The following is a 125,909-nucleotide window of genomic DNA, read 5'->3' on the forward strand; positions in this document are numbered from 1 at the left end:
AATGGTTCAAAGTAATATGTGTAATAAAGGATGTTAAAGTGATTCATCAACAATTTTACCATTTAGTAGACTGGTAGTATTAGTATCATTTATAACAGTATAAACCTTATGTTTTGTTGGGTCTAGTTTGCATGTGTAATTGTAGTTTTCATTGTTGACAGACAGAAAATGAATGTTTTATACCACAGTATAGTCTGAAGTTCTAGATTTGTTTTAAATGTTCTCTTTAAGTACAATGGGGTATGTGTCAGCGGCCAGCAAAGTGTATTTATAAAAAAATATATACAGGGTTTTGTCTATAAGTGGCAAAACCTTAATTATGTTAGAAATGGCTATAGAATCAGTGTTATAAAATTGTATTATTCTCACTGGGTGGTATGTTTGGTATTACTTTAATCATAAAGAATAGCAATATATTGTTTATGAAATAAACCAATTAGAAATATCAATAGTTTTAGCTAGCTTACATTACCTTACAAGGATACCGTCTCTTTTTTATTGAAGCCAATGAGTATTGCTTCAAAAGCACTATAAAGCAATTTATTTACAAAATTGCTACAAAGAAAGAGAAGGAATGTATAATGATTAAAATTCCTTTTTTTTTTTTTTTTTTGTCACTCGACTCTTGATCGATCAAAGTTGCATGGCGGGATGCATATGTAGAGTATAAGAGATTACTATGAATGATGAAAGGTGATTGCCTGTATATCATGGGAGAAGGAATGTCTTGTACAAATTAATGAGATATGATGATGACTATATCTGCTAGCCTTTGTGACATATGGGGACCATCATCAGATATTGCACCTTTCAATGATTAGACATCACTTTTAAATTTGCCATCATGACAAATGGATTTTAAAGATTTTAATTCAAAGCATGAACTGTATTTGTAGCTCAAAAAGCCCCAAAACAGTTTTCCTGACATGTTTCTCAAGAATTAGCAATTGATGTTTGGAATAAAGATGTAATATTGACAAGGAAAGCATTGATATGATTTCTATGTGTGAAGCACCTGCTGGGTATATTAATATCTAGTCAATCTGGTAAGTGTTGAGGGGTATGGATCGTGGTAATAACTATCAATGTGTACCTAATACTTTCAGGTCTGGAATATCCACTCCTTGATGAGGTTACTGACACAAATAATTTAAATCCTCTTGGGGCCAAAAACATTTCACTGCTTAGATGAATGGTTCCTATATATATTTATGGCTCAAAGAAAATTGGATCATTCCTGCGAGGAAAAAAAAACAACCCAAAAAACTGCTTTCAATGTAACATTAGTATATCAAAAGCATAACTTCAGTTATACATATTCATTCCTGCAACCCTGTAGGATCATAGCAATACCTGGCTAGTAAAACACTGATACAAACTGAAACCAAAAGGTCATTAGACCAGGATGGACCGGTCACCAAAAGGTCATTAGACCAGGATGGACCGGTCACCAAAAGGTAATTAGACCAGGATGGACTGGTCACCAAAAGGTCATTAGACCAGGATGGACTGGTCACCAAAAGGTCATTAGACCAGGATGTACTGGTCACCAAAGGTCATTAGACCAGGATGGACTGGTCACCAAAAGGTCATTAGACCAGGATGGACTGGTCACCAAATGTAATTAGACCAGGATGGACTGGTCACCAAAAGGTCATTAGACCAGGATGGACTGGTCACCAAAAGGTATTTAGACCAGGATGGACCGGTCACCAAATGTAATTAGACCAGGATGGACTGGTCACCAAAAGGTCATTAGACCAGGATGGACCGGTCACCAAATGTAATTAGACCAGGATGGACAGGTCACCAAAAGGTCATTAGACCAGGATGGACCGGTCACCAAATGTAATTAGACCAGGATGGACTGGTCACCAAAAGGTCATTAGACCAGGATGGACTGGTCACCAAATGTAATTAGACCAGGATGTACTGGTCACCAAATGTAATTAGACCAGGATGTACTGGTCACCAAAAGGTCAGACCAGGATGTACTGGTCACCAAAAGGTAATTAGACCAGGATGGACTGGTCACCAAAAGGTAATTAGACCAGGATGTACTGGTCACCAGAAGGTAATTAGACCAGGATGGACTGGTCACCAAAAGGTCATTAGACCAGGATGTACTGGTCACCAAAAGGTAATTAGACCAGGATGGATTGGTCACCAAAAGGTCATTAGACCAGGATGTACTGGTCACCAAAAGGTATTTAGACCAGGATGGACTGGTCACCAAAAGGTCATTAGACCAGGATGGATTGGTCACCAAAAGGTCATTAGACCAGGATGGATTGGTCACCAAAAGGTAATTAGACCAGGATGGACTGGTCACCAAAAGGTCATTAGACCAGGATGGACTGGTCACCAAAAGGTATTTAGACCAGGATGTACTGGTCACCAAAAGGTCATTAGACCAGGATGGACTGGTCACCAAAAGGTAATTAGACCAGGATGGACTGGTCACCAAAAGGTCATTAGACCAGGATGTACTGGTCACCAAAAGGTCATTAGACCAGGATGTACTGGTCACCAAAAGGTAATTAGACCAGGATGGATTGGTCACCAAAAGGTCATTAGACCAGGATGTACTGGTCACCAAAAGGTATTTAGACCAGGATGGACTGGTCACCAAAAGGTCATTAGACCAGGATGGATTGGTCACCAAAAGGTCATTAGACCAGGATGGATTGGTCACCAAAAGGTAATTAGACCAGGATGGACTGGTCACCAAAAGGTCATTAGACCAGGATGGACTGGTCACCAAAAGGTATTTAGACCAGGATGTACTGGTCACCAAAAGGTCATTAGACCAGGATGGACTGGTCACCAAAAGGTAATTAGACCAGGATGGACTGGTCACCAAAAGGTCATTAGACCAGGATGTACTGGTCACCAAAAGGTCATTAGACCAGGATGTACTGGTCACCAAAAGGTCATTAGACCAGGATGGACTGGTCACCAAAAGGTAATTAGACCAGGATGGACTGGTCATCAAAAGGTCATTAGACCAGGATGGACTGGTCACCAAAAGGTATTTAGACCAGGATGGATTGGTCACCAAAAGGTCATTAGACCAGGATGGACTGGTCACCAAAAGGTAATTAGACCAGGATGGTCTGGTCATCAAAAGGTAATTAGACCAGGATGTACTGGTCACCAAAAGGTAATTAGACCAGGATGGACTGGTCACCAAAAGGTAATTAGACCAGGATGGACTGGTCACCAAAAGGTCATTAGACCAGGATGGTCTGGTCACCAAAAGGTCATTAGACCAGGATGGACTGGTCACCAAAAGGTAATTAGACCAGGATGTACTGGTCACCAAAAGGTCATTAGACCAGGATGGTCTGGTCACCAAAAGGTCATTAGACCAGGATGGACTGGTCACCAAAAGGTCATTAGACCAGGATGGTCTGGTCACCAAAAGGTCATTAGACCAGGATGGTCTGGTCACCAAAAGGTAATTAGACCAGGATGGACTGGTCACCAAAATGTCATTAGACCAGGATGGACTGGTCACCAAAAGGTCATTAGACCAGGATGTACTGGTCACCAAAAGGTAATTAGACCAGGATGGACTGGTCACCAAAAGGTAATTAGACCAGGATGTACTGGTCACCAAAAGGTAATTAGACCAGGATGATCTGGTCACCAAAAGGTCATTAGACCAGGATGTACTGGTCACCAAAAGGTAATTAGACCAGGATGGACTGGTCACCAAAAGGTAATTAGACCAGGATGGACTGGTCACCAAAAGGTCATTAGACCAGGATGTACTGGTCACCAAAAGGTAATTAGACCAGGATGGACTGGTCACCAAAAGGTCATTAGACCAGGATGTACTGGTCACCAAAAGGTCATTAGACCAGGATGGTCTGGTCACCAAAAGGTAATTAGACCAGAATGGTCTGGTCACCAAAAGGTAATTAGACCAGGATGGACTTGTCACCAAAAGGTAATTAGACCAGGATGTACTGGTCACCAAAAGGTCATTAGACCAGGATGTACTGGTCACCAAAAGGTATTTAGACCAGGATGTACTGGTCACCAAAAGGTATTTAGACCAGGATGGTCTGGTCACCAAAAGGCAATTAGACCAGAATGGTCTGGTCACCAAAAGGTCATTAGACCAGGATGGACTTGTCACCAAAAGGTACTAATTAAGCCAGGTTGAACTAGTTGCAAAAAGGTAATTAGATCAGAATGGACTGATGTAGAATCCATTAAATTGTCAATGAAAAACAAATCATCTGAGTTTTCATGTCCAAAGAAATCTCCTACATATATTTTTTCTGAGTTTTGTTTGATTAGTTTTATTATATAACAAGATCAAATCTTACATAAGACTTATATTATTCATTTGGGTGCATTTGGACCACACCTATTTCATTGCTATGGTGACGCCACACACACAGACAGGTGTTTGTACCACCAGAAAGGTGTGTGTGTGTATGCAGTACAAGGTTTCTGTCTGTCCCAAGATACAACCTGTCAGTACTTATTTTGTGTATTTAAAAACCAAAGGAAATATTCCTAAACCAGTGGAAATAAAAACATTTCTGTAATAGATAAAAAGGGGTGGCAGTTTTATGATATGTTTATTTACTTGAAGGATAATTTCTATTGACTTGTAAGAGGTTGTAAATTTTGATGTGTTATCTGTAGATGTGAAATTATCCTGTAATGAGACGAGAGCTATGGACATCATTACTCACCTCTATCTTACCAAGTTCAAGTATATACCTGTACATGAGTGGTTGCCTCTCACTATCACTTAGTCTTGAATGTAAATATCAGCTATATTTGTCATGAGACAAACAGTTAAAGACTGAATGGCTCCTCCTTGTATATTTGACTTGTGACTTAAAGCCAGGAGTTGACGCTATGAAGAACTTGGGTCAACTTACGGCAGTTACATCATTACATAACAGAATTCTGTAGTAGTAAAATTTCAACACAGTATATATTTAACAACAAATTCTTTACGTTTGTAGCAGGTTTCACTCGGGTTTAGTAAACACTAATGGTGTTTTTTCAGGGATTCCATGTATATTTCAGTGTGAAAGGTAAAGATACTAGCTTAGAAATGTAGGCAAAAGTCCCAATGAAAACAAGCCAATCACAATAGTACATACAACTCAGTCAAAGACTAGTATGTCACAGGACTAGGTAATATAGGTCATAAGACATAGTATGAAGATTAAATGCTTGACCATTAGGTAAATACTCTGTACACTTACTTACGTCCATAAAACTCAATATTTAAACTAGCCATGGTCAATTAAGTTGTACTCTGAGGCTAGCTGTGTTGCAGGATCATCGTTTGTCATGTATTTGTAAACTTTCTGTACTCATTGGTGATCATTGTTTCTTTGTGAGAAAATCAGTTCCATGATGTATATTCTTTTCAAATTGGAAATAGAAAAAAATTGTATGTTTAAGTTCAAGTTAACCTGAACATTTTGTAGCTGTAAAGTACCAAAAGACTTTGGGAACACTGCTATTTTGAAGAAATTGAAAGTTTCAGACATTAGGGTATGCTTTTGTGAAACCATATTACACACCGTGCCAAGTAAATGTCAACTGTAGGGTACAGGAGAATGTGAAATGAGATTTTGAGTACAGAAGTGACGTAGTTTGGCACCCGTCACACCATGTCCATATTTTCACAATCAACACATTCCAGGCTAGACCTACTGTAGACTTGCTTAATACCGTCCAAAATTAAATTCTGATAGCATATATTATAAGGGTTTGTACACTCGAGAGGTTACTAGGCATTTGATAAATACTATCAGTTAATTTCCAGACTCTTCTGTTTAACTGAAAGGCTCTCTTAGATCCAGAAATTGCACTTTGATAGGTGTATTCTCAACCCTGGTGATCAGTTTGTGATAAACAAGGACATTTGTCACTTAAATCTGGTAGTAGGCTATTCTAGGCTATTCCTGAACAAATAGTTCAGGTAAAATGACTTTCTATGACATCGAGAACAAGATTGGTGATTCACACCTTTCTTGACACTTGACACACTGTCAGGATTTTTTCTTTAAATCTTATATTTTATTATAAATTATTTCCTCTGTAAACTGGTAATTCAGAAATTGAGAATATCCACATATCTTGCCTGCTGTTTTGTTTACAGCTACACTGTAAGGATTAATACAACTCTATAACTAGGGGCTAGCTAGTGATTTGAAACTAAAATCCATTGAATAATGTACAGGAATATAAAAAATGCTATGTTCAGATGATAACTGCTGATGATTATACCTATAACAGGTAGATTATGTTTACCTGTTGTTTAATTTTCAAAGAACACCTAACTGGAGATCAGGGATTAACAGGCAGTTTTCATCGTAATTATAAACGAGATGTTTATAGAGTTAGCTTCGATCTTGACTACTAGAAACAGTCATGAAGTTTACAATGTTTCTTGAATTTAAATGTTTGCCTTGTTTTAATCACTATTACACCACTGCTGTCCTGTTGATTTGTATGTGTGTGATATAAATCGGTCCTCATTAACAGTCCTGATCAGAATATTCAGAAGACGGGAATTCCAATAAAGATGGCTTCGATGACATTTTAAAGTTTAGTCTGTGACAGTTGAGTACTAACTTGAAGGACAAGTCTATCCTATATCAGGTCATCACAGGCTATATTCACAGTTACGTAAATTAACTCTCGTAGCACATTAGTGTAACTATTGAAACAGTCTATATTTCAGTTTGGAGGGATTTCCAAAGACTGAGCAAATATCTGAACGATAATTAACGGATCCCTTTAAAAGCAGTTACAGTAAATATTACATTAAGATGAGATTATTTAGAGCTTGACTGTGATGGTAGATTTGGATTGAATAGAGGACCTATCTAAAATCAACCTTTGGAGATCTGAAATGTGAGTGAATTAAGAAAGCCAGCTCACCTACATATGTGATGGTAAACTGGTTTCTATATATATATATGCTTACCAATTCAACTCTTCAGATTGAATACAAAATGGGTTCCTCGGTCCTTAGAGACCCAGCCTGTGAGTGTAAAATGGGTTCCTATGACTCAAAACTTCTAACGCCTAGCTAGTTTGTGACAACGGTACGTAATCCTTCAGAAATCCAATTGATAAATAGATAAAATGCATTGATATGGGTAGATTAGTTGAAATTTATGGTGAACCATAACAAAAGCATCAATTCATTTCAATTTTGTAACTTCAAACCGTCTTTTAAACATTTTCTCAGAAAAACTTACATATTCATAATGATTGTTTATCTATGATGTGCAGACTATTATATGGTTGTCTGGTTAATGCTGGGTCATCTCAAAGCCTGTATGGAATGCCATGTCTATTTCATTGGTCATTACAAGTTTTAAGTGTTAAATACATACATTTATCATATATTTTGTGTTAGAAATCAAAAGCTGTCTCACAGCATTTAAGTTAGTGCATTCCAGTGGGTGTGAGGAATGTCTTTGTGTGGTAAAGTCAAGTGCTCTGTCAGGGGATGTGATGGGCCAGAGTTGGAATCTCTGTACTACACTTTAGCAGAGTAAGTAAGGCCTATACATTATAATCATTGTTTTTTCTTTTCAAAAAATCAATTGTAGCTTCAAACAGCCATGCTACAGCTAATATATTCCACCATCACCAGGTTTTTTTCTGGTGTAAAAATCAATTAGAATGTCTGGTGGCAGCTTATTGTTTCCCCATTTCAACACGCGTTTGATATTTGAGTAAAGTTTTTGAGTACATGAAGTCATCAACTTTTAGATGAACTGTGGAAATAAATAAACTTAAATGTTGGCTGGGGGTGATATTTTGCCTGATCAGGCACAGATTTCCTGAAGGAATATTATAACATTATTAATAAATTATATACCTAGACTATGTGACTGTATGTATTGTTATTTAGATAAACTAAACAGGATGTTTGGTTGCTTAAATTTATCTTTAAAGATGAAAAAAGAAAGAAAATAGAAACAGTCTGTACAGCACAAAAGTGCATGAATCAGTAGCATAAAAATATGTTTTCAAATGTGTATTTGATTAGATAAACCACAATATATAACACAAAACAATAACTTATATTCTTCCTTCAATTCACTTCATTTGTACTTTAGTATGTGAACTGAAAAGTTGGCAGATTTTCAATGATAATTCACTCAAGAAAGCATCATGCTGAAGATTGGTCAGTATCTATTTCATTCGTAGTTTGATGTGATATTAATTAATTATATAATACAGTACATCTTATCTAATTCATAATACCTGGTATATATCGATCACTGGTATAAATGTGATAAATTTCACGTATTGAAAAGACAAATGAGTTGATGTATTTTCTGTCACTGCCTTGATTGTCGAGATTTCAACTTTTAACTGTCGACGTTTCTATAAATAAAATATTTCTGATCCCTAACTTGGAATGGGTTGAGAGTCTGTGTTTAATCATTACCATATTGGTATATACATAGCTAGGTGAGTCTTTCAATGCTGTTTATGGTCATTGACCGGACTGACATCTTCACTTTTGAAATCAAAAGCACTTTCTTCCATTAGTTCCTGAAAAACATTTTATCAATAAGCTAATTTAATTCTCCTGTAAAACGAGTTGTATGTAGGCTTCCTAACTTGACCTTGATCAAGGATTAGAAGACAATGTTTGAAGTGCATTCTTTGTTTAGTGTTAAAAATATTTGTTTTGTCTCCTGCCAATTATTTGTTTTGAAATAAAGTCAGCCTGCTTTGTATGTGAGATTTCTTTATTATTTGACTTACTAATGGGAGGCGCTACATGCACTGGTTTGTTTGTGTTAGTGTTTACAAGTACTATCAGAATTCTAACTTGATAAAATGCTAATACAATTTTCCATTGGACAACATAATAACCACCATGGATTAGCCTGCCAGGTATATGACTTTAGCCATACTATGTAATCATTAAGAGTGTTTTACCTTTGGCTAATAATAAACTTTGAATTTTGGATGCAAAACAGAATGTCCAGATTAAAAAAGTCATAAACAAAATAACAAACATCTCATATTTACACTGTATATCAAATGTCAGGTGTATACAACCCAGGTATGGATTGGATCTATAAAGATGATAAGTACTGACAGAAATACTTTACCATATTAGTACAGCTGATTTAGCTAAAATGTCCCCAATGTTACCTTCTCTAGTCCTAGCAGTGAAGGCCATTTCCTGTAATGTGTGGCTGCCATCTGTGACTGTCTGACCTAAATGTGTGGTTGCCATCACTATCTGACCTGTAATATGTGGTTGCCATCACTCTGACCTGTAATATGTGGTTGCCATCACTCTGACCTGTAATGTGTGGTTGTCATCACTGTCTGACCTGTAATGTGTGGTTGCCATCACTGTCTGACCTGTAATGTGTGGTTGCCATCACTGTCTGACCTGTAATGTGTGGTTGCCATCACTGTCTGACCTGTAATATGTGGTTGTCATCACTCTGACCTGTAATGTGTGGTTGTCATCACTGTCTGACCTGTAATGTGTGGTTGCCATCACTCTGACCTGTAATGTGTGGTTGCCATCACTCTGACCTGTAATGTGTGGTTGCCATCACTGTCTGACCTGTAATGTGTGGTTGCCATCACTCTGACCTGTAATGTGTGGTTGCCATCACTCTGATCTGTAATGTGTGGTTGCCATCACTGTCTGACCTGTAATGTGTGGTTGCCATCACTCTGATCTGTAATGTGTGGTTGCCATCACTGTCTGACCTGTAATGTGTGGTTGCCATCACTGTCTGACCTGTAATGTGTGGTTGCCATCACTCTCTGATCTGTAATGTGTGGTTGTCATCACTCTGATCTGTAATGTGTGGTTTCCATCACTCTCTGATCTGTAATGTGTGGTTGCCATCACTCTCTGATCTGTGTAATTTTTCCTTGAGCTAGTCTTTACTGTATGTTAATTACAGCCTATGTAAAAGAGACTTATTAGATGTATATTGCTAAGGGCTGAATGTCTTGTTAATTTCCAATAAAATCTCTCTGTGATTCACCTTTGGACTTTATGATAGCTTAAAACAAACTGTTAATGCTTTATAAAAACATTACCAATATTCCAGAAAAGGTGTGATGATGGATTTTGTCTTTGGGCTGAACAAAGACAATTATCCCTTGTTTTACAGACTGTAGAGAAATTTCAACATGCTGAGTATAATTTCTGCAAAATGATTTTGGAGATGATTGTATTGATACTTCCTTTAGATTCACTAGATATCTCCCTTAACTTCCTTGATTTATTAGGTTGTGAATCTTTTCTCTAATATTATTTTTTTTGTTATCAAGTGTTGCTAAAGATACTTTTTGTCCTAAAAACCTTGTACAACATTTCTGACTATTAGAATTAAGCTTACTTAAGCTGCATGCTATAAGTACTGTCTGTGTGAGTGGGTACTGAACATGACAAGATACAACCTGATAGGGAAAACAATTAGCATGCCAGGTATCGATTAACATCATCTGTCAACAGCCCATTACACTAATAATGAAAATGATCAGGCTATAAATAGGCTGTATGTGCTTGGGAAACCTTAGCTGGTTATATACGAGACTATTTTTTATAGGTACAGATTATATAGGCATTGGTTATCTTTATTTTTACAGGTTTTAATTTTATAGCTGGACCATTTAATTTTAAGTATATATTTATATAACAATTATGGTAATTTGTAAGCCATCAAGTAAAAAAAAAACTATGGCTTATTTAACAACTGGAATTTATAGAACAATAGACCAGCTAAGATATTCTTTGCTTGTCACATTGACCTTGTGACTCCTTGTAATTATTAATATTTAATAATAAGCTAAATAGTATGAACCCACATACAGGTGATTTATCTCAAATAGCTGCTCAAGGTCTATTCACCAGTATGCATATGTATATGTTAGTATTGTATCGTCATTGAAGTTCCTTAGACTTTGGTAGTTCTCAACAATGAACCTGAACCTTGTCTTTTGTCTGATAATCATAATCAGATCTTTTTGAGATTTTTACAAAATGATTTTTGTAGACATGATAGTTTTTTATTCATTCTATATGAGCAATAGCTTAGGACAGCTTTAACGCATTATAGCATAAAGTGTAAGGCTCATCAAACAACACAACCAGTTAAAACTTCAGAAGGTAAATTAAGTGTTCAATTAATGATTGTATTGTTAAGGAATAAACCAAATTACATCCTGATTCTCTCTAGGTATATTCACCATATAACCTAAGTATATACTGTGTAAATTAAAAGAAACTGTTAAATTGTACTGATTAGCCAAATGAAAATGATGATGTAGTGTTTTTTCCGAAATTGCTGAATCATATAGCTAAGTCTGAAAGCATTATACCTCAATAATAGGATTCTTACATGAATTCTCATATGCTACGATATCGTCTGCACAAACTGATTGTAGTGTTAGATTCTGGTTTTGGCCTGGATTACATGTACTCCTGTGTACACCTATTTGTGTATAGGTATAGATTTTGATTCCCGGCCAATATTTCAATATGTATTCTGCACTTGGGAAAGCTAAGCTGGTCTGTTGATTAATTCCTTAATTTAATTGAAGGCCCTAGACTTGAAATGATTGAGTTATTTGCCTGTTTTATATACCACCACAAGTCTCTTCATTCGGATGTACACACCTCAATTAAGTGTCTGAATATTTGCTTTGCATTGTCAAATATACAATATGGTAATTACAGCCTTTTACTGGTGATGTCAGGTTCTTGTTGTAGATATTAGTGTGTTAAGATTAAATTTGTTGATGTCTGCTGGCCTGACTTATTATAGATCCGATTACCTGCTTTTGTTGGAATTCTATGCTGTAAGCTGCAGTCCAAAAAGAATCATATTAAGGCAGGTCAGCATAGTGCCAGTTTGGTCAGGGCCAACAAGTGCTGATTTGACAGTTATCTTCAGAGTTCCCCGGAATGCATGCAAAAAAATGTATGATTTGAAGCATAATGTTGGTGATGACTTTCAGTTTGGAAAACTGATTTTATCAATTTCAAAAAATATTATTTAAAAATGAATAACTCTTTTAAATCAGAACATTGAATTTACTACTGAATGTCCAGTTGAAAGAATCGGATACACCATGAAGTCCAATTGAACATAAATGCTCAATTTGAACAGAAATATTACCGTTTGTGTTCTCCTGTTTTGTTAGCCATTTAAGGAATGACCATTGGCTGGTCATGTAGTGTATATAATTTATAACTTATTGAAAACCAGTTGCGAAGATGGATGTCTCTATATAACTTAGCCATTGGAAGGAATACCTGAGATATGGGTTATGGAGGGTCCACATGTCTATAGCATTTGATAAAAGGCTTATTCCAGTATGTAATTAGCTGATTATTATTGAGAATTAGATAAAAGGGTGCTGGTCCTAGCCATTTATAGATTATATTAGTCAATAACTGCTCTTTTCTGAATTGTTTTCCTTGCCTTCATCAATATACAACGTAATCCTTTTATTGGGGTGGCTCAGGCTGATTGTAAGATTGAATATTTTTATATTATTCGGCTGGTATTTGTGTGATTATTTGTCTGAAATAATAAATAAATACAGTGTTTCTATACAGGACTGACGTTATCAATAATGCCTGGCGCCTATATACACATACTAAAGTACACCTGAGAAGAAATTCTCCTTTATATAGTTGTTGAATTTCAACATCAATTCAGCAAAGTAAACTTAAGGCTTACTATATTGCCAGTGTTAGAAATATTAACAAGTATACAGGTACAATTAAATCAATCTATTCCTGAAACTTAACAAAAAAAGAAAAGTTAAACACTTTTAAAATTAAGACGTATATAGAGTAAAGGTCTGAATGATATGAATGAATAAAAAATACTGAAATGAAATGAATGGGCAAGTGAGTTATGGCATTGGTGTGTATGTTTGCTAAATATTGATTGAAGTTTATATAGGGGCATGCTTCTTAAACATATACTTAAAATTTGAAAACAAATTTGGAAGACTGTCAGAAAATGATTTTGCCAACAGCTACTCCGCTTCACATTAATTAACAGGTAAAGAATGTCACTGGAATTAAATGATTTGATCCACAAAATAAAAAAAATAATAACACGACTGGTATACAATTGGTGTCAGAAGTGTGCTAGTATATGTGATAGTTGATGAAAACAGAGCTAGTATATGTGGTAGTTGATGAAAACAGAGCTAGTATATGTGGTAGTTGATGAAAACAGAGCTAGCTAGTATATGTGGTAGTTGATGAAAACAGAGCTAGTATATGTGGTAGTTGATGAAAACAGAGCTGCTTTAATTTTACTGGGTGTAAACTAAAGCTGAGATGCTGTAGAAATCTGATGTATTCTCTGTTGATGTATCATATTGTCCCAAACTTTTCCTACAGTGGTGTTAAACGTTGTAAACATAATTTATAAAAATCTACTGTTTGTGATGGTACAGTATTTTGATTAGAATATTATACTACATGAACAGAGATCATAGTTTTGGAATTTCTGCCAGAGAGATTGTGCTTTACAATTGAACGCTTGTTAGGTTGTATTTATTGTCAATATGAAAGCAATCTGGGTGACTGATAAATAGAATGACGCCTGTAGATTGCATTTATAGTGACAATAAATACAATCTAACAAGTGTTTATTTTTTATATTTACATATCTTAAACTCTGTATTTCTTAAATAAATATGTCCTTTATTTTCACCCATTTTCCTGTATGTTCCTTTGAAAGAATAGCAACTTTAAATCAAATTCCCTTCTGTGATTGTTTGCAACCAATCTGACCTACAGTAGAAAAAAAGCCTTGCCATGATGATCAACATATTGCCAAATTGACGTTAAAGTATTACACATTTGTTGTCAAAATTTTTGTTGTATTTGGGGTAATAAACTAGTGTGATCTGAGATGACTGCATCTACCACTCATAGATGTCGCCCAGATTAACATTGTGGCCATGGGAGACTGTGGTGCCAAGCTAAATATTCAAAATTCTAACCTCTTAAAGAACATTTAAAGATCCGCTTTTGCCTAACTAATATCATAAGAACAACCGTCTGGTCGTGGTGGATTTATTGCATATTTGAAGTTGTGAATAATGTAAAGAAATTTCTTGATAATTTTTATCTGTATGACCAGGGAAAAAAGTAAGGGGGTTGGAAATATATCCAGTGTCATGTATGTATACTCAAGGTCACCAGTATTTGTCGGAAGGACACATTATATACAAGACCTGTACATGTTAAAACTACATCTACATTTTGAAGGTCACTATCAGGTAGAAACTGCTTTTATAGATATACCTGTCAGGTAAGTCACCTATTATTGATAAGGAATTTAATTTACCAACTATCTGATACAGCAATGGGGATATTTCCCTGCTGGGCAGTGTGTTATACCCACTGGGCAGTGTGATACTGACCACTGTGTGGTGCGATACTAACCACTGGACTCTAGGCTTATCAATCTGTTTGAACATGGACATCTAGGTTCCTTAACATAGGTAGGATTTTGTTAGACACCAGGATGCCTGAGTTTGTCATAGATAAAGGTATTTGTTAATATGTATAGACGGTTTGATAGATAAAGGTATTTGTTAATATGCATAGACTGTTTGATAGATAAAGGTATGTGTTAATATGCATAGACGGTTTGATAGATAAAGGTATGTGTTAATATGCATAGACGGTTTGATAGATAAAGGTATGTGTTAATATGCATAGACAGTTTTATAGATATAGGTATTTGTTAATATGCATAGAGTTTTATAGATATAGGTATTTGTTAATATGTATAGACGGTTTTAAAAATCATGAAACAACTTTAGTCAACATATTCACTTTTGTTGGAACTTGTAAGTGCTTGTGGGATCTTATTAGGAAGAAACTGAAAACTGCGCAAAATAACCCAAATTGTCTGAATAAGTGAACCTTGACCTTTAAATGGCTAAAGGCAACACCAAAAAATTCTCGTTTGATTTTTTTCATATAAGACATTTCCATGAGAGGTTACAAATAGGAGCTGACTTATAGAGACTGTCCAAATCATTTAATACAGATAACTTAATTAGGTAATTTTACCTGTGCAGAGTTTAACTTGTCATCAGAAAATACGGTTATTTTGCCACATTTTACAGGTACAATTTATACACATTGTTATGGCAGTGTGTGCCTGTCATAGGTGAGTGTTGAAAAGAGTATTTTTCTGTTGAGAGATATGTAATTGTCTAAGACGTCAATATTGATGTTGTAAAATGAGTTGTGTGTTAATTGATGGATTATATTACAATTGTATTACATATGTCTACACTTATGTACCTACAGATGGACTTGCAAAACTGAAGGAAAAGATCAGGAAGCAACAGGAGAAGTCTTCATCACCCTGTCCCTCCAGGTAAGTTGGAACATGTGACTTCAGTGGGGATTTGACTGGACAGTGTAGGTTTCATACAAATCTCTTACATGTTAATTCTGTTGTTTGAATCAAGGTGAGGGTGTCCATCAGGTTGTATGTGTGTAAGATCAAACCAGATCAAGGTGACCACAGGACCAGGTCAGTCTGTACATTTGGACTCTTGGCATGTCCCAGAAATAAGAATTATTGACCATTGATTTCTTGGTTGACTATGAACTCTGTCTAATGGCTTACACATTGTCTGGTAGTGAAGTCTTGTCGTATGGCAATGCTGACACCTGTTAATGGAGTCGGGTATATACAGAAGTGAAGTCTTGTCGTATGGCAATGCTGACACCTGTTAATGGAGTCGTGTATACAGGAGTGAAGTCTTGTCTATGACAATGCTGACACCTGTTAATGGAGTCGTGTATACAGGAGTGAAGTATTGTCGTATGGCAATGCTGACACCTGTTCATGGAGTCGGGTATATACAGGAGTGAAGTCTTGTCATATGACAATGCTGACACCTGTTAATGGAGTCGTGTATACAGGAGTGAAGTCTTGTCGTATGACAATGCTGACACCTGTTAATGGAGTCGTGTATACAGGAGTGAAGTATTGTCGTATGGCAATGCTGACACCTGTTAATGGAGTCGGGTATATACAGGAGTGAAGTCTTGTCGTATGACAATGCTGACACATGTTAATGGAGTCGTGTATACAGGAGTGAAGTCTTGTCGTATGACAATGCTGACACCTGTTAATGGAGTCAGGTATATACAGGAGTGAAGTCTTGTCGTATGACAATGCTGACACATTTTAATGGAGTCAGGTATATACAGGAGTGAAGTCTTGTCGTATGACAATGCTGTCACATGTTAATGGAGTCAGGTATATACAGGAGTGAAGTCTTGTCGTATGGCAATGCCGACACCTGTTAATGGAGTCGTGTATACAGGAGTGAAGTCTTGTCGTATGGCAATGCTGACACCTGTTAATGGAGTCGTGTATACAGGAGTGAAGTCTTGTCGTATGACAATGCTGACACCTGTTAATGGAGTCAGGTATATACAGGAGTGAAGTCTTGTCGTATGGCAATGCTGACACCTGTTAATGGAGTCGTGTATACAGGAGTGAAGTCTTGTCGTATGACAATGCTGACACCTGTTAATGGAGTCGGGTATATACAGGAGTGAATTAAGTCTTGTCGTATGACAATGCTGACACATGTTAATGGAGTCGGGAATACAGGGACTTTCCATATATTGGGGCTCCTACTGCAGTACAGCAGGCACTGCCCAATGATGGAGTGTCATCAAGAAAGTAGTGGTCACTGCCCAGTGATGGAGTGTCATCAAGGAAGCAGTGGTCACCGCCATGATTACATCATGCCCTTATGAAACACGGTAGAATCACACTCTAACTCCCAACACTTCACAGACACATTGATATTAACTCCTTTCAAAACAAATTTCAAGGTTAGATGCAGTAGAGCTAAGATGAAATAAACTGTACTATAGATATGTTTCATTCTTCTAAGATCTCTCTAGTGATGCTTATAAGTAAGGGCCTTAAATGATAATACCTTGGAGGTGACAAAAATGTTAAAAGAGAATTCAAAATCTTGCTGGGTAGGTGCAAAAGATACATAATTCAATAAATTTCATAACTTTCAATATTGGATTAAAAAAAAGTATATGTGTATATTCTGTACAGTGTAGATTATCTATTGTTAAAGCATGCTATATATATGACCAGAAAACAAAAATAAAAAAAGCAATTTGTAGGTACTGTCTAAAGAAGTCTACCAAAATTGGCTTTGGAAAACTAACTGAAGAGTATTTAATGGGCTCCTTCATTTAAGTGTATGTGATTGGAATGTGCTTCATCAGCTGAAATGAATGGTCCTACACTGTGTATATCTGGGACTGACACGGGATATTGATATTGTCACAGACGTGGTATACATGTAAATAGTGTGTTTGACCACCAAATGATCCAGTTTTATTGTTTGGGATAAAGGCACACATTACTATATATGTACAGGATTGTTCTTTTAAATTCACATCGGCCAAACAGTTACCTTTCTGTATGAAATTTGTCTGTTTATGTCAGGGTACTCTTTGGTTTCCATTTACATCATCAATACAATACACATATCATAAATACTACCGTATTTGACCTAATAAGGGCACAGGGCGCGGGTAATTGCCCTTATTAAGATTAGTTATTCTGAAGTTTTATGAAACAGACTATACCTTATAGCAGAATACCCAAGGTTGTAGAAACGGTAAAATATTCAGTCATAAAAATATTCCAGATGAAGATATCTATTCATTATCATATATTAAGCTTAAACATCACTTGAATACTCCTGTAAACTTGTAAACCATGCCAGCTGATTTTTAGACCAGAGAACGTGTGTTCCACCATTTATGTTCAAATGGAACTCTTTTGTGTTCTATTTATAGAAACAGGTGATTTCCCAGATCATATTAGACATCGTTTTCTTTGACCTAATAATTGATTTACAATGTCTTTTACTAGCTTTCTGTTCTGAACAAAAGTTATTTATCAACAAGAATGAAGTCTTTACTTTATCATCAAATAAAGATGGTAAGTTATTATTTGTATGTGTGTTTAGTTTTGGGTGCTCTTTGCACTGACATGTCATCTGTAGCCTGTAGGAATACACAAAATGTGGCGAAAACATGTATTCCAGTTACTTAATTTGCTGAAGAAAATTGAACACATAAAGTAGCAAAATATTTCACATGAATTATTACTTTTGAACACCATTTTGACACTCAGTCAAAGATTTATTTCCTTGAAAAAAGGTAGGGGCGCCCTTATTAGGGCAGGCGCCCTTATTAGGTCAAATACGGTATATATATATCATCAATACAATACACATATCATAAATACTATATATATATCATCAATACTATATATATATCATCAATACAATACCATATCATCAATACTATACATATATCATCAATACAATAAACATATCATATATACTATACATCATCAGTATGATACATATATCATCAATACAATACACATATCATAAATACTATACAGTGCAATTTCCGAAAACCGAACCTTCTAAAAACCGAACACCTCTGAATACCGACCGAATTGTATGGAATTGGTCCTTCTTTATTATAGTATTAAAAAACTTCCAAATACCGATCCCTCTGAATTCCGAACACCGGACCGATTTTGTGTCCGGTTCCTGTTAAAATATACCAAAATTTCTAAAAACCGGCCTTACCTGAGCGATTATGACATGAGGTCAGGCCAGTCAACCGTGAAACAACACCTGTGACGGGTATTATGTGAAGCTTAATTGTCTCGGGATCTACGTATACATGTAGGTGATTTGTAGAGTATCCAATATATACCCCAAGGGAGCATTATGACGGTAGGCCTAGTGTATAATCAACACGACAATTATGAAACAATGCCACACTTCATTGAAGCGCGGCGTTTTGTTTATCTTCGCAATGCAAGTAGAGCTAGAAGCCTGATCGCGAGTTTCGCATCTAATTTAAATGAGGCCAAAAGGGGGTCTTTTTTGCATGGTCGTAAATGAAGCCCGTGATGTTTTTAAGACAATACCGATGTCGGAAATACGACCAGTATCAACTGATCAATTATAATTAATATTGAAACAAAACATCTTCACACACTTTCATATTATTCGATGTGTAAAATATTCCGTATTGGCCCCATCCACATGACAAAAACTTCACCGGATGTAACAAAATGTAGGTCGATCGTAAAGTGCTGTTGTACATGTAAAACTGCTGTTTAAAACTACAGTTATAGCTATTTGTCTTTATTATATAATCTGCAATATATACATTGATTAACTTTCATAATATTCATATTATTCAGACAAACCAAATTGTCTACGTACATACGTGCCGGTTTGTAATCGGGTACATTCTAACAAAACATCGTCCCGACCAATTACATTGTATATCCGGAATTCGACCGGTTATTTTTTGATCAACTTCTCCAAACCGAACCCTCTGTAAACCGAACAAATATCCATGTCCCATGCATGTTCGGTTTATAAAGGTTCCACTGTACATATATCATAAATACTATACACATATCATAAATACAATAAATATATCATCAATACAATACACATCATAAATACTGTACATATAGATAGCACTGATTCTATTTTGATGACACTGACAAATAAGGTAGTTGTAACAATTTGGAACAAATGAAAAGCTAGCATTAAATTGTGAACTGTATAACATGATTGAGTGTGTCAGTGGAGCCTTGCTGATCGACCTAGAACAGGCATGTTTGATTCTATTATTGGGTAAAAAATACCAAGTGTAATAACCACAAGAGAATCAATAAAAACAAGACAGGCATGAATATTTCAATATTTTACATATCTATATTCTATCAGCAAGCTGAAGTGTGTCAACAATACCTAGTTTACCTGAATGTAAACATCCCCATATATGGTTTGTTTACCTGGCTGTAAAACTGGCCCTGTCACTTATTTTACATAAACCTTTAAGCTTTTGGTCTGCTAGGTTATAAAACCTTATAATCTCATCCCATATTTAATGTGTTTTGATCTCTTCATTTTACCTAGTTAACCTGTTTGTAATTGTATGTAATTCATCATCTGGTTTACCTGTATGTATGTACCTCATCATCTGGTTTACCTGTGTGTATGTACCTCATCATCTGGTTTACCTGTGTGTATGTACCTCATCATCTGGTTTACCTGTGTGTATGTACCTCATCATCTGGTTTACCTGTGTGTATGTATATCGACTGGTTTACCTGTGTGTATGTACCTCATCTGGTTTACCTGTGTGTATGTACATCATCTGGTTTACCTGTATGTATGTACTTCATCTGGTTTACCTGTGTGTATGTACATCATCTGGTTTACCTGTGTGTATGTACCTCATCTGGTTTACCTGTGTGTATGTACCTCATCATCTGGGTTACCTGTGTGTATGTACCTCATCATCTGGTTTACCTGTGTGTATGTACCTCATCTGGTTTACCTGTGTGTATGTACATCATCTGGTTTACCTGTGTGTATGTACCTCATCATCTGGTTTACCTGTGTGTATGTACTTCATCTGGTTTACCTGTGTGTGTGTACTTCATCTGGTTTACCTGTGTGTATGTATATTGACTGGTTTACCTGTGTGTATGTACATCATCTGGTTTACCTGTGTGTATGTACATCATCTGGTTTACCTGTGTGTATGTACATCATCTGGTTTACCTGTGTATGTACCTCATCTGGTTTACCTGTGTGTATGCACTTCATCATCTGGTTTACCTGTGTGTATGTACTTATCATCTGGTTTACCTGTATTTATATATGCTTCATCACCTAGTTTACCTGTATGTAATTGTGTATACTTTGTTTTCTGGGTTACATTTCGTTATGTACTTAATCATATGTATGTATGTATGTATGAAATCCCAAAATCCATTTACCTTATTAAGATAAATCATTGAAACATAGTAGAGCTTTTGAAACTTGCTAATTTGTCAATATTGTTTATATAAACATTTCAGTGAAAAGTTTTGTAGGATTAAGTTAGGAACATAGTTTTAATTCTAGTACAGGTAATAGCACAACATTGTCAGCTTCATGTCAAGTTGTTAGTGTAGGTAGCCATAAAATAGCATGCCTGGTGATGCTAGTGTAGGTAACCAGAAATTAGTATGGATAGTGATGCTTGTGCAGGTAACCAGAAATTAGCATGCCTGGTGATGCTAATGTAGGTAACCAGAAATTAGTATGGATAGTGGTGCTAGTGTAGGTAACCAGAAATTAGTATGGATAGTGGTGCTTGTGCAGGTAACCAGAAATTAGTATGGATAGTGGTGCTTGTGCAGGTAACCAGAAATTAGCATGCCTGGTGATGCTAATGTAGGTAACTAGAAATTAGTATGGATAGTGGTGCTTGTGCAGGTAACCAGACATTAGTATGGATAGTGGTGCTTGTGCAGGTAACCAGAAATTAGCATGCCTGGTCATGCTAGTGTAGGTAACCAGACATTAGTATGGATAGTGGTGCTTGTGCAGGTAACCAGAAATTAGCATGCCTGGTGATGCTAGTGCAGGTAACCATGTATATATTAGCTTGAGTACTGGTGCTAGTGCAGGTAACCATGTATATATTAGCTTGAGTACTGGTGCTAGTGCAGGTAACCAGAAATTAACATGGAAGGTGGTGCTGTATAGTGCTCTTTCTTTAGAAGCTGTTTAGGTAGATGGAAATCTTATATGCACTTACAATTCAAAGACATGCTAAACTTGGCTTACAAATAGCCCCCTTCTCTTTCTCCTTGATTTAGGATCCAGCCAAATCACAAATGTCAGGAATGTAATTAAAATGTAAGTCCAATCATAATGATGGAGATATGTGTGTTGACTTAGAGAACTGCTTAAACTTTGTTTAATGGGTGATAGGGCAACTTTTTATCATTTACCTGTTATAAGTTATACTGGTTGTACATAAAGATGGTGGTTATCTGGCTGTAGTGGAATCAACACCAAGTTTATTGTGTATACACTTCAGGGTGAGGAAGATGTAGTTTGTCAAATATATATCTCTCATTATATATTATTTACACCTGCATCTCCCCATTACAACGCATAGATAATCCTACAGTGTTGTGGGACTTATAAGACTATCTGACTGTCACTAATAGGTGATAACATTAAAAGTTCCAGGAACTTATACACAAGAGGATATTAGAATAACTCATATTTCTCCCAGTGTTATAACAAATAATAGACGGGTGGCTGGCAGTATGTCACCAGCATTTCATCTGGATTACGTCTATTTCTTTTGCTCACTTTGATAATCCTTTATTGCATTCAGAGGAACTTTTTTAATTTATTGATTTAGTAAGTGAACATATATATGGAATATATCCTTTAGTCAAAGTTATCTGTAGCACATTATATACTTGAATTGACAAATGAATGACTCTGTCTACAATCTTGTCTTATTAAGATTGAAAGGTTTCTTAAGATTCAGTTTGAAAATGCTTTTCTTTGAAAAGCTAATAGTGTGGCTTTGTATCGGTTAGATTTCACTTTCAAATTGTTGACTTATCTGGACCTAGTACCAGAGGACTAAATGGCCAATGACTTGGACCCCAGATATGTATAGCAAATATATGCAGTGTGTATTTCTAAAGTGTTTTCCACAAACTTGTATTTATAGTGTGATAAAAGATCAATAAATTTGGCTGGAGTTGGCAAATTGACAAGTCCCAGCGATTGTGGGGCTTCCAACCAATACATATGTACTGTAGATCTATTGAGTGTCGGTAAACAGCATTTACCAAATGTTGGAAATAAGAATTCTAAAGATTTCCTATATGGCCGAATGATATATATACAGGTGTACTGAGGTATGCGAGTACCTTACATGTATGTATAGAGATTTAGATCGTTACAGGTATGCCATAGACAGGTATAGATATAGAAGTATACCTAGGCAGATTACACATGTGTATGTAGGGCTAAACAGGTGAGCTATGTAAAATGTCAGGACAGAGTTTATTCGTGGATGTACCAGGATTTGAGCTGCGACAGGTAGGTACATAGGTTCACATTATACATGGTATACCTAAAACTGAACATTATTTTAGTATTTCTTTGCATTGTAAAGTTAATGTGCATATAGCATCCTTCTGAAGGTGTGGACAACCTAGACTAAAACTGCTCATTTGTAATGTTAATAGTAAGTTTTTGTAGCTGGTCAGTATCTTGGACTAAGTTGGACGAACGAAACTGATCAGAAATGAAAAATGAGACTTTGTGTGTGGTTTTTATCCTGGACCAAGTCGGACATGAATATAACTGATCGGAAATCCAAGTGTGAGGCTTTGTGTGGTTCTTATCCTGGACCAATTTGGACACAATTAGAACTGATCAGAAAACCAAGTGTGAGACTTTGTGCAATTCTTTTCCCGGACCAAGTTGGATACAGTTATAACTGATCAGAAAACCAAGTGACTGTGCAATTCTTATCCTGGACCAAGTCAGACACAGTGTGAGACTTTTATGTATTAATTTTCTGGACCAAGTCAGCCTCAGTGTATTTCTGTTATACGAAGATCTTTGAAGATATCCACGAGTGTTGTGGGTTATCCGATTGAAGATGATGTAAAGAGATAATCAGTGCCGTATTGATTAACATACCTGTGAGTTTCACACCTTAGGAATGTACTACACTTAGACGGTAACTAACGATCACCATTTTATGGATGTTCCTCAAACAATTTATAATCATGTGCTTAAAACACAAAAAAGATGAAAGGAGAGACCAGATATGAGATAAATGATAATTGAGATCTATATTGTCAGCAGGAAATATACAATGAGTTCTCTAATCAGAGGTGAGGACAAAGAGAAAGATCTCATTATGTGCTGTAAAACCCTAAATGAGCCCTGCGATATTGTTATCTGGTACAAAGTTTAGTACATTAATGAATGTATTATATACATACTCAGAAAGGTAGATTATCTTTTATTTTTCTCCATCCTCAATAAAACTGGCAGTCATCTAGATATAGTTTCGGAAGTCAGACACATAAATCACTCGGCCTTTAGGCAGTATCAGACTGTTAGCTCAATCACAAACAACATTTTATTTCAAAGTAGATTGATGACCATCTCTGAGTACAAAATAAATGTTTTTAGCTTGATTAGTAATTTCCTTCTGTGTTACAGATATTCTTACACACAAAAGTAAAGAGAATGTTTACCTTGTTCATAATTCACTTTGTATAAAATATGATTATGTATCCACTCTCACCTGGCACTCTCACCTGTGACAAAGTCTCCGATGTGAGTCTTGTATGGTGGTACTTTTCTGACTATCTTACCTGTGACAATGTCTCCAATGTGAGTCTTGTGTGGTGGTACTTTTCTGACTATCTTACCTGTGACAATGTCTCCAATGTGAGTCCTGTGTGGTGGTACTTTTCTGACTATCTTACCTGTGACAATGTCTCCAATGTGAGTCCTGTATGGTGGTACTTGTCTGACTATCTTACCTGTGACAATGTCTCCAATGTGAGTCCTGTGTGGTGGTACTTTTCTGACTATCTTACCTGTGACAATGTCTCCAATGTGAGTCCTGTGTGGTGGTACTTTTCTGACTATCTTACCTGTGACAATGTCTCCAATGTGAGTCTTGTGTGGTGGTACTTTTCTGACTATCTCACCTGTGACAATGTCTCCAATGTGAGTCTTGTATGGTGGTACTTTTCTGACTATCTTACCTGTGACAATGTCTCCAATGTGAGTCCTGTATGGTGGTACTTTTCTGACTATCTTACCTGTGACAATGTCTCCAATGTGAGTCTTGTGTGGTGGTACTTTTCTGACTATCTTACCTGTGACAATGTCTCCAATGTGAGTCTTGTGTGGTTTTACTTTTCCGACTATCTTACCTGTGACAATGTCTCCAATGTGAGTCCTGTATGGTGGTACTTTTCTGACTATCTTACCTGTGACAATGTCTCCAATGTGAGTCCTGTATGGTGGTACTTTTCTGACTATCTTACCTGTGACAATGTCTCCAATGTGAGTCTTGTGTGGTTTTACTTTTCTGACTATCTCACCTGTGACAATGTCTCCAATGTGAGTCCTGTGTGGTGGTACTTTTCTGACTATCTTACCTGTGACAATGTCTCCAATGTGAGTCTTGTATGGTGGTACTTTTCTGACTATCTCACCTGTGACAATGTCTCCAATGTGAGTCTTGTATGGTGGTACTTTTCTGACTATCTTACCTGTGACAATGTCTCCAATGTGAGTCTTGTGTGGTTTTACTTTTCCGACTATCTTACCTGTGACAATGTCTCCAATGTGAGTCCTGTATGGTGGTACTTTTCTGACTATCTTACCTGTGACAATGTCTCCAATGTGAGTCTTGTGTGGTTTTACTTTTCTGACTATCTCACCTGTGACAATGTCTCCAATGTGAGTCTTGTATGGTGGTACTTTTCTGGCAGCATCAACATTTAACTTTAAAATTTTGTATTTAGATACATTGCTAAAAAGCATTAGTCCAACTTTAATCAAGCTTGATAATCAATTAATACATATAATGGACATTTCAACACTGCCTTCATTTGTAGAATATCATCCAGAATTTGGTCCAGTGACACTCAGAGAATAAGCTACATTATATTAGGACTTTTCAATTAAGTCTTATGTTTATTTCAGGTTCTCCAAAAGTATTATTCCAACTAAACCTGGAATATACTCAGTCACTTAGTTACATTCATGATTATGGTATGTACATCTCAACCCACCCTAAAAATTACTAAAATTTCAATTTTCATTGTATTTTGGGTATCTCAGATTTTGAGAAATTAAGATCTTAATTGCTGAAATTTGTCTCTTTCTTTCTTAATAATATATGAAAGGCTTTGTTTGCTGAATGAAATCCCTGGTTATGAGGACCATATTATTGTTATTAACTAAATATCTAAACAATTGTTGTAAACGGTATTTATGTATAGGTACTCAAGACATGTTCCCTTGTATCTAGAATTAACTGGTTTACAATGACACGGTTGTGTTTTTACAAGGTCAAAAATAGATACACCTGTCTCCCACATCCAAGGAGTGCTTTGTACATAGTAAAATTTACATGTTTTCTAAAGTTTCACAATGCTCCTAACAATCACCCTCAAAGGTAAGAAATACTGGTAAAACATTATTCACATTTGCAGATTTTATTACACAATAGAGACCGACTGAATCACTTAAATACTGGATGACAGAAATCACCTGTATTCTCACACATCAGAAAACTCATTTGGAGTGGGACTGCACGCTCAGAGTCTAGATAGGATCCTGGTGATTACAGATGATTGATAAGTGAATGGCAGCAGAAAACAAAAGTTTAATTCACAACAGTTCCATGTATGAATTTATTTGATAAGCCCAATAACTTTTCATTTATACCACGAACATTATCGACTGCTGATAGCTTCATGGTACATTGTAATGCTGTATACTGACAGGTGGAAAACCATTTATTAAATCATGATTACCAGAGTACAAATTACTTGTTTTAACGTTACCATGGACAGTAATTTTGAATCAACACATCCTGTTTGTAAACATAGTTGGTAATATTCATTGTGGATTTAATTTCGCTATGTTATATTAGCGATCATGAAAATGTGAGTTGTAATATGGCAGAATTTTGACAAGGCAGATGTTGTGCAAAATTTAATAAGTTACTTCAACAAACCACGAAATTGTATCCCCATGAGATTGGTGTCAGAGAACAAAGTGTGTTGGATGTGGTTTTGTTATTCCCAGCTGGAAACTATGTGGATCAGTTCAGGGGCAGACAACTTTGCCCTGGTTGTATTGCAGCTGTGGGTTAGATTAGGTTCATTAACACTTTTAAGATTGTGTGTGAATTAAGGGGCCAGTAATTATAACTTAGTTTCCGGGATGAAGTCCATAGGAGCTGTTGCTTTACCCTCAGCGTCGGCGTCGTTCTGCGGCATTCTGCGTCGTTCGTACACAGCTAGGTTTTGTAGGTGTTGTGTCAGTACTAATGAGGAGACAGTTTAGGTATTTGACATGTTTTCCTTAAATTGTCACAAGACCTTTCCATTTATACTACATTTGCGGACCTGCTAGCCCTGACCATGTCTTTTGCCCTACTTTATTCCTTTCAACCCACTCATCGAGCTAATGTTGTCGAGCTAATGTTGTCGGAGGACAACTCTTGTTGTTCTTTATTACAGACAAGACATTATTAAGTTGATTCAGAAACAGGCACTGTTCATGGCCTTTATGACACCCAGTAGGACCTGGGAGTATGAGGTACAGTACATAAAGGTTGGTTTATGATCGAGGAATACATAACAACTTAGGTCTAAGAACAGTTTTATGATCAGGGCGTAGGTGGGATTTACTGGACTAGTTTTACTGAGTTATACAAAATTAGAATTAAGTTGCCCATTATTATAAGTTGTCTACTGTTGAGTTATTTGTCCCCGAGAGGAGGTGAGGTTAGCAGTAAGACAGGGTCTAGGCAGAAGTCATTTGTTGTTTCCAAAAGAGATCTATGTCAAATCATACAGGTATTATAAATTATATTTATTTGTTAATCAAACATTGAAAAACATTTTAAAGTTAAATTAATTTCTTTGATTTATTTTATTGAACTTAATGTTTGCTTTACTTCTGTTAGTTTAAACAAGTATTTTTGTGCTGTTTAATCAATACTTAATTTATTTAGGACATACAATTGTGCTGACGATGTATAGAAATTGATTTATATGGTGACTTAATGGGTTAAACTTCGTAATCAGTTCAAGCCAGACATTTCTTATCAACATTTTAACAGAACAAGTACAGAGTCACCAACCTTTCACCATAAATGTCACATGTTAGGATGATGTAATCTACACGAGACATTTTCCTAGGTAGGAGGTACAATGTGTACCCCGATTGATTTACTGTACATGTGATCGGAATAATTAGCTATGTCGTCAAGAGATCAACTCTCTAATCAGTTTTTCTACAGTTGTAAAATTTCCTGGTAACCCAGATATGGTAAGAGTAACAGAATTAAAGAGTTTGTTACTGTCAATCATATCCTCGTAAATGGGCCATGTTTTTATAAGTTATCCCCCCTGGAAGCTTAAGGGATATAATGCCAGGATACATATAGGCGATTTGGTATTTTGTAAAATAGTGGTTTTCTAACCGATTTAGTTCCGTTTGCCTTGTATAATGTACAGCTGCCATTGATTGGTCATCGTAAAATGGCCATTTATTGGTATCACTGCTCGATACATCAGTCAAGTATAGGTCATCTTACACAATTAAGTTTCTTTTTCAAGTGAAAATTATGTCTCAAATATTTCATTTTAGAAGCCTCTTTGAAGCTAAGATGAAAGATATGAAGTGCATTAATATCACATTGAAGGAAATAAATGTGAGATTCTGATTTTTATGTGATGAACAACAAACAAAAGTGTACAAAACGTTGGGAATTTCGTCATACTGACACGAAATCTAAAACAGCAACTTTTAATGAGCAAGAAATTGATGGATGTGTAACAGATGTGGCACTGATAACAAATTTGGTATACAATACAAGTATCAGAGCTTTGATAGTCCTGTTATACAATACAAGTATCAGAGCTTTGATAGTCCTGTTATACAATACAAGTATCCGAGCTTTGATAGTCCTCTTATACAATACAAGTATCAGAGCTTTGATAGTCCTGTTATACAATACAAGTATCAGAGCTTTGATAGTCCTCTTATACAATACAAGTATCAGAGCTTTGATAGTCCTGTTATACAATACAAGTATCAGAGCTTTGATAGTCCTGTTATACAATACAAGTATCAGAGCTTTGATAGTCCTGTTATACAATACAAGTATCCGAGCTTTGATAGTCCTGTTATACAATACAAGAATCAGAGCTTTGATAGTCCTGTTATACAATACAAGTATCAGAGCTTTGATAGTCCTGTTATACAATACAAGTATCAGAGCTTTGATAGTCCTGTTATACAATACAAGTATCAGAGCTTTGATAGTCCTGTTATACAATACAAGTATCAGAGCTTTGATAGTCCTGTTATACAATACAAGTATCAGAGCTTTGATAGTCCTGTTACAGATGTGGCACTGATAACAAATTTGGTATACAATACAAGTATCAGAGCTTTGATAGTCCTATTACACATGTGGCACTGATAACAAATTTGGTATACAATACAAGTATCAGAGCTTTGATAGTCCTGTAACAGATGTGGCACTGATAACAAATTTGGTATACAATACAAGTATCAGAGCTTTGATAGTCCTGTTATACAATACAAGTATCAGAGCTTTGATAGTCCTATTACAATTTGGGAATCATTATCGTTCTGATTTTAAAAGTTTCACAAATGTTTTCTGTCAAGGATTATATTTTTAAAAGTTATGCAAATATTTAACATGTTTCATGGTGGTCTGTAGGTTATGAAAAAAACACTTAATGGGTTCAGATATGTTATCATTTTAAACTCCAGTAAATAGTTAGCCATTCTTACTTAACACAATGACAATCCACATGCAACACAGCAATTTAAAGGGTCACAGCGGTATCACTGAAAGTGTGACTTTTATAATTATGTGAAAGTGTTTTTAGTACAAGATTAAATAACGTAACATTGTAAAGTCGAGTGAAAGGTGAGAAGCCATAACATGGTAACCTGTGGTGCTGAATACAGATAATGTTTACATTCTGACACAACAACAAAGCATCGTTTGATTCTGTTATTGTTGTGCAGGCGGTATCCAGCGTTCAGTAACAGGGCCTGGTTTTAAATCACATCAGTTATACCCGAGAACTCATTAGCTGGTACAGATATAGGTAGTCTTCAATCATTGGTACACCACCATTAGCTGGTACAGATATAGGTAGTCTTCAATCATTGGTACATTAGCTGGTACAGATATAGGTAGTCTTCAATCATTGGTACATTAGCTGGTACAGATATAGGTAGTCTTCAATCATTGGTACACCACCAGGCTTCCTACCGTAGTACCCCTTACATACACTTAATCCTGTTACTTTGGGTTAAAAGCATGTTTGGATTTCATTTCTATGACACTTGATGTTGGACCTTTTAAGGTCACATCTCATTACATTGTACAGTTCTCTGTGCCATACTAAGTTAATTCCAGGTACATAATTTGTACTAAAGACTTATGGTGCTTGACTGAATATGGTTCTGTGTATTACAGTGGCCAAAGATCAAGGTCATGTCTCAACACAATATATACTCTATCAAAAGAATTTTTTCTACCATGACTGATGCCAAAGTTCTGGTCATATCCCTGAATGTTTATGCTGTTTTGATCAGTAGAAATCAAGCTACCATTCACTGGAAAGACCTTATAGCGAAATCTTTTAGCCAAAAAGGACGACATGATGGCCTTCATAAAACTCAGAAAGTTTTCTTTTTTTCCCAATTTTGGCCTTTAAATATTTTACCTAATTTCTCGTTCCCATGCACCCTATACATCCGCAATGAAAAGGTTGTTTTGTGTCCCTATGATCTACATTGCCCTTTAAGAGGAATTTTTTGTTAATATTTTATGCCTTTGTTTATGTACTTCCATATCATTATCAATATACCACATATACTACATGTGATTGGGGCCAGAGTCCTGTAGGGATAGGTTTTGTGTGTTCGGGCCAGTGTGATGTGTAATGTGTGTACGCCTCATGATCATTCTGTCCTCTGGAATTGTCTTTGGAAACGTGTATACTTGTGTATACTTATAAATGTGGTCTAGATTTTAATTACTGGTGGTATTGATAAAGTATGAATTTTTTCCCTTCGTACAGTAGCTGTAGTTTGACATGTGTAAGGTGTATAACTGACCTGTCAAATACCACAGTATCCCTTAAGTATTTATTTTTGTTGTTATTAACAGTTAATAGATACAATGAGTAAATGTTAATTAAAAGTTTAATTTAAAGGACCTTTAGATTTCCTTTTTGATTTGAATACCTTTGAAATAGGGTGTTTTTCAGATGACTATAGATAAACTATAGATATAGTATAGATCAAGCCTACATGTAATTACTCTAATGAATACATTAAATCAGGCTTGTATCTTTTACATTACTTCAATGTCATTTTATGTTTGAATCTTTAAGCCTTACTTCACTTTTATCAATGCCTACATTAGGCAATATTAAATTGATTTAGCTTTTTAAGGAGTATTTATGGTAAACCTCCGGCTAGTTCGAACACACATTTTTTTCTAGAAAAACAATATTTTTTAGCGAGTAATAGTTTGAACTATGGTTGTTTATAACTGACACTATTTCAGATCAGTTCAAACTTGTCAAATGAAGAACGTTAAGTAAGATCTTTTTTCAACAGACTCGATCCATTGAAAACGCGCGACAACCGGTCCAGATAAAATTCCAAGACTTAAATTTGATCAACATGCATGTTTAGGTTATTAGATTGTATGTGTGATCATTGGAGTGCGTCTGTGACAGAAACAAAAACACATTAATATATGTCACATATTTTAGCGTTTAATTTGAATTCGGTTTTTTACATTGAAAATTACACCACACATTAGACAGCTGAATTTAGGCCCAAACAATGCATAAATAACATGCAAAATTTGTATTCGCGCTGTATGGCAAACTAAGAAATCATCGGTGTATTTTCAAATATAGTGTAAACTTAGCATTTTCATTATTTAATTGTGACTGGGCATATCCTATTGCCAATGAAGGTATTACATAAAAACTTGCGCCCTCACGCTAGGTAGGCTGGCCACGCGAGGTGTCGTTTGCGGTAAAGTTGAAAGGATCGGCCGCCCAGTCATGCTGAGTGACGTGATAATCATTCATATCCAGTCAAAACAATCCACAGGTATCCCAATTAGTGATGGATAATTTTGCAGGTATCAAATAAGTTTGGCAGATAATACGACTGGGCATATTTAAAAGCAGACATGTTGATGTTATGACCTAATTTTATCAACATATATCGCCTATTTTTACAGTAGTGCTTTTGTAAACGCAACAAGTTATGTAGACTATGTAACAGCTTCCATATTCATTACAATAGTATAGCGGTATTTTCTCATTCAAATAAAAAATATAACCATGTTGAGACTATACTGCACAAATGCCGAGATTTATCGACTCTGATAGTTCGAACTCCCACTTATTTTCTGAAGCATAATTTCGAATAATTTGAACAGATTCGTCAATATTTATTAATTTTGTTCGAACTAACTGAAGGTTTACCGTACTGCAGTCAATCACATATCACGTACTGGTCAAATAGGTTTATGGTTAAACTGGGAATGCTGATACAGGCAGTGGATTATGGGTAAAATGGGCAGTGGATTATGGGTTAACTGACATGGGAATGCTGATACAGGCAGTGGATTATGGGTAAAATGGGCAGTGGATTATGGGTTAACTGACATGGGAATGCTGATACAGGCAGTGGATTATGGGTAAAATGGGCAGTGGATTATCGGTTAACTGACATGGGAATGCTGATACAGGCAGTGGATTATGGGTAAACTGACATGAGAATGCTGATACAGGCAGTGGATTATGGGTAAACTGACATGGGAATGCTGATACAGGCAGTGGATTATGGGTAAACTGACATGGGAATGCTGATACAGGCAGTGGATTATGGGTTAACTGACATGGGAATGCTGATACAGGCAGTGGATTTATTTCTTCTCTCTTGACTTTTTCACCCCAGTGTCAGATTAGGTACGATGATTGTGATATATGAGAATCTATGTCGTCTGACTTGTGTCAAGTGACTAATCAATAGATCAATAGATTACTGGTAGTGGAGGGACTGTGACTCCATCTCATGGGGAATTTGAAGAGCTGGTAATACGTCAATGTTAATTAGATAAAGGCTAGGTAAAAAGATTCAACAGGTTTCATTTTGTTGTAACTTTGTACCATTATTTCATGCCAAACTGAGTCATGTTATATTTTGCACCCCTGGGTTCCAAGATCTCCAGTGGTTTTGTCTTGACAAGCTAACCAAGCTTGAGCTGTTGTTCATGATGACCGACTTGCTTGTAACTTTATTATGAAATCTGCTTATTTTTCCTTCTATCTGGGACAAGTTGACCATGCAACAGCTACATGTTGTTTACGACAGTCGTGTTGTGACTGGTACCGTAAACTCTTCCCTTTCTACATACTTCCCTTTCCAATGGGGACAAGTTGACCAACAACTACATGTTGTTTACGACAGTCGTGTTGTGACTGGTACCGTAAACTCTTCCCTTTCCACATACTTCCCTTTCCAATGGGGACAAGTTGACCAACAACTACATGTTGTTTACGACAGTCGTGTTGTGACTGGTACCGTAAACTCTTCCCTTTCCACATACTTCCCTTTCCAATGGGGACAAGTTGACCAACAACTACATGTTGTTTACGACAGTCGTGTTGTGACTGGTACCATAAACTCTTCCCTTTCCACATACTTCCCTTTCCAATGGGGACAAGTTGACCAACAACTACATGTTGTTTACGACAGTCGTGTTGTGACTGGTACCATAAACTCTTCCCTTTCCACATACTTCCCTTTCCAATGGGGACAAGTTGACCATGCAACAGCTACATGTTGTTTACGACAGTCGTGTTGTGACTGGTACCGTAAACCAACAGCTACATGTTGTTTACGACAGTCGTGTTGTGACTGGTACCGTAAACCAACAGCTACATGTTGTTTACGACAGTCGTGTTGTGACTGGTACCGTAAACCAACAGCTACATGTTGTTTACGACAGTCGTGTTGTGACTGGTACCGTAAACCAACAGCTACATGTTGTTTACGACAGTCGTGTTGTGACTGGTACCGTAAACTCTTCCCTTTCCACATACTTCCCTTTCCACATACTTCCCTTTCCAACGGGGACAAGTTGACCAACAGCTACATGTTGTTTACGACTGTCCTGTTGTGACTGGTATGTAATGTAGGTATATATATATCATGTCATTTCTATATGTTGTGCTACATTCGGAAATATACTAAGTTGAATTGGTACTGAGAATGACTGGTTTTGGGAACTCATCCCTAGCTTTCTTGGACAGTTGTACAATAAAGGTAGACCTGTTACTTACCCGACAATTAACCTTCCTCACTATTGTTACAAAGCCAGATATATAACACTTTGTTGTCCTCATACACGTTTAGAACACAAACAAAATATAGCCACTGTTTAGTTCTCAGTAGAAATTCTTTGATCACATAGCTATGACCAATATGTATACCCTGCCCATTAACGTAATATAAGATTGGTTTGGAGATCTTTATATAGATTCAGTTTTGATACATCACACAACCAATATGATTATTTAAATATCATATTGGTTGTGTCATATAACTTTTATCATATTTACTTTACAAACCAGAAGGAAAGATTCCAAAATAGATTCAGTTTTGCAGTAGGAAATAGTTTCTGTATGAGTGATTTTCCTAATTGTCTTTAACATAATTTTCACAAAATGAACATCTGTGTTTTAGCTCCATTAATATGATGTAACCATTTAGCAAACTATATGATACCCCAGTAGACTCACATGTACATATTAGTAAGGAAGTCTTTGGCAGATTAATATGAGTCATTATAAGATATTAGTCTGTGTCATATTTCACTAGTTGTAACAAGATATTCCAATTCTTTAACAACTTAAGTTCAGTTTTCATTAGACAAGAGCAATGAGCCAAAGGGTTCTTACTACAGATTAACATAGCACAGATGTCTATCTCTATATGAATTGAATTTAGAAATTTGTAATTGGAATCAGAAATGGTTTTATGTCTGTGTAAGGGGATATTGACCAGTATATATAGTTAATAGTGCCCGTCTCTGTGAAGTAGAAACTCAATATGTTATAGCCAGGTATGTAAATTTATCGAACATAACAAAGTTACATTATCTTTCATGTTGGTAGAATGTGCTGGCTTTTAGGACAGACCGCATATGCCATTCCTTAAGTGCATTACAATGACTTTAATCTTTTATATGTTTTAGTCCTGTTTAAGATTGTATTTATTGTAATTTCAGAAGCGAGAAACTTGATGGAGGGCACAGCTGTAGATACAGGCCCACGTCACTTGCTTCATCTTGATCATGAACCCATCGAACAGCGAACATATGAACTCCTCCTCCCACCAGATGGCACCAACAGCAAACAGCCAAAAGTTCGCAAGGTGGCAGCAGGTCCTCCCCTACCATCATACAAAGGTAAGTTACTAAGTTGTGACATCAGCACCGGCAGGTCCTCCCCAACCCTCCTACAGAGGTAAGTTAGTGGTGACATCAGCACTAGCAGGTCCTCCCCTACCCTCCTACAGAGGTAAGTTAGTGGTGACATTCAGCTCCTACAGAGGTAAGTTAGTGGTGACATCAGCACCAGCAGGTCCTCTCCAACCCTCCTACAGAGGTAAGTTAGTGGTGACATCAGCACCACCAGGTCCTCCCCTACCCTCCTACAGAGGTAAGTTAGTGGTGACATCAGCACCACCAGGTCCTCCCCAACCCTCCTACAGAGGTAAGTTAGTGGTGACATCAGCACCTCCAGGTCCTCCCCTACCCTCCTACAGAGGTAAGTTAGTGGTGACATCAGCACCGGCAGGTCCTCCCCAACCCTCCTACAGAGGTAAGTTAGTGGTGACATCAGCACCAGCAGGTCCTCTCCTACCCTCCTACAGAGGTAAGTTAGTGGTGACATCAGCACCGGCAGGTCCTCCCCAACCCTCCTACAGAGGTAAGTTAGTGGTGACATCAGCACCAGCAGGTCCTCTCCTACCCTCCTACAGAGGTAAGTTAGTGGTGACATCAGCACCTCCAGGTCCTCCCCTACCCTCCTACAGAGGTAAGTTAATGGTGACATCAGCACCGGCAGGTCCTCCCCAACCCTCCTACAGAGGTAAGTTAGTGGTGACATCAGCACCAGCAGGTCCTCTCCTACCCTCCTACAGAGGTAAGTTAGTGGTGACATCAGCACCTCCAGGTCCTCCCCTACCCTCCTACAGAGGTAAGTTAGTGGTGACATCAGCACCGGCAGGTCCTCCCCAACCCTCCTACAGAGGTAAGTTAGTGGTGACATCAGCACCACCAGGTCCTCCCCAACCCTCCTACAGAGGTAAGTTAGTGGTGACATCAGCACCTCCAGGTCCTCCCCTACCCTCCTACAGAGGTAAGTTAGTGGTGACATCAGCACCGGCAGGTCCTCCCCAACCCTCCTACAGAGGTAAGTTAGTGGTGACATCAGCACCGGCAGGTCCTCCCCAACCCTCCTACAGAGGTAAGTTAGTGGTGACATCAGCACCGGCAGGTCCTCCCCAACCCTCCTACAGAGGTAAGTTAGTGGTGACATCAGCACCAGCAGGTCCTCCCCAACCCTCCTACAGAGGTAAGTTAGTGGTGACATCAGAATCAGCAGGTCCTCCCCAACCCTCCTACAGAGGTAAGTTAGTGGTGACATCAGCACCAGCAGGTCCTCTCCTACCCTCCTATATGTACATTATTTTAGGGCATCAGATTACACATTTTTGGCAACCAAATTGGTCAAAATCTTGGTGCTAACAATTGTAAGTAATGTAAAAAGTTGAAAAGGAACAGCAATTTTGCTTCAGATGTAAGTGTACAAGAACAGTAACTATGGTACCTGATAATTAATATTGCTTTCTACCAATCACCCTAGGCAGGAGAATAATTGTTGTAGGGTAGCCCAGTGGAACAGCTTCTGTGTGAGTTTAAATGTCATCCAATAGGTCATTTTAAGGCTCATTACATCCGGACTATAACAGAGATGTAAATAGTTTGATAAGTCTGTAACGGTACCTGGCTTTAAATTAATCATTACAGTATTGTACATAATACATACAGGTAAATCTAAATGTATATTCTCATACAGGTAAATTTAAACTGTAGACTCATACAGGTAAATCTAAACTCTCTTCTCATACAGGTAAGTCTAAACTGTAGTCTCATAAAGGTAAATCTACACTCTAGTCTCATACAGGTAAATCTAAACTGTAGTCTCACAGGTAAATCTAAACTGTAGTCTCATACAGGTAAATCTAAACTGTAGTCTCATACAGGTAAATCTAAACTAGTCTCATACAGGTAAATCTAAACTGTAGTCTCATACAGGTAAATCTAAACTGTAGTCTCATACAGGTAAATCTAAACTCTAGTCTCATACAGGTAAATTTAAACTGTAGACTCATACATGTAAATCTAAACTGTAGTCTCATACAGGTAAATCTAAACTGTAGTCTCATACAGGTAAATCTAAACTAGTCTCATACAGGTAAATCTAAACTCTAGTCTCATACAGGTTAATCTAAACTCTATCACACAGGTAAATCTAAACTCTAGTCTCATACAGGTAAGTCTAAACTGTAGTCTCATACAGGTTAATCTAAACTGTAGTCTCATACAGGTAAATCTAAACTGTAGTCTCATACAGGTTAATCCAAACTCTAGTCTCATACAGGTAAATCTAAACTCTAATTTCACACAGGTAAATCTAAACTGTAGTCTCACACAGGTAAAACTAAACTGTAGTCTCATACAGGTTAATCTAAACTCTAGTCTCATACAGGTAAATCTAAACTTTATTATTTGTAAAATATTCTCAGTTGTCGGTAAATATACAACAAAACTGAACTGACTAAGCTATCTAGCTAGTGGTCTTGTATACACATAGTTATTGACTGGTATGGAATTTATTGAGAGTAATACTAAAATGTGTCACAGTGCCATAGCAATGTTAAATTATTATAACGTTATATATAGTTTTGCTGCTGTAAATGAACTTTTGTGTAATGGTGCTCCACCCTGATCAAGTTTCCCAGATCAAACGTGTGCTTGTCTCAAAGTGGCATTGTTCTGTTTGGTTAGATACCGGTCAGGGGCGTATCATACTCAGGCTCTAGGCTTTGTTTATTCAGTAAGCTGATCAGGTGTCCTGCCTCCCCCTCCTTTCACCAACATGACTTTCTCTTTCCATTACAAAGTGGAATTTGTTACCTGAATTATATCAACTGGCAGAAACACAGAAGTCTGAAGAAACAATGGCAATTGTCAAAGGTTTTTGTATCTATCAATTGATATTTAATTTGTTAAGGTAACACAAATGCTTCACTTGTTAGAGACTATGTAAATTGTCACATTACCTAATTGATCATGACCCAGTGTTGTTCACCTATTATATGTGACAAATTTTTCATCAAAAAGTATAGCCACCTTATTGATTTGTCACGTTACTATATTTATATTACTCGTGTGATTTCATTTGAATTGAATGTAATGTCACTTACTTGATGAGAGTGTGACATTGATGAGAGTGTGACATTACATTGTTGTTTTGTTTGTGTTTAACATCACATTATGTGACCTTCGTTGTTTGACTTTTGTTCCAGGCTTTAGCGAGACTGAAGTGAAGTACAAACATGCAGAGCCCAAGCCAGTCAAAACACATGATATTCGTAAAAAGGAGAAGCGGAAGAAGACCAGCTTCAAATTACAGGAAAAGAAACCAGATTTTTTTGGTAAATTCACAAGCACTTTAAATTTCAACACATTATTATTATTTTGATGATTTGCCTATGAGTTATGTCCCTTATGATGTCAATGTTTAAATATTTATACAGGTATTTAGTTAGCTAGTTTTAACATGTACAGTATCTTTCCGGCTGACTTAACATATTAGCCTGTTATCACCATTGTAATCTTTGTTACTCAGATGATGGGAAGAGAAGACAAAATAGCTGACAAACCAAAGAAGATGACACGAGTAATTGCTTCCAGCTCAAGGAAACCTAGCAAACAGGAGGCACAGAAGAAAGGTAGATAACACTGTCCTGTTTACTAGTACTCTGTATCTATCTTGCAGTAAGACCATGCCTGGTAATATATAGCAGTACATTAGAAATATCAGCAAATGTACAATTGCATGATTTTTGTGTGTTTGTTTGAATTGATATTAATGAAAATCTTGGACAATTTATAATTACTGGGAGAGAACAATCCGTGTACAACCTGCCATGCAGGTAGGGTGTAAGAATTGTAGCTAATACCTCCAGTCCATGATCATAAGAGGCACTTCACTAAATTTAGGATGCTATTATTCTAGTTCCTTCTAAAAATATTCTTATTCCTAATGGCTCCTTGACAATGCCTAGCTTTTGGGCATTAGTAGAGTATTTGCCCTACGTGTGAGGAAGTGCTTTGGGATATGTCTCTGGGCTGCTCAGCATTTTTGGGAGTGGGACGACTGGTTCACCCCATTGTCACTATAATGTGACTGGTTGGGTGCCTGCTGGGTGTCTTTTGAAGTATGGTTCATTGAGGTAGCACTAAAATTCACTATCAGTTCCACATTATCAGAAGGAGACAACACAGCCTTCCAAACCACACACACTCACTACATGCATAATAAAAAATACAGGGAAGGCCGTCTTTTATGGCCATAGCTGGATACCCCCATAACAGTGGTTCTGTGTGATATTTTATGATCTCCCTGTACAAGGTCCCATCAACACTGCCTGTATTCTGAACTTTAAGGAATGCTCAATATTATATTATGTATAATAACACCAGACTTTGATCTTGTATCAGTCCTCCTCTGCAAATATTGTTATTAGCTTCACACAAGGTTTAATCTTCCTACCAAGGTATCTGTTCCTTGTTTGATGTGTCTACTGTAGGAAGGTATCTGTTCCTTGTTTGATGTGTCTACTGTAGGAAGGTTTCTGTTCCTTGTTTGATGTGCCTACTGTAGGGAGGTGTCTGTTCCTTGTTTGATGTGTCCGCTGTAGGAAGGTATCTGTTTGATGTGTCTACTGTAGGAAGGTATCTGTTCCTTGTTTGATGTGTCTACTGTAGGAAGGTATCTGTTCCTTGTTTGATGTGTCTACTGTAGGAAGGTATCTGTTCCTTGTTTGATGTGTCTACTGTAGGAAGGTATCTGTTCCTTGTTTGATGTGTCTACTGTAGGAAGGTATTGGTCCCTTGTTTGATGTGTCTACTGTAGGAAGGTTTCTGTTCCTTGTTTGATGTGTCTACTGTAGGAAGGTATCTGTTCCTTGTTTGATGTGTCTGCTGTAGGATGGTATCTATTCCTTGTTTGATGTGTCTACTGTAGGAAGGTATTGGTTCCTTGTTTGATGTGTCTACTGTAGGAAGGTATTGGTCCCTTGTTTGATGTGTCTACTGTAGGAAGGTATTGGTTCCTTGTTTGATGTGTCTGCTGTAGGAAGGTATCTGTTCCTTGTTTGATGTGTCTACTGTAGGAAGGTATTGGCTCCTTGTTTGATGTGTCTGCTGTAGGAAGGTATTTGTTCCTTGTTTGATGTGTCTACTGTAGGAAGGTATTTGTTCCTTGTTTGATGTGTCTACTGTAGGAAGGTATCTGTTCCTTGTTTGATGTGTCTACTGTAGGAAGGTATCTGTTCCTTGTTTGATGTGTCTACTGTAGGAAGGTATCTGTTCCTTGTTTGATGTGTCTACTGTAGGAAGGTATTGGTTCCTTGTTTGATGTGTCTACTGTAGGAAGGTATCTGTTCCTTGTTTGATGTGTCTACTGTAGGAAGGTTTCTGTTCCTTGTTTGATGTGTCTACTGTAGGAAGGTATCTGTTCCTTGTTTGATGTGTCTACTGTAGGAAGGTATCTGTTCCCTGTTTGATGTGTCTACTGTAGGAAGGTATCTGTACTTTGTTTGATGTGTCTACTGTAGGAAGGTATTTGTTCCTTGTTTGATGTGTCTACTGTAGGAAGGTATTTGTTCCTTGTTTGATGTGTCTACTGTAGGAAGGTATATGTTCCTTGTTTGATGTGTCTACTGTAGGAAGGTATTTGTTCCTTGTTTGATGTGTCTACTGTAGGAAGGTATATGTTCCTTGTTTGATGTGTCTGGTGTAGGAAGGTATATGTTCCTTGTTTGATGTGTCTACTGTAGGAAGGTATTTGTTCCTTGTTTGATGTGTCTACTGTAGGAAGGTATATGTTCCTTGTTTGATGTGTCTGGTGTAGGAAGGTATATGTTCCTTGTTTGATGTGTCTACTGTAGGAAGGTATTTGTTCCTTGTTTGATGTGTCTACTGTAGGAAGGTATCTGTTCCTTGTTTGATGTGTCTACTGTAGGAAGGTATTTGTTCCTTGTTTGATGTGTCTACTGTAGGAAGGTATTGGTTCCTTGTTTGATGTGTCTACTGTAGGAAGGTATCTGTTCCCTGTTTGATGTGTCTACTGTAGGAAGGTATCTGTTCCCTGTTTGATGTGTCTACTGTAGGAAGGTATTGGTTCCTTGTTTGATGTGTCTACTGTAGGAAGGTATCTGTTCCCTGTTTGATGTGTCTACTGTAGGAAGGTATATGTTCCTTGTTTGATGTGTCTACTGTAGGAAGGTATTTGTTCCTTGTTTGATGTGTCTACTGTAGGAAGGTATCTGTTCCTTGTTTGATGTGTCTACTGTAGGAAGGTATTTATTCCTTGTTTGATGTGTCTACTGTAGGAAGGTATTGGTTCCTTGTTTGATGTGTCTACTGTAGGAAGGTATCTGTTCCCTGTTTGATGTGTCTACTGTAGGAAGGTATCTGTTCCCTGTTTGATGTGTCTACTGTAGGAAGGTATTGGTTCCTTGTTTGATGTGTCTACTGTAGGAAGGTATCTGTTCCCTGTTTGATGTGTCTACTGTAGGAAGGTATCTGTTCCTTGTTTGATGTGTCTACTGTAGGAAGGTATCTGTTCCTTGATTGAAGATACATCAGCACTCACAAATTTGATGTGTGTATGTTACATATGGTTAAACGTTCCTCTTTCTTCTTACCGAAACTATTTCTCAGATACGACAGGTGGATTATAAGTTAATTTAACGATTTAGTAAAACACCTCTTTCAAATAATATAATGACAAATTTCTTATAAATAGTAAGTGAAAAAAGAAATCATGAATAAAGTGTGAAGTATTGAATGACATCGGTGTTTATATCCTACATGTGACTGAACTATTGGATGTTTGTGCATGTCAGAAATACCTGTTTGCATGTGCTTGTCAATTACTTAGCTCTTCATAAGGTAAACACCTATGCAGATGTTAAACTTCTCGCAATTTACACACTTCAATAAACTCTTCACAAGTTGAATTTAATCTGGTAATCTTATATAACAACAAGTGTTTATGAAATGATGATATGTAAAGAGGTATTTTTGATTTGTAAAGAGAACTATTAGAGATGAGACGGGCCACCCCCTGGACGTAAGTGGTAAATGTTTGTGTGGCTCTGGTGAAAAATAGGAACAGGATCCATCAAATTTTTTGTTTAATGTACTGGGTTGTACCCACAAGGGTCAAGTTTAGGTGTTTATTTCTTAAGAATATGGTTTCTGTAATTTCCTGCTAATTGTCCTTGTGTAAATGTGTGGGGGTTTTTTTTTGGGGGGGGGGGGGGGGGGGGATATACCAATGAGAATATAGCTTAGGTATTTGAAGCAATTGGTGTTGAGATAAGACCTTTTCGTCCGTGCTACATTTGCGGGCCTGCTGACCTTGACCATGACCTTTGACCTACTTTTAAAAAACTTTAACCTTTGCCACTGTACATTAACTATTCAAGATAGGGCTTTCATATTTGGCATTTGTGTTCCTCAATTATGACAAAACCCTTCCATTGGCACAACATTTGCAGACCTGCTGACCTTGGTTCACTATGCAAAATGGTGTCCCTGTCACATTTCACATAATCACCACAGGCTGTCAAATTTTCCAATGCTTTAATCAGGTCTGGTAGTCTGAATGTTTGTCTGGGAGAAACAATCACCTACAATTGCCAAATTGATGGCATATTGTGCAATACAAGTATTGTACCTTTCTCTCTCAAAGCTAAAACATTCCCAAAAAATATAAAAAGTCCACTTCATTATTAAAAAGAGTAAAAGTTTATGTATAGAAATATATGATTTGTTGCCAGATTACTTCAACAGTCAGACTGATTTTATTTATTGTTTCTTCAGAAATCATCACCACATCGTCATGGAGAGCAGGCCAAGAATTGGTGTTACGTGAACTGGGACCAATTAAAGTCCGCCGAACATCACAGACCTCTCAGACAAGTAAGTTACCCAGTCCGCCGAACATCACAGACCTCTCACACAAGTAAGTTACCCAGTCCGCCGAACATCACAGACCTCTCAGACAAGTAAGTTACCCAGTCCGCCGAACATCACAGACCTCTCAGACAAGTAAGTTACCCAGTCCGCCGAACATCACAGACCTCTCAGACAAGTAAGTTACCCAGTCCGCCGAACATCACAGACCTCTCAGACAAGTAAGTTACCACCAGAGAAATACTTATCTTATGCTGGCACTTGTTTAATTATCCATTGTGATGGGATTCCTTTTACATTGGCAAACTGTGCATCTGAAGAACAATTTGATGGTCTGATATAAAGTGTCTAGTGTATTGGTATATATAACCTCTCAACTCCCTATAATTAAACCTTATTGAAAACTTCACTAAAAAAGGTTTTTGTAATCTTCTTCATATATAAATCATTTCAAAGATGGCAAAATTTTGAGCATTTAAGACCTAATTGAAATAACAACAGCATGATATATTAGAATTTAGAGATGTAAAAGATCCTTATTGATTCCTTTGTAAATGGTGCCCTGTTACACACGGTGTATTTTGTAAAGTTAGGGAGTGTGATGTCACTAATAATTAATCTCTATCAGCTATTACACGTTTGAAATCCATGAGATTGAAAGGCTGAGTCCATATCTTCCACATGTATAAATCTGATAGTATACAACATATAATTACACAACCATGTTCTGTACAGCTAGTTTTTTTTCCAAGTTTATTCATTCACTTGCATAGCAAGTTCACTTCTGTTACACACTTTTTTCTTTCTTTGTTCAAATCTTTTGAACTTGAAGAAATTGTTTCTGAAAAAATGCTAATGGATAGCTATTGATTTTCTCAAAAAATGTAACTTAGAATAAGGATTTTTTTTTCTTGAATTTCTTTGTGACAAAATGTCAGAAAAAAAAAATGGATTTTTTATATTCAATCTTGTTTCTATTCATAGTCTGAACTTGCAAAAAGCTCAGTTTTAACAATTGTGAACTTTAGATTCATATATACAATCTTATTAGGAATCCAAAAAAAAATATGTTCAGAGTATTCAAGCTGCACTGATCAGTTGAAATACCAAACCTTGGGTCGGTATATTAGTACCTAGCCTTTGGTTTTGTCATAATTGAGTACTTAGTCTATGTCAGATTTTGATGTGCTCTGGTCAGGATATGATTATAGAATGTGATTAGGTTTTAATGGGGTTGTCTTATTTTAATGGACTATATTCAGGATTTAATGGACTAGTCAGATTTTAATGGACTATAGTCAGGATTTAATGGACTATTGTCAGGGTTTAATAGACTATAATCATCAGGATTTAATGGACTATATTAAGGATTTAATGGACTAGTCAGGTTTTAATGGACTATAGTCAGGATTTAATGGACTAGTCAGGTTTTAATGGACTATAGTCAGGATTTAATGGACTATTGTCAGGGGTTAATAGACTATAATCATCAGGATTTAATGGACTATATTAAGGATTTAATGGACTAGTCAGGTTTTAATGGACTATAGTCAGGATTTAATGGACTAGTCAGGTTTTAATGGACTATAGTCAGGATTTAATGGACTATTGTCAGGGGTTAATAGACTATAATCATCAGGATTTAATGGACTATATTAAGGATTTAATGGACTATGGTCAGGATTTAATAGAATATAGTCAGGTTTTAACGGACTATAGTCGGTTTAATGGACTAGTCAGGTTTTAACGGACTATAGTCGGTTTAATGGACTATAGTCTGGATTTAACAAACTATAGTCGGGTTTAATGGAATATAGTCTGGATTTGATGGACTATATTCTGGATTTAATGGACTATAGCCAGGATTTTATAGACTATAGTCATGAAATAATGGACTAAAGCAAATAGAAAAGATAATTATTTCAGCTAAGAATTGAACTGTTTTGTTTGAATATTAAAAATGATTTTATCACTAAGCAATAGTAAGAGGTCATATTTCTATATAACGCTACATGTACCTTTTTCAGCCATCCATAATTCTGTACCAGTTGTGTGTACTGTGGTACATGTTTTTCAGCCTTCCGTTGTTCTGTTCCAGTTGTGTGTGGTACATGTTTTTCAGCCTTCCGTTGTTCTGTACCAGTTGTGTGTGGTACATGTTTTTTAGCCTTCCGTTGTTCTGTACCAGTTGTGTGTGGTACATGTTTTTCAGCCTTCCATAATTCTATACCAGTTGTGTGTGGTACATGTTTTTTAGCCTTCCGTTGTTCTGTACCAGTTGTGTGTACTGTGGTACATGTTTTTCAGCCTTCCGTAATTCTGTACCAGTTGTATGTGGTACATGTTTTTCAGCCTTCCATAATTCTATACCAGTTGTATGTGGTACATGTTTTTCAGCCTTCCATAGTTCTGTACCAGTTGTGTGTGGTACATGTTTTTCAGCCTTCCGTTGTTCTGTACCAGTTGTGTGTGGTACATGTTTTTCAGCCTTCCGTTGTTCTGTACCAGTTGTGTGTGGTACATGTTTTTCAGCCTTCCGTTGTTCTGTACCAGTTGTGTGTGGTACATGTTTTTCAGCCTTCCATAATTCTGTACCAGTTGTGTGTGGTACATGTTTTTCAGCCTTCCATAGTTCTGTACCAGTTGTGTGTGGTACATGTTTTTCAGCCTTCCATAGTTCTGTACCAGTTGTGTGTGGTACATGTTTTTCAGCCTTCCATAGTTCTGTACCAGTTGTGTGTGGTACATGTTTTTCAGCCTTCCATAATTCTGTACCAGTTGTGTGTGGTACATGTTTTTCAGCCTTCCGTTGTTCTGTACCAGTTGTGTGTGGTACATGTTTTTCAGCCTTCCATAATTCTATACCAGTTGTGTGTGGTACATGTTTTTTAGCCTTCCGTTGTTCTGTACCAGTTGTCAATACTGTACAATTTGTATGTACATGTATAGATATATACTTTTTCAATCGCAGGGTTACCTGGAGAATGTCTGTTTTATAGTGTTAAGTCCGTCTATCGTAGATCATATTTCCGTACCTGTTTTATTATGGTTGTGTAAATAAAAGCTGATATCGCTCCTTTATTTGTAATTGAATACTGTATCCTTTCACTTAGATATTAACCACATATAGAAAACGTGTATGATGGGTGAAGGATTAATCAGACATTATGGTATTATGGAGTTTTCCTCAATCAATAACGAAACGCTAGATTAGAGATATTAGAACACTGCTAGTCAATTCAAGCAGTTTCTTATTACAATGTATTATTGGCAAGTATTGTCTAGATCCAGTCACAGCCACAAGGAAACACAGAACTATTTTGAATGAGAAATGCAATAAGAATGAAATTGTATTCTACAAAACCCTGCCGGCAAAGAGAAATCAATTTTGGATGATAACAGAGTAATTGTTATTCTTAATGTTTTATGAGATTTAATTTTGAAAAAAAAATTGATAACTGGTGTGGCCATGGAAAATGTACTAAAGTCACCCTAAGGTTTAAATGGCAGTTATTATTACTAGATTGGATATTTACATCTTGAAATAGAAAAATACATTATCTGAAAAATTCTTTACAATTATAATGAATTATTGATATATTGTTATTTATTTATGTACATATCATTTGGACCTCTAATTTTAGCAGAGTTCTTTTGCTGAAATTATGATTTAACTAAGTGCAGTTTCTGTACATAGTTTTCAACATCAAGTACTGTGGGTGCATGCGCCAATTCATCATAATGCTAATCTTTTAAAATTCAGTTATGCTAAAAATATTGAGTGCAAAAAATATATAGGTTTTACAGCATTAAACAGTAACTTTAAAAGGTGTACTGAGGTAGTGTAAACATTTGTATAATTCTAAGTCAGGAAAAGTTTTTCTGTAGTGTAAACATTTCATTGTAAGTTCTAAATAAGTCGGGAAAAGTGTTTCCCCTCGCATTATTTTGTGGCAATGTATACTGGTACATGTATTTTGGACATAAAATAAATTCATAAAAATCGTTGGACAAAATTCTAAGAAGTATTTTTTATTGAAATTGTATCAATTACATATATACTTTCTCCCTTTAATGCAGGTGACCCACCAGATCAAGCCATGCATGCAGCAGAATTAGCTGATGAACGAGATGCTGATTTCAAGATGCAAGACTTTGAAGCCAACAAGGAACATGCATCCTCCACTGCAGCTGAACTTGAGCGAGCACGTGTACTGTCAGAGGAGGCTCGAAGGGTCCTCAGTGACCTCAACTATGGTATTGTCTTCTTCGTAGTGTTCTATCCATTTGTCTACTCTACCATGGGATTGTCTTCTTTGTAGTGTTGTATCCAACTTTTGTCTACTCTACCATGGGATTGTCTTCTTCATAGTGTTGTATCCAACTTTTGTCTACTCTACCATGGGATTGTCTTCTTCGTAGTGTTGTATCCAACTTTTGTCTACTCTACCATGGGATTGTCTTCTTTGTAGTGTTGTATCCAACTTTTGTCTACTCTACCATGGGATTGTCTTCTTCATAGTGTTGTATCCAACTTTTGACTACTCTACCATGGGATTGTCTTCTTCGTAGTGTTGTATCCAACTTTTGTCTACTCTACCATGGGATTGTCTTCTTCGTAGTGTTGTATCCAACTTTTGTCTACTCTACCATGGGATTGTCTTCTTCGTAGTGTTGTATCCAACTTTTGTCTACTCTACCATGGGATTGTCTTCTTCGTAGTGTTGTATCCAACTTTTGTCTACTCTACCATGGCCCCTGTTTTATCCTTAACTTAAGGAAGTCCTTAACTTAAATTCTCTTTAAGAAAATATTACTGGATTTAAGGAAAATATCATTGGATTGAAGGACAAAATCTTAGTGTAGAGGTGTTTTGTAAATTTTGTAATTGAGGAAACTAGGGCCTGTTCTAGGTACATCAAGTTACAGTCATACATTTTGCAATTCTGTGTAGTTTTGTTGCTCCATTATCATTTTTTTGCAATTCCTCAAATTTTGTCTGTCAATGATCTACCATTTTTGATGTTTTTCTATATGTGTTACACTCCAGGTTCAGATGAGGATGACATGACAGGAAAACATGGTGATGATGCTAGACACAGAAGTCGCAAGTCAGCAATTAAAAGAAAAGCCCCTAAATCTACCGGTACGTAATTAAGTTAGAAGCTGGCCCATTTACCAATACCTTACTCTGCAATATGACCTTTATTTAAGAAAGAAAAAAAAATAATAAATTGACCTATCAATTATTCAAAAGTTGGATGCTTCAAGGATTCGGTTGACAGCTTTCCATTAGTTTGATTGTTGAATGATTGGTCTCCGAGGGATGCTGTTTATCATGTACAGACTAATTGTAACAATCATTCTCAAAAAGTCAGCACTGTAGATGCCACATCCAAATGTGTTCCTTGCAATGTGTATGTAACTTGATATTATATCACATAGAGTTATAATGACAGGCTGTCACAGAGCTCCCTGGCATTGACATGGTCAGATTACTAGTGGATAGCAAAATTATAGTGTTTGCTTAGTGGATTGGATTCTGAAATGATCAATGTGTGTTCATGTTCTTCAGGACATGGATGTGCCCAAATAGAAAATTTGAATAGTAATTTTCATTACTACATAGAAACAAAATTGTTAGATTTTTTGTTGTTAATATTAATTCCATCTAGATGTCACGTTTTCTGCTATACGATTTATCACTTGTCATGCCCTGATGTGTGCCGTGTGATCATCACACAGAATGGATAGCAGTATTTTCAGTACATTTTGTAAATTGGTAAGCCTGGTAATAATCTTAATATTTTCCTGAATTTAAAGCAAATTGTGCAAAATCGAATTTTCATATTAAATTTTGTACTATTAGAATTCTATCAGGTTAGTAATGGGAAAGCCCCCATTAAGCTCATTCCTATAGTTTTATTATTTGTAGTTAATCTCCACAGGAAGCTGTTACACAGCGCTTTAAAGGGTTTACAGTGTTATTGTACCCTGTCTATAATAATCATTTGTATTCTGGCAATAAACTGTGTTAAACTTAATGGGACTGTTCTCATGATCAGTCTAACAATAGAATTAATACTAGTCAAATTTGAATAGTGAATATTAATCCATTTCTGCTGTGAGGAAACCCAGTGAGTAGCCATCACCAAATGAAATACAGCTTCAAAAATGACCATGTGCAGTCATTGCAGCATCAAGATCAAGAACAATCTGGTGACAATAATCTATTCACATCGTTAGACCAATATACTTAGTGTCAGGTTCATAAGAACACCTGTTGTCCTTAGTGCCAGTCAATAAGTGTATATGGTTCAGGTTAGACATTTGTCAGACAACTTTACATCTCCACAATCAAAATTACACTTACATTATAGCTTTGATGTATTTGGAAGGGCATATCACTCTTGCTACACACGACTTGCAGTGGACCTCTATCTCATATCCATTGTGTGGACATTTCAGTACCTTACTCTATACAGATGTATACTGTGTGAGAAATCTGTTAAAGTCAATAGTGTATCCAGTCCCAGCTATTGACTGGTGGCCCAGACATCGGATTAGTTGATATGATACAGTAACACATTGGTTGTCCTCTAGACTTACAGTGATGGTTATTAAACATCAACTTCTGTTGAGAGATATTTTCACCAAGGTGACAGAATCATGAAGAACATTGTCTTGTTGCTAAATACCGTCTTCATTATTGATCTTCTGTATTTCCACTAAAACATTTGACATGGTTTAACAATGGAGGTGATCATTGTTTGGGAGGGGGACAGCAGGGCTGTATATGCAGTAGGGATAGATGGCACTGTATGACCTATATTGTCTGAGAGCCATTCACAGGTGTGATAATCAGAACCATTCACAGGCGTGATGGACATATGATTAGATAGGTATATTAAGACCATTTATGATTAGTGATAACAATTATTCCTCCACACCCCAGCATTTGTTCTACTGATGGAAGAATTATCATGTTTCCCAATATGTACACAGAGCCTGGGGATATATGCTTAATCCACTCCCACCATTTGTTCTAATGACAAATCTTTGTGAAAATATCATCTTTTTGGAAGAAGGGAAAAAAGAATTGGCATGATAGCAAGGGAGTGGGCAGTGTGTTGTATGGTGATGACAGATATGTCATTGAATTTGAACCAATGCCAAGTTACCAGTTACATGTCTAAAATCAAGATAGTCTCAATGTGTTAGTCATAGTTTACCTGTAGACTCATTTGTAGAACAAGGCTTGTCAAAGGTACAGTGCTACTCTTACAAACTCTTAATGGGATGATTTAATTATATGTAAGGACTAATTAGTTCTGTGGGGATTTCAATTCCTAATCAGCAGGTAAAGATATCATTTTAGTCTGTTACATGTGAAACAATTACTGAACAAAGTACAAGGTTATAGAATTAAAATTAACCAACTTAATTAGGTTCGTTAAAATGAAAACTCATAAACAGCAGATTTCAAAAAAAAAAAAATTATATGAACAAAAACTGATATAGAGGAAGAATAAAATGGAGTAAGAAATTGTGAGTAAGGCATAAAGAATAATGAAGTTAATTTAGATAGAGAAAACAAATGTAAAGATAATAGGTGATGAGATTTAAAAAGTATCAGTATGGTATATAAAATGACTGTGATCTGTTTTGTTACTATGACAGAGACGGAGAAACAGCAGCCTATAGCCAAGCAACGTCACTATGACGCCAAGGAAGTGAGACGTTATATACAGCAGCAGAAGCGTGCAAGGCTTCGCCAACAACGTGAGGACGAACAAAAACAGAAAGAGGCAGATAAAGTTAAACGCAAGCAGTTAGAGGAACTGTACAACAAACAGAAACAGTCAGCTGTGACCTCGGCCTCGCACACCAAAAAGGGAAAGGATGTTCCTGAACGTCGTGATGGGCGACAGAGTCGCCACCGCGGTGATGAAACTTTTATTCATCCGGCTAGTCTGGCTGATCTTCCAAGACATCATCCTTTCCATGAAAATAGACAGAGAATGGTGGTAGGTATAAAAAGATTAATCACTGAATAAGTATTGCATATTTATTGCACTAAAATGATATTTAATTCTTCCTATTAATTATTTAATGAAGTTTTCTTTTCGATCGTTATTGATATCTTATATGGAGCAGTTCATTTAATTATCCATTTGATGTGTTTGTGAATTAACCCCTAGATATTTGAAAACCCTTAATACTGTTCAAAATACCATCTCATGCATGTATTTATGACAATAGGAAATTATTTTCTTATTAAAATGACCTATTAAGAGATGACTGAAAGAACTTTCTGGAGGAGTTCACTGAATACAGTTTATTAAAGTTCTTTATAATTGATTTGATCAGGTGAGCAGCGAGTCAGAGAAAGAAAACAGAGGAATTTGTCACTCAGACGAGGAGATGAGTGATGATAGCTCAACGATAACTGGGGATTCAATGGAGGAGGAAACTACAGAAACGGCCACCCCAAGGTATTAAATTTGTCCTTATATATATCTACCATAAATATATTGTTCAATACCGATGGTCCAGTTATTTGCAGTTTTACCAGAAGTTTAAAGCAAAAGGGATTAGATACATTTTTATTCCTCAAAAAAACTAATTTAATAAAAATCAATTTTTCACTGATGAAAAATTCTTCTTAACTTCAGATATTCTTATTTACAAAAATGTGTAGAAATTGACCAAATAGAAGTGATTGTTGACTGATATGAACCAGTTGAGGTTGTGACTTGGCCCTGATCCAGGGTATTGTGAGATATCTGGTGACTAAGTAATGTTCTGGTATATAGGTTTACACTCCAGTGTCTAACTTGTAAACAACTCCACAGGAACAGTTCTATCAGAAATCAGTTATGGAAATCTTTTTGCCATAGTGTTTTTAATTAGTGTTTAAAGTAGAAAATTATTCATGATAGGTATGGAATAGAATGTATAGGTCTGTTGAAAATATGCCAGACTTTTAATTCAAGAACATTATCCAGAATATATCTAATGGGTGCATTACATTAATTTTTTTATATGATGTTTCAGGGTGGAAGCTGAGAAAACAAAAGTGAAATTCACAGGAAAAACTAATGACAAGGACAGTGAAACGGTGCCAAATAATTTTCCAGTTGATGGGGAAAATAATATTCGAAATGTTGGTGGATTTACGTTTAATGTGGAGGGAGTGATGAATAAATTCTCTCAAGCACTTCATAGCAAAGGGGAGCAACTCTCCTCAAACTCTGGGGTGGGGGGATCTGTGCCATCTGTTAATGGAGGCCTACATGCAGCACCTGATGGTGCGGTGGAACTGCCACGAACTCGTGCCGACAGAATACAGGCAATAAAAGCCACTGCTGCCACACTGCAGAGCCGTATTCAAGCAGAGGCTCGTAAAATTACCGGCCACGATGTCGAAGGTAAGGAAATATATTAAGAAGAGCACATTGTACTTGTATTACAGTAAGGAGAAGTGTTATATCCTGTTTTGTTATCCTGACTAGACCTGTCATATAATCACTATACCAATACAGGTACCAACCTATAGAAAAGTCATCACAGCTCTATAGCAGGCATTATCAAATGTGATCAATTCTTCAAAAACACTTCAAGTGCCCAATAAATACCATGATAAATTCTTCAAAAACACTTCAAGTGCCCAATAAATACGATTATAGTATCACCAATCTGTTGGCCTGGATAGCACTGTGTTAGATTTTATAATTGGATGACATATGTTCCATGGAACAGAGTTATCTGTTGTTTACCATTATTCCATCATTCCTGTGATGGAATATATTCATTTTTGCCATGTGAGTTTATCACTTGGTGAGGCCATGTTTTCCACACTGAAATGATGTCTTTGGCCCAGAAATATAGGTTTTGGTCCTTTGTCCACTTTAGATCACATTTTCCCAAATTTATGGTATATCTCATGTGCTCTGTCAATTAAATTACCTGAGAGGATGTGTGGGTGTATGTCAGGATGTGTGGGTGTCTCTCAGGATGTGTGCATGCCTCTCGGGATGTGTGGGTGTATGTCAGGATGTGTGGGTGTATGTCAGGATGTGTGGGTGTCTCTCCATCTTCGCTAGCCAAGGCTTCTGATTACATTACACTCCACGAACCCTTGGTGGATATAGTCGTGTTCAAACCGTCGCACCCTGGAATCCTAGGGCACCCAATCAAATCGCGTTTTACGTTCTGGCTTGGTTTCGCAGTAAACAAAAAATGCGGCACCCGGTACAGAGCTACCTTGCCGACTATGTCATGGCATTTTACCTAAATACAAAAATCACAATCTTTGGGGGAACATTCGCAGTGTTTGATCAATTCATATAAGTCATTGATCACATATCTCATCGAAATGACACCAAACCTCGATGTGTGATTGTAAACATCACCGATGAAGTAAATCGGTAACGCTTGTTTTGATTGGTCGAAAATTTCATGCGTGAAGGGTGGTAATTTTGAATCACCGCTAGAGGGCCAGAACTGACGCCTATATCTGCCAAAGGTTCGTGGAGTGTAACGTAATCAGAAGCCTTGGCTAGCGAAGAATGTCATTTGTGTCTCTCAGGATGTGTGGGTGTCTTCTAGGAAGAGTGGGTGTCTCTCAGAATGTGTGGGTGTATGTCAGGATGTGTGGGTGTCTCTCAGGTGTGGGTGTATCTCAGGATGTGTGGGTGTCTCTCAGGATGTGTGTGTGTGTCTCAGGACGTGTGGGTGTCTCTTAGGAAGTGTGGGTGTATCTCAGGATCTGTGTGTGCCTCTCAGGATGTGTGAGTATCTCTCAGGATGTGGGCGCACCTCTCAGGATGTGTGCGTGCCTCTCAGGATGTGTGCGTGCCTCAAGATGTGTGCGTGCCTCTCAGGATGTGTGTGTCTCTCTCAAGATGTTGCACTCAGAAAGTCGGTCTTGTGCCTGGAGCTCTCTGTTTACAGAGTCATGACCCTTTGTTTTTTATATCAAAATTTGTTAACAGTAATTTGAGATTGCATAGCTTGGCAAATTTTTTTTGGCACTCATCATAGTTTAAACCATGTCGATTGCTTCTATCCAAGGTTTTAGTATCCTTCCAGTGTAGCATTGCCAATCAGACTTTGTTTACAAGTTCATCACAAAGTAATAAAAAAGCGGGATGCTTCCCTTGGGAAATACTAAAGGTGTAATGGTTTAATAAGCTTCACGAAAGTGGCATCTAGGGATGCAGCATTTCCAAGCCATGCATGACAGATTACCTTTAAAAATGTAGAAGATTCAAATGACCCATGGAGAAAAGGTGTGGAGGTTGGAATGTCAATTTGTAGGTCTTATTTAGCTGGTATTAACGAACTGCTGCACACTAGTACTATAAAGGTAATGATGATAAATATGATTGGTAGCCTTAAGATATCACAAAAAAATGAAATATATCAGGACAATTCCTCAAATAAGGACATTTATTCTCAAATGTCGTTTGCTGAGTGTATGTAAACACTTAATTAGCTGTCTGTGGGGTGGACAGTGAGATTATAAATTGTGTGTGACAAGTTCATTATAGCCATGCATTATACCAAATGATTAATGCTATATATAAGTCTCATCATTCATAAATCCTCGAGTATACAGATTTTTCTATACTCTAATTTGCCCCACTGCTTATTTCTTCTCGTGTGCTTTATTGCTTTATACAACTAGATTCTAAAGAGAACTCTTATGATATTCACAGCATTTTCATTTTTTCTATTTTCATTTCAAATTCAATAATACATGTTGAATAGAGAAATTTATCCCTTTTCTAATATTTAATAAAGCTCTATTGAATTGACCTTTGTGATAGTTATACAGCATTTATCTTTACCTGTAAAGCCGTGACACAACAGAGACTCCCAAACATAATTGAATCAATATTTATAGCCAGATTTAACCTTGGTTTGTTAATATGTTGATGATTGCAGATAATTTTCCTTAAGAAATTTTCATATAGTTTGTAAACCTTGTCAGCCATTATTTGTTGACAAGATTTTATCAGTTTTTTTGGTTTTTTTTACAATTAATAAGGATTTGAGTAAAATCCAGAAGACAAATAGGTACATGTGTACTATTCTGTTCGCATTCTCTGAAAACTTTATAAAATTAATATGATTTTATTAGCACATTGCCACAAATTATTACCCAAGTTTATCACATTAAAAATTAAACATAATTTAATAAGAATTTCCACCTGCTTAAACTTTTATTAAAAACCTTCATGGAATTACACACATTAAAAACCTTCATGGAATTACACACATTGAATTAAAAACGTTCATGTTGAGAGTGTGGAGGGAAAAGACTATCCTGCCAAGGTCTTGTAGTCTTAATATACTGAATTTGGAATTGATGATACATTGTGTAATGGTGACCGATTTTAACCTACAGTGACTGACAGTGAACATAATGAATATTCAGATTTTGTGCATCCTTCTTATGTATATTTTCCTATAAGTAAATTTAAATCCACAATTGCACAACAGTATATCAAAGTGGATGTTTTATTCACATACAATGTGTAGCTGGCATTCAATGTCATTGCTGTGAAGTAAGTCAGTTGGATACACAAGAAACCAGGGGAAATCTTTTATTTCTTAAATGTATGAACTCTTTTTAAAATAGCTGTCATGTGATTATGATAATTATGACATTTTGGTTTTGGAAAACATAATTGAAATACACACTTTTTAGCTCACCGGTTACGATTAACCTTGAGCTAATGCTGTACCCGCAGCATCAGCGTCCCACCCCACTTCAAAGTTTTTGGGGTAATTTTTTTGAAAGCTTGTAAGCCCAAAAGTATACACCTCACAACCTTCTAATTTGGTTTATACATTCATTAGAGGTCTAGGAGTGATGTTATGGCAAAATCATGCAGAAAAAAATGTGATTTTTTTGCATTTTACCATTTTGTGGACATAACTTTTTTGGCACCAAAACCCACTTTAAAGTTTTTGGAAAGCTTGTAAGTCCAAAAGTGTACACCTCACAACCTTCTAATTTGGTTTATAGATTCATTAGAGGTCTAGGAGTGATGTTATGGCAAAATCATGTAGAAAAAATTGTGATTTATTTCGCATTTTACCATTTTGTGGACTTCATTTTTTTGGCACCAAAACTCACTTTAAAGTTTTGGGGGTAAGTTTTTGAATAGCTTGTAAGTCCACACACTTCTATTTTGGTTTATACATCTATTAGAGGTCTAGGAGTGATGTTATGTGACGTACAATTTCAGAGTGACATTCTTATACTTACATAAAAAATGAGTGCATAGTGTGATTGCTGCTGGTGAGCTTCCCAATCATTGATTGCACTTGTTATTGAGCAGATATCAAGTTTGCATGGAAAATATATTTAGACTATTAGAGATGAACCATTGGTTTGAAGGAACTGTCTGTATGGAAATGTTTATTTGATTTAATTTCTTGAATGTCAATCAACCAGATCTGTATCAATAATACATAGCAGTGTGTCAGTGGTATATTACTGCTATCAGACAAGGTCTCCTGACCAGGGACTCTGAGGAATAGTTCATACCTATTGACAGAGATATACCGTATTTGACCTAATAAGGGCGCAGGGCGCGGGTAATTGACAGTGGGGGCGCCCTTATTAAGATTAGTTATTCTGAAGTTTTATGAAACAGACTATACCTTATAGCAGAATACCCAAGGTTGTGGAAACGGTAAAATATTCAGTCATAAAAATATTCCAGATGAAGATATCTATTCATTATCATATATTAAGCTTAAACATCACTTGAATACTCATGTAAACTTGTAAACCATGCCAGCTGATCTTTAGACCAGAGAACGTGCGTTCCACCATTTTATGTTCAAATGGAACTCTTTTGTGTTCTATTTATTTCTATTTCCCAGATCATATCAGACATCGTTTTCTTTGACCTAATAATTGATTTACAATGTCTTTTACTAGCTTTCTGTTCTGAACAAAAGTTATTTATCAACAAGAATGAAGTCTTTACTTTATCTTCAGATAAAGATGGTAAGTTATTATTTGTATGTGTGTTTAGTTTTGGGTGCTCTTTGCACTGACATGTCATCTGTAGCCTGTAGGAATACACAAAATGTGGCGAAAACATGTGTTCCAGTTACTTAATTTGCTGAAGAAAATTGAACACATAAAGTAGCAAAATATTTCACATGAATTATTACTTTTGAACACCATTTTGAAACTCAGTCAAAGATTTATTTCCTTGAAAAAAGGTAGGGGCGCCCTTATTAGGGCAGGCGCCCTTATTAGGTCAAATACGGTATATGCTATCACTGGAGAAATTATCATACTGTGTTTATACTGTAAAGAACATATCGGTGAACACTATACGATCCTAAATCACAAGTGATTTCTCAATGTATTAATGATGATGTTTATAGCTTATATATATTCCTGATTAGCTCTGTCACAACTCAAGATTTTACCAGTGAGACTGTGTACCCCTGAATTGTTACAACCTCTTCACCAGTGAGTCTGTGTACCCCTGAATTGTTACAAGCTCTTCTCCAGTGAGTCTGTGTACCCCTGAATTGTTACAAGCTCTTCTCCAGTGAGTCTGTGTACCCCTGAATTGTTACAACCTCTTCACCAGTGAGTCTGTGTACCCCTGAATTAATTGTTACAACCTCTTCTCCAGTGAGTCTGTGTACCCCTGAATTGTTACAACCTCTTCACCAGTGAGTCTGTGTACCCCTGAATTGTTACCTCTTCACCAGTGAGTCTGTGTACCCCTGAATTGTTACAACCTCTTCACCAGTGAGTCTGTGTACCATTGAATTGTTACAACCTCTTCTCCAGTGAGTCTGTGTACCCCTGAATTGTTACAACCTCTTCTCCAGTGAGTCTGTGTACCCCTGAATTGTTACAACCTCTTCACCAGTGAGTCTGTGTACCCCTGAATTGTTACCTCTTCACCAGTGAGTCTGTGTACCATTGAATTGTTACAACCTCTTCTCCAGTGAGTCTGTGTACCCCTGAATTGTTACCTCTTCACCAGTGAGTCTGTGTACCATTGAATTGTTACAACTTCTTCTCCAGTGAGTCTGTGTACCCCTGAATTGTTACCTCTTCACCAGTGAGTCTGTGTACCATTGAATTGTTACAACCTCTTCTCCAGTGAGTCTGTGTACCCCTGAATTGTTACAACCTCTTCACCAGTGAGTCTGTGTACCCCTGAATTGTTACAACCTCTTCTCCAGTGAGTCTGTGTACCCCTGAATTGTTACAAGCTCTTCTCCAGTGAGTCTGTGTACCCCTGAATTGTTACAACCTCTTCACCAGTGAGTCTGTGTACCCCTGAATTGTTACCTCTTCACCAGTGAGTCTGTGTACCCCTGAATTGTTACCTCTTCTCCAGTGAGTCTGTGTACCCCTGAATTGTTACAACCTCTTCTCCAGTGAGTCTGTGTACCCCTGAATTGTTACAACCTCTTCACCAGTGAGTCTGTGTACCCCTGAATTGTTACCTCTTCACCAGTGAGTCTGTGTACCATTGAATTGTTACCTCTTCACCAGTGAGTCTGTGTACCATTGAATTGTTACAACTTCTTCTCCAGTGAGTCTGTGTACCCCTGAATTGTTACAACCTCTTCACCAGTGAGTCTGTGTACCATTGAATTGTTACAACCTCTTCTCCAGTGAGTCTGTGTACCCCTGAATTGTTACCTCTTCACCAGTGAGTCTGTGTACCATTGAATTGTTACAACCTCTTCTCCAGTGAGTCTGTGTACCCCTGAATTGTTACAACCTCTTCTCCAGTGAGTCTGTGTACCCCTGAATTGTTACAAGCTCTTCTCCAGTGAGTCTGTGTACCCCTGTTGAAACTGAGACATAAAAGCAAAAGTGGATACATGATTTTGCCAGTGGGTGTGAACTTTGACCCTTACACCAGATACCCCAAAAATATCTAGTTACAAAACCCTTCTGTGTTCCCCACTGAACAAGTGATTTTGTGATCCAAGGTGAATTGTTAAAACCATCATTTATCACGAGACTTTGTGTCCTAAATTCAGGGTTTCAGTCTGATGTTAACTATATATAGTTTGGTGTCCTAAATTCAGGGTTTCAATCTGATGTTAACTATAGTTCGGTGTCCTAAATTCAGTGTTTCAGTCTGATGTTAACTATAGTTAGGTGTCCTAAATTCAGGGTTTCAGTCTGATGTTAACTATAGTTAGGTGTCCTAAATTCAGTGTTTCAGTCTGATGTTAACTATAGTTCGGTGTCCTAAATTCAGGGTTTCAGTCTGATGTTAACTATAGTTAGGTGTCCTAAATTCAGGGTTTTAATCTGATGTTAACTATAGTTCGGTGTCCTAAATTCAGGGTTTCAATCTGATGTTAGCTATAGTTAGGGTGTCCTAAATTCAGTGTTTCAGTCTGATGTTAACTATAGTTAGGTGTCCTAAATTCAGTGTTTCAGTCTGATGTTAACTAATTAGGTGTCCTAAATTCAGTGTTTCAGTCTGATGTTAACTATAGTTCGGTGTCCTAAATTCAGGGTTTCAGTCTGATGTTGACTATAGTTAGGTGTCCTAAATTCAGGGTTTCAGTCTGATGTTAACTATAGTTAGGTGTCCTAAATTCAGTGTTTCAGTCTGATGTTAACTATAGTTCGGTGTCCTAAATTCAGTGTTTCAGTCTGATGTTAACTATAGTTAGGTGTCCTTAATTCAGGGTTTCAATCTGATGTTAACTATAGTTCGGTGTCCTAAATTCAGGGTTTCAATCTGATGTTAACTATAGTTAGGTGTCCTAAATTCAGTGTTTCAGTCTGATGTTAACTATAGTTAGGTGTCCTAAATTCAGTGTTTCAGTCTGATGTTAACTAATTAGGTGTCCTAAATTCAGTGTTTCAGTCTGATGTTAACTATAGTTCGGTGTCCTAAATTCAGGGTTTCAGTCTGATGTTGACTATAGTTAGGTGTCCTAAATTCAGGGCTTCAGTCTGGTGTTAATTACAAGTTTTGTGTATTCCCAACAGGTGGTGCAAGTGCTGCCAATCCAAATCCTAACTCTCGATGGGCATTACCGCGGGCCGGAGGATCTGAAGACAATGATGCGTTTGTGTCGCGCTATGAAAAGATGATTGGTGCTGATACCAATTACTCTGTGTTCGCCTCAAACCTGCCAGGTACACTCCATCTTAATTATTGATCTTTGGTTGTAATGACTTTTGATCAATGTAAATACAAGTTTCTGATATTTCATATCCTTTAAAGTGGATAGTTTATTGATTATTTAAAAACGTAATGATTCTCCTATAAATTTAAAGTGGAGATTGAGTGTTGATAGTTATAAAAAGCTTTTGATAGAATGTTTCTAATTATAGCACAGGCAATTTGAAATATTTTGTTATTTTTTTGCCGTGGAAAATGGCACCCTTATTAATTAGATACTGTTTGGTACAGGTGCTAAACAGGCATCTCCAGGAGAGCCAGATGGCCTTGATGATAGCAGCATAGAGCCTGAGGCCGCTGCCATCAGGATTCAAGCGGCCTATCGAGGCCATACAGTGCGGCAAAGCCTCACCTGGAAACTGCCATCAGGCCGTACTATGTTAGCTAGTCACAGGGATGGACAGGATGATGAAGAGGAATCCTCCATATCAGAAACATCGACATTTAGTGACATCACAATAACAGAAGATTCAGAAAATTCATTGTCATCACCCCCACGCAAGGTGCTTACAAGTCTTGCTTCATAATTAGGAAACATTGAGTTGGAATTCTCAACAAATGTATTTTTTGAAAATATTCAAATTGAATACAGTGGAAGACACCTGTTTGGTGTGGACATTTGGTCAATCATGAATACCAGAAACAGAATTTTAGTCCATATACTTTGTTGTTAAATCTCTTCCAATATTACAATATAGCATGTTTAAACATAAAACACACTTTCTTAGTGTTTTTGGAGAATTTTTTGTTCGTTTCCAGAAATGATATATTATTAGGGTAGATTGATAAACCTTTATGTTTGAAGACTTACAATAGCAGGAGTAAAAGTAAGAGGTACCCCGAGCTTATCTGACTAGACTTGGTATAATGTTGACTTGGTTTAATGAAGTCTGGTTCACTGTTATATGTGATGTGGCTCCGTTAAATCTGGTTGTGTCAATTCACTGATGGGAAGTTATATTAAAAACGTATCAGTAAATTGAAAATCAAATGTCACTTTGGAGGCATGACTTGAATTCTGATATGATTGACAGGGTTGATGTTGGCCTATCTAACAGTTAATGATGAAAACAAACACAACATCAAATGAAGTTGTTATGATCAGGATGATTTGTCTACAGTATGGTATTTTTAACGGAAAGGAGGTGGAACAAAATGTGTCGTGTTCATTTGAATCAAACACGTAGTAAATATTTTTAAAAAGAAGAAAAAACATTAAATTGTTATTTCATAACTCAACAAGTATAAATTATTTAAAAACAAGAAAATTAATTTTGTACTTTCATAATGTTAGATTGGTGCAGGACTACGTGACAAAGACTTCCATGCAGCTGCCAAGAGGTCACGGCCTTCTCAGGAGATGAACATTCCACGACCCCAGGGTCACACAACCAAATACTCCTGGGAAGATCCAACATCTGATCCATACTCTGTCCTCAATGTGTTCGCCAGGCAAAAACGTAACCAAGGTAACTGTTTACAGTGTGCACAGCAAATTCTCTTCCCCTCATATACTGACATCAAATTCTCTTCCCCTCATATACTGACATCAAATTCTCTTCCCCTCATATACTGACATCAAATTCTCTTCCCCCATATACTGACATCAAATTCATTCTCTTCCCATCATATACTGACATCAAATTCTCTTCCCATCATATACTGACATCAAATTCATTCTCTTCCCATTATGTACTGACATCAAATTCTCTTCCCCATATACTGACATCAAATTCTCTTCCCCATATACTGACATCAAATTCATTCTCTTCCCATCATATACTGACATCAAATTCTCTTCCCCCCCATATACTGACATCAAATTCATTCTCTTCCCATCATATACTGACATCAAATTCTCTTCCCCCCCATATACTGACATCAAATTCATTCTCTTCCCCTCATTTACTGACGGCAAATTCTCTTCCCCTAATATACTGACATCAAGCACTGCCGATAGCACATGCCATAGGCATATAAGTCAATCTCCGAACCCTTCTCACAGACATTTGTTCTGACCAAACCTCTAGACAGAATTTGTTCACTTCCATTTTGCAACATAAATAAAATTGATAACCAATATTTGTTGACTCCATAAACAATTAATTTCCCTCACTTAAGTTCCCTAATCCAGATCTCATTATTTCAATTCTTATTGCTTATCTGCATCATACAGCAGAAAAATATATGATATAAGTTGACATTATCTTCTAAGTGGGACATATTGCTTTTAATTGAACAGGGTAATAAGAACAATTGCTTTCATAGGCACCAAAAAGTAGTTATTGGGGCTTTAGGGGAAATGATTACTTTCAGAGAGAATCATATGACCCGAGTATATTCTGATATGAATGTTGAAATCTAATTTAGTAATCCAGACATTGGATCACACAGATATTTCAGACATTTCATTACCTGTGATTTTCAAAATTGTTCCTATTTTCATCATTTTTAGCTCACCTGGCCCGAAGGGCCGGTGAGCTTATGCCATGGTGCAGCGTCCGTCGTCTGTCGTCCGTCAACTTTTTCTTTAAATCGCTACTAGTCATAAAGTTATGAATGGATTTTCACCAAATTTGGTCAGGAACATCCTTGGGGGAAGGGGAACAGAGTTTGTATACAGTTTTACTCTGAACCCCCAGGGGCCTGAGGGGCGGGGCCAAATAGGGGAAATAGGGTTAATCCTTTAAATCGCTACTTGTCATAAAGTTATGAATGAATTTGAACCAAATTTGGTCAGGAACATCCTTGGCAGAAGGTGAACAGAGTTTGTATAAATTTTTACTCTGAACCCCCAGGGGCCTGAGGGGCGGGGCCAAATAGGGGAAATAGGGTTACTCCTTTAAATCGCTACTAGTCATAAAGTTATGAATGAATTTGAACCAAATTTGGTCAGTAACATCCTTGGCAGAAAGGGAACAGAGTTTGTATAAATTTTTACTCTGAACCCCCAGGGGCCTGAGGGGCGGGGCCAAATAGGGGAAATAGGGTTACTCCTTTAAATCGCTACTAGTCATAAAGTTATGAATGAATTTGAACCAAATTTGGTCAGGAACATCCTTGGCAGAAGGGGAACAGAGTTTGTATAAATTTTTACTCTGAACCCCTAGGGACCTGAGAGGCGGGGCCAAATAGGGGAAATAGGGTTACTCCTTTAAATCGCTACTAGTCATAAAGTTATTAATGAATTTGAACCAAATTTGGTCAGGAACATCCTTGGCAGAAGGGGAACAGAGTTTGTATAAATTTTTACTCTGAACCCCAAGGGGCCTGAGGGGCGGGGCCAAATAGGGGAAATAGGGTTACTCCTTTAAATCGCTACTAGTCATAAAGTTATGAATGAATTTGAACCAAATTTGGTCAGGAACATCCTTGGTAGAAGGGGAACATAGTTTGTATAAATTTTTACTCTTAACCCCTAGGGACCTGAGGGGCGGGGCCAAATAGGGAAATAGGGGTTTATCCTTTAAATCGCTATTATTCATAAAGTTATGAATGAATTTGAACCAAATTTGGTCTGGAATATTCTTAGGGGAAGGGGGAAAGAGAGTTTATATAAATATTGACTCCGACCACCAAGGGGCCTGAAGGGAGGGGCCAAATAGGGGAAACAGAGATTTGAGTTTTAAATGGATTTGAACCCAATTTGGTCAGAAACATCCGTGGTGATGGGGGAACAGATTTTGCATAAATGGTTACTGTGACCCTCAATCCCATAACTATGTATAGTAACGCTGGGCATTAAGGGATAAACACAATTCTTATGTAAACATAGGCCAAAGGGTTTTCCCCACCCTAAGGGACTTAGTTTCTTTAAACACCATTATGTTGTAAAAAATGATCCATATGGTCTTTCAGAGAGTTCATTTTTGTATAATGTATTAACAAATTGAACATGAACATTATTTTGACATTTGGTCAAATCCAACCAGGTGAGCGATACAGGCCCCATGGGCCTCTTGTTTACAAATTCTAACAGTATATAACCAGTGCTGTAAAAATGTTTGGTTATTTTCTTTGACATCTGTACCATCAACTGTTGTTGTTTTTATAGTCAAACAGCGTCAGGGACCAGTAGGGGAGGAAAGTCGAGTGACAAAGTCCCGAGCCACAATCCCTGTCAAGGAGGATGAAGTGAAGCGTGAAAAAACGACATCACAGCAGACTGCTCCAAAACCTACTCCTCGGCAAGGTGTGACAGACTCCAGAAGTCGCAGTCCAGGAGTGGGATATCGCCCCGAGGGTTCTCACCCTGTCGGTACAGGGCTACGCACATCAAACTTCGCTTCTATCACAGAAACTTTGAAAAACAAGTATGTGCTTGAAATAGGATGCACATTTTATTTGTATTTGAGTAGAATGAAAACAATTGCATAAAAAGCTACATGTATGTAACTATATCATTAATACAGGTAACAAGAACTGCTTTAATTCCTTTTTCAGATCCGAAACTACACAGCCAAAAACAGCATCCGTGAGTTTCAAGATTGGCACAGAGAAAAGTGATGACGATACATTAGAGGAAGATTCCTACATGAAGACTGCAGACAGGTGGGTATTAACAGCCTCTCACAGGCGTATCCTGAATCGGTATAAAACATAGCTCCATGAGAAAAATCAAAGTTAAAACATATTTTATCATGGACAAATCAACTCTGATTTTAGGGCTTTCCTCATTTTTATCTCAAGCAAAATTAAAATTAATACTGTTTTGTTTGTTTTACAGCGGAGATGATAAGAAAAGCAAGCCTTATAAATATGAGAAAAGGCCTACCAAGCCCCAACCCAGATCCTCCTCCATCAAACCTGTTCGCAAGGAGGGCTCTGGCTCAGATATGGGGCGAAAAGAAGACTCTGAGAGTGATGTCTCCTTAGAAACTGTACGTTGGAAATTATTATCATCAAGTCAAAATCAATCATAGCAATAGTACTGTAACTGATATACTGATATATCTATACAAAATATATGTTGATACATTTAATTTGGTCTCAGTATAAGGACACATTAAGAATTGTTTTGTTTTTCAGGACCGACCTAGTTACTCCCTGCATCGTCCATCATATGCCACGGATGAGACTAATCTGAAGTTCCCCGCACGATACTCACCAAATACTCTGGAGCGACAATTCAACACCGAACTCAACCAGCTGGAGAGTATGGAAGAGAGTATGAGACAGTTGACAAACATGGAACGAACACGTGCTGTGTCTATGGCCCAACAAGAGACAGTCTCACTAGCCCAGATGCTTAAGGTACGTACAGGGACATGTTGTTTCTTTGGCCCAACAAGAGAAAGTCTCACTAGCCCAGATGCTTAAGGTACGTACAGGGACATGTTGTATCTATGGCCCAACAAGAGACCGTCTCACTAGCCCAGATGCTTAAGGTACGTACAGGAACATGTTGTATCTATGGCCCAACAAGAGAAAGTCTCACTAGCCCAGATGCTTAAGGTACGTACAGGGACATGTTGTATCTATGGCCCAACAAGAGAAAGTCTCACTAGCCCAGATGCTTAAGGTACGTACAGGGACATGTTGTATCTATGGCCCAACAAGATGCAGTCTCATTAGCCCAGATGCTTAAAAAAGTTGTAAAAACATCAATCAATCCATATTTGAGAGCGACAATACCTACATGTGAAAGTAGGAAAAAAACCAGACAAGGAAGAAATGATTAAATGTAAAAGGTACAGAAGAATATTTCCATTTTAATTCAGGCACGGCAACATGAGCACAGTAAAGAAATGAGCATGTTAGAACTGAAGGCACAGAGAGAGATGCTTGATGCTACCAAGGAGTTAAACACTGTCAGACAGAGGTCAATGGAGGTCACCCAGACGGCTGCTGAGGCCATAACACGACTACGTGCTGTACCTACCGATACCAAGCAGAAGACAGGGCGCAAGGTCACAGCTGATCCAAGGTCAAGATCAGAGGTCACAAGCATACTGGAAACTGACAATATCAGGCCACGCAAGAATAGAATGGTAATTGTTTTGTAAACTAATACTTCTGTAGTTCTTTAATTTTTCAAATCTACAGTACATAAGTAGATCAAATTTTTAATGACCAAATAATTGGATATTTTATTTTCTGCTATTTACTTTTTGAAGATACAAAAAATTGATACTTTGCCTATTTAACAAAATTGGTAAAACTATAGATTCTGCAGTACATTTGACTTAATTTATTACAGACATCATCAGCTAAAGAGTCTGACAGAGTTGTACCAGATTCTGCACGGACAGCAACCTCTTATACTGTGGATAGTCGTACAGGGCGATCAAGGTACACACAAAAGTTATACTCCACATAAAATATATCACCTTGCTTATTCTTACATGTGTGCTTCCTTCTGTCTTTGCAAAGCTCGTGTGAAAGATATCTCATGTCATGAACCCCTGGTCAGATTTAGCTCATATACCATAACATCACACATCAAGTTCTTCATTTCGGTGGTCATTGGTCAACGTTTAAGGTCATAAGAAGATCACAGTTGAACACAGCCTGTGTACAAGATATTCATGTACACCTTGATTCGTATTATTTTTATTGATGTAGTTTTTATACTAATGTGTTCCTGTATTGACCTTCTTTGACCAGAGAATTGCAATGAAACTGACTTGACATAGTAATAAGATCGATGATATGACTGATTTGTAATGTTATTAGTAATAAAGAGGTACCATGTTACCTTCTGGGAACTACTCTATTACATCATGTATAACACAAACCATTGGTAGTTGTTATAGTGCTACTTAGATTACCCCTTCCTGTTAGATTACCCCTTCCTGTTAGATTACCCCTTCCTGTTAGATTACCCCCTTCCTCTTAGATTACCCCTTCCTCTTAGATTACCCCTTCCTCTTAGATTACCCCTTCCTCTTAGATTACCCCTTCCTGTTAGATTACCCCCTTCCTCTTAGATTACCCCTTCCTCTTAGATTACCCCTTCCTCTTAGATTACCCCTTCCTCTTAGATTACCCCTTCCTCTTCGATTACCCCTTCCTGTTAGATTACCCCTTCCTGTTAGATTACCCCTTCCTGTTAGATTACCCCTTCCTCTTAGACTACCCCTTCCTCTTAGATTACCCCTTCCTCTTCGATTACCCCTTCCTGTTAGATTACCCCTTCCTCTTCGATTACCCCTTCCTCTTAGATTACCCCTTCCTCTTAGATTACCCCCTTCCTCTTAGATTACCCCCTTCCTCTTAGATTACCCCTTCCTCTTAGATTACCCCTTCCTCTTAGATTACCCCCTTCCTCTTAGATTACCCCCTTCCTCTTAGATTACCCCCTTCCTCTTAGATTACCCCTTCCTCTTAGATTACCCCTAACTCTTAGATTACCCCTTCCTCTTAGATTACCCCCTTCCTCTTAGATTACCTCTAACTCTTAGATTACCCCTAACTCTTAGATTACCCCCTTCCTCTTAGATTACCCCTAACTCTTAGATTACCCTTTCCTGTTAGATTACCCCTAACTCTTAGATTACCCCTTCCTCTTAGATTACCCCTTCCTCTTAGATTACCCCTTCCTGTTAGATTACCCCTTCTTCTTAGATTACCCCCTTCCTCTTAGATTACCCCTTCCTCTTAGATTACCCCTTCCTCTTAGATTACCCCCTTCCTCTTAGATTACCCCTTGCTCTTAGATTACCCCTTCCTCTTAGATTACCCCTTCCTCTTAGATTACCCCTAACTCTTAGATTACCCCTAACTCTTAGATTACCCCTTGCTCTTAGATTACCCCTTCCTGTTAGATTACCCCTTCCTCTTAGATTACCCCTTCCTCTTAGATTACCCCTTCCTCTTAGATTACCCCTAACTCTTAGATTACCCCTTCCTCTTAGATTACCCCTTCCTGTTAGATTACCCTTTCCTCTTAGACTACCCCTTCCTCTTAGATTACCCCTTCCTCTTCGATTACCCCTTCCTGTTAGATTACCCCTTCCTCTTAGATTACCCCCTTCCTCTTAGATTACCCCTTCCTCTTAGATTACCCCCTTCCTCTTAGATTACCCCTAACTCTTAGATTACCCCCTTCCTCTTAGATTACCCCTAACTCTTAGATTACCCCTTCCTCTTAGATTACCCCTAACTCTTAGATTACCCCTTCCTCTTAGATTACCCCCTTCCTGTTAGATTACCCCTTCCTCTTAGATTACCCCTTCCTGTTAGATTACCCCTTCCTCTTAGATTACCCCTTCCTCTTAGATTACCCCTAACTCTTAGATTACCCCTAACTCTTAGATTACCCCTAACTCTTAGATTACCCCTTCCTCTTAGATTACCCCTTTCCTCTTAGATTACCCCTTCCTCTTAGATTACCCCTTCCTCTTAGATTACCCCTTCCTGTTAGATTACCCCTTCCTCTTAGATTACCCCCTTCCTCTTAGATTACCCCTTCCTCTTAGATTACCCCTTCCTCTTAGATTACCCCCTTCCTCTTAGATTACCCCTTGCTCTTAGATTACCCCTTCCTCTTAGATTACCCCTTCCTCTTAGATTACCCCTTCCTCTTAGATTACCCCTAACTCTTAGATTACCCCTAACTCTTAGATTACCCCTTGCTCTTAGATTACCCCTTCCTGTTAGATTACCCCTTCCTCTTAGATTACCCCTTCCTCTTAGATTACCCCTTCCTGTTAGATTACCCCTAACTCTTAGATTACCCCTTCCTCTTAGATTACCCCTTCCTGTTAGATTACCCCTTCCTCTTAGATTACCCCTAACTCTTAGATTACCCCTTCCTGTTAGATTACCCCTAACTCTTAGATTACCCCTTCCTCTTAGATTACCCCTTCCTCTTAGATTACCCCTTCCTGTTAGATTACCCCTTCCTCTTAGATTACCCCTTCCTCTTAGATTACCCCTAACTCTTAGATTACCCCTAACTCTTAGATTACCCCTAACTCTTAGATTACCCCTTCCTCTTAGATTACCCCTTCCTCTTAGATTACCCCTTCCTCTTAGATTACCCCTTCCTGTTAGATTACCCCTAACTCTTAGATTACCCCTTCCTCTTAGATTACCCCTTCCTCTTAGATTACCCCTTCCTCTTAGATTACCCCTTCCTCTTAGATTACCCCTAACTCTTAGATTACCCCTTCCTCTTAGATTACCCCTTCCTCTTAGATTACCCCTTCCTCTCACTCCCATCTTGAATGAAACCTTTATAGCGCTTTCATTGTTGATATTGTCTAATTCACAGGGAAGTTTTAACCTCTGACAGTGTGCGTACAGCCAGTGATACCCACAAGAACAGGGACAGCGACTCATCCATTCGCTCCATCTCGGGGGCTGAAGCACACGATGAGTCACGCTCTGAGAGTATCGTTGAAGATATCTCACAAGGTTTGTGTTCTATTGTGATTGTATGTATTGTGGACAGGTGGAGATAACTCTTACCACCATATGACAATGGACAGGTGGAGATAACTCTTACCACCATATGACAATGGACAGGTGGAGATAACTCTTACCACCATATGACAATGGACAGGTGGAGATAACTCTTACCACCATATGACAATGGACAGGTGGAGATAACTCTTACCACCGTATGACAATGGACAGGTGGAGATAACTCTTACCACCATATGACAATGGACAGGTGGAGATAACTCTTACCACCGTATGACAATGGACAGGTGGAGATAACTCTTACCATCATATGACAATGGACAGGTGGAGATAACTCTTACCACCGTATGACAATGGACAGGTGGAGATAACTCTTACCATCATATGACAATGGACAGGTGGAGATAACTCTTACCACCGTATGACAATGGACAGGTGGAGATAACTCTTACCACCGTATGATAATGGAGAGGTGGAGGTAACTCTTACCATCATATGACAATGGATAGGTGGAGATAACTCTTACCACCATATGACAATGGACAGGTGGAGATAACTCTTACCACCATATGACAATGGACAGGTGGAGATAACTCTTACCACCGTATGATAATGGAGAGGTGGAGGTAACTCTTACCACCATATGACAATGGACAGGTGGAGATAACTCTTACCACCGTATGACAATGGACAGGTGGAGATAACTCTTACCACCATATGACAATGGACAGGTGGAGGTAAGGTGGAGATAACTCTTACCACCATATGACAATGGACAGGTGGAGGTAAGGTGGAGATAACTCTTACCACCATATGACAATGGAGAGGGGAGATAACTCTTACCACCATATGACAATGGACAGGTGGAGATAACTCTTACCACCATATGACAATGGACAGGTGGAGATAACTCTTACCACCATATGACAATGGAGAGGTGGAGATAACTCTTACCACCATATGACAATGGACAGGTGGAGATAACTCTTACCACCGTATGACAATGGAGAGGTGGAGATAACTCTTACCATCATATGACAATGGAGAGGGGAGATAACTCTTACCACCGTATGACAATGGAGAGGTGGAGATAACTCTTACCATCATATGACAATGGACAGGTGGAGATAACTCTTACCACCGTATGACAATGGACAGGTGGAGATAACTCTTACCATCATATGACAATGGACAGGTGGAGATAACTCTTACCACCGTATGACAATGGACAGGTGGAGATAACTCTTACCACCGTATGATAATGGAGAGGTGGAGGTAACTCTTACCATCATATGACAATGGACAGGTGGAGATAACTCTTACCACCATATGACAATGGACAGGTGGAGATAACTCTTACCACCGTATGATAATGGAGAGGTGGAGATAACTCTTACCACCGTATGACAATGGACAGGTGGAGATAACTCTTACCACCGTATGACAATGGACAGGTGGAGATAACTCTTACCACCATATGACAATGGACAGGTGGAGATAACTCTTACCACCATATGACAATGGAGAGGGGAGATAACTCTTACCACCATATGACAATGGACAGGTGGAGATAACTCTTACCACCATATGACAATGGACAGGTGGAGATAACTCTTACCACCATATGACAATGGACAGGTGGAGATAACTCTTACCACCATATGACAATGGACAGGTGGAGATAACTCTTACCACCATATGACAATGGACAGGTGGAGATAACTCTTACCACCATATGACAATGGACAGGTGGAGATAACTCTTACCACCATATGACAATGGACAGGTGGAGATAACTCTTACCACCATATGACAATGGAGAGGTGGAGATAACTCTTACCAACGTATGACAATGGACAGGTGGAGGTAACTCTTACCACCATATGACAATGGAGAGGTGGAGATAACTCTTACCACCATATGACAATGGACAGGTGGAGATAACTCTTACCACCATATGACAATGGAGAGGTGGAGATAACTCTTACCAACGTATGACAATGGACAGGTGGAGATAACTCTTACCACCATATGACAATGGAGAGGTGGAGATAACTCTTACCACCGTATGACAATGGACAGGTGGAGATAACTCTTACCATCATATGACAATGGACAGGTGGAGATAACTCTTACCACCGTATGACAATGGACAGGTGGAGATAACTCTTACCACCGTATGACAATGGACAGGTGGAGGTAGTCCTATCATTATGTAGACTGGATTACCTCTCCTGTACAATTCCTCTTCGGAAAGAGGTGCTCATGAATATTTTTGAAGCAATTAAAGCCTAGTGGAGACTAGAAAAACTTAAGACGGGAATCCAGTCTCCCTTAAAAATATAACTGTTAGTGCTTTACACTTGTGGACATCTGTACACTTGTGGACAAGTGGAAATATCTTCCTTATAGATATACTTGTTAGTGTTTTGAAAACTTCATGGACAAGTGGAGATAACTCCCTTTTAAAAATTATAACTATCTAACTGTAATGTAGGATACTTGTGGACAACTGGCAGTAACTCACATGTAAATGTAACTGTTACATCATTGTACCTCCACATATCTACATTGTACCTCCACATATCTACACTGTACCTCCACTATATATATATAGTGTTGTGATGATGGTTAGAACACTTGTGGACAAGTGGAGGTAACTCTACTGGCATGGTAATCACTATTTTCTCTGAAGTTACCCCTAGCTTTTTGTCTTTGTGACAGCCTCAGGAGACGAATACTCAGTTATGTTTGATGACACAATGACAGAGGATGAGATGGAGGAGAAATCCTTCAAGGCAATACTGCCATCAGAGAGTCATCGCAAACGAGCAAAAAAGCATTCGGGAGATAATATGTCTGTTACCTCAGATGAAGGCAGTGTCGCCTCAGGTAGGTACACAATCTGGGGATAATATGTCACCTCAGGTAGGTACACAATCTGGGGATAATATCTCAGATGACGACCGTGTCACCTCAGGTAGGTACACAATCTGGGGATAATATGTCACCTAAGGTAGGTACACAATCTGGGGATAATATGTCTGTTATCTCAGATGACGACCGTGTCACCTCAGGTAGGTACACAATCTGGGGATAATATGTCACCTCAGGTAGGTACACAATCTGGGGATAATATGTCTGTTATCTCAGATGACGACCGTGTCACCTCAGGTAGGTACACAAATCTTGCCATCAGTATCAATGAACACTCAGGTAGAGCTTTTAAACAGTAGAATTTGTGAAATGTTGCCCTATTTTATTTTCAATTACCAGTAAAGTGTTAGGGAAATGTGAATAACGTATGACTAACAAAAACTAGAATAACTTAATTTTTTTGTTATTAGTTAAATAGGTGTTTTAATACAAAACAGTGTTTAGTAAACATCAGATCTTTATTCTCATAACATTTTTTGTTCCTAGTACCCACCACACCCAGGATGTCTCTTGATGACCTCAGCTCATTTTTCACCGGGGAGGAATCCTTCAATAAGTTTACGGAGGAGATGGTCCGACAGTTTATGAGGGAGGAAGAACTGAGGGCACAGCACCAGGTAGGATACTCTATCAGGGATTTTTCTCACTGGTTTTGGAAGGGGCCGTTTTGCCTCATTTTGGGAAGAAAATTGGTGAATAAGGAAAGACATTTTCAGGAGTAAACTGCAAATTTTGGGAATTTGGTTTAAATTATCTAAATCATGAAATAATTTTACTTTGGAATAGGGCCCATTAACAACCCTAAAAAACCTTCAGAAAAGCTCTGTCTATCAAATATCAGTTATTTTAAAAGTCATGTGCAAAATCATATTTCTTCTTGTCTGATGCTCAAGTCTTTTCAGGCTAAGCCTCACCAGCCTGGTTGACTTGTATAGATGGTGACAGGTTGAGATGGCAGTGGTAGAGGGGAGATAAGTCTTGTTTCCAATAAGTATGAACAGTTAGTTAAGGTATATCTATTGTGTTGCCTTACTATGTGATGTATTGTCTTATCTTCAGGGTGCATTGCTACGTCTCCGAGAGAAGGCACTTACAGAGAAGACGAAAGCTGAACTTGCCTGGCTGGACCAGCAAAGACAGAATCTTCGCAACAAGGGCGCAGATGACAACTACCCACAGATCATCAAAAGACAACGCGGACTCAAAATGAGACTTCAGGAACAACAGGTGATGGTTAAGGTTGATTACTTTCTATAGTTAACCCCTGTATGTAGTGAGAACTGGAATGACAGCGTACTGTGAGGGTACCACAGAGAAACTAACGAATCTCACTGAAGTGATAGACAACTAATGCTTTTCATGTTTACTTGGGGAAATAATTATCACACAGTAAAGCTAACTAAAATATATGGTAGTGTTTAAAACCATGTGAAATTAGTCTTAAATGTTTACTGAATATGAAAGGAGAACTATGTTAAAGCTTAATGTTAACTCTTTGGGGCTGTCATTGTAAACTAAAATTTTGGATAATTTAAGCACTTTTTGAGACACTAATATATAGCTGTAACACAAAATTATTAACAGGCCGAAATCAAGCGTCTCCAAGAATCTAACAAGGCAGCTTCTCTAGAGCGACAAAGACTTCTCAAGCAGCACACGGAGATCAGCCGCATGAGGAAAAATACAATAAAGGTAAGTGACATACTGAAAACATATCTTATTTCCAACAATCATACACCCCTCTCCAAATTTTGAGATTGATGGTCAGTAAAAATAACAAGAACAAAATGTATTGAGGAAAATAAATATTAGTGAATTTGAAGGGGTATCTGCTTGCGGACATTGAAATTATGCAAAAATTTGTTATTTAAAAAAGAAAAAAAAATTATTTATTTAGATTTAAAATTGTTAACAGCTATATTATTTTGACATTCATTTCCCATCCAGACCAAGGAGAGGTTAAAAGGAAGTGGACGACTGGGGCGTCCATCAGAGGTGCACACAGAGGACGAGGTTAGCAATGTAAGTCAACTATACATCACTGAATAACTCATGGTACTTATATCTACTGGATGGTGATCTCATCGCCATGTTCCTTATTTCTGGTACAATATTTGTAGTACTTTAGATCTACTAGACGGTAGTCAGAGATCTCATCGCCATGTTCCTTATTTCTGGTACTAGTACAATACTTGTAATACTCTAGATGTGCTGGATGGTGGTCAGAGATCTCATCGCCATGTTCCTTACTTCTGTTACTGACTAAGGTGTGATTTTAGAACAATTCACTTTGGTATATGTGTATAACAGAATGATGATGGAAGTGATGATTGTTTTAGTTTGATGAACACAAAGAAGGGGGAAGTGGACGAAAGAAGAAGGACTATAAGTCAGACTCAGAGATTTACACAGAACCAAAAGTATCACACAAAAAGTCTGTGACAGATGATTCTTCAGCACTCGGCAAACTCAAGAAAATTCATTTTGATGAGAGGTAAATCCTGACATTATTAGCTCACCTGGACCGAAGGTCCGGTGAGCTTATGTCATGGCGCAGCGTCCGTCGTCTGTCCGTCGTCCGTCCGTCCGTCCGTCCGTCCGTCGTCCGTCCGTCTGTCGTCCGTCAACATTTACTTCAAATCGCTACTAGTCAAGAAGTTCTTATTGGATTTTGACCAAATTTGGCCAGAAACATCCTTGGCAGAAGGGGAACAGATTTTGCATAAATGGTGACTCTGACCCCCCGAGGGGCCAAAGGGGCGGGGCCCAATAGGGGAAATAGAGGTAATTTTTTTAAATCGCTACTAGTCATAAAGTTATGAATGGATTTGAACCCAACTTGTTCAGTGACATCCTTGGGGGAAGGGGAACAGATTTTGCATAAATGGTGACTCTGACCCCCTGAGGGGCCAAAGGGGCGGGGCCCAATATGGGAAATAGAGGTAATTCTTTTAAATCGCTACTAGTCAAGAAGTTCTTATTGGATTTTGACCAAATTTGGCCAGAAACAACCTTGGCAGAAGGGGAACAGATTTTGCATAAATGGTGACTCTGACCCCCGAGGGGCCAAAGGGGTGGGGCCCAATAGGGGAAATAGAGGTAATTCCTTTAAATCGCTACTAGTCATAAAGTTATGAATGGATTTGAACCCAACTTGGTCAGAAACATCCTTGGGGGAAGGGGAACAGATTTTGCATAAATGGTGGCTCTGACCCCTGAGGGGCCAAATGGACAGGGCCCCAATAGGGGAAATAGAGGTAATTCCTTTAAATTGCTACTAGTCATAAAGTTATGAATGGATTTGAACCCAACTTGGTCAGAAACATCCTTGGGGGAAGGGGAACAGATTTTGCATAAATGGTGACTCTGACCCCCGAGGGGCCAAAGGGGCGGGGCCCAATAGGGGAAATAGAGGTAATTCCTTTAAATCGCTACTAGTCATAAAGTTATGAATGGATTTGAACCCAACTTGGTCAGAGACATCCTTGAGGGAAGGGGAACAGATTTTGCATAAATGGTGGCTCTGACCCCCGAGAACCCAAAGGGGCGGGGCCCAATAGGGGAAATAGAGGTAATTCCTTTAAATCGCTGCTTGTCATAAAGTTATGAATGGATTTTAACCCAATTTGGTCAGAGACATCCTTGGGGGAAGGGGAACAAATTTTGCATAAATGGTGACTCTGACCCCGAGGGGCCAAAGGGGCGGGGCCCAATAGGGAAAATAGAGGTAATTCCTTTAAATCGCTACTAGTCATAAAGTTATGAATGGATTTGAACCCAATTTGGTCAGAAACATCCTTGGGGGAAGGGAAACAGATTTTGCATAAATGGTGACTGACCCCAAAGGGGCCAAAGGGCAGGCCCAATAGGGGAAATAGAGGTAATTCATTTAAATCGCTACTAGTCATAAAGTTATGAATGGATTTTAATCCAATTTTGTCAGAAACATTCTTGGGGGAAGGGGAACAGATTTTGCATAAATGGTGGCTCTGACCCCAAAGGGGCCAAAGGGGCCAAAGGGGCGGGGCCCAATAGGGGAAATAGAGGTAATTCCTTTAAATTGCTACTAGTCATAAAGTTATGAATGGATTTGAACCCAATTTGGTCAGAAACATCCTTGGCAGAAGGGGAACAGATTTTGCATAAATGGTGGCTCTGACCCCAAAGGGACCAAAGGGGCGGGGCCCAATAGGGGAAATAGAGGTTATTCCTTTAAATCGCTACTAGTCATAAAGTTATAAATGGATTTCAACCCAATTTGGTCAGAAACATCCTTGGGGAAAGGGGAACACATTTTGCATAAATGGTGACTCTGACCCCCCGAGGGGCCAAAAGGGTGGGGCTCAATAGGGGAAATAGTTTTAATTCCTTTAAATCGCTACTAGTTATAAAGTGATGAATGCATGCATGTTCTAAAAACAATTCTTGAGGTCTTTCAGACCTTTAGAGAGTCTGGACTTCATTAATCTTTAAAGCAGTTCGGATTCCCACACTATAACGATATATAGCATTGTTAGAGATTTACAAATAAAACAAATTCAATATGAACATTATTTTGACATTTGGTCCAATCCAACCAGGTGAGCGATACAGGCCCCATGGGCCTCTTGTTTTCTACTGTCATTTAGTTGTGTACTTTCTCACCTTTTCAATATTTTTTGGTGCTGTGAAACAGCCACCTACAGCTAAAATGTCACTCATTTCTATTATCAATCCTGATGAGTTCAGGATGGGACCGACAACACACATCTCAATCAGCAAAGTATTTGTTTGTAATTGAGTAATATGATTCACACTTTTATATGTTTGAAGACATCTGTTTAAGATAAATAAATTATAGAAAAAATGTTGAAATCATAGACAATGAGCTGTTTTATCATTGAGTATTCTGAACTATTTTCTGCACAAATTATTATGCTTGCTGCCTGGTTTGTGCAAGGGGAGGTAACTCATACACAGTCTAGTTGATGCAACATTGGAAAGTCACATCTTGGGTTGATAAAAAAGGCCCTCATCGTTGAATACTGTTTTTACTCTCAGATTTTCCAATTGGCAATCGATAAGTGAAATCTCTGATTTTGATACTTAAAATGAAAGTAGGATACTTCTGATTGGTTCAAACATCATTGATTGGTTCAAACATCATTGATTGGTTCAAACATCATTGATTGGTTCAAACATCATTGATTGATTCTTTCGTCATTTCAAAGAAATCAGTCTACAAAAAAGGCCATGCTTTTGAGCTTGTTGAAGTGATTAAATAAACGGTAAATTAAGTACAATTTCAAAACTTAGGAACCAAAATAAAATATACTGTGACAGTAGTTAATAGGAATCTTCTATGCAGGGAATAGCAATGTTGTTTATCAAGAAACATCACAGACATCACAAGATTAATCGATCCAAGAAATTAATTAATCATAGTAATTGATCAAGTGAGCTTTAAAAAAAGCAATTTTGCATCCTTAAAATGACATGGGATATTCATCAGTAAAACATCCAGGAATGCACTTTAAAAAAAACAAAACTGTCTTTTTATTTCCTGCCATTTTAATTTTACATACTATTTGCTTTTCTTCTTAATTTGATATCTCATGCACAGCACCTATGAGAGGCTTTGGCACTTTCTTTCAAAAAAAAGTTATGTTTGGCAACTGATTTAAAAAAAAAATATGCAACTGCTTTGACCGATATGTTTTCATTTGGTTGTCAGGTTCTTAACAGCGAGAGAACAGAAGTTACTGGACCGACGGAAAAAGGCGGAGGAACTGTTAAGATGGAAGCAGCGTCTGGATCACGAGGAATCCAGAGTGTTCAAGATGGAACAAAAGGCCATCAAGATATGGGAGACACCCGACAACAGACGTCCAGACAAAACACCTGCCAAGGAGGATCGTAGATCAGCCAAGACTCCAGCTAAAACGGTCCAGGATGACAAGGCTGAGAAAGTCCGCCAGAGAAACGAACCAAAAGGTAGAATTATTAGATAACATGTTTGGTTAAAGCAGAAACACTTATGATAGCGACTGGAAGAACAAGATGGCTAGTATTGGAGTTTGACAGTTAAAGCTTTCTATGTCTCAGAACGTAATGGAAGGTGCTTGTTTAATTTTTTTGACTCTCTCGGATGAACATTGAAAATAGATTTCTGTTCAACATATTTTTTTTTCTAGTCTTAATATGTACTTTTGCAGAATCTCAAACTGCCTCAACAATGCAAGAGAGCACTATTGCCTCTGCTAGTGTACTAACTGCCAAAGATGACTCTGTGCGCCGTAGCGTGACCGACACCCCCAGGACTGAGATCGCCAGTGGAAGTGAGAGTTCACCTGAGGAGAGACTTCGGGAGCGTGACAACAAAGCATTCAACAGTGGCAGTGAGAGTTCTATCGTAGAGGAGCTAGCCTCCAACTCTAGTGTGGACGATGGCAGTCCAGCCACACCCAGGGTTCACAAGTACGTCACAATCAATTTTGCTAAAAATGTTTATTATAACATTGAAGTAAACTGCAAAGTTGAATGCCAGATAATTCTGCTGACATTGATTGTGAAAATATAACAAAAATGAAAATTAGATGTAAATTTGAAGTTTAAGGTAGCTGTCAATACCACTGTCATTGACTGCGCTAACATACTTCTTTAATCTTTTAATAATGATAACTGTTTGGTTGTGCAGGTCTCGGTTGTCCGGTGCAGATGACACTATCATCAATGACAGCCAGTACAACAATGATTCCTTCGAAGAGACAAGTGTTCAAGGCACTAGTAGCAAGCGTAGTGGTAAATCACCTCGCTCTCCTCTAGACCGCCTCTCACAAGGTCTCTCATGGCTGTCAGGACGCACAGTCCGTAGCAATGGTAACCGCTCACCTTTCAGCCGTTATCGTAGCTCTGAGAGCGAGTCGGAAGAGTCTATTTCGCACACAGGTAAGTAGTTCATCCAGAAATAATTTCAAATTAATTCTTTTATCAGTTTTTTTCTGTCATGGTTTTGGATAGTTAGAAACAAAAACATCACATCATACTTACTGGAACTGATTTTCACACAGAATCCTACACAGAAACCCAGTCAGACTTCAGTGACTATGAGGGGCGAGTACGTGCCTTAAATGAAGAACTGAAAAGACGCAAAGTGGAGGCAGATAGACTCAAGAAAGAACGCAAGAAGAGGAAAAAAGAAATACTCAAAAACAAAGAAGTAGCTCTGAAGAAACAAATAGAGGTAAAACTGAATTAAACATGTATCAAATAATTGACAATAGTACTTTTACCATTACAACTTCATTGTAGATTTCCATTTTGTTTTATAAATGTATTCATTTCGGCTTCAATAATGCTTTCTGATTGTACATTCTTTATTTATTATAGGCCTATGATAACCAGATTGTCCAACTGAAGGCAGAGTTACAGAAGGAAATGGAACATGAACCAGTTAAGTCTAGTGTTCGGCCTCAGATTAAACAGCCAAAAGTCAGCCCACCAAAATCACGGCCACGGCAGGAAGTCACTACCCCAAGTAAGAAGGGAAATAACTCTTCCATCAGTGAAGACAGCAAGGAAGGCACAGACTCTGCTCAGAGTTCACCATCCATCACAGAAGGTATGAACATGAGCTTTCTAAAATCTGTGATGTATTTTACCGCTCAGTGACTTACTACACTAATGGAGTCAACAACACTGTAAAAAGACTCACTTGGTTTTTAGCTCACCTGGACCGAAGGTCCGGTGAGCTTATGCCATGGTGCAGCGTCCGTCGTCCGGTGTCCGTCGTCCGTCGTCCGTCCGTCAACATTTGCTTCAAATCGCTACTAGTCAAAAAGTTCTTATTGGATTTTGACCAAATTTGGTCAGAAACATCCTTGGCAGAAGGGGATAAGATTTTGCATAAATGGTGACTCTGACCCCCAAGGGGCCTGAGGGGCGGGGTCCAATAGGGGAAATTGAGGCAATTCCTTTAAATCGCTACTAGTCATAAAGTTATGAATGGATTTGAACCCAATTTGGTCCGAAACATCCTTTGGGGAAGGGGAACAGATTTTGCATAAATGGTGACTCTGACCCCCAAGGGGCCAAAGGGGCGGGGCCTAATGGGGAAATAGAGGTAATTCCTTCAAATCGCTACTAGTCATAAAGTTATGAATGGATTTGAACCCAATTTGGTCAGAAACATCCTTTGGGGAAGGGGAACAGATTTTGCATAAATGGTTACTCTGACCCCCAAGGGTCCAAAGGGGCGGGGCCTAATGGGGAAATAGAGGTAATTCCTTCAAATCGCTACTTGTCATAAAGTTATGAATGGATTTGAACCCAATTTGGTCAGAAACATCCTTCAGGGAAGGGGATCAGATTTTGCATAAATGGTGACTCTGACCCCCAAGGGGCCTGAGGGGCGGGGCCCAATGGGGAAATTAAGGCAATTCCTTTAAATCGCTACTAGTCATAAAGTTATGAATGGATTTGAACCCAATATGGTCAGAAACATCCTTTGGGGAAGGGGAACAGATTTTGCATAAATGGTGACTCTGACCCCCCAAGGGGCCAAAGGGGCGGGGCCTAATGGGGAAATAGAGGTAATTCCTTCAAATCGCTACTAGTCATAAAGTTATGAATGGATTTGAACCCAATATGGTCAGAAACATCCTTTGGGGAAGGGGAACAGATTTTGCATAAATGGTGACTCTGACCCCCGAGGGGCCAAAGGGGCGGGGCCCCATATGGGAAATAGAGGTTATTCCTTTAAATCGCTACTAGTCATAAATTTATGAATGGATTTGAACCCAATTGAGTAAGAAACATTCTTTGGGGAAGGGGAACAGATTTTGCATAAATGGTGACTCTGACCCCAAAGGGGCCAAAGGGGCGGGGCCTAATGGGGAAATAGAGGTAATTCCTTAAAATCGCTACTAGTTATAAAGTTATGAATGGATTTGAACCCAATTTGGTAAGAAACATTCTTGGGGGAAGGGGAACAGATTTTGCATAAATGGTGACTCTGACCCCCGAGGGGCAAAAGGGGCGGGGCCCCATATGGGAAATAGAGGTAATTCCTTTAAATCACTACTAGTCATAAAGTTATAAATGCATGTTGTAAACTCAGAGAGTCTGGACTTCATTATTTCTTTAAAGCAGTTGGGATCCCCACGCTATAACCATAAATAGCATTGTTTGAGGTTAACAAACAAAAGGAATTGAACATGAACATTATTTTGACATTTGGTCAAATCCAACCAGGTGAGCGATACAGGCCCTATGGGCCTCTTGTTCTTGACTGAGATTAATGTTTCGTTGTGAACATCTTACATGAATCCAAAGGAGAACTGGACCAGGTTCACAAATGTTCTTATACTTTTTCTGCAACAACATTACCCCATTGTTTGAAACATTTATAGGGGTTATTTAGTTATATACACCTCACTTCTCTGATTTCAGATACAAAACTGAGTTCACCAACGCCAAAGACAGCTCCCTCTACACCATTGACCAAAGCTGGATCATTGGAGAAGATTTCCGAGGCTAGTGAATCAACAATCAGTAGGTCAAGGTCAGACAATACAACACAAAGGTCATTGGCCAAACCATTCAGAAATGATGATACATCAATAAGAACAGAAATATCAGAAGATATTGATGAAAATATTGAAGTTGCAGATGATAGTGTTTCTGAGCGATCAAAATCTGCTCTGTTACATATCACAAAGGAATTACCTTCCCATACTGCACCAAGGTCTGCTGCATCTGTGTCACGACAAGATGATGATGTTAGTTACACCGAAGACTTTACAGCTGACGATGGTGTGTCTGCAAGACTACCTCAAAGTGCTCGTAGTGACATCTCCGATCACACAGAACATAAACAGCGCACATTCACTGATAACATATCAGAGCAAATTAGTGAAATGATGTCAGTGCGTTCTGAGGACTCTCAATTCATACAGTCTCTGGACCTCCAAGGTCGTCAGGAACAGCCTGATGATGGGTACATCGACCAAAAATCACCACGCTCCTCCTACTCTACCACCACAGCCTCACGACCATCAAGTGGACGCTCACAGTCCAGTCAGAACCTGAATGGGTCATTTGACGATTCGGATGTTGAACCGAGTCAAGCATCATCAGTGCCCGTGGGTCGGGGTGACCTCCCATCAAGGTCTGGTGATGGTTTTTACGACGGGGGTGAGATTGATGATGAAGAGGAGACTCCCACAGCTTCACCTCGTGATGGGCCCACAACAGAGATGGACATTATGGGCGACTTTAACATAGGAGACCGCGTCCTTGTTACAGGACCCAGGGGTGTTCGCAGTCCAGGTACTCTTCTGTTCAAGGGCAAGGTCTCCTTTGCCCCGGGGATCTGGGCTGGAGTAGAGCTGGAGGCTGCTGATGGTAGAAATGATGGTTCTCACGAGGGTGTACGTTATTTTACCTGTCATCCCGGCCATGGTGTTCTGGTTCCAGGAGACGATCTCATGCCAGCTCCTGCCATCAGGAGTCCACGTCGAAGTGTTGCAAGTTCACATGATGATGAATCCATCACAACCGATGATCAGGATGAGTCGGACCTCATTAAAATCATCAGTGAAGTAGATAACAGTGTGTCCAATTTCAGTGAAGGATTTCCATCACCAAGATCATCCACTGATAGATTACATCAGAAGGAGGCTCTCACAGACACCATCACTGATCAAATTCTTATGGATGTGGTCAGGGATGACATGAATACTATCAATAGAATTCAGGACAGAAAGGCATCCCCGCCTGCTGTGGCACAAAAACCCAGCAAACGACCAGACAAAGACGGTGCTAGCACACTCCACATGAATGGCAATGTGGACAGTGATGGTGAGAGAGACATCAACCAGAATGATAAGCGCTCACAAATGACGGAAAAATTAACCAAAAACTTACTGAATGATGCAATAAATGACATGATTACAATTCGTAATAAACAACGAGACCGTCAAGAACCTCCGCGTAGTGGGAATCGTGACCAGTTTTCGTCTGGTGAAGAACCCCAGACATTTTCTCCGACAGAGGTTGAGCATATGTGGGGGAGGGGTTCCCCAGCAGATAACCAAGAGAATCCTCCACGCCCAGTCTCCCCAATTCCAGGCAGCACCTCACGAGCAACAAAGGTATCTATCTGTTTAACCTATGAATATTTTTTTGGACAAGTATGCTGTTTTTGTAGTTTACATCAACAATTATCAAATTGTACTACAAGTTGTTTAGATTTCTGTGAGATATTTCATTGCTTATTCGAAGGTGGCACCGTAAATTGAAAGTGCTGATTGAAAGTGCTGTATATAAAATGTTTTACTATGTCATGTTTATAATGCAACATTTTATACAAATTAACGGTTGTTTTGAAAATCCATTTCAAGTTCATACTGTGATCCTTTATTTCATGTTCTGATAAAATTTGGATAAAGTTAAATCACACCAACACTGGAAATAAATACAATTAACAAGCAAAAGTAGAATACTCGTCCAGTTTGAGTGCAGTACCTGTTTATAGATTACACTACAGGCAATTCTTAGAAGCTTAGACATCAAAATTGCACATAAAAGGTTTCTGCTCTTTTATCTATGCACATGAAAGCTGAATGTTTGGCATACAGATAGCATGTGTGACCGGCTACAACTGTTATGTTTATTTTTTACCTTGACCTTCATGCAAGGTCACAGGGGTCAAATGATAAAAAAAAAAAAGATTAAAAAAAAAAACCTCTCAAAATGATATGTTTGGCTCACACTTTAAAAAACCTGTTCTTATGAAGGTGTGTGCAAGGTTTCTAGGTCAAATCATCAAAAGTGACGCAGATATTGCCCTTTGAAGAATTTCCTGCCAAAATTTAAAATTATCCATAAATTGTAATTCAAATGGTTTTTTTTCTTTACTGTGAAGCATAAATACTTGATAATTAGCAAATCTACAGTATGAGGCCAGCTGCAATAGTTATGCAATAAGTTGACCTTGACCAACAAAGTTCAAGGTCACAGTAATCAAATGACCTGTTAAAGAACGGAAGTGAAGAGAAAACACACAGAATTAAAACATAGGCTTAGCATATGAATGTGACCGTCAGATTGATAACATATCCTAGATCATTTTCTTGATGTATATATCTAGTTTTAGGTCAAATACTCTTCTGGATGGAAAGATCAAAATTGTAAATTTCATGGCCCATAGGTATCATTTTTGTCCATGAAGAGGTGCTAAACTTTACTTTAGTTTATGCAGGGAAATCACATTTTGATGGAAATTATTCAAACTTTTTAGAATTATGAGGGCGAAACTATACAACTACATATATTTATTGATGACTATTTAGAAATACATTGTAAATACATAGAAGATAGTTAAATGTCTCAGCTGACCGTTAACAACCACAGGCCTCTTGTTTATATATAATAGCATTAATGTCTGGTTTTTGAAGATTAAAAATTATGTATTTGAAATAGTTCTTTCACTATCGAAAGGTAATTGGTAGAGGCCACAGTTACTATATGTAGTCGAACTGAAACCCCCAAGAAAGCGTTCTTTTGATTGGTTGAAATTCTCAAAAAAATATTTTTCAGGAAACAACAAAAAGTTTACCAATCATCCCACTGTCTCTGTCTGTGAGGGTCAGGACTAAGGGTTACTGATAACTTTAGGTACTGACTATCGGTAAAACATTAAACGAAACATTTTGTTATGTGTACCAACACCATGATGAACTGTGTAGTCACTGGTGATGTACATAAATGTGGTTACAGTATTCTGAGAAATAACATCTTTTTTTTTTATATTATAATATATATTTAAATTTGATAGACTTTTCGTATTTGGACATTTGGTCAGCTTTTTCAATTTTATATGGTATAAGGGGGGGGACAACTCTAGTTAACATAATGAAATGTATCATTATCTTTCTGTCATAGTCCCCTTAAATATTTTGGATGTATTTTGTAATGACTTAAATGTATATAAACACAATATCCTACTTAACAATAATGAGATGAAGGCCATGAAGAAATCTTGCAAGGATTTTCCCTGTAAATGATTCTGTACATTTTTGTATGTAGTCTGAAATCATTAAGTTCAATATGTTATTGTGATTACCTGTCTGTACAGAATTGGTTGTAATAGTATCTGGTACACATTTGTACAACAGCTACTTCCATGGTTTAGTATAGGTGTGGATACCGGTATGTAACATCTGTTGTGGTATAGCCAGCTTCTGTAAGGCACAGCTGGGGACATGTCATTGAGAAATCTTATATCAACTGTCAACAATTTACATCCTTTTTTTATTGACCAGGGTTTACTCAAAATAGTAAGACATTTTATTTTCAGTCAAAGTTGTAGGCTTGGTAGCATGGTGTTTTTTCTTTGTTTACTAAGATGTTACTGCTAGTTAGTCTAACAGGCTGACAATGTTACAGTCTTAAATATGATAGTTAAGAGAATAATTTAACATGTGTATGTAATATGATAGTTGAGAGAATAATTTAACATGTGTATGACTTTTGTGTAACAGGAAGGAAACAAGGAATTGGACCAGGACTTGAATTATCTCCTGTTTGATGATAAGGCAGATGAGTACATCGATGATGATCCAATCATACCGTCTCCAACGATGAACCAGCCCCCTCCTCCGTACCCAGGCCTGCAGCCAGGTCAGTACGCTTATCAGACTTGTATACTTGACATCACAAGTATGGGGTCAAGATCACTGAAGATATATTTTAAAGTAAATCTAGGACATAGTATCACATTCAGTTTTAGATAATTTTAGATAATGGAACTTCTGAGCAACTTCCATCAGAAACATTTACAAAAACAACAATAAATAAAGTATTTTGTACTCATGTCAGAATTTAGTTAAAGAGTATAATCAATTCTGTATTTCATGGCATGACTGTAACATGAAGAATGTATATTCCTGCAGATATAAATAACTGTATGCAAAAACTCTGTAAATTAGATTTGGATTTTCTACTACGAAGACAATAGTGTGACTATTGATGGCGTTACATTAGTGTTATTACTCTTGTGTCTTTCTATAGAATGGACATAGGTAACATGAATATTGCATTATAGAGCAGGCAAGTTATGGGATAAATTTGGTTTTGTGTTTCAGAATTAATACTGGAAACTGGAAACCTAGACTTCCATCAGATACAAGAGGATGTGTTTTTCTCTGTTCCACATGAGCGTCATGAGATAGAGGAGGTGGTGTCTAGTGCTGTGGATGTGTTCTGGAACCAACGTCGGTATGGAGAGTCCTTGGAGGGCCTGGAACCTCCGGAAACCTACTTCTCTACGGAGGATAACAACAACGATGTAGACAGTAAAAGTCGGCGTGTTTTTGAGAAATTGCTTTTCGATTCTACAGGTGATATTATACGTGATATTTATAGGGAAGAAGATCAGGATGGAACGTGTGCCTGGAAACAAACAAAACGGACACGACAGAAATATTTCAGAGGTGCTAATCCCCCAACAACAATAGACGTATTAAAACCAATTGTTCAGAAGGCTGTGATTGAAATTCTAGGATTGAATGGTTCTCGGAAAGTGGACAAAAATCGGTGGAGTGTACGGAAAAAGAAGGATCATGTTGACAATATCTTGGTGGAGGAGCTGAGAGAGGAGGAACCTGATTGGGTGAATTATGATGACGATGAAACTGCTGTTAAAATGCAGCTAACAGAGGCCATTTTCGAAACATTGTTGACAGATACTGTGCAGACAATGAATAAAATATACCGCAAAAAACAGATGTTAAGTCAACAGCAACAGTGACTATGAAATGGCTCAACTGGTAGATAGACACTGCACGCCAAATAGTACGCCAAACGGGGCACACAGGCATAGTAGTAATAGGTATTATGCCAAATATAGAATGAATTGGCATTGATGTACGATAATGCCGAGTAGCAGACAAATTGGCATACTGTACCTCAGTACATGCCCAATGTTAGAACTTTGTGCTAGAAATATTTACCATCAGTGGAAGGCTGGATGAACTATACATGTTGGGAGCTGATTATTTATTATAAAACAGTGCTATTGTCCAGTAGTGTAGTGTGACACTTCTGCCTTAAAAAGCACAAAATTGGCTTTCTATAAAAATGTTCAATTTTTACAGCATAGGTGCACATGCCCCCAGTCTGCTTCCAAGACCTATACCTACAGATGTATTCAAATCATCCCTGGCCATGATATCATCCTCAGTCACACAAGTCAATCATGGTCACTCACATATCTACATTCCACCAGAGTCGAGTGTAAATGCTATGTAGGAGAATTGTTTAGTACATAATGTGTTTTATTCTGTATGCTGTGCTTGGAAACGAAATCATTTGGATGCATAAACACAATTTTTACTGATAAAAAATGTCAACAAATCTGCATTTTCAGTTTTTAGCTCACCTGGACCGAAGGTCCGGTGAGCTTATGTCATGGCGCAGCGTCCGTCGTCCGTCCGTCCGTCCGTCGTCCGTCCGTCAACATTTGCTTCAAATCGCTACTAGTCAAAAAGGCCTTATTGGATTTTGACCAAATTTGGCCAGAAACATCCTTGGCAGAAGGGAAACAGATTTTGCATAAATGGTGATTCTGACTCCCAAGGGGCCAAAGGGGCGGGGTCCAATAGGGGAAATAGAGTTAATTCCTTTAAATCGCTACTAGTCATAAAGTTATGAATGGATTTGAACCCAATTTGGTCTGAAACATCCTTGGGGGAAGGGGAACAGATTTTGCATAAATGGTGGCCCTGACCCCAAAGGGGCCAAAGGGGCGGGGCCCAATAGGGGAAATAAAGGTAATTCCTTTAAATCGCTACTCGTCATAAAGTTATGAATGGATTTGAACCGAATTTGGCCAGAAACATCCTTGGCAGAAGGGGAACAGATTTTGCATAAATGGTGATTCTGACTCCCGAGGGGCCAAAGGGGCGGGGCCCAATAGGGGAAATAGAGGTAATTCCTTTAAATCGCTACTTGTCATAAAGTTATGAATGGATTTGAACCCAATTTGGCCAGAAACATCCTTGGCAGAAGGGGAGCAAATTTTGCATAAATGGTGACTCTGACCCCGAGGGGCCAAAGGGGCGGGGCCCAATAGGGGAAATAGAGGTAATTCCTTTAAATCGCTACTAGTCATCAAGTTATGAATGGATTTGAACCAAATTTGGCCAGAAACATCCTTAGCAGAAAGGGAACAGATTTTGCATAAATGGTGATTCTGACTCCCGAGGGGCCAAAGGGGCGGGGCCCAATAGGGGAAATAGAGGTAATTCCTTTAAAAACGCTACTTGTCATAAAGTTATGAATGGATTTGAACCCAATTTGGCCAGAAACATCCTTAGCAGAAAGGGAACAGATTTTGCATAAATGGTGATTCTGACTCCCGAGGGGCCAAAGGGGCGGGGCCCAATAGGGGAAAAAGAGGTAATTCCTTTAAATCGCTACTAGTCATAAAGTTATGAATGGATTTGAACCGAATTTGGCCAGAAACATCCTTGGCAGAAGGGGAATAAATTTTGCATAAATGGTGATTGACCCCCGAGGGGCCAAAGGGGTGGGGCCCAATAGGGGAAATAGAGGTAATTCCTTTAAATTGCTACTAGTTATTAAGTTATGAATGGATTTGAACCCAATTTGGTCAGAAACATCCTTGGGGGAAGGGGAACAGATTTTGCATAAATGGTGACTCTGACCCCAAAGGGGACAAATGGGCGGGGCCCAATAGGGGAAATAGAGGTAATTCCTTTAAATCGCTACTAGTCATAAAGTTATGAATGGATTTGAACCCAATTTGGTCTGAAACATCCTTGGGGGAAGGGGAACAGATTTTGCATTAATGGTGGCTCTGACCCCAAAGGGGCCAAAGGGGCGGTGCCCAATAGGGGAAATAGAGGTAATTCCTTTAAATCGCTACTAGTCATAAAGTTATGAATGGATTTGAACCCAATTTGGTCAGAAACATCCTTGGGGAAGGGGAACAGATTTTGCATAAATGGTGACTCTGACCCCAAAGGGGACAAATTGGCAGGGCCCAATAGGGGAAATAGAGGTAATTCCTTTAAATCGCTACTAAGTTATAAATGCATGTTCTAAAAACAGTTCTTGAGGTCTTTCAGACCTTGGAGAGTCTGGACTTCATTAATCTTTAAAGCAGTTCGGAATCCCACACTATAACCATATATAGCATTGTTAGAGATTTACAAATAAAACAAATTGAATATGAACATTATTTTGACATTTGGTCTAATCCATCCAGGTGAGCGATACAGGCCCCATGGGCCTCTTGTTTAAGTTTAATGTAAGTCCATTGGAGATTAGTAATGGTGTAATGTTAACATTGAGAGTATATGGGTTGAATATAACTATTTGGGTTGTATGGTGCACATTTAGATCAGAATATTCTAATTTGGCATTTTGTGTGTTATTTTCAGCTGAATTGAGAAAATATTAACAGTTTCCTGGGTTCAATGCAAGAATCCAACACACTCTGAACTAACAGTATCATTATGTAATTTGATGAGCAGTTAAAAGCTAGAGATGGTGTGTATATGTATAGCTGTATATAAGACTTATTTATTCCATACGAGAAGATGAGCGGATGTGTATTTAATGCCTAAAAGTGTTTGAGAGGCTGTACCTGTGAATGATGTAATGCGATAGATATCAGCCGTCATAATGATTCCTCTAGTAAATGTGCTGGAAACTCTAATGAAAATCATGCTTTGGGAGTGAGGATTCAGGTGAGGTAAAATTGTTTATTGAATCGTAAGTTATTGATATTGTGTGTGTAACTATGTATATTACAACGAGTGTATGACAGGTAGTATATCAAGTCCAGACATCCAAACTCTGTGCTTGTTACTTGTATTTTACGTGAGTATAACATGTACCATAGCAGGGCCTTGATATCCGAACTCTGTCCATATTTACTTGGCATTTTATGAGAGTAAAACATGAACCATAGCATGGCCTAGACATCAAAATTCTCTCAATGTTAAATTTGATCACATATGGTTCCTGTACATTTGGCTCAGTTTACCCGAGAGCTATAGGAGAGAGGGACAGATCCAGGACTTTACCAGGAGAGTTCTGTTTCCTTCTCATGTTTTATACCTCAAAATGCTATAACTCGCATGGAAAACGATTTACTTACATGGTACATGTATGGTATACTCCGAGTTTGAAAGGGGGCTTGGATGTTGGACTGGACCAACTCATCCCTTTGATCTGCTACTGTATGATACATATATTGTTAATTAGATTTCTGAGTGCTATTTGTTGATTGGTTGATTGGGGAATGCTGTTTCTTTGTAACAAAGAAGATCTGTGTGCTTGTAAAGTAATGTGATGAGGTAGCTATTTGAAATATACATTACCTGTATCATTAATATTCATATGTTTGTAGTAGTTTTAGGCCTGCCTTTAGTCCATTATAGACATACATTTTCCTATGTAAGAGTTTTAAAATTCATTTTGTTTTTACTTTTGTTTCAGATATAACTATAACTTGGTTTCCATTGAGTCTCATTATCTAGTTAGTTGTATACCTAATTCTTTATCTTTACTCGCTACCTGGTTAAATTCCGTCCAAATTAAATGTCTCTTTTGATATGCTTATTTACATCCATCTTTAGATTCATTAATCATTTTGTTTCATTGTCTTTTTTATTATTTACTGATCAATTATTATTACCATGTCTTGTAACAGTAACTGTGGAATTTGAAATATCATTTAAAGATAATTTAGCAAATATGATTGTATGTTTTGATTAAATGTTGATACCACATGGAAAATTGACACTGCCAAATATTTATTAACTGGGCTATTTTTGTGAGAAAATATTTTGGAAATTTCATGTTTTTTATCCTGAAGAGGCAAACTTTGGTGTATAATCACCGTAAATGTTTCCAGATATTTTGTCATTAAATGTAGATCTACTTTACAGTCTTGATTTCTTCTCCAGTCTTCTTTTTTTTTAACTCTCCAAAGAAATTTGCTAATAGATCGAACCAACTATTTGTAGTGCAATTTATTTGATTTCTTTTACTAATAGAATTATTTTGGACTAATGATCTACTGTCAAGTGTAGAGTGTTGTAGGCTTTCTGTGGGCTTTCGGGTAAGGTGTGTGGGAATGTGTGGAGCGAGGCAGTTATCTCCCCTGGTATTTCCAAAAAAGCTATGTGCCATGAAATAGCCTGCTCTATATAATGGAGATTGGATTGATGTAGGTCAGTCCATTCTAACACTAGGTACTGCCAGGGTATACTTGTCTATTTAAGGCATTTTCCATGGTTTTGTATGTATCTGATTATTACTAGACTTGTACTCCATTCACTGAGCATTTAGTATCTTATACTAGCAGCATTGTACCCTGTTTACCAAGCATTTCCATGTATGTTACATACCTACATAGAAAGTGCCTTAACTGGGTTTTTTCAGCCACAGGTACACCAATATTGAGAATTTTTATTTTGAAAACAGCAACTTCTGTAAGTTAGCATTGCTAACCAAATGTGTGTTTATTGATTTGGAAACGACAAAGATAAACAGAGTTTGAACTCATGATCAGTCTAAACTACGAAAATTTTATTTTATTCACAATGACATTACCTGCTTGTTTAGTATTATTGCCAACATTTATAATCTATATGAAATCTCAGGTTAGTTATTTTTAATGTCCACTTCCATTTTTTACATAAAAACAAACATCTCACAATTATAATGATGAATTTACTCACTGATCTTCATCCCTGTTATACCCAATGGGCTAGACTCTGACAATACTAGAGCTTACCTATTGTTGATACACAGGTATGTGAAGGATAGCCACCCGGATGCCTTATTAATCCCTAGTACAGTCACGTGTTACAGAGAAACTACTAGTGATATTGTCTCCAGTAATACTCGAGGAGGCATGCTAGATTTATGTAACTATATATAATTAAGGCCTGAACTTGAGCATGATTTTATACTCTTAGAATGTCCAGGGCCTGATTACGCACCCATGTAGATTTGTCTCCCCTTAACACATTGTGATATAATGCTATTCTCTGGTAATAAATTAAATCTATTTTTTCAACTTTGTACATTTGTAGACATGAGTCAGTTTACTATGCAACTGTAAAACTATGACCATGCGAAGTTTGTGGTTCTCTGATGGGGTCCACAATGAAATACTTAAAGTAAACTTAACAAATGAAATCAGTTGTTGTGTTTATCGTTTTGTGTCTTTACCACCCAAGGTGTACCGTACCTTCCTCCGACAGGTATTATGTATTAATACAAAAGTGCAGACAACCACATCAATGTCAGGTCAGGAGATCACGAGGAAGACATGACTTTAAAGATTGACAGCATGCATCATCCTGGCACCTTGCATGGACGTATCAAATCCGTTTTGTCTTGAAGATGCTAACTCTTCATGCAAGCTACTCACCAAATATCATATTCAGGTTACGTTGTGTTACAAAGGGCCTTCACCCAGCAAACTATATTCAGGTTACGTTATGTTACAAAGGGCCTTCACCCCAGCAAACTACACACCAAATATCCTTCAGGTTACGTTATGTAACGAAGGGCCTTCACCCCAGCAAGCTACACACCAAATATCCTTCAGGTAATGTTATGTAACAAAGGGCCTTCACCCCAGCAAGCTACACACCAAATGTCCTTCAGGTTACGTTATGTAACAAAGGGCCTTCACCCCAGCAAACTACACACCAAATATCCTTCAGGTTACGTTATGTAATGAAGGGCCTTCACCCCAGCAAGCTACACACCAAATATCCTTCAGGTAATGTTATGTAACAAAGGGCCTTCACCCCAGCAAGCTACACACCAAATATCCTTCAGGTTACGTTATGTAACAAAGGGCCTTCACCCCAGCAAGCTACACACCAAATATCCTTCAGGTTACGTTATGTAACAAAGGGCCTTCACCCCAGCAAGCTACACACCAAATATCCTTCGGGTTAAGTTATGTTACAAAGGGCCTTCACCCCAGCAAGCTACACACCAAATATCATATTCGGGTTAAGTTATGTAACAAAGGGCCTTCACCCCAGCAAACTACACACCAAATATCATATTCTGGTTCATTATGTTACAAAGGGCCTTCACCCCAGCAAACTACACACCAAATATCCTTCAGGTTACGTTATGTAACAAAGGGCCTTCACCCCAGCAAGCTACACACCAAATATCATATTGGGGTTCATTATGTTACAAAGGGCCTTCACCACAGCAAGCTACACACCAAATATCAAATTTAGGTCAGAGTAGACATTTCACTGCATCAAGGTTGGGTTACATTACAAAGTGGCCTTCATCTCACAAAGTTACAACACAGATGTTGGTTGTTCCTATCTTAAATGACTACACAGAAATCAACGAGTTTTATAAAAGTAACATTTTATTTTCCAGTATGGTTTTCATTACATATAGAGAGGAGATTCTAAGGAAAATAACAATAAAATAACTATTTACAAGTGTCTGCTCCATCAAGGTGCAGGTCAATGGCCGCTGTATATACACACAGTACTGTGGTTGGATTAATTGGTCCAATTAATGGTAGCTATATATACATGTATCTCCACAGCCCTTTCGCTAGATTAAAATGGTTAATGATAATGTATATGTTTTGTCGTAGTTACCAGTTCCACTATTTTACCTTTAGCGATCTGATGAAATGCTGCTGTTGTGTTAATGATACAACCTACTAAATAAATAGTTTTCTCCCCACTAGGCCACATTTACATTCAATGTCACCTTGACACAACTTCCTCAACTTCCAACCTTTATGTAGAACATTTTGGTGTAATACCCAACATGGCAGAACACCAGGATGTGGCATAATATAGTTTATCTAGTTAATTGTTTCACAACCTCTTACAAACTTAATCTTTCGGTACTTAAATCCCAGTCGCAGCCTTATTCCTCTCGACTATACACACGTCATTCACACACAAGCACATTAATAAGGAAATATATCAATTAAATTTCCGTCCCTCACTAGCACCTTGTTCCAATATTTAAGTAGAATGTAGATGCCACACATGCATTTCAAATTTTGATTTTGAAGTTATATACAATAAGAACAGTTCTGTAGTGTGATAGCTATATTTGTAAAACAGTTAGTTAAGAATATTTAGTAATACAATTAAGTAAGAATATTTCCCTTGCAGTTTGAAAGAAACCATGTAGCGAAATACAATGTATAAGCTATCCTTGATAAAAAATTAATGTATACATTACTGAATGTTAAAAATTCCATTCACATACTGGTCAAGCAGTCTCACATGGATAAAAATTGCACATCTTAATTAGGACGAGTATGGTACTAGGTCAAGGTCATACTGTAATAAATAATCCTTCAAGAACAGATTTTCTTTATACCTTGACTTTATGAAAACCAAAGTCCTTGGGCAAGTATCTTATTTTAGTCTTATATACTTTCTCTCTTCTCTTACATAACTGTTTTCATTTCATTCATAACCAATTTAATGTCTATTCCTGTAACACTGTTGTCCTGACAATGACCTCCGTGACTGCATATGGATCACAATTTGATGATGGACGTCTGTCTTCAAGATAACCACATCCATCCTCGGCAACCTGTCGTGGAATACGAATACTGGCCCCACGGTTAGCAACTCCAGCTGAAAAATCATGGATACTGGACGTCTCATGGTGACCAGTCAATCGTCTCTCGTTGTCCTTGCCCTCCTTGGGGTCATACGCCTTGATGTGGCGGACATGATGTTTGGACAGCAGTTCAATACTTTCCTCGATAGCCCTTGGTAACAAAATACACACTTTGTACAATCTATCCGATCAAACACAGACTTCTCGGTTATCGTATTATTAATATATATTGCATATTAACCCTTTTCTTGGTTAATTACACTTTACCATAGTTAATTCCATTCATTTTTCCCTCTACTGTCACCCTGATAACACCATTCATTCATCCCTCTAATGATCCTGATAACTTGCTTCCCTTTCCCCTCTACAGCCACCACTATAACTAATAGGACTCCTCCCTTTTTCCTCTAATGACATATGCCTCCCCCTCTAATGACATAGTTATAACTTACTCGATGCCTCCCCCTCTAATGACATAGTTATAACTTACTCGATGCCTCCCCCTCTAATGACATAGTTATAACTTACTCGATGCCTCCCCCTCTAATGACATAGTTATAACTTACTTGATGCCTCCCCCTCTAATGACATAGTTATAACTTACTTGATGCCTCCCTTTTCCCTCATTGCCAGGGTACTGTAGTTGCAGTGAGCACCAGCTCCATTCCAATCGCCCTCGATAGGTTTGGGATCAAGAGTCACAACTACACCGAAATCTTCAGCTACACGATACAACAAGTAACGACCCATCCACAAGTGGTCTCCCATTTCAATTCCTTCACAGGGGCCAACCTGAAACTCCCACTGGAAACAAAAAACGAACATGATAAAACGTAGTACAATTACCATACTTAGAGACAATCTCAAAACAGTTGCATCAAGAAATGGTGCAATACACAACTTTCTAATGTATCCAATTTTTCTGCAGTAGTTAAAACTTTTTTACTAGAACTGTTAACATTATTGTAAAATATGTTTACCTGAGCAGGCATGACCTCAGCATTACAACCAGCGATTTTGATCCCAGAATACAGACAAGCACGATAGTGAGCCTCGATGATGTCACGACCGTACACCTTGTTTGCTCCAACTCCACAGTAGTATGGTCCTGTTAATAATAAAGTGTGAATATTACAGAGTTCATCAAAATCAAGAATAGGTCTAAAAGTTATAAACACTATTTTCAACAATAACGTAATATAATGAGTTTACCGGTTAAATGCATAGCAGTATATAACAACCATATCTATCCTTACCCTGGGGTCCTGGGAATCCATTCTTGGGCCAACCAAAGGGATGACCATCTAAATCCAACAGAGTGTACTCTTGTTCAATTCCAAACCAAGGGATGGATGCCTTGGCCTTTTCCATCACAGCATTGCAGGCTGCTCGTCTGTTGGTCTCTGCTGGCTTCTTGTTGTACTTGTAGACTTCACACAGAACCAGCTTGTGTTTCCCTCCTCTAAACGGGTCCCTGAATATACTGACTGGATGAAGGTACATGTCAGAGTTGGAACCCTCTGCCTGGTATGTACTTGATCCATCATAGTTCCAAATTGGGCAATCTGACAAAAGACACAATAAATAATTATTTGGACATTTATCAATATCAGAGTTCAAAGTTCAAAACCAGGCAAACGACTGCAGCAACAGTATATATCTAGGTAGACATAAAACTTGTACATGACACATCCTCACCAGATTTACTTGTGTTTTACTGTCCAAGAGCTGTCAGTTAATCCTAGCATCAGTTGTCAATATCAACAAGCTGAGAGTGAATGGGATCGCCACATAGGTACAAGGCAACATGCAATATAGATTTTATATGGTAACAATTTTACGTCTATAAATGAAATTGTGGAATACCATTACCAGTGGCATAAGGTAGTGGTATACCGGCCCAACTTCCACTGGAATACTATTACCAGTGGCATAAGGTAGTGTGACTATACCGGCCCTACTTCCACTGGAATACTATTATTGTGATAATTCACAATGAGAATATATGAATCAATAGACTTTGTCTATGATATGCCGTGAACGGCAAGGTGAGTCTACAGTCAAACTGACACACTATGGCAAGGTGAGTCTAATTCCACTTTCTCAAGTAAGTTAATTATTCATAGAAATTTATTCAGAGTTCAAGGTAGTTTTATATACTAGTACATCAACACACGTCGGTCAACAACAATCTGATGTGTGTCCGAAGGATTATACCTGGAGGCACTGTTGGTGTCCAGGGAACTATTGTTATCTCGCCTATCTGGTCTTGCTGACCAGTGACCCGAAAACTTGTTTATGCGTCCTGAATAAAACTTCCCCGTGTCAATATATACACGTCTCCAAAACAGGCTCCAAAACTTGATCGTTCTTATGTTGACTGTCTACATGCTACTCACAACAAGTAGCCAAACCCAATCACTGATAAATTTTCAATAATAATAGTGTTTTATATATAAAATCTCCATTATTATAATCAGTAAGCAGATATGTCTGGAGAGATGGAACTGCTGGTCATTGTTAGTCGACTAATTAGTCAAGTGTCTCGTGCTGCCTATACGGAGGCAATATATACACACATTACACCAAGGTCAACAGTCCCCTCTCCCATTTCTATAAAGTTGACTTGATTATACAACTGATGACTCCTGACTTGAGCCTCCTTTCCAAGACTGACCTTTAAAGCTATAAATCTAAACAGGTACAATGATGAGATATTGTCCATCTCTTGCCCCTATAATGAATAATCAAGCCTTTACCTGTCGGTACCTTGGGTTCTCTGTCAAGGGTTCTACACTTGCTCCGGATTCCTTCACCGGTGCCATCGATCCAGATGTACTCTGCCATCACTTCTTCAGTACCAAGGTCAAGGTCAAGGTACTTCTGAAGTACCACCTTGTCGGTAGCCGCATTGTTTATAACAGCCATTATGATCACAGTTCAGATTCTGTAATAAAAATTAACCTGGGAGTAGGAAAGTGTCCCATCATAATACCTAGAAGGCAAAATCTGTTGTTGACCTTCCAAGCAGGTAAGATCTACATACTGTTGACCTTTTGACCCACGTAACAGGTAAATGATGTGTAGTTGACCTATGACCTTGTGACTTATTTTGATATGCAGTATTGTATTGTTTTGTTTGTTTTTAAGGGTTTCACATCCTCACAATGGCCAGGGACATATGAGTATATATAGCTTGTGTAGGTCAAGGTAATTTTTTCAACAAATTAACAATTAATCGAACTGGACTAAAAATTGCTCTAATTTGCCCTAATTACATTTCAATCAACACCTACAACTATATTCAGGTTATATAATGTATCTTGTACATTCATTTTGCTGAATATCATAAACAGGCATGTGCACAAGATTGATTTAATTTCTGCCCAACTTAAAAATGCAAATTATAAATGTTCTTGAATTGTTCTGATTTTTTATATTGGTCTGGCGTTGATAATTGAGTGGCTAAAATTTTACCTACACAATATTTTGTACCTGTCGGAATAAGGCATGCTCGTAGGTGTTATCTCCCCTCCATTACATTGCTGACAAAATACCGACGAACTCGGTGTTTAGAAAATTATAAGTTATGTGGAGTTGGATCACATTATCTATTTTAATTAAGTTTTAATCGTAGCTCAATTTGTATAGTTGACCAAATCACATCTTGGTCATTTAAATTTAATCTTGTTCACAAAATCACTAAATACTAATTATGTAACCGCGAGTCCATTAGGCCAGAGACCTAGCTAGCTACTCCTACATCAACATTGAATTCTGGACATTGCTATATGTGGCTATGCTATTCGGTACTCAAGATCAGCTCGTTGCCTTGATCCGAACGGTGACTTTAACATTGCTCCAGATTCTATTATTTATTTGCAGTCAAACAAATCTTTGAATGCCACAGTTGATTTTTAATAAATATTTTTTTTTTTTATTTTCTGAAACTGTTACGTGTCGTGAAATTTCATCGCGGAGGAGAAAAATTACTAAAGCATTTTTTTAAAGAATCGGGGATTTTTCCACTGCTGTCAATTGTCTCGCTCGACCCTCACCTTGTCTGCCTATAATAATCAGCTGATTCAGAAAATCGATAAATGTAAATTTTGCATATTATCAGATAGTAAGAAAATGTCGATTGATAAGCGGAACACATTTTATAAAGCAAACGAACATTCTAATATCAAATCAAACACTCCTCGGAAATACCGAGATAGATTATATAAATGTCCTTACCTTATAGAAGCGTCGCTCACGGTTGAAAGTCTAGAGATTCTTCTGTCGGAAAAGCGAGGATCACGCAGTAATATCGACTCTTCTCTAGTAGCAGAGCGCTCTCATTGGTCACTTATTAAAGTGACGATTTTCATTGGTCGACCTATATTCTATTATTAAACATGTCACGTGCTAGGAGGTGGTCATGAAAGAAGTTTAAAAGCTAGTTAATCGTACTTTTGGAAGAATCTACATTTTGAATAGCTCTCACAGGCAATAGTTTTACGATTCTTGACAAATATGATTGTAGATATAAATACTTACCTACACATAATATGTGTTACCGCAAGTATACCGTCCTACTTTCGTTTCATATACTTTCGGTTCAGCACGATGTTTTCACGTGACAAGTGCGTTTTATCAATAAACAGAATTTGCCATGACCCTGACATCACACATGAGAAGCACGAGCGATGGAGTGAGTGGAAATAGTTGTACATAGGTATCACATTTACCCAATGTTTCATGAAAATTAGGTATCTGTAATAGCATCTATACGACAATTATAGAGTTCTGAGATAGCTATATCGGGTAAACTGCATATATAGTAATATAAATACATCTGATTCTGTAAATACAGCACAGTAACAATAGACATATTAAACTAGTTACCACTCGTAATACCACTACCTAATGTAATAATAACAATATTAAACAAATATCACATATTACACTAAAGTTACTATTAGTAATACCACAGACCTAATGTAATAACAATATTATACAAATATCACATATTACACTAAATTACTATTATATAGTAATACCAAATACCTAATGTAATAATAATATTATTATACAAATATCACAGGTTATCGCAGTTAGTATTTGGAATTGACACAGTATATCACATATTGTCACCGACATTGAATTATATAAGTTTTTCGATCAATCAATAAATCAATCAATCAATCAATCATGTTTTATTAAAGTGTCGCATATGTTTATACATACATATAAAATATGTATTTTAGACACATAAGCAAAAAAACTGTATTAACATCCAGTCGTTAATGACTTTTGAGATAAGTTCAATAAGTTTAATCGTCTATATACATTTGTATATCTTATATTAGAATAGTACAGATATCAAATTAATATTTATATACATGTATATGTAAATTAAGTTATCAGATACACAGATATGTATATACAAGTTATTAAAGGAAAATGGTTATTCATATGTAATTTACAAAGCAAGGATGTCCCATGAAAGCTGGTGAACAGCTTATCATTCAACCTCCCGCGGGACTCGAGCCCGCGATCCCCGGGTTAGGGGGCCAATGTTTTGTCTTTATCCTAAAACACTATAAATGCGGTTAGGACTGAATGGAAATGTTATTGTATACATAATGTGACTTGGAAATGAGAGTATGTTATAACGGAAAGGTATAAAAACCGTCTGTACACTTTGTATAGTGTAACGGGGTTGTATATTGGTAAATGCAAACACGTATTGTGTTCATTAAATAAGATTTATATATACACACACTTCCTGCTCAACAGGTCCGTTTATTTTAGCAACTCGTATACATGCCTACATCTTGTATCAGACGATTTGTTACTGCGAACCTTGGTGATCGATGGACCGTTAGTAATTATTGATAATAAAGGCACGAGTCGAAAACAAAACAAATTTAAGTATACACGTGTGTTGACACTGAGGTTTAGAAATACTGTATATAGTAACGTGCACCACATGTGGTACCTCAGTATGAGTACATCTGGTACAGTGACCGACTGGTCAGTTTTATATATAGATACACGGCCTAGATGTACCCGTCTCATACATGTAGTCCTGTTATCATGTATAGGTAACATTGACAGTTACCTGGTTTTCACACCTGGCCGGACGACGGTGATACCCTAGATTAGGTAAGACCATGTCATTGTATTATCAATCGTTATCATCATTATCACTAGTCTCAAATAGGACGATAACCTTGGCTCAGGTAGTGTGGAGTTAAACTCGAGGATCTCGTTAAAAATCACGGTGAATGACGTATGTACATGTATGCCGACATTATACATCTTTCTATAAATATCTGCACATTCCACCTCCTCGCAGTATTAGTTAAGAATGTATTCGTGAATTAACAATTAAACACCATATCAGTAACGTTACACGAGATCCTTATGACGTCACTCGTGCATCACACCGGGCTCTGATTTCCAAGCGTACCTAAGATTTGTATTCATGTCGCATCAACCAACTTTTCATCACTTACATATTAAGTTTTATATTATAAAGAAGTTACATGATGACATGAGCAGCAAGTTTGGTAGATGAATTAATTGTACCCCGTTCCCTCACAACCCGGACCATGCATATGCCCAGCCTGTGCCCCATCTACGTCAATCTCCAGAGTGTAACGTAATCAGAAGCCTTGGCTAGCGAAGATGTACCCGGGCCGTTCTCTCACACTCCAAACCATGTCTTTCTATACTCCGTTCCCTCACACTCCAAACTATGTCATTCTATACTCCGTTCCCTCACACCCCGAACCATGTCTTTCTATACCCCGTTCCCTCACACTCCAAACCATGTCTTTCTATACCCCGTTCCCTCACACCCTGAACCATGTCATTCTATACTCCTTTCCATCACATCCCGAACTATGTCTTTCTATACCCGTTCTGTCATACCCCGAACCATGTCTTTCTATACCCCGTTCCCTCACACCCCGAACCGTGTCTTTCTATACCCCGTTCCCTCACACTCCAAACCATGTCTTTCTATACTCCGTTCCCTCACACCCCGAACCATGTCTTTCTATACTCCGTTCCCTCACACCCCGAACCATGTCTTTCTATACCCCGTTCCCTCACACCCCGAACCATGTCTTTCTATACCCCGTTCCGTTACAACCCGAGCGTTGTATTTCTATACCCCGTTCCCTCACACTCCAAACCATGCCTTTCTATACCCGTTCCCTCACACCCCGAACCATGTCTTTCTATACCCCGTTCCGTCATACCCCGAACCATGTCTTTCTATACCCCGTTCCCCTAACACCCCGAACCTTGTAATTCTATATCCCGTTCCCTCACACCCTGAACCATGTCATTCTATACTCCTTTCCATCACATCCCGAACTATGTCTTTCTATACCCGTTCTGTCATACCCCGAACCATGTATTTCTATACCCCGTTCCCTCACACTCCAAACCATGTCTTTCTATACCCGTTCTGTCATACCCCGAACTATGTCTTTCTATATCCCGTTCCCTCACACTCCGAACCATGCCCGTCCAACGATGCCCAGTCAGTGGTTGTCTACAATAAAACTATCGGTTTTACAGTAAATTCGTTATAATTGGGGGAAAAATCGATATTAAGTTGTTACGAATGCAAAATACAATCTAAATCCAGGTTTCAGTTTGATGACAAGTCCTACAAAGTAGTAAAGATTTGTAGCACGCATGTATATAGCTGTGACCCGGCTGTTGTCCTCTTAGTCATTACTACACAGTCTACACACACCCACGTACTAGTACTCTGTATTAATCATAGTTCACGTGCTTTACATTATCCATTGTCCAGGTCTCGTGATCGCTAGTTACGATCATTAAAACCGGTCATGGTTCAAGTTCCTAATAAGTTCTATATCGATAAGGACAATAGTAGATAGTCGACTTCATCGTAGTGTTACACTCTCAATATAAACACAAGGTATGAAGAACAGAACCCTTGGATTTCGGAGGTGAATGGTCTGAAGCAATTGCAGATGCCGCATAATACATGAACTGTAGCGTTGCTACTGTTGAACCTCTCTAAAACAAAAAGACAATAATCAGTAACTATGATTATGACTCGATAAAATGAGGTCAAACTAAACAAAAATATATTGATACGGACACCATTGAAAACACATACGGATAACCAGATTGGTTGTTCCGGAAGGGTACGCGTCTTTACTTTATCCGGGATAGTGCCCACCATACAAATCCAAGTTGAAGCCAGGCAATGCCACGTTTTCAACATGAGAACCAGCATATGACAAACATCGAACACGTCTGACTCCATAACGCATGGAGAAACAGAATAGCTCAACCATTGCTTCACGGGAGCATAAACGCATTGAGGAGACGTAACTATTCATTGTGAGGCTTTGTTGTTTTGTAATAAGGGTGTTGTTATGGAAGCAGGAATTCGTCCGGACTATCTTTATACATTTGTTGATGTTATCTACACATATGTCGGTTTCATTTATACATTTGTTTGTGTTATTTATACATTTGTTGATGTTATTTAAACAGTTGTGTGTGTTATTTATACATTTGTGTGTGTTATTTATACATTTGTGTGTGTTATTTATACATTTGTTTGTGTTATTTATACATTTGTGTGTGTTATTTATACATTTGTGTGTGCTATTTATACATTTGGTGATGCTATTTATACATTTGTTTGTGTTATTTATACATTTGTTTGTGTTATTTATACATTTGTTGGTTTTATTTATACATTTGTTTGTGTTATTTATACATTTGTGTGATGTTATTTATACATTTGTGTGTGCTATTTATACATTTGGTTGATGCTATTTATACATTTGTTTGTGTTATTTATACATTTGTTGATGTTATTTATACATTTGTTGATGTTATTTATACATTTGTTTGTGTTATTTATACATTTGTTGATGTTATTTATACATTTGTTTGTGTTATTTATACATTTGTTTGTGTTATTTATACATTTGTTTGCGTTATTTATACATTTGTTTGTGTTATTTATACATTTGTCGATGTTATTTATACATTTGTTGATGTTATTTGTACATTTGTTTGTGTTATTTATACATTTGTTGATGTTATATATACATTTGTTGATGTGTTGATGTTATTTATACATTTGTTTGTGTTATTTATGCATGTGTTGATGTTATTAATACATTTGTTTGTGTTATTTATACATTTGTTTGTGCTATTTATACATTTGTTGATGCTATTTATACATTTGTTTGTGTTATTTATACATGTGTTGATGTTATTTATACATTTGTTTGTGTTATTTATACATTTGTTTGTGCTATTTATACATTTGTTTGTGTTATTTATACATTTGTTTGTGTTATTTATACATTTGTTGGTTTTATTTATACATTTGTTGATGTTATTTATACATTTGTTTATTATTTATACATTTGTCGGTTTGATTTATACATTTGTTGGTGTGATTTATACATTTGTTTGTGTTATTTATACATTTGTTTGTGTTATTTATACTTTTGTTGATGTTATCTACACATAAGTCGGTTTTATTTATACATTTGTTTGTGTTATTTATACATTTGTTGATGTTATTTATACATTTATTGGTGTGATTTATACATTTGTTTGTGTTATTTATACATTTGTTTGTGTTATTTATACTTTTGTTGATGTTATCTACACATAAGTCGGTTTTATTTATACATTTGTTTGTGTTATTTATACTTTTGTTGATGTGATTTATACATTTGTTTGTGTTATTTTTACATTTGTCGGTTTTATTTATATATTTGTTTGTGTTATTTATACATTTGTTGATGTTATTTATTCATTTGTTGATGTTATTTATACATTTGTTTATTATTTATACATTTGTCGGTTTTATTTATACATTTGTTGGTGTGATTTATACATTTGTTTGTGTTATTTATACATTTGTTTGTGTTATTTATACTTTTGTTGATGTTATCTACACATAAGTCGGTTTTATTTATACATTTGTTTGTGTTATTTATACTTTTGTTGATGTGATTTATACATTTGTTTGTGTTATTTATACCTTTGTCGGTTTTATTTATATATTTGTTTGTGTTATTTATACATTTGTTGATGCTATTTATTCATTTGTTGATGTTATTTATACATTTGTTTGTTATTTACACATAAGTCCGTTTTATTTATACATTTGTTTGTGTTATTTATACTTTTGTTGATGTGATTTATACATTTGTTTGTGTTATTTATACATTTGTTGTGTTATTTATACATTTTTTTGTGTTATTTATACAATTGTTTGTTTTATCTATGTATTTGTTGGTGTTGTTTAATGAAATATATATATATATATACTGACACTGGATGTTCACGGGGCGATAAATCCAGCAAACAATCAGATACAGCCATTTCTGCATTTTTGTGGGAAGCAGTGTACTGTATGTTTTACTGTTCAAGGTCACAAACAGGTCTATCTAGGGACCTACTACCAGTAGGAAGGTCGTAAAAAGTTACACGTAGAAGTGGCCAGAGGTCAGGTCGATTGCCTTTTATGGTGATGTGCCAAAGCAAAAAAGTTCATCAGAAGTTCAAGTGAACAACTGACCATTCAACAGAGAAGGCTCACGTGACCATATGCGTACAAAATGTATATAAGTAAATGTAGGGTTGTAAACAAAAGTGTCCGTCAACACGGTCTCACACTCTGGACAAGGCTAATATGAAATCCAGGTCACAGCGCTATTGACCATGACGCGTTGGCCACTGTTGACCTCGTAAACAGTATGTGTACTGACCACTATTCAATACGAATCTTTTCCCCTCAATACCAACATTAGCGGTGACCCTGACATGCTGGTAACAGACGGACTACACTGTCTGCCTCGTGCATGTTTATACAATTATATTGTACAGGTATATGTATTCTCTACATGTCGGAGACAAACTTTCAGACAACTAAAGATACAGTATCATATGGCTGTATAGATATCTGAAACAAAATGGTCAGTGAAATTTTCACTACAAAAACAATTATGGTACGTATCTCAGTAGTATACGATATTATAAAATGTATACATAGCCCGCATACAGCGGATGTGTCGTGTGTGGACTTTGGACCCACAGCTAGTTTCCAGCCTGGGTTAACTGTACTGATTTACACGAAATCTAGATTCGGTAGATACACACAAAGGGAACTACATTTAGTATTTTGAAGCTTCTAGCCGTGGGGAGGATCAATCTTTATAGTATACTGTACATTGTTATTCTCTGTATACGCCTGGACCCAGCTATAGATCTTTATACCTCTTCATATGTTTTAATTCGTGACATACATTTCGACAAAATTACACAAATGTGTTAAATGACAGAATCTTTACCTTAATGATGATATAATTGCAAGAACCAAAGCCATAGTTCTTCATAATTGCAATTAAATCTGGGAAACTATCCACTGATCACGGGGTTGAAGCTCCACTCTCTATATGTAAATGAGCCGCAGAAAATATGTCATGCACGCATGCGCACAATTGTTAGTTTGACCTGAGACGTATAAATAAATACATATGCTATATACGTCTCTGCAATAACCAAGGCCACACACAAGAAGCCCAAAGTCGATGACACACTGGTTGCTGCTCAGAGGGCAAGGGTAACACATCATCTACGACTTACAGATTCAACATACGCGAGTCTCTTAGTTTAAAAGCCTCCATGAATTGGCAGTAAAACTTCTCGGCATTTGATAAACAAACCCATGCGTTTCAGTGTATCACCCGGGGATGTAACTCGGCGTATGCAGGTTTGTTTCACGTTCTATTTTAGATGTTTAACACGTTGTTAACTTATGAATTCTTGAAGGGATTATAAAGTTTACCCAGATTAAGATTTTTATTGAAAAAACAAAAACAAAGAGAGGCTTTGAGAAGATGCTACATCCCCGACAGAATACACTATGCTTTAACAAAAATGCATATAAATAATAATGGCACACCTGTTATGTACATTGGTAAATATATCTAAATTACACCAACAAATGACACACCTGTTATGCAAATTTACTTAATTACACCAAGAAATGGCACACCTGTTATGTAAATATATCTTAATTAAACCAACAAATGGCACATCTGTTATGTAAATAGAGGTTACACAACGAGTGTTTTTTGTGTATGGTATTTCTTTCACTCGAGATAGTTATTTTTCAAAAGTAACAAAAACACAAGCTTTAGCGAGTGTTTTTCGTAACTTTTGAAAAATAACTAACGAGAGTGAAAGAAATACCATATACAACAACCACTGAGTTTGTGTTTGACCTGTTTCTGCTTCAATAGAAAAGCTATTCTGAGGATTAATTGACCTGGTTTTTTTTATGTCAACGTGTGTTCTTTTCACAATATTAGGTGTGGTGTAAGGATATGACTTAACTTAAAATGCCGCTAATAATTTATATGCAAAACTGACAAATTCGGAAATGTATGGAAATATTACAATTCATTACAAATCAAATGATCAGTAGGTTTATTCTTTCAAAGCAATAAATTGATAAAAATCTTTATATATTTTCAAGAATATAACAAAACAGCTGTGAACTACTTCTTGTGCGTTATCGTTTCCAGGACATCGTGAAGCGGCCTTTAAGTGTTAGCCAATCGAATTGCATTGAACCATGTGATTAAAAAATAGTCCCGCTCAAAGGTCACCGATCAAATTAGTTTTTTGGAGGGTACATTAAGTATGTAACGTTTTGAGGGTGGTCAATTACGGTAAGTATGTCACTTTTGGAGGGTGGTCAATAACGTTAAGTATGTAATGTTTGGAGGGTGGTAATAACGTTAAGTATGTCACATTTGGAGGGTGGTCAATAACCTTAAGTATGTAATGTTTGGAGGGTGGTCAATAACCTTAAGTATGTAATGTTTGGAGGGTGGTCAATAACGTTAAGTATGTAACTTTTGGAGGGTGGTCAATAACGTTAAGTATGTAATGTTTGGAGGGTGATAATAACGTTAAGTATGTAATGTTTGGAGGGTGGTCAATAACGGTAAGTATGTAATGTTTGGAGGGTGGTAATAACGTTAAGTATGTAATGTTTGGAGGGTGGTCAATAACGTAAGTATGTAATATTTGGAGGTTGATAATAACGTTAAGTATGTAATGTTTGGAGGGTGATAATAACGTTAAGTATGTAATGTTTGGAGGGTGGTAATAACGTTAAGTATGTAATGTTTGGAGGGTGGTAATAACGTTAAGTATGTAATGTTTGGAGGGTGGTAGGTGGTCAATAACGTTAAGTATGTAATGTTTGGAGGGTGGTCAATAACGTTAAGTATGTAATGTTTGGAGGGTGGTAATAACGTTAAGTATGTAATGTTTGGAGGGTGGTCAATAACGGTAAGTATGTAATGTTTGGAGGGTGGTAATAACGTTAAGTATGTAATGTTTGGAGGGTGGTCAATAACGTTAAGTATGTAATGTTTGGAGGGTGGTCAATAACGTTAAGTATGTAATGTTTGGAGGGTGGTCAATAACGGTAAGTATGTAATGTTTGGAGGGTGGTAATAACGTTAAGTATGTAATGTTTGGAGGGTGGTCAATAACGGTAAGTATGTAATGTTTGGAGGGTGGTAATAACGTTAAGTATGTAATGTTTGGAGGGTGGTCAATAACATTAAGTATGTAATGTTTGGAGGGTGGTCAATAACGGTAAGTATGTAATGTTTGGAGGGTGGTAATAACGTTAAGTATGTAATGTTTGGAGGGTGGTAATAACGTTAAGTATGTAATGTTTGGAGGGTGGTCAATAACGTTAAGTATGTAATGTTTGGATGGTGGTCAATAACGTTAAGTATGTAATGTTTGGAGGGTGGTAATAACATTAAGTATGTAATGTTTGGAGGGTGGTAATAACGTTAAGTATGTAATGTTTGGAGGGTGGTAATAACGGTAAGTATGTCACTTTTGGAGGATGGTCAATAACATTAAGTATGTAATGTTTGGAGGGTGGTCAATAACGGTAAGTATGTAATGTTTGGAGGGTGATAATAACGTTAAGTATGTAATGTTTGGAGGGTGGTCAATAACGTTAAGTATGTAATGTTTGGAGGGTGGTAATAACGTTAAGTATGTAATGTTTGGAGGGTGATAATAACGGTAAGTATGTAATGTTTGGAAGGTGGTCAATAACGTTAAGTATGTAATGTTTGCAGGGTGGCCAATAACGTTAAGTATGTCACTTTTGGAGGGTGGTCAATAACGTAAAGTAGGTCACTTTTGGAGGGTGGTCAATAACGTAAAGTAGGTCACTTTTGGAGGGTGGTCAATAACGTAAAGTAGGTCACTTTTGGAGGGTGGTCAATAACGTTAAGTATGTCACTTTTGGAGGGTGGTAATAACGGTAAGTATGTAATGTTTGGAGGGTGGTAATAACGTTAAGTATGTAATGTTTGGAGGGTGGTCAATAACGTTAAGTATGTAATGTTTGGAGGGTGGTCAATAACGTAAAGTATGTAACGTTTGGAGGGTGGTCAATAACGTTAAGTATGTCACTTTTGGAGGGTGGTAATAACGGTAAGTATGTCACTTTTGGAGGGTGGTCAATAACGTAAAGTATGTCACTTTTGAAGGTTGGTCAATAACGGTAAGTATGTCACTTTTGGATGGTGGTAATAACGTAAAGTATGTAACTTTTGGAGGTTAGTCAATGACGGTAAGTATGTCACTTTTGGAGGGTTGTCAATGACGGTAAGTATGTCACTTTTGGAGGGTGGTCAATAACGTAAAGTATGTCACTTTTGGAGGGTGGTCAATAACGGTAAGTATGTCACTTTTGGAGGGTGGTCAATAACGTAAAGTATGTCACTTTTGGAGGGTGGTAATAACGGTAAGTATGTCACTTTTGGAGGGTGGTCAATAACGTAAAGTATGTCACTTTTGAAGGTTGGTCAATAACGGTAAGTATGTACTGTTTGGAGGGTGGTCAATAACGTTAAGTATGTAACTTTTGGAGGGTGGTCAATAACGTTAAGTATGTAACTTTTGGAGGGTGGTCAATAACGTTAAGTATGTAATGTTTGGAGGGTGGTCAATAACGTTAAGTATGTAATGTTTGGAGGGTGGTCAATAACGTTAAGTATGTAACTTTTGGAGGGTGGTAATAACGTTAAGTATGTAATGTTTGGAGGGTGGTCAATAACGTTAAGTATGTCACTTTTGGAGGGTGGTAATAACGGTAAGTATGTCACTTTTGGAGGGTGGTCAATAACGTAAAGTATGTCACTTTTGAAGGTTGGTCAATAACGGTAAGTATGTCACTTTTGGATGGTGGTAATAACGTAAAGTATGTAACTTTTGGAGGTTAGTCAATGACGGTAAGTATGTCACTTTTGGAGGGTTGTCAATGACGGTAAGTATGTCACTTTTGGAGGGTGGTCAATAACGTAAAGTATGTCACTTTTGGAGGGTGGTCAATAACGGTAAGTATGTCACTTTTGGAGGATGGTCAATAACGTAAAGTATGTCACTTTTGGAGGGTGGTAATAACGGTAAGTATGTCACTTTTGGAGGGTGGTCAATAACGTAAAGTATGTCACTTTTGAAGGTTGGTCAATAACGGTAAGTATGTACTGTTTGGAGGGTGGTCAATAACGTTAAGTATGTAACTTTTGGAGGGTGGTCAATAACGTTAAGTATGTAACTTTTGGAGGGTGGTCAATAACGTTAAGTATGTAATGTTTGGAGGGTGGTCAATAACGTTAAGTATGTAATGTTTGGAGGGTGATAATAACGTTAAGTATGTAATGTTTGGAGGGTGGTCAATAACGTTAAGTATGTAACTTTTGGAGGGTGGTAATAACGTTAAGTATGTAATGTTTGGAGGGTGGTCAATAACGTTAAGTATGTAATGTTTGGAGGGTGATAATAACGTTAAGTATGTAATGTTTGGAGGGTGGTCAATAACGTTAAGTATGTAATGTTTGGAGGGTGATAATAACGTTAAGTATGTAATGTTTGGAGGGTGATAATAACGTTAAGTATGTAATGTTTGGAGGGTGATAATAACGTTAAGTATGTAATGTTTGGAGGGTGGTCAATAACGTTAAGTATGTAACTTTTGGAGGGTGGTAATAACGTTAAGTATGTAATGTTTGGAGGGTGATAATAACGTTAAGTATGTAATGTTTGGAGGGTGGTCAATAACGTTAAGTATGTAACTTTTGGAGGGTGGTCAATAACGGTAAGTATGTAATGTTTGGAGGGTGGTAATAACGTTAAGTATGTAATGTTTGGAGGGTGATAATAACGTTAACTATGTAATGTTTGGAGGGTGGTCAATAACGTTAAGTATGTAATGTTTGGAGGGTGGTCAATAACGTTAAGTATGTAATGTTTGGAGGATGGTCAATAACGTTAAGTATGTAATGTTTGGAGGGTGGTCAATAACGTTAAGTATGTAAAGTTTGGAGGGTGGTAATTACGTTAAGTATGAAATGTTTGGAGGATGGTCAATAACGGTAAGCATGTAATGTTTGGAGGGTGGTCAATAACGTTAAGTATGTAATATTGGAGGGTGATAATAACGTAAAGTATGTAACATTTGGAGGATGGTCAATAACGTTAAGTATGTAATGTTTGGAGGGTGGTCAATAACGTTAAGTATGTAATGTTTGGAGGGTGGTCAATAACGTTAAGTATGTAATGTTTGGAGGGTGATAATAACGTTAAGTATGTAATGTTTGGAGGGTGGTAATAACGTTAAGTATGTAATGTTTGGAGGGTGGTCAATAACGTTAAGTATGTACTGTTTGGAGGGTGGTAATAACGTTAAGTATGTAATGTTTGGAGGGTGGTAATAACGTTAAGTATGTAATGTTTGGAGGGTGGTCAATAACGTTAAGTATGTAATGTTTGGAGGGTGGTCAATAACGTTAAGTATGTAATGTTTGGAGGGTGATAATAACGTTAACCATGTAATGTTTGGAGGGTGATAATAACGTTAAGTATGTAATGTTTGGAGGGTGATAATAACGTTAAGTATGTAATGTTTGGAGGGTGATAATAACGTTAAGTATGTAATGTTTGGAGGGTGATAATAACGTTAAGTATGTAATGTTTGGAGGGTGGTCAATAACGTTAAGTATGTCACATTTGGAGGGTGGTCAATAACCTTAAGTATGTAATGTTTGGAGGGTGGTCAATAACCTTAAGTATGTAATGTTTGGAGGGTGGTCAATAACGTTAAGTATGTAACTTTTGGAGGGTGGTCAATAACGTTAAGTATGTAATGTTTGGAGGGTGATAATAACGTTAAGTATGTAATGTTTGGAGGGTGGTCAATAACGGTAAGTATGTAATGTTTGGAGGGTGGTAATAACGTTAAGTATGTAATGTTTGGAGGGTGGTCAATAACGGTAAGTATGTAATGTTTGGAGGGTGGTAATAACGTTAAGTATGTAATGTTTGGAGGGTGGTCAATAACATTAAGTATGTAATGTTTGGAGGGTGGTCAATAACGGTAAGTATGTAATGTTTGGAGGGTGGTAATAACGTTAAGTATGTAATGTTTGGAGGGTGGTCAATAACGGTAAGTATGTAATGTTTGGAGGGTGGTAATAACGTTAAGTATGTAATGTTTGGAGGGTGGTCAATAACGTTAAGTATGTAATGTTTGGAGGGTGGTCAATAACGGTAAGTATGTAATGTTTGGAGGGTGGTAATAACGTTAAGTATGTAATGTTTGGAGGGTGGTAATAACGTTAAGTATGTAATGTTTGGAGGGTGGTCAATAACATTAAGTATGTAATGTTTGGAAGGTGGTAATAACATTAAGTATGTAATGTTTGGAGGGTGGTAATAACGTTAAGTATGTAATGTTTGGAGGGTGGTAATAACGGTAAGTATGTCACTTTTGGAGGGTGGTCAATAACATTAAGTATGTAATGTTTGGAGGGTGGTCAATAACGGTAAGTATGTAATGTTTGGAGGGTGATAATAACGTTAAGTATGTAATGTTTGGAGGGTGGTCAATAACGTTAAGTATGTAATGTTTGGAGGGTGGTAATAACGTTAAGTATGTAATGTTTGGAGGGTGATAATAACGGTAAGTATGTAATGTTTGGAAGGTGGTCAATAACGTTAAGTATGTAATGTTTGCAGGGTGGCCAATAACGTTAAGTATGTCACTTTTGGAGGGTGGTCAATAACGTAAAGTAGGTCACTTTTGGAGGGTGGTCAATAACGTAAAGTAGGTCACTTTTGGAGGGTGGTCAATAACGTAAAGTAGGTCACTTTTGGAGGGTGGTCAATAACGTTAAGTATGTCACTTTTGGAGGGTGGTAATAACGGTAAGTATGTAATGTTTGGAGGGTGGTAATAACGTTAAGTATGTAATGTTTGGAGGGTGGTCAATAACGTTAAGTATGTAATGTTTGGAGGGTGGTCAATAACGTAAAGTATGTAACGTTTGGAGGGTGGTCAATAACGTTAAGTATGTCACTTTTGGAGGGTGGTAATAACGGTAAGTATGTCACTTTTGGAGGGTGGTCAATAACGTAAAGTATGTCACTTTTGAAGGTTGGTCAATAACGGTAAGTATGTCACTTTTGGATGGTGGTAATAACGTAAAGTATGTAACTTTTGGAGGTTAGTCAATGACGGTAAGTATGTCACTTTTGGAGGGTTGTCAATGACGGTAAGTATGTCACTTTTGGAGGGTGGTCAATAACGTAAAGTATGTCACTTTTGGAGGGTGGTCAATAACGGTAAGTATGTCACTTTTGGAGGGTGGTCAATAACGTAAAGTATGTCACTTTTGGAGGGTGGTAATAACGGTAAGTATGTCACTTTTGGAGGGTGGTCAATAACGTAAAGTATGTCACTTTTGAAGGGTGGTCAATAACGGTAAGTATGTACTGTTTGGAGGGTGGTCAATAACGTTAAGTATGTAACTTTTGGAGGGTGGTCAATAACGTTAAGTATGTAACTTTTGGAGGGTGGTCAATAACGTTAAGTATGTAATGTTTGGAGGGTGGTCAATAACGTTAAGTATGTAATGTTTGGAGGGTGGTCAATAACGTTAAGTATGTAATGTTTGGAGGGTGGTAATAACGTTAAGTATGTAATGTTTGGAGGGTGGTCAATAACGTTAAGTATGTAACTTTTGGAGGGTGGTAATAACGTTAAGTATGTAATGTTTGGAGGGTGGTCAATAACGTTAAGTATGTCACTTTTGGAGGGTGGTAATAACGGTAAGTATGTCACTTTTGGAGGGTGGTCAATAACGTAAAGTATGTCACTTTTGAAGGTTGGTCAATAACGGTAAGTATGTCACTTTTGGATGGTGGTAATAACGTAAAGTATGTAACTTTTGGAGGTTAGTCAATGACGGTAAGTATGTCACTTTTGGAGGGTTGTCAATGACGGTAAGTATGTCACTTTTGGAGGGTGGTCAATAACGTAAAGTATGTCACTTTTGGAGGGTGGTCAATAACGGTAAGTATGTCACTTTTGGAGGGTGGTCAATAACGTAAAGTATGTCACTTTTGGAGGGTGGTAATAACGGTAAGTATGTCACTTTTGGAGGGTGGTCAATAACGTAAAGTATGTCACTTTTGAAGGTTGGTCAATAACGGTAAGTATGTACTGTTTGGAGGGTGGTCAATAACGTTAAGTATGTAACTTTTGGAGGGTGGTCAATAACGTTAAGTATGTAACTTTTGGAGGGTGGTCAATAACGTTAAGTATGTAACTTTTGGAGGGTGGTCAATAACGTTAAGTATGTAATGTTTGGAGGGTGGTCAATAACGTTAAGTATGTAATGTTTGGAGGGTGATAATAACGTTAAGTATGTAATGTTTGGAGGGTGGTCAATAACGTTAAGTATGTAACTTTTGGAGGGTGGTAATAACGTTAAGTATGTAATGTTTGGAGGGTGGTCAATAACGTTAAGTATGTAATGTTTGGAGGGTGATAATAACGTTAAGTATGTAATGTTTGGAGGGTGGTCAATAACGTTAAGTATGTAATGTTTGGAGGGTGATAATAACGTTAAGTATGTAATGTTTGGAGGGTGATAATAACGTTAAGTATGTAATGTTTGGAGGGTGGTCAATAACGTTAAGTATGTAATGTTTGGAGGGTGGTCAATAACGTTAAGTATGTAATGTTTGGAGGGTGGTAATAACGTTAAGTATGTAATGTTTGGAGGGTGATAATAACGTTAAGTATGTAATGTTTGGAGGGTGGTCAATAACGTTAAGTATGTAATGTTTGGAGGGTGGTCAATAACGGTAAGTATGTAATGTTTGGAGGGTGGTCAATAACGTTAAGTATGTAATGTTTGGAGGGTGGTCAATAACGTTAAGTATGTAAAGTTTGGAGGGTGGTAATTACGTTAAGTATGAAATGTTTGGAGGATGGTCAATAACGGTAAGCATGTAATGTTTGGAGGGTGGTCAATAACGTTAAGTATGTAATATTGGAGGGTGATAATAACGTAAAGTATGTAACATTTGGAGGATGGTCAATAACGTTAAGTATGTAATGTTTGGAGGGTGGTCAATAACGTTAAGTATGTAATGTTTGGAGGGTGGTCAATAACGTTAAGTATGTAATGTTTGGAGGGTGATAATAACGTTAAGTATGTAATGTTTGGAGGGTGGTAATAACGTTAAGTATGTAATGTTTGGAGGGTGGTCAATAACGTTAAGTATGTACTGTTTGGAGGGTGGTAATAACGTTAAGTATGTAATGTTTGGAGGGTGGTAATAACGTTAAGTATGTAATGTTTGGAGGGTGGTCAATAACGTTAAGTATGTAATGTTTGGAGGGTGGTCAATAACGTTAAGTATGTAATGTTTGGAGGGTGATAATAACGTTAACTATGTAATGTTTGGAGGGTGATAATAACGTTAAGTATGTAATGTTTGGAGGGTGATAATAACGTTAAGTATGTAATGTTTGGAGGGTGATAATAACGTTAAGTATGTAATGTTTGGAGGGTGATAATAACGTTAAGTATGTAATGTTTGGAGGGTGGTCAATAACGTTAAGTATGTAATGTTTGGAGGGTGGTCAATAACGTAAAGTATGTCACTTTTGGAGGGTGGTCAATAACGTAAAGTATGTCACTTTTGGAGGGTGGTCAATAACGTAAAGTATGTCACTTTTGGAGGGTGGTAATAACGGTAAGTATGTCACTTTTGGAGGGTGGTCAATAACGTTAAGTATGTAATGTTTGGAGGGTGGTCAATAACGTTAAGTATGTAATGTTTGGAGGGTGGTAATAACGGTAAGTATGTAATATTTGGAGTGTGGTAATAACGGTAAGTATGTAATGTTTGGAGGGTGGTAATAACGTTAAGTATGTAATGTTTGGAGGGTGATAATAACGGTAAGTATGTAATGTTTGGAGGGTGGTCAATAACGTTAAGTATGTAATGTTTGGAGGGTGGTCAATAACGTTAAGTATGTAATGTTTGGAGGGTGGTCAATAACGTTAAGTATGTAAAGTTTGGAGGGTGGTAATTACGTTAAGTATGAAATGTTTGGAGGATGGTCAATAACGGTAAGCATGTAATGTTTGGAGGGTGGTCAATAACGTTAAGTATGTAATATTGGAGGGTGATAATAACGTAAAGTATGTAACATTTGGAGGATGGTGAATAACGTTAAGTATGTAATGTTTGGAGGGTGGTCAATAACGGTAAGTATGTACTGTTTGGAGGGTGGTAATAACGTTAAGTATGTAATGTTTGGAGGGTGGTAATAACGTTAAGTATGTAATGTTTGGAGGGTGGTCAATAACGTTAAGTATGTAATGTTTGGAGGGTGGTCAATAACGTTAAGTATGTAATGTTTGGAGGGTGATAATAACGTTAACTATGTAATGTTTGGAGGGTGATAATAACGTTAAGTATGTAATGTTTGGAGGGTGATAATAACGTTAAGTATGTAATATTTGGAGGGTGATAATAACGTTAAGTATGTAATGTTTGGAGGGTGATAATAACGTTAAGTATGTAATGTTTGGAGGGTGGTCAATAACGTTAAGTATGTAATGTTTGGAGGGTGGTCAATAACGTAAAGTATGTCACTTTTGGAGGGTGGTCAATAACGTAAAGTATGTCACTTTTGGAGGGTGGTCAATAACGTAAAGTATGTCACTTTTGGAGGGTGGTAATAACGGTAAGTATGTCACTTTTGGAGGGTGGTCAATAACGTTAAGTATGTAATGTTTGGAGGGTGGTCAATAACGTTAAGTATGTAATGTTTGGAGGGTGGTAATAACGGTAAGTATGTAATATTTGGAGTGTGGTAATAACGGTAAGTATGTAATGTTTGGAGGGTGGTCAATAACGGTAAGTATGTAATGTTTGGAGGGTGGTCAATAACGTTAAGTATGTAATGTTTGGAGGGTGGTCAATAACGGTAAGTATGTAATGTTTGGAGGGTGGTAATAACGGTAAGTATGTAATGTTTGGAGGGTGGTCAATAACGGTAAGTATGTAATGTTTGGAGTGTGGTCAATAACGTAAAGTATGTAATGTTTGGAGGGTGGTAATAACGTTAAGTATGTAATGTTTAGAGGGTGGTAATAACGGTAAGTATGTAATGTTTGGAGGGTGGTCAATAACGGTAAGTATGTAATGTTTGGAGGGTGGTAATAACGTTAAGTATGTAATGTTTGGAGGGTGGTAATAACGTTAAGAATGTTATGTTTGGAGGGTGGTCAATAACGTTAAGTATGTAATGTTTGGAGGGTGGTAATAACGTTAAGTATGTAATTTTGGAGGGTGGTAATAACGTTAAGTATGTATGTTTGGAGGGTGGTCAATAACGGTAAGTATGTAATGTTTGGAGGGTGGTCAATAACGTTAAGTATGTAATGTTTGGAGGGTGGTCAATAACGTTAAGTATGTAATGTTTGGAGGGTGGTCAATAACGTTAAGTATGTAATGTTTGGAGGGTGGTAATAACGTTAAGTATGTAATGTTTGGAGGGTGGTCAATAACGTTAAGTATGTAATGTTTGGAGGGTGGTAATAACGGTAAGTATGTAATGTTTGGAGGGTGATAATAACCTTAAGTATGTAATGTTTGGAGGGTGATGATAACGGTAAGTATGTAATGTTTGGAGGGTGGTCAATAACGTAAAGTATGTCACGTTTGGAGGGTGATAATAACGTTAAGTATGTAATGTTTGGAGGGTGGTCAATAACGGTAAGTATGTAATGTTTGGAGGGTGGTCAATAACTTTAAGTATGTAATGTTTGGAGGGTGATAATAACGTTAAGTATGTAATATTTGGAGGGTGATAATAACGTTAAGTATGTTATGTTTGGAGGGTGGTAATAACGTTAAGTATGTAATGTTTGGAGGGTGGTCAATAACGTTAAGTATGTAATGTTTGGAGGGTGGTCAATAACGTTAAGTATGTAATGTTTGGAGGGTGGTCAATAACGTAAAGTATGTAATGTTTGGAGGGTGGTCAATAACGTAAAGTATGTAATGTTTGGAGGGTGGTCAATAACGTTAAGTATGTAATGTTTGGAGGGTGGTAATAACGGTAAGTATGTAATGTTTGGAGGGTGTAATAACGTTAAGTATGTAATGTTTGGAGGGTGGTCAATAACGTAAAGTATGTAATGTTTGGAGGGTGGTCAATAACGTAAAGTATGTAATGTTTGGAGGGTGGTCAATAGCGTTAAGTATGTAATGTTTGGAGGGTGATAATAACGTTAAGTATGTAATGTTTGGAGGGTGGTCAATAACGTAAAGTATGTAATGTTTGGAGGGTGGTCAATAACGTAAAGTATGTAATGTTTGGAGGGTGGTCAATAACGTAAAGTATGTAATGTTTGGAGGGTGGTCAATAACGTAAAGTATGTAATGTTTGGAGGGTGGTCAATAGCGTTAAGTATGTAATGTTTGGAGGGTGGTAATAAGTAAAGTATGTAATGTTTGGAGGGTGGTCAATAACGTAAAGTATGTAATGTTTGGAGGGTGGTCAATAACGTAAGTTTATGTTTGGAGGGTGGTCAATAACGTTAAGTAGTATGTTTGGAGGGGGAAAAACGTTAAGTATTAAATGTTTGGAGGGGGTATACTTAAGTTAATTACGTTTTGAGGGTGGTAAATAAGAATTATAAGTGGAGGGTGGTATAACGTTAGTATTTAAGTTTGGAGGTGGAATAGTAAATGTATTGTTGGAGGGTGTAATAACGTTAATATGTATTTTGGAGGGTGATAATAAGTTAAAGTTGTCATTGTTTGGAGGGTGGTAAGGAATGTAAAATTTAATTTTTGGGGGTAATAATTTAAGTTTGAGGGTGGTTAATTGTATAAGTTGAGGGTGGTCAATAACTTAATATTGTAATGTTTGGAGGGTGGTAATAACGGTAAAATGTAGTTTGGAGGGTGGTAATAACGTTAAGTATGTAATGTTTGGAGGGTGGTCAATAACGGTAAGTATGTAATGTTTGGAGGGTGGTAATAACGGTAAGTATGTAATGTTTGGAGGGTGGTCAATAACGTTAAGTATGTAATGTTTGGAGGGTGGTAATAACGTAAGTATGTAATGTTTGGAGGGTGGTCAATAACGTAAGTATGTAATGTTTGGAGGGTGGTCAATAACGTTAAGTATGTAATGTTTGGAGGGTGGTCAATAACGGTAAGTATGTAATGTTTGGAGGGTGGTCAATAACGTAAAGTATGTAATGTTGGAGGGTGGTCAATAACGTTAAGTATGTAATGTTTGGAGGGTGGTCAATAACGGTAAGTATGTAATGTTTGGAGGGTGGTCAATAACGGTAAGTATGTAATGTTTGGAGGGTGGTCAATAACGGTAAGTATGTAATGTTTGGAGGGTGGTCAATAACGGTAAGTATGTAAGGTTTGGAGGGTGGTCAATAACGTTAAGTATGTAATGTTTGGAGGGTGGTCAATAACGTTAAGTATGTAATGTTTGGAGGGTGGTCAATAACATTAAGTATGTAATGTTTGGAGGGTGATAATAACGTAAGTATGTAATGTTTGGAGGGTGGTCAATAACGTTAAGTATGTAACGTTTGGAGGGTGGTAATAACGTTAAGTATGTAATGTTTGGAGGGTGATAATAACGTTAAGTATGTAATGTTTGGAGGGTGATAATAACGTTAAGTATGTAATGTTTGGAGGGTGATAATAACTTAAGTATGTAATGTTTGGAGGGTGGTCAATAACGTTAAGTATGTAATGTTTGGAGGGTGGTCAATAACGGTAAGTATGTAATGTTTGGAGGGTGGTAATAACGTTAAGTATGTAATGTTTGGAGGGTGGTAATAACGTAAAGTATGTAACTTTTGGAGGGTGGTAATAACGTTAAGTATGTAATGTTTGGAGGGTGGTAATAACGTACACTATGTAACTTTTGGAGGGTGGTAATAACGTTAAGTATGTAATGTTTGGAGGGTGGTTATAACGTTAAGTATGTAATGTTTGGAGGGTGGTAATAACGTTAAATATGTAACGTTTGGAGGGTGGTAATAACGTTAAGTATGTAATTTTTGGAGGGTGGTCAATAACGTTAAGTATGTAACGTTTGGAGGGTGACAATAACATTAAGTATGTAATGTTTGGAGGGTGGTAATAACATTGAGTATGTAATGTTTGGAGGGTGGTAATAACGTTCAGTATGTAACGTTTGGAGGGTGGTCAATAACATTAAGTATGTAATGTTTGGAGGGTGGTCAATAACGTAAAGTATGTAATGTTTGGAGGGTGGTAATAACGTAAAGTATGTAATGTTTGGAGGGTGGTAATAACGTTATGTATGTAACGTTTGGAGGGTGGTAATAACGTTAAGTATGTAATGTTTGGAGGGTGGTAATAACATTGAGTATGTAATGTTTGGAGGGTGATAATAACGGTAAGTATGTAATGTTTGGATGGTGGTCAATAACATTAAGTATGTAATGTTTGGAGGGTGGTAATAACGTTAAGTATGTAATGTTTGGAGGGTGGTAATAACGTTAAGTATGTAATGTTTAGAGGGTGGTCAATAACGTTAAGTAAGTAACTTTTAGAGGGTGGTCAATAACGTTAAGTATGTAACGTTCGGAGGGTGGTAATAACCTTAAGTATGTAATGTTTGGAGGGTGATGATAACGGTAAGTATGTAATGTTTGGAGCGTGATAATAACGTTAAGTATGTAACGTGCGGATGGTGGTAATAACGTTAAGTATGTAACGTTTGGAGGGTGGTCAATAACGTTAAGTATGTAATGTTTGGAGGGTGGTAATAACGTTAAGTATGTAATGTTTGGAGGGTGGTCAATAACGTTAAGTATGTAATGTTTGGAGGGTGATAATAACGTTAAGTATGTAATGTTTGGAGGGTGGTCAATAACGTAAGTATGTAATGTTTGGAGGGTGGTAATAACCTTAAGTATGTAATGTTTGGAGGGTGATGATAACGGTAAGTATGTAATGTTTGGAGGGTGGTCAATAACGTAAAGTATGTTATGTTTGGAGGGTGGTCAATAACGTTAAGTATGTAATGTTTGGAGGGTGGTCAATAACGGTAAGTATGTAATGTTTGGAGGGTGGTCAATAACGTTAAGTATGTAATGTTTGGAGGGTGATAATAACGTTAAGTATGTAATGTTTGGAGGGTGGTCAATAACGTTAAGTATGTAATGTTTGGAGGGTGGTAATAACGTTAAGTATGTAATGTTTGGAGGGTGGTCAATAACGTTAAGTATGTAATGTTTGGAGGGTGGTCAATAACGTTAAGTATGTAATGTTTGGAGGGTGGTCAATAACGGTAAGTATGTAATGTTTGGAGGGTGGTAATAACATTAAGTATTTAATGTTTGGAGGTTGATAATAACGTTAAGTATGTAATGTTTGGAGGGTGGTAATAACGTTAAGTATGTAACGTTTGGAGGGTGGTAATAACGTTAAGTATGTAATGTTTGGAGGGTGGTAATAACGTTAAGTATGTAACGTTTGGAGGGTGGTAATAACGGTAAGTATGTAATGTTTGGAGGGTGGTAATAACGTTAAGTATGTAACGTTCGGAGGGTGGTAATAACGTTAAGTATGTCACTTTTGGAGGGTGGTCATTAACGTAAAGTATGTCACACACCCTCACAACTTCATGGGATTTATATAGGTCTGTGGGCATACGTTGCCATGTCTAAGCCTGAGACTCGATAAAAATCACGAAAATAACTCATTGTCATTCTATGGATGACGTCGCTTTCCGTCCTCGAGGACGAGTTATCTATCAAAAAAGAATATTTACCCGGTAGAGTCCGCACCAAAGATCATGATATTAATAGTAATTGAGTTACTGATTACTCGATGTACCGACGGTAGAGAGTTCACATTAGATAACATGGATTTTTCAAGGTTAAATTCAGCTGTATGTTAGATTGTGAAGATCGGTAATATGCCGGTCAGTAGAGAAGCCCCGAATGGACTATAAATGCAGATGTGATCTGGCATGTTATCTGATCATGTCTGATTTGTGTAAGTTGTGTACGCATCACTTCATTAATTATGTAGATCCCAGAGTATTCTACACTAAATATCGACTATGACGTCATAAATCACGAAAGAAAATTTTTGACAAAGTTCAGCGTTTCACATTATAATGTTTTTGTAGCCTGGTCTGCCACCTGTATGACGTCAATCGGGAACTTGATACATGGTACGTCATCTTCCGCTTAATTCAAATTCAAATTCTTTTTATTTCTCTTTTCACATGATATTGCATAGAGAAAACATATTTACAATATTATACATACATGTTGTACAATTATTGTAGTGTTCGATACACACGAGACACCAAACCGACCAAACACATTGATCTCTGGGATAAGGAACTCTGCAAATTAGATATTAGACATGTACCATACCCTGATCCAAACATACCTAATTAGAGTTGTTGAACTGTGCAATTGCGCAATGACGAATGTTGATGTTGCAATGAACTCTAATCTCTCCACATCAACAAGGCACTGGCGAAGCAACAGAATCGAGTTATCTTTGATTTCAAAAATGTTATTGTTGTGACCTGAAAGTAGGGCAAGGTCATGAGTACCCATAGAAATGAACAAATATAACCCTGTGTACATTGTATCCTACAGCAGGATAAAGCTCTGGAGTTGGTTTAACTACGTCCTATCAAGGGAATAAAGGTCACCATCTCTCTCCGAGTCCATTACACTGTCACGGGCCTGTTAAGTTCCATTCCCGAAGATTTTTGTATCAATTGTCACACTGAACACTGTACATGAAGTGCTCTATTTAATGACTGGTATTTCACGACCAGTGGAGAGTTCCTCATGCGAGGAGCGAACGCTCAACAGAAGACCAAATGTGGGGCAGTGTCAAGAAAACCATGAAGGCCCGGTGGACAGTTCTTCATACAAGAAGAATGCTCAACCGAAGAAGTGTTTCACGCCCAGTGGAGGGTTACTTAAACAAGGAGTGAACGCTCAATTGAAGGCATAAAGAGTGGCAGTGTCAAGAAAAACAGCAAGACCAGTATAAGAAAAAAACCAAGGGCTGTATTCCACGGTCGGTGGACAGTTCCTCATACAAAGATCAAACGATCAGCGGAATGCCAAAAGTGGGACAGTGTCAAGAAAACAACATATCAAGGCCTGTATTTCACGGCCAGTGGACATTCCCTCATATAAGCTCAAATGAAGGCAAAATTAGGAACAAAGTGAAGAAAACATTAAAATGGGTTTTTTCACGGCCATTGGCAGTTCTTCATAGCAGCGAACACTTACCTGGAGGCTAAAAGTTGGGCCGTGTTCCACGGCCATTCGATAGATCTTCATACGAGGAGCTAACGATCAACGGAAGGTCAAATGTGTGGCAGTGTCAAAAAACTACATAAAGGCTAGTATTTCACAGCTAGTGGACGGTTTCTCATGTAAAAGGCGAACGCTGAACTGAAAGCAAAAATTGGGGCAGTGTCATGAAAAACATCAAGGCTGGTATTTTACGGCCATTGGTAGGAGCAAACACTCAACTGAAGGCGAAAAGACGGACAGTGTTCCACGGCCATTGGACAGATACAAGAAGCAAACGCTCAAATGAATGCAAAAAGTGGGATAGAGTAAAGAAAACAAGTCAATGCCGGTATTTCACGGCCAATAAACAGTTACTAACATAAGGAGCGAACGCTCAACTGAAAGCAAAAAGTGAGACAGTGTAAAGAAAAAACCCCTCTCAAAACAGTTATTTTACCGACAGTGGACAGTTCCTCATACAAAGACCAAACGACCAATTGCAGGCAAAAAGTAGGGCAGTGTGAAGAAACCAGCACATCAAAAAACCATGTTATTCCACTGCAAATGCCAGAGTTTAGCAGAATGAAGAAAAAACATCAAGACCGGTATTTCACGGTCAGTGGACATTTCCCCATTCAATCAACGAACACTCAACTGAAGGCGAAAAATAAGAGGGAGCAGATTCATGTAATAGGGGGTGTTGTTCACAGGGACCACATTCCCAGCCCCAAGGGCCGTATAATATTTGTATGCTTATCGTATACGTACTGTGGAGGGCCGGGTATTTGTACTATGTCTCTGATGTTAAACAACATTCCGTGGTCTTTCCATCTGATTCCCTATGACAGAAGATGAAAGTCGGTGAAAGTTGATGGAAAGGACAAGGGTGACTGCGCCCGCGATCTCGCACTCAGTTTTAAATATTTGTGTTTTGAATTTGCACAAGTGTAGTAATACAGATGAGCGATAAACCACGCGTGATCAATGTGCTGCCGACCTGCTGTGCCAGCTTGTCATTGATCAATTGACCGCTTTTTGTTGTGACAATAACAATGCGTATTACTTCAATGACGTAAAGTTCGAATAAAGCTACTAGATGCATGTTGATCAGAAAAAGAGAACTTCACCTCCCGCATTACCGGAGCCACTATGACCGCGCTATGATGTGTTTACGGTATGGCAGACTTATAAATGTCAAGGTCACATATGTACACCAAAAAATCGTGTATTACGATTGGCAGGCGGCTTCCATTTCTGATCTCTTACTGTGACCGTAAAATAAAGGAACATCTTCAGGACGTATGCCGTTTGTCCATAAAAAAGGAAATCAATAACCGCTGCTTCGGAAGTGATGAGAATATAAATTAATAAAAACAATATATCAATCAGTCGGTCAAAGCATGAAATCGATCGTATTTTTATTCCCATATTAAGGACAACGAATTGATTGTGTCGTCTTTGATGGAATATGGGAACGCGAACAGCCATACGACTGAATCACTAAACAGATAGATGAATACATACACAATAAGTCTATATTTCGATCATTCAGAAGCCTCCGTATTGTTGTACTGTACGAAACCCTTGCGGTTGAATTCGCAGTCCTCTAATACCCCTATAGACCTTTTATTCGAAATCGAATAATCTCTTAATTTTGACCTATCATATGCCTCCGTGCTGTTGCTATGGAAACGAAGCCCGTGCGATTGAATTCGCAATCTCCTAATACCCCTATATACATGTACGCCCCAATGTCCATTAAAATCGGACAATATTTAAATTTCGACCTATGAGAGGTCAG

At 37.6% G+C, this 125,909-nt stretch overlaps 2 protein-coding genes across 4 annotated transcripts; one reads left to right on the top strand and one right to left on the bottom strand.

Annotated features, from left to right (window-relative positions):
* The first annotated feature begins 15,349 nt into the window (after window positions 1-15,349).
* On the top strand, window positions 15,350-88,081 carry LOC117318089 (centrosome-associated protein 350-like). 3 transcript variants are annotated; one of them, XM_033873092.1, is made up of 34 exons: window positions 15,350-15,422; window positions 35,096-35,275; window positions 38,464-38,592; window positions 38,787-38,889; window positions 43,055-43,153; window positions 47,228-47,404; window positions 48,198-48,293; window positions 50,828-51,174; window positions 51,518-51,642; window positions 52,205-52,578; window positions 60,171-60,320; window positions 60,598-60,869; window positions 61,661-61,835; window positions 64,421-64,679; window positions 64,810-64,917; window positions 65,093-65,246; window positions 65,395-65,619; window positions 66,087-66,356; window positions 66,566-66,657; window positions 69,584-69,726; window positions 72,460-72,627; window positions 73,159-73,289; window positions 73,732-73,899; window positions 74,257-74,364; window positions 74,620-74,694; window positions 75,012-75,166; window positions 78,386-78,645; window positions 78,867-79,128; window positions 79,349-79,599; window positions 79,722-79,894; window positions 80,041-80,272; window positions 82,102-83,804; window positions 86,196-86,334; window positions 86,799-88,081. In XM_033873092.1, exons 3-34 carry the CDS (start codon window positions 38,494-38,496, stop codon window positions 87,461-87,463), a joined length of 7,758 nt encoding a protein of 2,585 aa, XP_033728983.1. In that variant the 5' UTR covers window positions 15,350-15,422; window positions 35,096-35,275; window positions 38,464-38,493; the 3' UTR covers window positions 87,464-88,081. The 3 variants fall into 3 exon arrangements, with proteins under 3 accessions (XP_033728983.1, XP_033728991.1, XP_033728999.1); XM_033873100.1 differs by lacking the exon at window positions 15,350-15,422 and adding an exon at window positions 22,937-23,049; XM_033873108.1 differs by lacking the exons at window positions 15,350-15,422; window positions 35,096-35,275; window positions 38,464-38,592; window positions 38,787-38,889; window positions 43,055-43,153 and adding an exon at window positions 43,175-43,368.
* A 6,001-nt stretch (window positions 88,082-94,082) lies between these two features.
* LOC117318113 (glutamine synthetase-like) lies at window positions 94,083-99,696 on the bottom strand. The gene is made up of 6 exons (XM_033873119.1): window positions 99,574-99,696; window positions 98,094-98,281; window positions 96,591-96,899; window positions 96,315-96,442; window positions 95,939-96,138; window positions 94,083-95,485 (listed from the first exon to the last, which is right to left on the bottom strand). Exons 2-6 carry the CDS (start codon window positions 98,260-98,262, stop codon window positions 95,197-95,199), a joined length of 1,095 nt encoding a protein of 364 aa, XP_033729010.1. The 5' UTR covers window positions 98,263-98,281; window positions 99,574-99,696; the 3' UTR covers window positions 94,083-95,196.
* Window positions 99,697-125,909: the final 26,213 nt, after the last annotated feature.

The sequence above is a fragment of the Pecten maximus genome, chromosome 2 (assembly GCF_902652985.1).
Source record: "Pecten maximus chromosome 2, xPecMax1.1, whole genome shotgun sequence".
Lineage (NCBI taxonomy): Eukaryota > Metazoa > Mollusca > Bivalvia > Pectinida > Pectinidae > Pecten > Pecten maximus.

What these genes read in the sequence shown, in the direction of transcription:
- LOC117318089 (XM_033873092.1), top strand. Translation starts at nt 38,494, where the DNA reads ATGCAGAGCCCAAGCCAGTCAAAACACATGATATTCGTAAAAAGGAGA. An exon ending in GTTCGCCTCAAACCTGCCAG is followed by an intron (nt 60,321 to 60,597) that starts GTACACTCCATC and finishes TGTTTGGTACAG; the next exon opens with GTGCTAAACAGGCATCTCCA. An exon ending in TGTCATCACCCCCACGCAAG is followed by an intron (nt 60,870 to 61,660) that starts GTGCTTACAAGT and finishes TCATAATGTTAG; the next exon opens with ATTGGTGCAGGACTACGTGA.
- LOC117318113 (XM_033873119.1), bottom strand. Translation starts at nt 98,262, where the DNA reads ATGGCTGTTATAAACAATGCGGCTACCGACAAGGTGGTACTTCAGAAG. An exon ending in AGAACCCAAGGTACCGACAG is followed by an intron (nt 96,900 to 98,093) that starts GTAAAGGCTTGA and finishes GTCTTTTGTCAG; the next exon opens with ATTGCCCAATTTGGAACTAT. An exon ending in AGGGAAAAGGGAGGCATCAA is followed by an intron (nt 95,486 to 95,938) that starts GTAAGTTATAAC and finishes TTTGTTACCAAG; the next exon opens with GGCTATCGAGGAAAGTATTG.